This window comes from Pholcus phalangioides, unplaced genomic scaffold (assembly GCF_987345545.1).
Source record: "Pholcus phalangioides strain wild (caught in Gottingen) unplaced genomic scaffold, Ppha-v1.0 ptg000017l_1, whole genome shotgun sequence".
Taxonomy (NCBI): Eukaryota; Metazoa; Arthropoda; class Arachnida; order Araneae; family Pholcidae; genus Pholcus; species Pholcus phalangioides.
This window is the reverse complement of record NW_028301610.1, coordinates 51,239,685-51,383,863: the sequence shown is the minus strand read 5'-3', so window position 1 is coordinate 51,383,863 and position 144,179 is coordinate 51,239,685. Positions and strand designations below refer to the sequence as shown.

Sequence of the window (144,179 nt, the reverse complement as noted above, 5' to 3'; positions counted from 1 at the left end):
AAAAATTTCAAAAACCCAAAAAAAAAAAAAAAAAAAAATCAAAAATTTTGAAAAAGGAAAAAAAAAAAAATTCTCTATCTCTTCTCTTTTTCCTTTCCACCACTGGACTTTTTTATTTCTTCCACAGGTCAACAGCCAATCCTGCGCAGGCGAGCCCTTGGACAATGGCACCCGCTATTGAATGGGGCATATTTTCTTTTTCTCTTCTAGATGCTGGTTGGACTCGGCGGCATTTTACCTGAGGGAAAATTCTTAATGGCTGGAACTTGAACTTAAAAATCCCGAATTTGTCTCTACACCACATCTTACACACATTTTTCTCACACATTCATGCACACGATCCAAAATAGGTCACGTACTTCGTGGCCCGCGTTCTAAGTCTGGTAGAACGGCCATAAAAAATTGTGCCGCGGGACCAGCAAATCACCCTTAATTCAGTTCAGTTCAGTTCATTATTTCAACACATGAACACCCGAACGATACGGTCGACAGCTCAGTTCCCTAGACATCACAAGCTTGGCTCTCCCGTAGGCGCTGTAGTGTGGTGGAAAGCCCGCTCAGCAAGGGGAAATCTCACGGAGACCTAGGCACTATTATTGCTGGACTGGTCTCACCATCCCGAAGTGTCTGGAATCTTCGACAAAGTAGAATCACAAACAAATTTTTCACGACTTACCTGCACTCATTCTCGCTGGTCTCTGGCGCCCCAGCATACGGTCCCACGGCGTGGCCCACGGTCAATTCTGTGATCTGCCCCCGATTGGCCCACCGGAGCTGCCCAGCGACCTGACCGGGTAAGTCACTTTGCATTCAATTAATATATATTGTGTCATGAATTACTTTTGCCCGCGTACGGATAAATATGCATGCTCTATGCTCCAAACGCTACAGGATCTCCTGGCGAAAAAAGATGATGAAAACTACCAGGTCTTCAGAGTAAAGGCCCTCAGTTGGCTTGCCAACATAAACGAAAGAATAGATAAACAAGAAATTATCCCGTCGGATTCTTGTATCTTAGCAGCCGAACTCAACGAAATTCTTGCATCCCACATTTCTTATCGCCATGATGGGTCACAAGAAATCGATAGGAAAGCTTTAATCGATTCCGTTAAAACTCTGATAACAAACCTTAAGGACTTATCCTGCTGCCATCTACCGGCCTTAGATTTTACTAAAAGCTTAGCTTCAAATGACTCGACAACCAAGGCGAAAAAAAAAAAGCGGTAATAAATCTGAAAAATCCTGCTTTCATCAGGAAAGACAACGCATCACCTTCCCCGAGGCAAAACTTTCCCTTAAAAATAAACTTCTTCTTTACAGAACCATTCTTCGCCCTACAAGTTACAAGTTACAAGTTAAGAGATTTCTGGCGGGGCCTATCTGTTTGCAGACATCTGCCGCCTTCAAAACTGGCCCTCGGGGGACCATTGTGAAGAGAAAGGCAAGGGAGCAAATGTTCGTGTAAGTGTAGTGTGCTTGTATGTCGGTCAGAATTTGGGAGAAATGTCTAGTGGGGGACCCACAGTTAATTAACGAATTTCATTAATTAACTAGGAATTTTACAAATTAAACATGTCTAGACGAGCTTGGTTAGTCATATTACTTATTAATATTTTAGGCAGGAAAAGTAATCTGCTTCGTGACGTTGGCATTTCTTCGTCATGGTCGCACCTGATTCGCCGGTTGCGTGCCGCATTTTGGTTGGCTGAAAGTAGTCACATGATAATATACAATTTATAAAAAATAAAAGTTAGATTCAAGGGGAAAGAAAATAGGGGAATAGCGTTAGTACTATTAAAAAAAGCATGGTAAGAAAGGAGGGATAGGAAAATTTTTATTTAGTTTTCAGAGCTATTTCTGATATCATCAGAAATACCTCATTATTTTTATTTTTTTTTTTTTTTGGTTTTTTGAGAAAATGTTCTTGGAAAGATAGGAAGGGGAAATGAAGAAAAAGATAGAGGATATGAGAAAAATTTCCGAAATTAGATTTCGAAGACGCTTTTGAGTCTGTTTATGCTCAAAAAAGTTCGCTATTTAAGTTTGCCAGTTCATCAGTTGTTCTGGGAATCGTTAGCGAGCAAGCAAGAGACCAGCCTCTTTTTGGAATTCTTGGAGCAGTTCGCGCTTTTCTTTCCGGGAGGTGGCCTTCATGATGTTCTTCATGTAAATCTTTGCGATCGTATATATCTCGGATGTTGAGTCATCGCCATACCCGTCAGATCCCGTGTCCTCTACCGTTAATTCGCTCGGTCTTGACTCGGGCTTCTTGGCAGCTTTTGCCGGGGTTCGGGCAGTTGACTTTGCGGGAGTTTCTACGGTCCTCTCCGGGTTCAGCGTGTGCCGTGGTTGGCCCTTGGTCGCTCGGGTCTGTTTGGAAGCTTCGCTGCTTTTATGTCCCAAGTGCCCTTTCGGTTCGGTGGGGTTCTTGAAGTCCGTAGATTTACTTTCCATCGGCGGTTCTTGCTGATCCGTAGGAATGTCCGTAGGTCCAGATTGACCAATCGCGTTTGATTTATTTATTTTTCCGCTCTCAAGAGAAATTCTCTTTTTTCGGTCGTGGAACTGCTTCCAGACACTTCTGGGAATGTATGAAAAGTTAGAATATTTTTTCCGTGATTTCCGATACTCCGTTGGTAGAACTTTTTCGTGTGCTACTTCATGCGTTGGCAGAGTATCACTCGGATTTCTAATTTTAGCAAGTTCTTTTTTGTATACTTCACAGCCGCGATAAATACTGGTATGATTTTTTCCACAATTGCAGCAGGTCGGGGGATCAACACCTTTGATGTTGCCGCATTGTTTGACTTCGTGTGGGCCCGTACAAACCATGCATCTGATGGGCTGGTCACATGTTTCTTCGCCGTGGCCCCATACCTGGCATCGGTTGCAGATGCTTATAACAGGTCGGCCGGGGTTTCTCCGGTATCTTTCGATCGAAATTTCAATCAAGAGTAGATTTTTTAGATCGAAAATGCGTTTCGATTCATCAAGGGCCGGCAGGTCAATTTTCCAAAGGGGTAGGAATTTCCCCCTTATTTTTTTCCTGCGGGAGCGAATTTGGGTAACTGAAATCGGTGAGAACCCTTCATCAACGAGTTCTGTTTTGATGTCGTCAACAGGCGTTGAGATATCTAGCCCTCGTAAAATCACGCTGAGGGTCGGGGCGTCCGGTGTGGACCGTTTAATGATTTCAGTATTGCTGTTCGCAAGAAACTGTAGGACCTTCTCGTAGTCACTTGTGCTGTGAAAGTTAATTTTATATTCACCGTGAGACAGTTTAACCCGAACAGCCTCTCGGCTGATCTCACGGATTTTTCTAGCTGTGATTCTCCAGTTTCGATCGGCCCGCACCACGATCGAACTGTTGCCGCTGCTCTCGCGTCTTAATGCCGGTTGTTCACTGCCGTGCTCGCTCGCTTCTAGCAGGGGCAATATCGGTTCGCTGTGGGTCGTTCGCGATTCGTCAGCTGATGCTGGCTCGGTTTCATGGGCGGGGCTTCCCTGGTTTTCATCTTCTCCGTGGAGACCGTCCGTGCTCACGTATGTGTTCGGCTCGCCGCTATCGGGTAGCCCAGATTCCGTCGGCTTTTCGCAGCTCGGTTCGTCGGCGTCCATCAGACAAAGGGGCGGGGCTTGGTCCATGTCACTTTCGCAGGATTGGTTTACCTCCGTCGGTTCGTCTGGTGGGGCGGGACTCTGTTTCTCCTGGGCGACTTCTTCGGTGAGAACGGGATCGTTGGTCTTTTCACCTTTATCTTTTTCCTGGATAATTCCGGGAGAGCTTGGTTGTTCAAAATTTTCTTGGGAATTTGAAAGTTCACTTATAAATTCCGTTCCTTTCGGGGGGTCCACATTTTCCTGTATTGGTAGCGTGTTGCTAAGGTCTTGTGGGACCGCTGGATCCGGGGCAGGCTTTTTCCGCATAAACACTGGAATTTCATCCCATTTCCTGGCCCTTTTCCAAATGTGTTTGTTGATCTCGTTTACGTAGTCAGACCAGATGGACTCGTTTTCCTCCTCATCGAAGAAGCAGTCGTCGCCTATTACGAAGGCTTGGCTAATGTTCCACCTTAGCTGCTGCTTGAAGAGGGGGATTTCCGGGTCATCCGGCCTGTCTGTAATGGCTTGGTGATTTTCCATTGCCTTCCTCAGGAACTCATCACCCGTGCAATAGAAAACTTCAGTTTCTGGGCGCCTGATTCTTGGGTGTGATATCTCCCAGCAGTCGTAGTGATCCCTGATGGAGTCCAGGAAAGCGATGGTGGCCCGGTTAAGATCGGCATTTCTCGCCTTCTTCCGGCTGTACTTCGCTGACAGCTTGTGCCATTCCTCGTTTTCGTTATCCTCCTCCAGGATCACTTCGTGCAGGAAACATACTGGTTGCTGGGCAAGAAGTTTCCGGTCTGCCATTTTCTATGTGCAATTGAGTTCTAGATTATTGTTGTTGGGAATAATTTGGGCTGGGATCCGACTGAGTACGGATTCGTGCCTAATCTTTGCTGTACTTCACAGCATTTCAAATGTCCCTATCATGTGGGTTTTAGGGAGCTCGAGCGGAGCGTGCTTGCTCTCTCGTGTCTCGCTCGAAAGTCGAAAATCTTTCCTCCTGAAAAATCATTCTTCGCCCTGTTGTCACGTACGCAGCCCCGGTCTGGGCCTCGGCCCACAAGGTCACTAGAAAGGGTCTGCTCACTTTCGAAAACAAAACTCTCAGGAGATTTGCCCAAGTTCCTTACGATCTCCAATTTACTGAAACAATCGATGCCTTCATTCTAAAAATAGCCACAAACTTCTACGAACAAGTGGAAAACTCGGAATATCCACACATAAGAGACCTCATCACATATCCATCGGATGAAATCCTGAACTTCCCCAGACCAAGAAATATTCTGTCCCTAATTTGGGAACAGAACCTCTAGTATACTTCTCCACCTAAAGAGGGCGCTGTAATGACACTTTATATATATGAATGCATTGTTGACTTTTGGTTATGGCTGCTCCTGCAGAAATTGTATATAAACCTATCTTATTCTTTTCCTTATATATAAAAAAAAAAAATAAAAAATCGTATATATGCATATACTCAGTCATATATACAATAAAAACTTAAAAACTTTGAAAAATACAAAAAAAGTCCCTATTCTGTCTTTTAACACGTTATCTTTCACTACCAGACCAGACCAGAATGAAATTTATTTTCCCGGGCCTGGCCCTTTCGGGCCAACTGCGGGCTTACAAATTGTAGCCACGGAGACTACGTATGAAGAGAAAGACAAGAGAGTATGTGGTTTTTTTGTGCATGTGTATGAGAAAATTTGTCAAGATCGGGATGGTCATTTAAGTTTAACGACTGGTCTGGTAACACGTTTTGCAGGTAAATTGCGCCACAACCTTCTGTTAGTATTTTTAACAGGAGAAGAGGACAGTGAAAAGAAGCTGTGAAGAACGTGCCGGTTTTTATTTTTTTTTTCCATTTTTTAAAAAATTTTGAAGTTTTCAGTGTGAGTTCATTTCCGCCGGACAATGCGACAAGTTTTGTGAAATCAGAAAAGGAGGGGGGGGGAGGAGAAAGGAAGAAATGGGGGGGGATAGAGAAAGTTGTTAGTAGTTGTTAGGGGGGGGGGAAGGGGATGACAAAGGAAAGGAGGGGGGAGGAAGCATGAAATACAACACACAAGCAACAACAGAAAAGTGAAAATCTCTTGCTCTGTTTGCCGTAAATTACAGTGAAAAATTACTGAGAATTTTTTTTATTTTCCCTTCAGGGATTTGAGAGGTTCCCACCCTAACGGGTAAATTACATGTATCCTGGGGGAAATTCTATTCCCAGAGTATGAAAAATGCGGAATGCGAGGATTTTGTGCCGAGTCCTGCCCTCAGGGCTATTGCAGCGGCTTACAAAAGGCCTGGCAGCTAAAAGTCAATGGGCCAAGAAATAAATTTCCTGACCCAAGGGCCATGGTCAAAGTTGGGTAGAATCCGCTAATGAAATTTAAATTTTCGTAATTTTTTGCAGATGTGCACAATAGTGCTGGGGGAGAAGTTTTAAAAGACAATGCGACAGGAATATGCGCTGGACTGAATTTGGAAGAGTGGTTCTGGATCTCGGAATTAATAAAATTAATTCCGGAGCTGAGTAATGCCGTCACAACCCCAAAAGGTTAGTCGTTTTACCAATACCAATACCATGAGTGGTGCTACGGGGTTCCAGTCGTTGCTGTAGTAGCAACGCATACCCCCTTCATTTAGTACCGCCATCTGCTAGCGTTGTTTGCGTATAGCCATTGCGTTTTGTGCAGACTTTTTTAAAAAGGGTGCTCCGTTTTCTCAAGGAGCTGGCGCCCTGACGGGCTTTTCATGAGCATGTTTTATGTTTGTTCTCGCCGGGTTCCTGACGCGCTTTCCTCTTACAGGGGCTGGACCGTGTATCTAGCTACGATTATTTTCTTTGACGTTTTTACACATTAGTGTCTTATTTGGATCCGGGGTGATCGGGTCGCTGTCATGTGTTGATTGCAAAACGGAATCTTCTAAGGGCCGGGTCATGTTAAATTTGCAGTTTTCAAGAAATATATATTTACAGGTGTGCATTTACAAATTACAAGTTACTAATCACAATTGCATTTACAATTATGATTCATATTAATTTGCTTATCCTATTCCAAAATTGTTATATACCTCCACCAGAATATATTTACAGGTTCTTGTTTATATTTACAAGTACAATTCTTATTGCTTGTTTATCAATTATAACGTTATGCACCTCCACCATTATTTACATATTCGTGTGGGCGTTACCCTCTATATATCTTTATTTCCTTTTGTTTATTTACATACAAGAATTTCTGCCGTTTGTAGCTCCCCCTGGCGGGAGGGATCCTTGTGTTGCCTTTGGGTTTCTACTCTTTCCCTTCACAGGGTTTCCTGCATCCTACGTCACGCATCACTCGTCACTATGGCGATGTGGTGGGGGGGGGGGAGAGCCAGCAGCTCTCTTCTTATCTGCTCTCGCTATCGCCTTTGTTCTTTTCCCCTTCTCCTCCGTTTCTTAGTGACTTTTCTCCTATAGTTGGGCGTGGGGAGGGGGTCTAGTCTCACAAGTATCAATTACTCTTTTCTCCCTTGCTCCTATTCATTTCAAGGGTTGTTTATCTTGTTGGAGTTCTCCTATTGTGTTTCTCGGAGCGCTCCTATTGTGGGTGTTAGAGGCTCTCCTATTGTTGATTTCTGCGCTCTTTCGTTGTTGGCGCTGTTGCTATGACAACCGCACGGCTGCTACCCCTTTAAAGTTTGTGTGTTTAGCATTTGCTATATGAATGTATGTTGTAATTAAGATTGAATCAAATTAGTATGCATTGTTTTTTGCTGGGCGCCTCTGCGCCTGTTACAGTCCCGGAACATTTGGTCTTTGGAGACTCAGAATGTTTTTGGGCCTTCTTCTAGACAGAATCTGGTTACTTTCATAGTTTGAGACATTTCGAAGTTGTTCTGATTCGGAGTTTTCAATGTTTTCGAAAAATTTTCTTGCTAGTCTCTGGACAAACTCAAATACCGTTTCGACTTTTGTGTCTTTTCTAATATGCTTGTTTCTCAGAAACCATGGGGCCCTGAGGATTTTCCTGAGATATTTGTTTTGTTCCCTTTCTATACGTACTATTATCTGGTCTCTGTGATAGAACCATGCTATCGCACCGTATGTCATAGTTGGTCTGATTACCAGTTTGTAGAGGATGATTTTATTTTTGACAGAGAGAGATATGTTGCTCTGGCAAATACGCCTCATCATTGCTGTGGCAATCATTGCCCTTCTAATGGCCTCCTTGCAGTGTGAGGTCAAGGACAGCGGTCTGTCAAGGATAATTCCGAGATATTTCGCAGTGTCGGATGGAGTAATTCTGGTTCCTTGTATAACAAGGGCCGCGTTTTGCGGCAAATTTTCTGGCCTTTTACCTGTTATCCACATGAATATTGTTTTGTTGGCATTTAGCCGAACTCTGCTTCTTGTGCACCATTCTTCGATTAGTCTCGCATTCTCCTGAAGGGCATCCAATGCTCCCAAGGGAGACCAGTGGCACTCTGCTACAGCACTATCATCTGCGTAAAGGGCCGTTAGGCCTGTGTCGCTCACTGGGAAGTCATTCATATGGTAATTATGAAGTGCCGGGCCTAGAACACTTCCCTGGGCTATGGAAGCCCTGATTGGGCGAGCCGATGATAGTGTCTGGTTAATTTTGACTTTGAAGGTTCTACCTTCAAGATAATTTTTTGTGAAAGTGATCAAGCTCCTGGGCAGATTCATGCGAATGAGCTTGTGCACTAGCCCGTTGTGCCAAACTTTGTCGAAACTTTTCGCGAGATCGTATAAGGCTAGTGCTACTGTCTTTTGGCTAAGTCTGGCCCGTTGGAGGTATTCAATGACCCTCAGGAGTTGCGTAGTGGTTGAGTGACCTTGTCGGAAACCATGCTGTTCCGGGATGATGATATTATGGTACTCGTTGTAATCGTGAAATCTTCTTATAACTACTCTCTCAAATAGCTTTCCTAGGGAGCTGAGAAGAGATATAGGGCGCCAATTTGACGCTATGTTTAGATTTTGGTCAGATTTTGGTATTAAAATGACAATTGCAAATTTCCAGATACTTGGATAATGTTTATTTCGGAGCAGTTCGTTGAAGAGCTCTGTTAGCATTCTTATGATATTGGGTGGTAGCTCTTTGATGGCTCTATTTGTGATGTTATCAGAGCCTGGCGCCTTATTTTTGTGAAGTTTTTTGATGAGGCCCTCTACTTCCTGTATGTCGGTCGGGTGCAATGCCGTGCCGCCCTCAAATGAGGTCGAGGCAAAGTACCTGTCGACACCCCTATCTATTCTATTGATATAACTTGCTGGAGTATTTGAGTTCGGGCTGAACTGAAGTTCCAGTGAATCTGCGAAAATCTCGGCCCTATCCTCGTCCGAGGCCGCTGTCCCGTTAGGACCTTGAATTGGGCCCATCGTTGGGCACCTGGGCTTACAGCGTCTGTACACTTTGTACAATGAGCCGTCCTCACAGCATGCTTCGTTGATGTAGTTCTCATATCTGTCTCGTACAAAGTTTTTGATTTCTGCCGAGACCTGGTTTTTATAGAGTTTGTATTCCCTGTATACCCTTCTCTCTCTGGTTCTTTGCCATCTCCTGCGGAGTTTATTTTTCTCTTTAATTTTAACCTTTAGGTAATTCGGAAGAGATAGGGGGTTGTTAACCCGGGCGGTGGTTCTGGTCGCCATATCTATGTTGTTTTTGATGTTGTCTGTGAGCTCTTCTATGGCGGTTTCGATTTCTTCGATTGGTTTTAAAATATAATCCGGGCTGGGGATGAGCGCCATTCGACGCTTGAAAAGTCCCCAGTTTACTTGTTTCTTGGGTTTGAATCCACTTGGGATTAAAAAGTCCAAGTCAATAAACAGTGGATCGTGATCCGATGTAAAAAGTTGCTTAACTTCAAGATTGAGTGAGAAACTAACATTCTTGGTTAAGGCAATGTCTAGGGTGTCTGATGTACTACGTCTGCGTTCCGGATTATACGTGTGTGTTTTAGTGCCGTGTGGTGTTATGTTGTTACTTCTGCAGTAGTTTTCTAGTTGTCTCCCACAGGCGTTGTATCCACGGCTGTTCCAGAGTTTCGATTTGCAGTTGAAGTCACCTGCTAAGACCGCCGGGTATCTACAATTGAAAAATGTGTTTAATAATGGCAAGTCGAGGCCATTTTGTGGGGGTTTGTAGATTGCCCCCAGCCTAATGACTGTGTGATTTCTGCCGTGGATATCCACCGCTAAGGCTTCTATATCCTGTGAGTCGGGGAGATCAACCAGGGTGAATGTGAGGTGTCGTTTTATGAATATTGCGACCCCTCCGCCCCGATTAAAAAGTCTATCTCTCCGAATTACCACGAAATTTGCTATTTTGAGGCTGTGCTGTGGCTTCAGCCAAGTTTCGCTCACTAGCAGCACATCGATGTTTAGTTGATCTATTGCCTCTTTCAATTCAACAATGTCACGTAGGACGCTTCTGGCGTTCCAGGCCACTATCCTAAGGTTTTTAATTGTGGTGACGTGATTAGTGCCCATTGAATAAAATTCTTTGTATGTCTTTTAGAAATATATTGAAGAAGATTTCTATCTTCTCTGCTTTTGTTTTAGCTAGGGCTACCTTTAATAGACAGTCCGTGACGGTTGTCATAAGTTTTCCGATGGGGAAATCATCCTCTTCCTCGATCCTTGCGGTTTCGCTCTGCGAGCGCCCCGCCCACTTGACTGAGTTTTTATTTACATTGACAACAGTTGTCATGTCTACTTCTTTTCCCTTCTTTCCTTGGGTACTCTGGACTGCACTCCTCTTCGTGACGTCACAGCTAGTTTTCTCCGAGGATCTTTTTTCCCCTACTTCTCTTATCGGGAGGGGGGGAAAGTCGGACGAGGTGGACGGGAGAGAGGGAGGTGTGCTCTCTTGCACGCTGCAGGGAGTCCCGCTGATAACGTGCGTTTCTTCCTCCTCTATTGTTATCTGCTCTCCCGTCCCACTCGGCTCTCTTTCCCTCTCTTTTCCTCTCGCGGAGCGTGTCTCCTTATCTTTTTTGCCTCGGCTGGTGCCGGAGGGGGCGTTTTCTCTCCGTGGCTGGGCTGCTACGCCACTGCCTTCTTGGCGTTGCTCGTTTCGTTTCCCGCTATTTCCACTGCCGCCTTTCCTGGGCTTGGGGAATTTTGGGCATCCGCGGTACGAGGCTGGGTGCTTGCCTAAGCAGTTACAGCACTGCACCTCGTCCACTCCTTTTTGCTTACTGCACTGTGTAGAGTGGTGCAATTCTATGCATTTTACGCAGCGGGGGGTGTTCCAACAATTTTTACTGACATGTCTGTAGCTTTGACAGGCATGACATTGTACTACTCCCTGTCTTCTCCGGTAAAATTCTACCTTAATTTTTAGATAATTAATGTTATCTAGATTGTAGATTTCCTTGCTTTTATTGCACCGGGGAAGCTCTATCAGCCATATAGGCAGAAGGACGATTTCCTTGTTTGGGTGCTTGCCCCTGTAGCTTTTAAGCTGTGCAATATTTAGTGGGTCTTTAAGGGCCCCTTCTATCTCTTCTTTCTGGGCACTGTGTTCCATTCCCTTGAGGACGACTTTTATGGTCCTATCCGATGGTAATGTAAAAGTGTTGAAACGGATTTGCTCCGCTTCAAACGCTTTTGTGACCATTCTGTGGTCGTCCTCCGATTGCAGTTGCAAGATCAAATTTTTTCCCGCTGTTTTTGCTGAGAATGGTTGCTTGCATAGCTCCTTGAGCTTGCCTGATATCTGGGACCAACTCCCGTACTTGGTAATGTGTAGGGGTGGAATTTTAATCTTCCCTTTCCGAACCGGGATCCAGGGGTTCGGGTTACTTGGGTCTGGGTCATCTATTTCCGGCTCGCTCGTGCCGGCTGACTTTTCCCCACTCCCCGAGGCAGCTGTGTTTGGGCCCACGTTTGTGGGAGCGCCATCTATTGGGTCGGGCGTGAGTGACACTTTTTCAGCTACGGCTGTTTTTTCGGGAGCTTCCTCCTCTACCATTATTTTGGCACTTGTTATAGTGTCTTTTTTGGGCTTTTCCTTCCCTTCCTTGCCCTCCCCCTGTTTCTTAGAAAATTTTCTAGGAGCTTTATTTTTGGGGTCCTTCCCCTTGTCACCCTTGCGGAACTTGCCACACATGGTGAAGTCACTTTCTACCATTACTCGGAGCGCGCCTATTAATTCCATTTGATTGAGGCCCAGCTCGCTGTCCGTGGTGCTGCCCTCGACAGCTAGCATAAGCTCAAGAACCTTACGGAAGAGCACATCGAGAGCACACGGCACGTCATCATCCTTAATGAGTTCAACCGCTCTTTTCATACTGGGACAATTCGTCTTGACGATGTCCAAACAGTCCATGGTGGCGGCGTCCAGGTTGTCAATCTGTTCCTCCGCCGACATGGTAAAATGTTCGTCTAGGACGTATTTCACCTCATTCCACCTCTCGAGGGTATCTTCGTGTATGATGTGCGAATGCACATAACAGGGCTTAGATTTCGCGGGGGCCATGGCTATACGCAAAAAATTTATAACTAAAAGTTATCGCAACGCTAGCATTTGACTATAGACTAAATAAAGCGGATATATCAGAGGGACTCACCCATTTCTGCCGCCGCAGCCTTGACCTCACGGGAAGTGGCGCGGTGCGACAAAAACGCGTAAAATGCGGTAAAACCCTTTAGATTGCCCACAGTATTTTGCCGTCGTCTGTAGAAATTAGCTGCTCCTCAGATTACTAGCCAGCTCTAGGCTAGGCTAGGGGCGAGTAGCTCTGTACTGCGCCCGGTGGATGAGCGCATTCACCAGAGCACGCTGTCACGTCGTCGCAAAAAGGCTTAGCTGTCCACGTTGAAGAAAAGGCTTAGCACGTTTTTCGTCGTCCGGGGAGCTAAAAATTTGTGCGTCCGTCCACCACGGTGGTCAGGTGCGTCCGATGTACCGGGGAGCACCACTCCTCGGACTGTGACAAAGAAAAGGGGGCGAGCAACGTACAATGCGTAAACTGTCTCGGCCCCCACCCCGCCTCCTACAGGGGCTGTAAGCAGTTCCCCAAGAACAACAGGGGCAAGGGGAGAAGGGAAGGCAATAACTCCCCACGAGATCCAAACGAGCCCAACGAGCCACGAACAGCGCCAAGAAACCCAGAGGGAACAACCCTTGGCGCGAAACAGTTGGGAGAAAAGAACCGAGCCACCGCGAGGGGGAGAGGTGAGAGAACGAAGGAGAGAGAGAGAAACAGCGATAAGGAGACAATAGAGTGCGAGCAGCACCTAACAATAGCATCTCCCCTCCCCTCGACTTCCTCCTCTTCGCCTCCTCCCCTCCCGGCGCGCTCCGCCAGAACGGTTGCCTGGCAACCAGCAGCCACTGCCCAAGACACCGGAGCAGATAAGAGACCGCTCCCTCCTGCAGTCAGGAAGGAAAAAGAAATCGAAGTTACCATAGTAACCGCTCCTAGCGATAAGGTCAGTGTTGACAAACAAATCGACACCAGCGCCACTACGGGAAAAGCTGACGATTTCCCCATCGGGTCCCTAATGACCACAGTCTCAAATTGTCTTTTAAAGATCGCACTTGCAAAGTCAAAAGAAGAAAAAATTAATATTTTCTTCAACATATTTCTAGTAGAGATTCAAAAAATTCTATTTAATGGCCAATAGAAGCATACAAAATTTTAAAAACCTTACGATAATGGCGTGGAACGCCCGAAGTATAAAAAACGACATGGTCGAGGTTCGAGAGTCGATAGAGCAATTAAACATCGACGTCTTGTTAGTAAACGAGACTTGGCTTCGCCCCCACGACACAATCAGAGTGGCTAACTGTGATATTATCCGTAAGGATAGAGTTTCCGGTCACGGGGGAGGGGTCGCGATAATTATCAAACGGCATTTGGCCTACACAGTCGTCGATCTCCCGGACTCCACTCATATCGAAACCCTTGCCGTGGACATCCACTGCAAAGACCGCAAAGTGATCAGACTCGGAGCAGTATACAAGCCCCCGCATAACAGTTTGGACTTTGTCCCCCTCGATTCCTTCTTCAACTGTAGACACCCAGCCATCTTAGCAGGTGACTATAATTGTAAGTCGAAGTTTTGGAATAGCAGAGGTTATAACAAACACGGCAAGATTCTGGAAAGATACTGCAAAAGCAAAAATATTCGCCCCTTTGGCACAGTCGCCCACACGTACCACCCGGAAAATCATAGAATGTACTCCGACACACTCGACATTGCCCTCACGAAAAATCTTAACGTAGCAATGTCGATCGAGGTTAAGGATATTCTGTCCTCGGATCATATCCCGATCATCATGGAGATCGACTTTCTTTTGCCCGACGGCCACAAACCGAAGAAACGCACAAACTGGGAGGTATATAAGCGCCAACTTGCGCTCCTCCCCGGGCCAGACTGCTGGTTCCGTACCCCCCAAGAACTTGACACAGCTGTAGACAACATTACAGTAGCCATAAAAAATGCCGTTGATAACGCATCGCAGATCCCCTCCCGAGTCGGAGACCCTCTGGCACTGCCTCACTGGCTGAAACATATGATCAAAGAAAAGAACAGAAAGCGTAGAACTTGGCAAAATGCCCGAACACGTCAAAACTACAGGGACTACACGAAACTGAAAAAAGAAGTGTCTAAGGAAATACGCAACTTTGTACAAGAACGGTACCGTAACTTCATTGAAGAAGCCAACTGTGAAGACGGCTCTTTCTTCAAAGTGTATAAAATTTGTAAGCCAAAGGCCGAATCAATGAGAGCAATACACGGCCCCAACGGTCTGGTGGTCTCTGACGAGGACAGGGCCGAGGTATTTGCGGACTCCCTTGAGGATCAATTCAGCCCGAACGACAATACCCCTATTCAAAGGGTACTTAAGATCAATAGAAGCGTCGAAAGATACTTTGCCTCAGCCAATTTCGAGTATGGCACAGCGCTGTACCCAACAGATGAAGAAGAGGTAAAGAAAATAATCAAAGGTCTGAAAACCAAGAAGGCGCCAGGCTACGATACGATCACTAACCGTGCAATAAAGGAGCTTCCGCCAAATTTCGTATACATCCTTACGAGACTTTTTAACGAAATGTTACGACACCAATACTACCCAACGTCCTGGAAATTTGCCGTAATCAGGCTGATCCCCAAAGCTGGGCAGGACCTGGTCTTCGCCTCCAACTGGCGCCCGATATCTTTGCTCAGTTGCCTGAGCAAGGTGTTCGAACGTATAATAATAAAAAGATACCACAAATTCAACGAGGATCGAAACATCATCATCCCAGAACAGCATGGCTTTAGGAGTGGGCACTCAACCACGACTCAGCTCCTGAGGGTCATCGAATACCTTCAATGGGTCCGAATGCATCGTAAAACCGCTGCAATAGCCATGTTCGATTTATCAAAAAGTTTCGACAAGGTCTGGCATAACGGGCTATTGCACAAGCTGATTGGTATGGATTTACCCCGCAGCTTAATTAATTTCACAAAAAATTATCTTGAAGGAAGAACCTTCAAAGTCCAAATTAATGAAACTTACTCGTCCGAGCGACCATTAAGGGCATCAATTGCCCAAGGAAGCGTTCTCGGACCGGCACTTCACAATTATCATATGAACGACTTCCCCGTGAGTCCCACAGGACTCACGGCTCTTTACGCTGATGACAGCGCGGTCGCCCAGTGCCACTGGAACCCATTGAAGGCATTGGAAGCCCTTCAGGAGACGACGAGAGAGATAGAAAGATGGTGCATTAACAGCAGGGCCAAGCTGAATGCATCAAAAACGATTTTCCTCTGGATCACAGGAGTACGCCCCGAAAACTTGCCACAGGGCGCAGTTTTAACCGTCAGCGGCACTCAAATTGAACCGTCCTCAAGGGCCAAATACCTTGGAATTGTCCTCGACAAAAACCTCAGATTCACGCACCACTGCAACGAAGCGGTCAGAAGGGCCACTCGTACGATTAGTGACATGAACAAGATCATCCGTCACAAAATTGCTCTATCGACTAAGAACAAGATCATACTTTACAAAATGGTCATCCGACCAGTAATGACCTACGGATCCATATGTTGGTTCTATAACCGGGATTCTATCATCATAAAAATCGAACGGGAACAAAACAAATTTATCCGTAAAGCATTAAAAGCCCCCTGGTATGTCAGGAATCGGAACATCAGGGACGATATTAAACTTGAAACCATTTTCGATTACAACCAAAGACTGGCTACAAAATTCTTCGACTCGCTAGAAAACTCCGAGCACTGGCATTTAGCACAGATCTCTAACTATGACAGTGCAGAATTTCTGGTCAGGAGACGGCCCAAGAATATCCTGAACATGACAAGGCCCGAACTTCCGGGTCTGTAAACAAGAGATCCAGAAACCGAACTCTGCTTCGCACCCGAAAACGAAACTACCTCTCCCCCCCCCCCTCACCAACTCTACGATTGCACAGGAGGAGAGGAAAGAAAACTCACAACTCTGAGAAGAGAGGGGTAAAGAAGAGCATTAGATAAGGAGCGAGGCTCAATTACGCTTCAATAGGAGCAAATCGCACCCCAACAATAGGAGCAGCGCGGCACCAAACAATAGGAGCAATAGAAGAAACACAAAAGGAGAAGTGTTAAGGAACAACTGATAACAGGGTCCCCCTTCCCCGTCTCCCACCCACTGGGCGAGATTAGGAATGGCCTCTGTACTATTGAATGGGAAGGAAAGAGAGCAGAGGAGAACTCTTCTCTCCCCCCCCCTGCTAGATCCCCCCGACGTAAGTCGGTGTACATAGATTATAAATAATGTAAATATATATATAAAACTATTGGTGACGGGAATTATATAGTAAATAATTTGTAGATACTCGCAATAAATTTCTATCGAAACATTGAATTTGAATTTTTCTCGTATCCATTAATGTAACATATATATACCCTGGTGGTGGGAATAATGTTGTAAATAAAACGTAGATATAAACGAACTCAAATAAATGACCGCAAATGAACAAGATCAAACAGGTGTATAACACCTGGGCCCTTAGAAGCACCCGTTTTTATTTTCCTAAGGAAGGTCACGACTCGGGAAAGTTACCCCACCCCTAGCTAAGGGCGATGGAATCAGGCAAAACCAACGATCATGGCAAACAACCACTGCTATATTAGTCCACACTGTCCACACTGTAAGATGAAACTAACATTCTGAACGTTGTAATCCTCCGCTAGGGGGCGCCAGTTCTCATAAGGAGAACAACTATATATATAATTAATCTGTAACAACGCTATGGCTACTCGCTTTAACCGCTACACAGATGGCGGCGAAATGATGAAGGGGGTATGGACCACTACCACAGTGGCTTCCGGGACCCCAACCGACACGTTATATCAATGTCAATGTCAATGGTGGTCAGTCTCTCTTAGTCGTTTTAGTGAAGAAGTATAGCTGGTGAAGAAAGCCGGAGAGACTGGTCTTCTGTGATTGGACCGCTGGATGGAGCCCTTGGATTGGCTGGACCTCTCTGCAATCTAGGATCTGAAAATAAATATGGGAAAAAACAAAGTTCCTAGACGGTGGGAAAGATATGTTAGAAAAACAATGTAAATGTTAGTTAAAAAAGAAAAGGAAAAGTTTTTTTTTTTTTTTTTTTTTTTTTTTTAAGTTATGAATTTTTTTTGAAGTAGATTTTTAAGAATTTTTGAAAGGGGATACCAGGAAAAATAAATAGCAGGAAGGACCTGAAACAAAATAGGCTAAGTTTCGGCGATCTTCCCACAGAGTTTCTCGGCCAGGTTCGAGAAGTCTCTATATAGAGAGAGAGAGACACCATCGGCTATGTTTTCTTCGGCCATGATCGAGATTAGCGTTCTGATCTCGTTGATGGATTTTTTAGCCAAGTTTTCAAAATTTCTCGGGCGGCTAGGAGACGTCACGGGAGAGGCGACGGTGGCTGGTTCCTTCAGGACCGGAGGCTTGGCCGAGGGCTGTTCCGCTGCCGTTTGCGCAGGTGTGACCGTCGGTACTGCCGCAAGAGTCGTGTTTTGCTTTCGGAGAAAAGCGTTGAATTTTAGAAGCACTGGCCGTGGTAAGAAAGCACTTGCGGTTTTGGTCTTGCTTCGGGAGAAAGTCTGGGACGCGATGGTAATGTCCTTTGCAAGTTGAGTCGAGGGTTTACGGGATCTTCGAATTTTTAGAAATTCGGGACACTTGCGAAAATTTGCTGGGTGTGGACCGAGACATAGAACACAGGTCGGCGTGTCACGTCCTCGCACCTTGCCGCATTGCCCGGGCTCATGAGTGTCCGTACATTTGACACACCTGTAGGCATTGACGCAGGTGTCAGCAAAGTGCGAGAACCGAAGACATCGTCTGCATTGGAATTCCTGGAAGTTCCTGATATATCTTTCCATGGTGATTTCGAGATGTGAAATGGACTTTAGCTGGAGAATCTTGAAGTTTGCCTCGCTTTTTCTGAGTGTGATTCTCCAAGCTTTGGACTTTGTTTTCCTGAAGACCTCAACTTTTTTAGTTGAAAAGCCAAGTTGGCTGAGGGCGGTCTGTATGTCCTTTGGCGGGGTGCCCGGCTCGAGACCCCGCAACAGGACAGCGAAAAAGTCTGATTTTTTTTCTTTCGGCCTAATGAGAATACGCTCATTCTCAAGCCACTTTTGAGCAGCGGTGAGATCATCTGCTGAGGTGAAAGAGATGTTGATCTGATTGCCGTCTAGCTTAGCCGAGTAAGGGCTGTTGCAAATACGGGCGAGCTGAGCGTCGGTTTGTAGCCATTTCCCGTTGCAGACAATCGAGATAGTGAGGTTCTGTAAGACCTCTTTCGATTGGCGGAGAGCGTCTGTTGGGCCAATAGCAGAAGAGCAAGCTGTTTTCTCCACTGGGGATGCCATATCACCCGCGGAAAAAGCATACGGGACCGAGTTTAGCACTCCTGGTTTAGTGGTTAGGTCCATCTGTTGAGCTGGTTCTGCGATTACCTCTGTCTCTGGGACAGGATTTTCTGTTTCAGCGAGTTCATCAGAGGTTGGCACTTGTTCAGCAGATCTAGAGAGAGAGAGAGAAAGGGCAGCTTCTGGCGTCAGTGTGCACCTGGGATCCCGGTCTGGACTCGTTTCTGACCTGAAAAGAGAAGAATCGCTGACCTCGTTCGTCTCCGGTTTGTCCGGATCCGTGAGGATTTCGTTCGAGGGCTCTTCGTAGAGAGCACAGCTGGTGCCCTCGAAATCTTTTAGCCTGACCACCAGGTCCCTTTCGTAGCAGGTGCTATTGTGACTAATGACAATTTCCATGAGTTGTCTTTCCAATTCGCACCGGATCTCGTTGGTGACCCAGGATTTAGCATCCTTTGCGATGTCTACGAGGAGACCCACGGCCTGGCATTGGAGATGAGGGTCGTCAGCCGTTTCCTCTCTGGAGCGTAGCTTGAAGGTACGCCGAGTGGAGTCCACCTCCGCGAAGAATTTCGACCATGCAATTGAGTGCTTCGAAAAGCATTCGTGATGCAGCAGGCATTTGTGGTTCCTCACGGTGGCAGGCGCCGGCTTAGGTGCGGCTGGCTTCGGCTTCCTTTTAGTTCTGGCCATGTCCGAACCTGAAATAAAAAAGAAATGGCTCCCTAGTTGGAGCGAGCAAAAACACGACCGTCCCCTTCAGAATCTGGGGCGCGTGTGTGATGATGTGTTCTTTTTGATTTTGAGAGTATGAAAAAGTTCCTTATCTTTCACTAATCTCTAACATCCAAGTTCAAGTTCAAGTTAAAAAGATTTCTGGCGGGGCCTATCTGTTTACAGACATCTGCCGCCTTCAGAACCGGCCCGCGGGGGACCACTGTGAAGAGAAAGGCAAGGGTGCAAATGTTTGTGTAATGTGAAGTGCGTGTGGTATTCCAGAATTGGGAGCATGTCTACGTTAATTAAAAGATTAATTAACCAGGAAAAATCAAACATGTCTTTCCGAACTTATTAGTCATATTACTTATTAATATTTTCGGCTGGAAAAGTAAAGTGGACTGCTTCTGCGACGCCATCTTGGTTCGTCGTGTCTCATCCTCATTGGTCGGAAGAGTTGCTTGTCAGGGATTGGCTGAAAAGGAATGAAAATACACAAAAATACAATTTATTAAAATTTGTTAATTAGAAGGTGAAGAAAAAAGAGGAATAGAATTAGTCATATTAAAAAAGTTCGTAGCGATAGATGGAGAAGAGAAAAATATTTTTGAAAAAATTTTTTAAAAGTTTTTAATTTTTTATGGGATTTTTTAGGAAATATTTTTGAAAAAGATGGGTAAGGGAAGCGAAGAAAAAGATAGAGTTGCAGCGCTTATGCTGCTAATTATGAGAGTTGCTTCCAACTCCTTGTTTTTCTCATCGGCTAACGTTCAAAAATTCGATCAGCCTCTTTTAGGAATTTTTGCAAAGTAGCTCGTCTCTCTTTCTTCGAGCATTGCTGGACTGTGTTCTGAATGCAAGTTTTGGCAAAGTCGAACAGGTCCCGTGCCAAGTCCAGGCTGGCTGTCGATTCGGAGTCCGAAGACGTGGATGACGCCGAGGACGAGTAGACAGAGGCCGGGGAGGCGGGCTTACGAACTTTGGAAGCTTCATCTCGGTCGGTGGGGGTGGCACTTGCGCCGCCGTCACTAGGTCCGGATGGGCCCGGGGAGCACTCATGCCCAGTGCCATCGGTTCTGGGTCGGGGCGGAGTCTTTTTCTTCACGCCTTGGAGCCTCGAGTTGTCTTCCTTCTCGATGGGGTGGCTAAAGTCCGTAGGCTGGGACTTAGGCTGGGACCGTAGATGCAGGTGGCTTGTCATCACTGCTGTCAGCGGGGAGGTTCGAATTGCCTGTGGCAGCTTTTTTCTGAAAGTTCGAGTTCTTGTGGGTTAGGAAGCTTTCCCAAACTTCCCTCGGGATATATTTTGGATTTTTGAAATTTTTCCCTGATCTTCGGAAAATCGCGGGATGTATGGTCTCGGCGTCTGACGTGGGATTTTCCTGGTGTTCAAGGTTCCCCTTCATTTTTGCAAGTTCACTTTTGAACACTTTGCACTTTCTCGAGGTGCTTGGATGGTTTTCACCACAATTGCAGCATTCAGGGGGATCAATTCCACGCTTTTTGGGGCATTGCTTCCGGTCATGGGATCCGGGACCAAACATACATCTTTGAGGGAGCTCGCACGAGACACCAGAGTGACCCCAATTTAAGCAGCGAAAGCAAATTGTCAGAGACTTTCGGTTCGGATTACGTCGGTGCTTCTCGACAGAAATAGCAACTAGGAGAAGTTGCTTGAGTCCAAATATTTCTTTGGATTCGTCGCTGTTGGGCAGGTCGACTTTCCATACCATGACCATGACCATGACCATAATTGGTGGGCCGGGGTCCCAATTGCCGCTGCATTAGCGGCCCATACCCCCTTCGTCTCTTTCCGCCACCTGCATAGCGGGTACGCGTGAAGCCATTAGCGTGTTAGTGCAGATTATTCAGATTAAATTCACTCTTCTTGTAAGAGTTGGCATCCGTTACGGATTTATAACTACTTAAATGGTTTGGATTTTGAGAGTGCCGTCTCACTCTTCCGCTTCATTCTCTCTTTCATCATATTGCCATGGATAACAGTCTGCTGCCTACTGCCCGAGAATCTATATGCGGGGGATTATAATCTTCCCTCGACTTTTTTGTTTGCTTGCCTTGATCGGATACCCGGGCCGTTGCTTGGGTGGGGGGGGGGGAACGAGCCCTGGGCGTGAAGGGATTGCGGGTCAAAATAAACGGAGTCGTCTAAGGGCCGATCAGTATATTTTGTATACTGAAGTCATGTGCAATTATTTATACTTTTACATTTCCCAATATTTTCCAAGAGAATAAATGTTTATCTATGTACATACTATTTACATCATAAATTGCGGTTATCAATATGTTTACCTCCACCAAGAAAGGAATAAAGAAAAGGGGGGAAGGGGAGGGGTGATTTATTTACAATATTTATATCCTCCCTTATCAGCTGTGATTTTCACACTTCACCGAGGGGGGGGGGAGAGCTTTTGGGCAACTGCTCTTCGTCTACTGTTGCCATCGATTGTGTTTACCCTAGTTGCCTTGACTACTTAGGGTCTTCTCTTTCTTTCTTTTCCCTTATCTCACTTCCATTGTTCGAGGAGGAGAGAGGTTATCTTCTACTTTCTCCTATTGTTTGGAGAGGAGGGGGGGAGGGAGAGAGGCTCTCCTGCTCCTATTGTGTTTGTCTCGACGTCAAATCTTCTTTTCCTCACTTCGGAGCACCTACGTGCTGTTGACGTCATACATGCGCTTTGTGCCTGGTTTCGTTTTGTTGCTCGTATTGTGCGTGTTTTGTAATGTTGTGCTAGATATGAGTGTCAGTGTGGTTTTTGTATGAGTCTAGAGGCCCGGTATATTGGGTCTCTGTAGCTGAAGAAGGTTTTTTGGCCTTCTACGACATATGAAATTGTCGCTGTCATAATTTGAGATTGTTCTCAGATGGTCGTGTTCTGACTCTTCGAGTCGCTCGTAGAATTTTTGCGCTATTTTCTTGACAAACTCAAATAGAGTTTCGGTGCTGGTATCTCGCCTGAGTTGGCGGTTTCGTATGAACCACGGTGCTCTAAGCACTTTCCTGATGTACTTATTTTGTTCTCTCTCGAGCTTAATGATAATGGAGTCTCTACTGTAAAACCAGGTCACTGCCCCGTAGGTCAGTGTTGGTCTGAGTACCATTTTATATAGTATTATTTTATTTTTGACCGATAGAGAAGTTCTATATTGACATAATCTTTTGATGTTGTTGGCCGCGATACACATTCTTCTCATGGCCTCTTTGCTGTGGGCTGTGAATGTGAGGCGCTTATCGAGGACAACGCCGAGGTATTTGGCTCTGTCTTTGGGTTCTATTCTAACTCCTCCTACCTCAAGGTGGGCCTGGGGGGGGAGGTTATCAGGTCTCACCCCCGTAATCCAGATAAATATTGTCTTGCTGGCGTTTAGCCTTGTTCTGCTGTTGGTACACCAGCTCTCGATCTCTCTCGCGTTCTCCTGAAGGTATTCCAATGCTCGCAATGGGTTATGATGGCACTGGGCGACCGCGCTGTCATCAGCGTACAGAGCCGTGAGTCCTCTCGGGCTCACGGGGAAGTCGTTCATATGATAGTTGTGTAGTGCCGGTCCGAGAACGCTTCCTTGGGCTATTGAGGCCCTTAATGGTCGCTCGGAGGACAGTGTGTCATTTATTGATACTCGAAAGGATCTACCCTCGAGATAATTTTTGATAAAATTTATCAAGCTATGTGGCAGGTTCATGCTAATTAGCTTGTGCAATAGCCCGTTATGCCAGACCTTGTCGAAACTTTTGGATAAATCGTAGAGGGCCATTGCTACTGTCACGCGTTTTGCTCTAGCCCACTGTAAGTATTCGATTACCCTCAGGAGTTGAGTTGTAGTTGAGTGGCCGTTTCTGAATCCATGCTGTTCTGGAATGAGTACCATGTGGTAGTCATTATAGTCATGGATTCGTTTTACGACCACTCTTTCGAATAGTTTACCAAGAGAGCTCAGCAAAGAGATGGGGCGCCAATTGGAGGCGAATATCAAGTCCTGGCCAGCCTTTGGGATGAGCCTTATCACCGCGAATTTCCATATTTTTGGAAAGTATTGGTGGCGCATCAGCTCATTAAAAATTCTGACCAGGACTTGGATAAAGTTGGCCGGCATTTCCTTGATGGCCCTGTTGGTAATTCCGTCGTATCCTGGGGCTTTGTTTTTCTGTAGCTTTTTGATTATAGCTGTGACCTCAGCTTCGTCGGTTGGCACCAGGGCTGTATAATTTTCAAATTTCGGAGTGGAGAAATATCTATCCACTTTTCTATTCACAAGGTTGACCCTTTGAGCCGGAGTGTTATTGTTAGGGCTAAATTGTTCCTCTAGAGAGTCCGCAAATACCTCGGCCCTATCCTCGTCGGTCACCACGATACCATTTGGCCCGTGAATGGCCCGCATGCTTTCTGCCTTGGGCTTACAGGTTTTGTACACTTTGTACAGCGTGCCATCCTCACAGCTTGCCTCGTGTATGAAATTTTCGTACCTCTCTTGTACGTAATTTTTTATCTCGGCTGATACTCTATTTTTCATGTTTTTGAAGTCCCGGTATTTATTCCGGTCCCTTGTTCTCTGCCATTGTCTGCGCAGCCTGTTTTTCTCCCTGATTTTAGCTTTAAGCCAGTTCGGCAAAGAGAGTGGATTGTTATTGTTGGCCGAGACCCGGGAGGAGATGTCGACAGTTGCCTTGATCTTTTCCGTGAGTGTTTCTATGGCCGTGTCAATTTCTTCTGTGTCGTTATAGAAGCAGTCTGGGATAGGCAGTTCCGATATTAGCCGTTTATATAACTCCCAGTTAATTATTTTTTTCGGTTTTTGGCCGTCTGGGATTGTGAAATCGATGTTCATGAGGACTGGGTCGTGATCGGACGAAAGAATGTGTTTGACCTCTAATGAAGATGAGACATACAGATTTTTTGTGAGGGCTATGTCCAGGGTGCTGGGATGTCTCCGCAGATCCTCTGGGTTATATGTTGGTGTGGCTGTGCCGTGTGGCAGAATATTTTTGCTCTGGCAGTAGGCTTCTAGGAGCCTGCCGCATCTATTGTATCGTTGACAATGCCAGAGTGGTGACTTACAGTTGTAGTCTCCGGCTAGAACTGCTGGGTGTCTGCAGTTAAAAAAGTTATCAAGTATATGATAGTCAAGGTTATTGTGTGGGGGTTTGTATACAGCCCCAAATCTTATGATTTTCCTGTCACGACAATATAGATCAATTGCAACTGCCTCCATCTCTCCCGAGTTCGGGAGATCAACAATTTTGTAGGCTAGGTGCCTTTTGATTATTATCAAGACCCCTCCCCCTGTGCTATGAAGTCGGTCTTTCCTGATAACATCACAGTTCGATATTCTTAGTGAATCGGATGGTTTTAGCCAGGTCTCGTTTACTAAAAGAATGTCAATATAGAAGTCCTCTATCGCTTCACGGAGTTCGTATACGTCTTTGATGATGCTTCGTGCGTTCCAGAACATAATCTTAAGATTTTTAATGTTCATGATGAAGTTACTCGACATTAATTAGGATATTTTGGATTTTTTTCATAAATATATTGAAGAATATATTTATTTTTTCGTCCCTGGATTTGGCCAGGATAATCTTGTGCATGCAGTCGGAGACTACTGTCATTAGCTCTCCCAGGGGGAAATATTCCTCGGAGGTCTTCTTGGGTCTGAGGTGGGCGTTGCCTCCTTCGATATCGGTGTCAACGGAGGGGATTTCTCCCTCGTTGGAGTTCAAGCAGGTCTCTTCTGAGCTGTCCTGTGATTGGATGACTGGGGGAGCAGCGCGTCTAGGCTGTCTCCATGCCAACGGCGCATTAGAGGCGGCTGCTGGGAGAGCGGGGAAAGAAGAAGAAGAAGGAGAAGAGGAAGAAGAGGAGATAAGAGGAATGGCTTCCTTATCAGCTCCAATTGTTGCTGCTCCTATTGTTACCTTCCTCCTTGCTTCTGCTCCTTTTGTTATCGCTCCTATTGTTTGTGGGAGGGAGCTTGCCTTGTCCTGCTTTCCTTTGCCTCCTGCAAGTGCGTCTCTCTCTTTTCTCTTTTCCCCCTCCTGGGAAAGAGAAGCTGTCCCGGGGTTGCTGTCACCAGCTTCCTTGGCGATTTTTTCGCTTGGCGCTTTTCCCGTCTGGCCTTTTTTGGCTAATTGAGCCCCATTGTTTTTGCCTGTTCTTTTGTTCTTGGGGTAGAACCGGCAGCCCCTAAAGGAGGCGGGGTGCTTCTCGAGGCAATTTGTACATTGTACATCGGCGTCCTTCTCCTTGTCACACTGTGAGGTGTGGTGGGATCCTATGCATTTGACGCATCTCGCCAAGTTAAAGCAATTTTTGGCGACATGGTGCCATTTCTGGCACGCATGACATTGCACCACCCCTTGGCGCCGCCTGTAGTACTCTACTTTAATCTTTAGAAAATCTATGTGTTCCAGGTTGTAGATTTCCTTGCTCTTGGCGTTCCTGGGGAGCTCGATAAGCCAAATGGGAAGTAGGACCGCTTCCTTATTGGGGTGCCGCCCTCTATAGCTTTTTAATTGAGAGACATTGTTGGGGGCGAACCCGAGTTCCTTAAGGGCGGATTCTATCTCCTCTTTGACTGCCCCGTGATCAAGGCCTTTGATTACAACCTTTATACATTTGTCAGAGGGGAGCGTATAGGTGCTAAATCTGATTTGCGCCGCCTCAAAAGCCTTCGTTACGGCTCTATGATCATTCTCCGACTGCAGATACAAGATTAGATCCTTGCCGGACGTTTTTGCTGTGAAGGGATCTTTACAAATCTCCTTCAATTTACCTGATACCTGTCCCCATGAGCCGTATTTTGTAATATGCAGGGGGGGAATCCGTGTCTTTTTCTTGACCTCGATCCATTCATTAGGATTTTCGGGGTCCGGGTCCTCGATTTCGTCAGCTTGGCTCTCGCCAGAATGCTCGCCAACTTTGTTTTTGTTGACGTTAGAGTTTACAGCTTTTGCCGCTGTGGCGCTGGGGGCAACATCTGTCGAGGTCGAGGGAGATTGTTCATCGTTATTTTCTCCTCTTTCGTCTGCATCGATGTTTTGGTCACCCCTGTCGATTTCTCTATCGATTATTATCTCCGAGCTCGTTATCGGCTCTCTTTTCCCCTCTTTGGCTGGGCCTTTTTTGGTTAAGCCTTTTTTAGGCTTCGCCCTGGATCCTTTTTGGGGTTCTTTACCCTTCTCCTCCTTTCGGAACTTGCCGCAGACAGTGAAATCGTCGGCCACCATCAATCTTAGGGCTCCGATGAGCTCAATTTGGTTGGCCCCGAGTTCACTGTCTGAGACGCATCCCTCCACTGCTAGCATTAATTGCAGAACTTTCCTAAAGAGGACATCTATCCCGCACGGGACGCTATCCTCTCTGATCAGGTCCATTGCCCGGGGGATGCTAGGGCAGTATGTCTTTACTATTTCGAGGCAGTCGAAAGTGGCCCCCTCTAATTCCTCGATTTGTTCTTCGGGGGATTTAGATGCATATTCGTCTAACACGTATTTAACCGCGTTCCAGCGTTCTACACTTTCGCTATGTATTATATGCGTGTGCACATAACATGATCTACTCTTAGCGGGAGCCATGGCTTCACACGAACACAAAATCAACAGGTCGCGAAAAAAGAGAGAAGCGGATATTTTAACAGGACTTACCCCTGGTCCAGGCGTCACATCGGTCTCTTAGCATCGATAGACAAACGACACGACGTATACCTAGGCCAAGCGACAAACCCGCGAGTAAAGAGGGGTAAAACCTTTTAGAAAAATACAATGCTCCTTTCCTGGTTTCGTGCCGTCGTTAGTGTATTTTTTATTGCTGTCTCCACGTTACTAGCTTGCGCTAGGCAAAGCTAGGGGCGAGTAGCTCCGTACTGCGCCCGTTGGATCTGCGCATTCACCAGAGCTCACGATGTCGGGAAAAGGCTTAGCTCGCAGTCACGTTATCGAAAAGGCTTAGCTATCCGAGGAGCGAATTTCCACACGTCCGTACTGTCCGGTGGTCAGCGATCTTCCATAAGGGTAGGATTTTGGACCGAATCCTTCGTCTTCGTGATCTTATTGGGGTCACTCTGATCGGCTTGAAGCCCTCATCAGTAAGTTCCTGTAGTATTTCTTCAGCTGGTATTGCTAAATCGAGTCCACGTAAGATTACGCTGAAAATGTCCGCAGCTTGAGCGGACTGCCTGAGAATTGGTATTTCCTCTTTGGACAGGAACTCGATTATTCTGTCACGGTCGTTAGAGTCCGAAAAATTGATTTTGTAATCACCACGCGAGAATTTCACTTCACACGCGGCGTTGCATGTATCCTTAATTTTTTTCGCCACCGTTCGCCATCGTCGACCGCACCGGATCAGTAGCGAGGGCCTGCTTCGCTCGGGAAACGGCTGCTGGCCGTCTTGGTCGCCGACCGTTGTGGGCGGGGCTTCTTCTTCTGGAGAAGCGTGCGATTGGTCAGTTTGAACCGGTGCCGCCGTCGGATGGGAGTCCGGGGAGGCTTTAACGGTGGTCTCTTCGCCTTTCTCTCCGGTCTTGGTTTCCGGTTTTTCCGCAGATCGTTCCGGGACTTTGCCTGGTTGTACGAGTTCTGCGGGGACGTTCAGTCCTTGAGGCGTGTTGATGTCTTTTGCAGCTTGATTTTCACCACTGCTTTTTGGGTGGATCACCTTCGCTGGGGCTGATACAAGGAACTCCGGGATTTTGTCCCGCTTCCGGACAATTTGGTAGATTGCTTCGTTTATCCTCGTGTAGTAGTTTTCTGCAACTACCTTGAGCGACGGCTGGTTGAAAAAGCAGCTGCTGTCGGCTCGGAGGAGTTGAACGAAGTTCTGCCGGATTGCAAGCTCTAGCTGGAGCGTGCTGCCATCTTTCGGCTGTCTCCGGAGTTCCAGGTAGACCAGGAAGGCTTTCTCTAGAATGTCATCAGCAGGGCACGAGTGAGTCTTGAAGTGACCCGACATGTTCCGTGGATGGACTCGTCTCCAAAGGGTGAAATGCTCAGCAATTCTAGCGAGGTATTTGACGGCAGCTTGGCTCTGTACCGCTGGTCGAACCTTCTGGTTGCTAAAGGTTTCCGCCATGGTGGACCATGCTTTGTTGCCCGGGGATAACGAGTGTCCATGAAAGAAACATATCGGTTGCTTCTTCAGTTCAAGTGCCATTATGGGAATTTATTCAAGTCGTTTGGGGGTAGAATTACAAGATTAGATTAAATATAATTTTAAACCCTACAATTTTTCAGTTAGAGTGAGTCCGACTGGGTACGGAACGATGACTAGCTTCATGCCGCTAGTTCGGTTAGATCGGGCTCTACTGTACGATCATCAGAGCACTGTTCGATACGTGCTTCTCCTCTCGTGTCTCAACGGAGAGTCAAAAGTTCAAAGTTCAAAGTTAAAAAGATTTCTGGCGGGGCCTATCTGTTTTCAGACATCTGCCGCCTTCAAAACAGGCCCGCGGGGGGCCATTGTGAAGGGAAAGGCAAGAGAGCAAATGTATGTGGATTGTGAAGTGCGTGTGGTATGTCAGAATTAGGGAGCGAGTCTAAGTCAATTAATTAAAATTAATTGACCAGGAAAAACATGTCTGGACGAGCGTGTTAGTGATATTACTTATTAATATTTTCGGCAGGAAAAGTAAACTGCTTCTGCGGCGCCATCTTGGTTTCGCCGTGCCTCATCCTCATTGGTCGGATTGAGTTGCAAGTCAGGGATTGGCTGAAATGAAAGAATACACAAAAATACATTTTATTAATTCAAAATTAGTTAGAAGGTGAAGAAAACAGAGGAATAGAGTTAGTATTATTAAAAAGTAGCGAAATGGATAGATGAAGAAGATATTTTTTACATTTTTGCGAAATCCAATATTTCTATTGAAAATCAATTTTTAAGTTTTTCTGGGATTTTTTAGGAAATATTCTCGAAAAGATGGGGAAAGGAAATGGAGAGAAAGATAGAGTTGCAAACTCTTAAGTTTGCTAAAATAAGTTGGAGCTGATCACTGCTCCTGGGCTTTTACGGCCTATTTTGCAATCATGTTGCCAGCTTCCTTCAAAAAGCGCTGAAGCATCTCTCTTCTTTCTTTTTTAGAGTTACGCTGGATAATGTCTTGCATGCATGTTGTTGCAAAATTTAGTAAGTCCTGAGCTGAGGAAGCACTAGCCGAGGATTCAGAGTCAGAGTCAGAAGTGGTCGATCGAGATTTCGACGACGTCGACGTGTCTTCTTCCGTCGTGTGACCGGAACTCTGGTGCTCGCTGTTCTCCTCGTCGGCAGCGGTGGTGGCATTTGCGACGCCGGTCTTGCCGACGGTAGGCTTCGGGGAGCTGCTTTGCCTTGGCCTATCGCTTCCGGGACGGGGCTGAGTCGGTTGCTTCAACCGTTGGCTTGCCAGATTGACTAGCCGCTTGGCTAGTTTGCCCGTAGGTTGGGACTTATCTTTTTTCGGCTGCCACTGCTCTGTTGCCAGGTCCGTCGGCGGCTGTGCCACGACTTCTTCTGCTGCGTTTGTAGGCGGGTTTGTTACAATTTCTTGGTTTTTTAGTCTCTGGTAGTCCCGGAACTGATTCCAGACTTTTTTCGGTATGTGCTTGGCGTATTCAAAATTTTTCCCGGATTTTTTGAAAGTTGCGGGTAATATGGTCACCTCGTCAACGCGAGTATTTTCTTTCAGATCGCGAGTTTTTCGGAGTTCCGCGAGGTGTGACTTGTACACCGAGCAGCCACGATGGACACTAGGGTGCCCTTCCCCACAGTTGCTGCATACAGGGGTGTCGATTCCGCGTTTTTTGGTGCACATTTTCACGTCGTGTAATTCCGCACAGAACCTACACTTTTGTGGTAGATCGCACGTTTTGCCGATGTGACCCCACTTGAGGCAGCGGAAGCAGATGCTCGGGGTTTTCCGGTTTGGGTTACGGCGATGTCTTTCCACCGTTATTGCAACGAAGAGCAGTTGCTTAAGCCCAAAGATGGCTCTGGACTTCTCACCGCTTGGGAGATCTACCTTCCATAGTGGGAGAATTTTCGAGCGGAGCCGCCGCCGCCGTGACCGAATGTGTGTTACCCGGATCGGTTCAAATCCTTGATCGACCAGTTCCTGGTGAATGTCCCCAGCTGGCATCGCTGGGTCGAGACCGCGTACTATTACGCTGAATATCTCGGCGTCCGGTGCAGACTGCCTCAGGATTTGAATTTTCTCTTCATTGAGAAAGTCGATTATTTTGTCCCGATCCAGGGTGTCGGTGAATGTGATTCTGTAGTCACCGCGTGTAAATTTCACTTCACACGCGTCTGGAAGTTCTTTCAATTTCTGGGCTACCGAACGCCATCTTCGGTCGCATCGGATTACCAGCGAGTATTTCCCTCGCTTGGGACCTTCTCCAGTCGGCTGACCGTGGACATCTGGCTCAACGCTTCTGGTGGGCGGAGCTAACTCGCTGCAGGCGGAGCGCGATTGGTCCATCGGTGGTGGGGAATCCGACGAATCGGACGATGACGTAGGAGGTTCGCCTTCGTCTCCGGTCTTTTTTTCCGGCTTTTCCGCAGGCCGTTCCGGGATTTTACCTGGTTTGGCGGTAAATGCGGGGACGTTCTGTCCTTGAGGCGTGTTTATGTCTTTTGCAGTTTGTTCACCACTACTGCTTTTTGGGGGGATCACCAACGCCGGTAGCAGAAACTCCGGGATTTTGTCCCGCTTCCGGACAATCTGGTAGATGGCTTCGTTGATCCTCGTGGAGTAGTTTTCTGCAACTACCTTGAGCGACGGCTGGTTGAAAAAGCAGCTGCTGTCGGCTCGGAGGAGTTGGACGAAGTTCTGCCTGATTGCAAGCTCTAGCTGGAGCGTGCTGCCATCTTTCGGCTGTTTCCGGAGTTCCAGGTATACCAGGAAGGCTTTCTCAAGTATATCATCTGCCGGGCACGAGTGCGTCTTGAAATGACCCGACGTGTTCCGAGGATGGACTCGTCTCCAAAGGGTGTAATGCTCAGCAATTCTGGCGAGGTATTTGACAGCAGCTTGGCTCTGTACCGCTGCTTGAACCTTCTGGTTGCTGAAGGTTTCTGCCATGGTGGACCATGCCTTGTTGCCCGGGGATAACGAGTGTCCATGAACGAAACATGTCGGTTGCTTTTTCAGATCGAGTGCCATTATGGGAATTTTCAGAGTCGTTTGAGGGTAGAATTACAAATAAATTTTGAAGTTATTTAAACCCTAAAGGATATTTCAGTGTGGTTAGAAGTGTCCGACTGAGTACGGAACGATGTTTGGCTCTAGCTTCATGCCGCTAGCTCGGTTAGATCGGGCTCTACTGTTCGATCATCAGAGCACTGAAAGAGACGTGCTTCTCCTCTCGTGTCTCGACGGAGAGTGAAAATGAAAATTTGGTTTTTTGAAAAGAAAAATGAGAGTCAAAAAATTTGACTCTCTAACATCCAGGAAGGTCACCGATCCTAACCTGCAGAACCAGAATTGACCAACCACAAGCCTTGCCACAGCGGGCCAATAAAAACACACCTACTCTCTTCTTTCTTCAACGTTCCCATAGACACACTCACTTTCTTTTCTAGGTAGCTGATGAACGGACGTGGACCTGCCTCGCTCTTCACTCCAGATAACCTGTCGCATTGTATCCGGACTTAGAAAGATCATCACGGCTCTTCACAGCTCATTCTTCTAACCTACTAAAAAGACTAACATCGAAGGTTGTGTTGGCACTCTACCTGCAGAAATTACGAAAATTCTAAATTTAAGCGGATTCGACCCTATCTTGACCGTGGCCCTTGGGTCAGGAAATTTATTTCTTGGCCCATTGACATTTAGCTGCCAGGCCTTTCGTAAGCCGCTGTAATAGCCCTGAGGGCAGGACTCGGCGTGAAAATCCTTGCATTCCGCAGGTCATGGTGGCATTTTACCTGTGATTAAGTTAGGGCCGGAACTTGAACTTTAAACTCCCAATTTTGTCCTTACACCACAGCTTACACACACTTTGCATACACTCACACACACGCTCCAAAATAGGTCACTCCCTTAGTGACCCGCTTCTAAGACCAGTAGAGCGGCCATCAAAAATTGTGCCGCGGAACTGGCAAATTAATTTTAATTCAGTTCAGTTCACATCACTCGCGCCCCAGATTCTGAAGAACACATGTAAATCAACACATGAAAAAACGCTGGTGACACCGTCGAGAACGGTCGCATAAAAAGACAGCTCCTCAGACGTCATCTAGTACGATTATAGTGTTAATGAGAAAAAGCAAGTTTCTACCGGGGAGATAACGCCACACTACCGAGGACCTAATCCTACCCTGAGATGATAGTTTGGCTCGGCTGGTGAGAGGTTTTACCGACGGCATTGTATTTATTTCAGACGCTTAGCCGAGCTTTCCTTCCTTCCTTGGTTGGCGAAGCGAGCTTCCTGTCTCTTGTCGATACCTCACGAGCTGATTCAGACAACATCTCGGGTGAGTCCATTCACATTATGCGCTCTTAATTATGGCCAGGTTTTGCCCTGCGATCCGTCCCGATGACGGCTCTGATATTGTCGCGAGTTTCGATCATTTACGCGATAACTTTTCTAATATTTTTAATGGTGACCCTAGCGATCTGATAGAACTTGTTGAAGCGTGGCTAGGTTACTACATCGATAAGCAGAATCAATTAGCCCCTCTGGAAGAGGTAGTTTGCGGCACAGCCGAGAAATTCAGTGCCCTGTTGGAAATTTTCCATGATTATAACAACAGCGACGGGGACCACAAAAACGAGCTCGAAGCTAAACTTATGACCGCGCTCTGCGAGTTGTTCGAACATGTAAATGAAAACCCGTGCTGTCATGTCTTGGCTCTCAGTTTTCGTAAAGACTACGCAATAGACAAATCCCCTGAATATATCAAGAAAAAGTTTGGCGCTGCCAGAAAAAGGAAAAGGCCCCATGAAATGAGCCCGTCTCCGGATAAGAAGGCCATCGCTTGAGAATGCCATCGATTCAGATGACAATTCTCAAGATTCAGTTATCAGTTATGTAATTCAAGATGGCTACCAGACTCCCGCAGGGGACAATGCAACCCACGCTAGCGATCACGAAATTCCCACAATCCCTCAGGAGGTGAGTTTGCCCATAATCCCCTCTGATAGGAGCTCTTCCGAAGAGAGAACACCTCCCAGAATTCCATGCAAGGCTAGGAGAGAGAACCTCTCCCCCATAATGCAACGCGAACCAGCCTCCTTATCAGTAGCAGCGAACCCGGGAGCACAGCCAGAGGAGAGGGAAACTCCCATAATGCCAGGCGGCAGCAGCCCCCCCCCCAGAATGCATCACGAGAGGAGGAGAGGAAACCTCCCACCCATAATCCCTTGCGTGAAACGAACCGGAGCAAGCCCATCATCATCATCTTCAGTTCCCAATATCCAATCAGAGGAGAGGGTGGAGCCTATTTCCCCCGGAGCTCGAGATGTAAACACAGACATCAATGTAAACATGGCGGACAGGCCCACCCAGATAGATGACGACGAGGGGTTTATCCCCGTTACCTACAAGAAAAGAAAAACGAATATTCCGCCCATTGTTCTCTCTGAATGGGGCCCGAGGTGGCTTAGGGACTATGCGGATATCCGCAGTCTCTGCGAGTTCCCGCCAGACGCAAAGTCCACCCCTACTTCAGTCTCCATCAAAGTTTTCTCTGAAAACGACTACAGAAAAGTAACAAAATTCTGTACTGAAAAGGGCTTCTGCTTCCACTCTTTCCAGTTGGAGAGCGACCGAAATCTTAAGGTAGTGATTAGAGGCCTTCCCATTAACGTGTCACCTGATGAAATAGCGGAAGATATCCTGTCCCAGGGGCACGAAGTAATAAAAGTCTCTAAAATGAGAAACTATCGCACTGGATTCGACTATCCGTTATATCTCGTCGAATTTGCGATCAAGGATAAGGGAATCTTCAACATAGTTGAAATAGCAACCATCCCTGTGCAGATAGAGAGGTATAAGGGAAACAGAAATACACTCCAATGTAGGAACTGTTTAATCCTCGGCCACACCTCCGTGTCGTGCAAAGAAAGAGCCCGTTGTGCGTTCTGTGCAAAACCACACGCCGGCCGTAATTGCCCGCATAAGGGCAACATCAACTTTAAGAAGTGTTACCTCTGCAATGGGCAACACTGCTCAACTTATGGGGGCTGCCCCGTTAAACTAAAGAGGCAAGCTCAAGAATCAGGCAGGCTGGTGATTCCATCCCTCCCGGCTATAATACGACATGACCCCTCCCTAGCAAAAGCAACACCTTTGAGATCTTTCGCCGACATAACCAGAGGCGCACCTGCCCCCTCCGCGGAAGAAGTTGAAGCTTCAAACGCCCCCATGGAGATAGAAGACCCACGCCCACTTGCGAGGAGAAACTCGTTCACCCCTTTAACCAATAGGCCAAACTCGCTGGCATTTACTAAAGTAGCGCATTATTACTCCAAGAAGGGGAAACACCCACTGTTTAAAGGGTTCTCCCTACAACAACATCAATTCGCTGAAGAGCTCGAGAGGGCGGTTGAGAGCCAGGCCACAGCTGACGTCAGCGAAACCCTAGAGGACCTACTAGCTTGCGTCGAAGATAACGTAAACAAACAATGCCACACCCCCCTGACAGCTGCGGAGGACACCACGCCCCCTCCAGGAGCTCTTCCGAGCGGGGAATCAATCCCGTCTCTGGAGTTCACCCCCCAAGAGACAGACATAAACTACGAAATTAAATCAATTATTCTGTCTACCAAGAAAATAACCACTATGATTAAACCCCCCAGAGAGGTGGAGAGTAAGCTCTCTCAAATTTTATCTGGTCTCACCGAGGTCCTGAACCTCTTATCTACCAAATACAACAATTAATACAAACGTTAACGGCAGCAACTTTAGCCTTCCAAGGCCTCTCACTGTGATGTCCTGGAATGCAACAAGCCTGAAACCCAGCCTCAGAGAGCTCACTGAATCACTAGTAGAACATGACGTGGACATCTTCCTATGTCAAGAAACCTGGCTGGTCCCCAGCGTCCAAATTAGGATCCCCAGATATCAGAGCCTAAGACGAGATCGATTACATAATCGGGGAGGAGGAGTCGCAATTTTCATCCGTAACAATATCCCTTTCTCCCCCCTTGATCTTCCCGACTCCTCTATGGAGGTTATTGCAGCCACTATAAATATTAACAATACTAACATAAATATTGCCTCCATTTATAAACCTCCCAATAAAAATCTTGATCTAAATCTTCTTGCCTTTCTCTTCAACACTAACACGCCCACTCTGGTGGCTGGCGATTGGAACCTGCACCACACAGCGTGGAACTGCAGGTACGACCAATCAAAAGGCACCGCCCTCTTTCATTTCTGTCAAAATAACGTAGTTAATATTCTTGCCACTAGGGAACCTACTCACCACCCCTCCTGCTCTCTCCAACTCCCCTCGGTGATCGATTTCGCCTTAGCAAAAAACTTCGACCACGCCCTCTCGATCACCTCACACAAAATAATTGACTCCGCCCATAACCCAATAGTTGTTAAAATGGATTTCCTTATCTCGAGGAAAATCCCATTTCTCACGAAAACCGACTGGGAGAAATACACCGCGGAATTATCCGAAATCACACTTCTCACACACACAGAGGCAGTGATAGATGACGCAATTTCACGCGTCACTAATGACATCTCGAGCGCCATAGCCCGGAGCACAATCAAGATCAAAATCAATGAACATCAATATGGTCTCTCGAAAGAACTCTTAAAGAAAATCCGAGAGAAAAATAAAATTAGAAAGAAATGGCAGAAATTTCGCCGACGAAACGACAGAATCCTGCTCTCACAGCTCGAGAGGGAGATAAGAGCGGAAATCAGGGCATACACACATGAGCGTTTTAACCATTTCATGAGCGAGGTCAATTTATCGGATGGCTCCATCTGGAAAGCTCTAAAAATATGTAAGCCTAAGCTCCAACTCATAAACAGAATTCATGGACAGGCGGGCGTGGTCTTCACCCCACCGGAAATAGCGGAAGTCTTTGCGGAGACGTTCGAAAAACAATTCATGCCAAACGGCTTACAAGATAATCACACGAAAAACATAATTCAAGATACCATTATAAGGTTTTTTAGGACAGTTCCCACACCCATGTCCGAGGACGGGGTGGTACCCCTTACGGACATCCATGAACTCAATGAGCTTATCAAACAGCTCAAGCCCAGGAAAGCCCCCGGGATGGATAATATCTCCAATCAAGCGATTAAGTCCCTCCCCCCCTCGACAATAGCCAGCCTAGTCAACATCTTTAATGCCATGATAAAAATCAATTATTTCCCCGCCCACTGGAAAACAGCTGTTAGTAAGTCAATACACAAACCGAATACCGATCCCCTCTTCCCACAGAACTTTCGCCCAATCAGCCTTCTTTCTAATTTGGGTAAACTATTTGAAAGAGTATACATAAAGAGACTCAACGCCCACTGCGAGAGCAATGATGTAATCAGGGCCGAACAGCACGGATTCCGAAGGAATCACTCGTGCGTAACACAGCTACTTAGAACCACGGAGTTCTTGATGGATGCAATAAATTATAAAGAGTATGTATGCTCCCTCTGCCTGGACTTCTCCCGCGCCTTTGACAGGACGGACCACCCGACACTGCTGTACAAACTAATAAATATGAACTTTCCCCCAAAAATAATATACTTTGTTAAAAACTACTTGCAGGGGCGTAGCTTCATGGTCAGAGTAAGTGATTCGCTCTCGACGATCCGGCCCGTAAGGGCGTCGGTTCCTCAGGGGAGTGTATTAGGCCCTTTACTTTTTTCCCTCTACGTCAACGACTTCCCCGCCCCCCAAAGAGGGCTAATTAGTCAATATGCAGACGATGTCCTTATTTCTACCAATTGCAGAGACCCCCAAAAAGCATTTGAGAACCTGCAAGAAACAGTTGACGATATCGAGGATTACTGTATTGAATCTGACATTGCCCTGAATCATGGCAAATGCAATTTCATTTGGTTTCATAAAAGAAGAAACCCGCCCATGGGCCAAAATCACTTCATTCAACTTGGGCAGGCCAGGCTCCCACCGAAACGTCAAATAAAATATCGTGGAGTCTTCTTCGATAGAAAAATCAACTTCAAAGCACACACCGAATATGTAAGGATGAAAGCCACTAAGCAACTGGGAATGTTGAACAAAATCTTTTTCCCCAACAGTGGACTTTCGATAAAAAACAAATTAACGCTGTACAACACTGTGATAAGGCCGATAATTACTTATGCGGCACCAGTCTGGGCCTTTGCCACAAAAAAGAATGTCAGCACGCTACAAGTGTTCGAAAACAAAAACTTCAGAAAATTTGCCAGAGCGGGATGGTACTGCCGAAACATTGACATCAGAAGAGACCTAAAGGTCAACACCTTTCTGGAGCACATTCGAAAACTCGCAGAGGCGCAATACGAGACGTTGCGTAACTCTGAATACACACATCTAGCAGAGCTAGTCAATTATAACCCAGAGGTTATAATAAGATACGGGCGCCCCCAAAACATTCTCTCTCAACCCTGGTGAATGTATAGTGTAAATATTGTAAATTCTGTAATTTTTGTAAATATTTAGTAATTGTTCCTTCTTTTTCTTATTTTCGGCATTTATATTGTAACTGTATCCCATGTAAAACCAGGAGAACAAGAGAGAGGCCCGCATTAGCCCAAAACGAAACGGTAGTAACGAGATCGCCCTACAGATGGCGCTACTGAATTCAAAGCATACCTCGGATTACGAACTAAACACCGAACTTGACCCCAGAGGTTTTTTGTCGTCCAACAAGATCGGGCGAATTTTTCCTCTCCCCTTTTTCCACCTAGAGACGTTCCTTCAGACCCCTTGAAAAACCTGACCATAATAAGTGCATAGTGAATGTACTCAACTGTGTTTCTTTTCAGCTAGTGGCATGGCATTCTACCTGCAAAAATTATTGAGAAATGAGCTTAAAATTACCCGATTGCGACTTTTCTTTTACTCAACATTTACACACACATTGCACTACACGCACTTACACGTCACAATATAGGCCACCCCCTTAGTGGTCCGCGGATAAGACCAGTAGAATGTCCATCAAAAATAGTGACATGGAACTGGCAAACAAATCTTAATTCAGCTCAGCTCAGATTCTGAAGGGGACGGACGTGTTTTTGCTCGCTCCAACTAGGGAGCCATTCCTTTTTCATTCCAGGTTCGGACATGGCCAGAACTAAAAAGAAGCCGAAGCCAGCCACACCTAAGCCGGCGCCCGCCACCGTGAGGAACCACAAATGCCTACTGCATCACGAATCCTTTTCGAAGCACTCAATTGCATGGTCGAAATTCTTCGCGGAGGTGGACTCCACTCGGCGTGCCTTCAAGCTACGCTCCAGAGAGGAAACGGCTGACGACCCGCATCTCCAATGCCAGGCCGTGGGTCTCCTCGTAGACATCGCAAAGGATGCCAAATCCTGGATCAACAACGAGATCCGGTGCGAATTGGAACGACAACTCCTGGAAATTGTCATTAGTCACAATAGCACCTGCTACGAACGAGACCTGGTGGTCAGGTTAAAGGATTTCGAGGGCACCAGCTGTATCCTCTACGAGGAGCCCTCGAACGAAACCCTCACGGATCCGAATACTCCGGAGACGAACGAGGTCAGCGATTCTTCTCTTTATAGGTCAGAAATGAGTCCAGAACGGGAGCCCAGGTGCACGCTGACGCCAGAAACTACCCATTCTCTTTCTCTCTCTAGATCTGCTGATCAAGCTCCAACCTTAGATGAACTCGCTGAACCTGAAAATCCTGTCCCAGAGACAGAGGTAATCGCAGAACCAGCAAAACAGATGGACATAACCACTGATCCAGGAGTGCCAAACTCTGTCCCGTATGCTTTTTCCGCGGGTGATATGGCATCCCCAGTGGAGAAAGCAGCGTGCTCTTCTGCTATTGGCCAAATAGACTCTCTCCGCCAATCGAACGAGGCCTTACAGAACCTCACCATCTCGATTGCTTGCAACGGAAAATGGCTACAAACCGACGCTCAGCTCGCCCGTATATGCAACAGCCCTTACTCGGCGAAGCTAGACGGCAATCAGATCAACATTTCGTTCATCTCAGCAGATGATCTCACCGCTGCTCAAAAGTGGCTTGAGAATGAGCGTATTCTTATTAGACCGAAGGAAAAAAAAACAGACTTTTTCGCTGTCCTGCTACGGGGTCTTGAGCCAGGCACCCCCCCAAAGGACATACAGACCGCCCTCAGCCAACTTGGCTTTTCAACGAAAAAAGTTGAGGTCTTTAGAAAAACCAAGTCCAAAGCATGGAGAATCACACTCAGAAAAAGCGAGGCTAACTTCAAAATTCTCCAGCTCAAAACCATCTCACATCTGGAAATCACCGTGGAAAGATTTATCAGGAACTTCCAGGAATTCCAATGCAGACGATGTCTTCTGTTCTCGCACTTCGCCGACACCTGCGTCAACGCTTACAGGTGCGTCAAATGCACGGACACTCATGAGCCCGGGCAATGCGGCAAGGTGCGAGGACGGGATACGCCGACCTGTGTTCTGTGTCTTGGTCCACACCCTGCAAATTATCGCAAGTGTCCCGAATTTCTAAAAATTCGAAAATCCCGAAAACCCTCGACTCAGCTTGCAAAGGACATTACCATCTCGTCCCAGACCTTTACCCGGAGCAAGACCAAAACTGCAAATGCCTTCTTACCTCGGCCAGTGATCCTAAAGTTCAACGCTTTTCTCCGAAAGCAAAACTCGTCTCAAGCGGCAGAACCGTTGGGCACACCTGCGCAAACAGCAGCAGAACAGCCCTCGGCAAAGCTTCCGGTCCAGAAGGAACCAGCTACCGTCGCCTCACCAAAGCCACCCGAGAAATTTCGAAAAATTGGCAATGAAATCTGTCAATGAAATTAGAACTCTAATCTCGATCATGGCTGAAGAAAGCATATCCGATGGTATCTCTCTCTCACTTTTTAGAGACTTCTCGAACCTGGCCGAGAAACTCTGTGGGAAGATCGCTGAAACTTAAGCCTATTTTTGTTTCAGGTCCTTCCTGCTATTTCCTTTTCATGGTATCCTCTTTCAAAAATTCTTAAAAAATCTTCTTCAAAAAAAGCTCATAACCTATAAAAAAAAAAAAAAAAACTTTTCATTTTTCATTTTACTAACATTTACATTATTTTTCTAACATATCTTTCCCACCGTCTAGACCAGACCAGACCAGAATTAAACTTTTCCTCCCGGGCCTGGTTCAAGGGAACCATCTGCGGGCTTACAAACTGTAGCCACGGGGACTACGTGTGAAGGGAAAGACAAGAGAGTATGTGTGAATTAAAAGTGCATGTGTAAAAGGAAAGTTGTCAAGTTCGGGTAAAAATGAAATGGTCCTGGTCATGTTTAAATTAAGTTAAATTTAAACGAATTTTGCAGAAAAGATGCCGGCACAACCCCAATTTTTTAGTACGATTATTATTTTACTGAACTGAACTGAATTAAAATTTTTTTCGCCGGTGCCACGACACAATTTTTTATGGCCGTTCTGCCGGTCTTAGTCGCGGGCCACGAAGTACGTGACCTATATTGTATCGTGTAAGTGTGTGATTGTGAAAAATGTGTGTGAATGTGGTGTGAAAAATTAGTCAAGTCCGGGTTTTTCAAGTTCAAGTTCATTTCATAATTTTTGCAGGTAGAATGCCGTCACCGTGAGCTGGAAAAGGAGTCAAATTATGATTATGCACATCAGATAATGTCCAGGTTTAGCGAGAATTTTGAGAGCAGGTCGTTGTTAAAAAGGGTGGAAAGAGAGGAAAAATTTCCGCGATGTTGATGCGAAACAAAAAACCTCTGGGTGTAATCTTTAGAATTATTAATACTTGCAAATTGAAAATATATTTCAGGTTCGTTCTTGTTAACAAAAGTTTTGTTTCATGTTCGCTTTGCGAGACATTGCTTAGGCATCAGTGCCGCCATCTATCGGGTTGTGTTTTGTTAGAGACTGTATAGACTTAAATGGACCTGGGAACGCCCCCTCCCTCCAATGGTTTTGAATACATTATGCAACATTTAGAGATACAAGGAAAAAAAAGAAAAGGATGATACAAATTAAAAAATGAAAGGATATTTACACTATATACACTATCTTATACTATACATATTACCATGGTCTGAAGAGGACGTTCTGCGGCCGTCCATACCGCCATATGACTCTGGGGTCATATACAACAAGTTCTGAGAGATGTCTCTGTTCCGAATTTCTTAGGATTTCATATTGTGACTCTGCCAACACCTTGATATGTTCAAAGAAGGCGTTTATTTGTAAATCTCTGCGAATATCAATGTTTCTCATGTACCAGCTTGCTCTGGTGAATTTTCGAAAATTTTTGTTTTCAAATATTTGAAGGGTGTTCAGATTCTTTTTTGTAGCGAAGGCCCAAACGGGGGCGGCGTAGGATATAACGGGTCTTATTACTGTTTTATACAAGTGCATTTTGTTTTTAAGTGAGAGACCACTGTTTGGGAAGAAGATTTTATTAAGCATCCCGAGTTGTTTTGTGGCCTTCATCCTGACGTGCTCTGTGTGGGCTTTGAAGTTTAGCTTTCTGTCAAAGAATACGCCCAGGTATTTGATCTGTTGTTTAGGGGGCAGCCTCGCACGACCAAGTTCTATGTGATGATTGGGTCCCATAGGGGGGTTTCTCCTTTTGTGGAACCATATAAAGTTGCATTTGCTATGGTTGAGTGCTATGTCTGATTCGATGCAGTAATCTTCGATGTCGTCTACTGTTTCTTGTAGATTTTCAAATGCTTTGGAGGGGTCTCTACAGTTTGTTGATATAAGTACGTCATCAGCGTATTGACTTATGAGCCCTCTCTGGGGGGCGGGGAAGTCGTTTACATAGAGAGAGAACAGTAGTGGGCCCAATACACTTCCTTGAGGGACCGAGGCTCTAACAGGTCTACTTGAAGAGAGGGCGTTGCCTATTCTTACTGAGAATTGTCTATTTTGAAGGTAATTTTTAACAAAAAGGATGAATTTACTAGGGAAGTTTAAGTTAATTAGTTTGAAAACAAGTGTGTCGTGGCTAGTCCTATCAAACGCTCGAGCGAAGTCAAGGGATAGGGAGCAGACATAATCCTTGTTGTTTACGGCGTCCATGAAATACTCCGTAGTTCGGAGCAGCTGGGTGACGCACGAGTGCTCTTTTCTGAAGCCATGCTGTTCTATTCGAATGATAGCGTTCCTGTCACAGTAGTTTTGTAGTCGTTTAATGTAAATTCGTTCGAATAGTTTCCCAATATTTGATAATAAGCTAATTGGGCGATAATTCTGGGGGAAAAGGGGGTCGGCATTGGGCTTGGGTATGGGCTTGACTACTGCCTCTTTCCAAACTGGGGGAAAGAAATTTAGTGCAAGCATAGCATTAAATATATTGACCAATGATGTCCTAATATTCGGGGGGAACGCCTTTATTGCCTGGTTGGAGATGTTGTCGCGACCAGGGGCTTTTCTCGTTGCTAGGTGTTTAATAATTTCATCTAGTTCTTGTTTCGTAGTGGGCGGGACCTCGTTGTTTGTTGACTGGGGGGCGGGGCTGTGTTGGAGATAACTTGTAATTGTGTCACGTATATGCTGTCTAGTGCCAGAGCTCTGGAGACCATTTGGAGCAAACTGCTGCTCAAATTGATCAGCAAAGCTTTCTGCTATTTCTTCTGGGGTAAATACTATTTCACCGTCACTCCCATGTATGCTGTGGATGGTGTTCATTTTTGGTTTGCAGATTTTAAGAGCCTTCCAGATGGAACCGTCGGCAATGTTTACCTCATTCATGAAAAAATTGAATCTTTCATGTTTGAAGGCTTTTATTTCGGCTCTTATTTCTCTTTCCATCTGCGAAAGCCTAATTTTGTCTGGGCCAAGCCTATTTCTCTGCCATTTCTTTCTTAATTTATTTTTGTCCCTTATTTTTTTTAGAAGCACTTTAGATAGCCCATACTGGTGCTCGTTTGCTTTTATCTTGGTCGTGGACCGACAGATGGCGCCATGAATTGCATCTGTGATCAGTGTTATTTTCTCTTCGATTGCAGTTTCAGTTGGAGAATCGATCGAGATCTCGGGGACGGTAGCAAGTTCAGCAGTAAATGATTCCCAATTAGTTTTTGAGTAGAAAGGGATTTTGCGGGGAAAGAGGAAGTCAAGTTTAATGAGAATAGGGTTATGGTTAGAGTCCACAAGTTCAGGGGAAGAGATGGAGAAGGTGTGGTCAAAGTTTTTGGTGAGAGCAAAGTCAATGACAGAGGGGATTTGAATGGAGCATGCTGGGAAGTGGGTGGGCTCTCTGGTTGCCAGGATGTCAATGTTGTTGTTTTGAACAAATCGGAAGAGGGCGGTGCCCTTCGACTGATTATACCTGCAGTTCCAGGCTTCATGATGGAGGTTCCAATCACCAGCAACCAGAGTGGGCGTATTAGTATTGAAGATATGCGCAAGTAAGTTGAGATCCAGTTTTTTGTTAGGGGGTTTATAGATAGAAACGACGTTGATATTAGTGTTGTTAATGTTAATAGTAGCGGCTATAGCTTCCATAGAAGAGTTTGGGAGATCGAGCCTTTTAAACGGAATGTTGTTGCGTATAAATAAGGCTACGCCCCCTCCTCGATTATGCAATCGATCTTGTCGGATAGAATTAAAGCGTGGGATTTTAATTTTTGTGCTGGGCACCAGCCAGGTCTCTTGGCAGAGAAAAATGTCCACATTATGCTCGACTAGGGCTTCAGTGAGTTCTTCTAGGCTGGGCTTGAGGCTGGTCGCGTTCCAGGAGAAAAACGTTAGTGGCCTGGGTGGGGTGAAAGTGTCTATGTGAGCTGTTGTACTAATTGTAAGTGCTTTGGGCGAGGAAGTTGAGAACTTCGGTTAGGCTGAGTAGAATCTCAGAGAGTTTATTTTCCACCTCTCTCGGAGGTTTAATAATATTGGTGATTTTCTGTGTAGATAGCATTATTGATTTAATTTCATAATTTATGTCAGTTTCATGGGGGGTGAAGACAAGTGAGGGGATTTGTTCGCAGCTGTCTTCTGTGTTGTTGGGGGGCGGGGTCAACTCGTTGTTTACATCTGAATTCTTCTCGTAGTTACTTTCTAGCTGGGGTGTGTTTAATTTTTCCTCAACTTTTGAAAGGGTATCGTCGAGAAGAGAGCGGATATCATTTTCTGATTGTTCTTCTATTGCTTTTTCAAGTTCTCTAACATAGTCATGTTGTTTCATTGAGTAGCCTTTGAATAGGGGGTGGGGCCCTTTCCTCGTGTAGTAATTGGATACTTTGGTGAATGCTGCGGAATTAGGTTTGCTTGTAAGGGGAGTGAACGAGTTTCTCCTGGAAAGCGGAACAGGTGGGGATACGTCCATGGGCGTGTCGTCCACCTCTTCTTGGATGAGAGTTGGAGTGGGCGTGCCTCTGATTATATCAGCAAAAGATCTGGTGCTGGCATTTCTGTTTATGAGAGGGTCATTGCGGATTACTGCTGGGAGGGAGGGGATAATAAGCCTCCCGGATTCATGCGCCTGTCGTTTGAGTTTGACAGGGCAGCCGCCAAAGGTTGAGCAGTGTTTCCCACCGCAGAGAAAACATTTTTTTAAGTTGATATTGCCTTTATGTGGGCAATTTCTGCCACTGTGTGCTTGTGAGCAAAAGGCACATCTGGCTCTCTCTTGGCATGAGACGGAGGTGTGGCCGAGCTTCAAACAGTTTCTACATTGCAGGGTGTTTCTGTTGCCCTTGTAGCGTTCAATTTGAACTGGAATGCTCGCAATTTCAGTTATGTTGAAGAGGCCCTTATCCTTCAGGGCAAACTCTACTAGATAAAGTGGATACTCAAAACCCGTTCTATAATTTTTCATTTTTGAGATTTTGATCACCTCAAAGCCTTGGGAGAGGATGTCATCTGCAATTTCATCGGGGTCAACGCCCACGGGGAGACCTCTAATGACAATCTTAAGGTTTTTGTCATTTTCGAGCTGAAAGGTATAAAATTTGAATCCCTTATCAGTACAGTACCTGGTTGTCTTCCGGTAGTCATTTTCGGAGTAGACTTTTATCGACACCGAGGTGGGAGTGGATTTGGTTTCGGGAGGGAACTCACAAAGCTTACGTATTTCTGCATAGTCTTTCAGCCATCTGGGGCCCCATTCTGAAAGCACTATTGGTGGGATATTTGTTTTCTTCTTTTTATATGAGACAGTAATAAAGCCCTCTTCGTCTGGGTCTTCAGTGGGCGTATCCCCGTTGTTGTTGTTTACGTTTGTACCAAACTCCCGCGGGGAGGAGGGTAGCGATGTGTTTTCCCTTTGCCCTGATTGGTTGGTGGGAGGGGATGATGATGATGATGGAGCGCTCTCCGAAGGAGTATTCCCCTGGTGCATTATGGGAGTATTATTCTGGTAGGAAGAGAGAGGTTCGCTAGGGATTATGGGAGGAGCAAAATTAAGGGGGATTATGGGAAGATTTTCGGCGCTATGCGAGGAGGGCTCGCAAGGGATTATGGGAGTGGAGGGCTTATCGGGAATTCTGGGATGGTTTTCGCCTCCAGGGTCTCTTGTGCTAGGGATTCTGGGAGTGTTGCTCCTCTTGGGAGCGTGCTTGCCATTATTCGGGGGAGAGCTATGGTCGCCATCTTGGTCGACAAAGGACGCTACTGAGTCTTGGGAGCTGTCGTCTGTTGCAATAGCGAATGATAATGTTTTTTTCTCGGGGGAGAGGCTCATTTCATGGACTCTTCTTCTTTTTCTAGACCCAGCGAGCTTTTTTCTAATGTTTTCTGGGGAGATGTCAATTGATGGGGCTTTTCTGTAATCTAACGCCAAAATATGGCAGCATGGGTTTTTACGGACGACGTCCATAAACTCGCAGATCCCGTTGAAATAAGGAACAGAGATCTCTCCTTTGTCAGCATCCTCGCTATTGATATATTCACTATACAGTCCGAGTAGCTCGGCGAACTTCTCGGATGTATCGCAGGACTGTTCCTCAAGGGGTCCCAGGGTTTCCTGTTTATCATGATAATACCCAAGCCATGGGTCTACAAGATCGATGATGGCATCAACATCGCGGTCAAATAATTCAACAAAATTATCGCGAATATTATCAAACATTTTGAGGACAATATGGGAATTGCCGCCATCTTCGGGGCGGATTGCGGGGCAAAACCTGGCCATTACAAGAATCGCATAAGCATAAAGGACTCACCAGAGATGATCGTCAGCTGGAGAGGTAAGAAAGCGGCCGAGCTTCTCAAGGCACTTCAGTTGCGAAGGGAAGGAAGAGCTCGGCTAATTTCTGAAAGAAAGACCAATGCAGTTGGTAAATGCATGTATGTCAGTCAGAAATTGGGAGCATTGTCTAGTGGGGAACCCACAGTTAATTAAAGTATTTCATTTAATTAACTAGGAAATTTTAAATTGAACATGTCTGGACGAGCGTATTAGTCATATTACTTGTTAATATTTTAGGCAGGAAAAGTAATCTGCTTCGTGACGTTGACATCTCGTCGTCATGGTCGCACCTGATTCGCCGGTTGCGTGCCGCGTTCTGGTTGGCTGAAAATAGTCACATGATAAAATACATTTTATTAAAAATAAAGGTTAGATTCAAGGTGAAGAAAATAGGGGAATAGCGTTAGTACTATTAAAAAAGCAAGGAAAGGGATAGATGGAGAAGAAAATTTATTTTATTTTCAGAGTTATTTCTGATATCATCAGGAATTCCTCGTTTTTTAAATTTTTATTGGATTTTTGAGAAAATATTCTTGAAAAGGTGGGTAAGGGAAATGAAGAAAAAGATAGAGGATAAGAAAAAAAAAATTTCCGAAATCAATTTTTCGGCTGTTTATGCTCAAAAAGTTCGCTAGATTTGTTTGCCAGTTCAGCAAGTTGTTCTGGGAATCTTTAGTGAGCAAGAATTAGGCCAGCCTCCTTTTGGAATTCTTGTAGCAGCTCGCGCTTTTCTTTCCGGGAGGTGGCTTTCATGATATTCTTCATGTAGATCTTTGCGATTGTATATATTTCGGATGTTGAGTCGTCGCCATACCCGTCAGATCCCGTGTCCTCTACCGTTATATCGCTCGGTCGTGACTCGGGCTTCTTGGCAGCTTTTGCCGAAGATCGGGCAGTTGGCTCTGCGGAGGCTCCTACGGTTCTCTCTGGGTTCAGCGTGTGCCGTGGTTGGCCCTTGGTCGCTCGGGTCTGTTTGATAGCTTCGCTGCTTTTTTGCCCCCAGTGTCCAGTATTGTTGGTGAGGTGCTAAGATCTTGTGGGACCGCTGGATCCGGGACAGGCTTTTTTCGCATGAACACTGGAATTTCATCCCATTTCCTGGCCCTTTTCCAGATGTGTTTGTTGATCTCATTCACGTAATCAGACCAGATGGCCTCGTTTTCCTCCTCATCGAAGAAGCAGTCATCGCCTATTACGAAGGCTTGGCTAATATTCCACCTTAGCTGCTGCTTGAAGAGGGGGGATCTCCGGGTCATCCGGCCTGGCTGTAATGGCTTGGTGGTTTTCCATTGCCTTCCTCAGGAACTCATCACCCGTGCAGTAGAAAACTTCAGTTTCTGGGCGCCTGGTTCTTGGGTGTGATGCTTCCCAGCAGTCGTAGTGATCCCTGATGGAGTCAAGGAAAGCGATGGAGGCCCGGTTCAGGTCGGCATTTCTCGCCGCCTTCCGGCTGTATTTCGCTGACAGCTTGTGCCATTCCTCGTTTTCGTTATCCTCATCCAGGATCACTTCGTGCAGAAAGCATACTGGTTGTTGGGCAAGAAGTTTTCGGTCTGCCATTTCCTATGTACAGTTTGCAATCTAGATTATTGTTGTTGGGAATATTTTGTATAGGGATCCGACTGAGTACGTATTCGTGCCTAAGCTTTGCTGTACTTCACCGCATTTCAATTTTCCCTAACATGTGAATTTTTGGGAGCTCGAGCGGAGCGTGCTTGCTTTCTCGTGTCTCGCTCGAGAGTGTAAATTTCAAAAAAAAAAGCCAGAATGCGGAATGCAAGGAATTTCTCGCCGAGTCCTGCCCTCAGGGCTATTACAGCGGCTTACGAAAGGCCTGGCAGCTAAAAGTCAATGGGCCAAGAAATAAATTTCCTGACCCAACGGCCATGGTCAAAGTTGGGTCGAATCCGCTTATGAAGTTTAAATTTCGTAATTTTTTGCAGTGGTGCACAATAGTGCTGGGGTAGTAGCTTTAGAAGACAATGCGACAGGAATATGCGCTGAGGTAAATTTTGAAGAGTGGATCTGTATCTCGGAATTAATAAAATTAATTCCGGAGTTGAGTAATGCCGTCACAACCCCAAAAGGTTAGTCGTTTTGACCATGACCATATTTGGTGGGCCGGGGTCCCAATCGCCGCTGTGATAGCGGCCCATACCCCCTTCATCTCTCCTCGCCACCTGCTTAGCGTGTGTGCGTGAAGCCATAGCGTTTTGTGCAGATTTTTTAAAAATTTTTACTCTTCTTGTAAGAGTTGGCACCCTATGTGGGCTTTTAAGTACTTAAATGGTTAGAAAATTTTGGATTCGTCGCCTCACTCTTTCCGCTTCGTTCTTTCATATCTCAATATCTAGCTAGTGTAGACGACAGCCTACTGCCCGAAGAATCTTTGCCTTGGGTTTGACCTCTTATTCTTTTAGTATCATATCTGATGCCCGTGGGGCTGCTGCTAGGGGTAAGGGGGTGAAGTTGGACGGGTTGTTAAAAACGGGTCGTCAGCATTTTGAAAATACTGATATCGCATGTGATGTTCTACATTGATTCTTGTTCTTTCAATAATTTGCAAAGTAATTATTTCCTTATACATTAATATTTACACTTATTACAACATTTATATGCGGGTTATCTATTTATTTATTTATATACCTCCACCAGAAAGAAGAAAAGGAAAAAAAGGGGGGAGGGAAAAGGTGAAATTTATTTACATTATCTACATTCCCTTATCAGCTGTGGCTTTTACCATTGCGCTGGGGGGGGGGGAGAGCTTCAGGTCAACTAGTCTTTTTCCCCCGTTGCCATCTCTTTTGTGTATCCCTGTTGCCTTGGTAACTAAGGGTCGTCTCTTTTTCTCCTTCTCTTTTGCTCCTCCATTGTTTGTGGAGGAGAAGAGAGGCTATCGCTCTTTTCTCCTATTGTTATGTAGAAGGGGGGGAGAGGTTCTCCTGCTCCTATTGTTATCTCTTCGACGTCGTGTCTTTCTTTCCTTTCGAGCACTTTCGTGCTTTGACGTCCTGGGTGTTCATTTTGTGCTTGGTTTCGTTTTGCTGTGCGAGTGGTGTTTACTTGGCTGGATGGTGTGATGTGTGTAAATTGGTGTGTGTTTTCTGTTAGTGAATTTGTGTGGGTGTCTAGAGGCCCGGTACGTTGGGTCTCTGCAGTTGTAGAAGGTTCTTAGGCCTTCGACAAATGAAGTCGTCGCTGTCGTAGTTGGATACATTCCTGAGGTGCTCATGTTCCGCTTCCTCAAGTCGCTCGAAGAATTTCCGGGCTATTTTTTGCACTAAGTCGAATAGTGTTTGTTTTCGTATCCTGCCTGAGGTGGCGGTTTCGGATAAACCAAGGTGCTCTGAGCACTTTTCTAATATATTTATTTTGCTCTCTTTCGAGCTTTATGATTGTTGAATCTCTGCTGTAGAACCAAGTGATGGCTCCGTAGGTTAGTGTAGGCCTAAGTACCAATTTGTACAGAATTATCTTGTTTTTTGCCGATAGAGAAGTTCTATATTGACATAACTTTTTCATGTTGTTGGCTGCGATACACATTCTCCTCATCGCTTCTTTGCTATGAGCAGTGAAAGTGAGGCGCTTATCGAGGATAACGCCGAGATATTTGGCTCTATCTTTTGGCTCGATTCTTGCTCCCCCTACCTCAAGGTAGGTTTGGGGAGGGAGGTTTGCTGGTCTCACCCCCGTTATCCATAGGAAGATGGTCTTATTGGCGTTCAGCCTAGTCCTACTGTTTGTACAACATCTCTCAATTTCCCTTGCATTTTCCTGAAGGTATTCCAATGCTCGCAGTGGGCCATGATGGCACTGGGCGACCGCGCTGTCATCAGCGTATACATCGTTTTAGTGAAGAAGTATAGCTGTTGAAGAAAGCCGGAGAGACTGGACCGCTGCGTTCGAGCCCTGGGATTGGCTGGACCTCTCTGCTATCCAGGATCTGAAAAGATAAAATATGGGAAGGCAAAGTTCCTAGACGATAGGGAAAAGTGTTAAGAAATAAAATAAATGTTAATAATTCAAAAAAAAAAAATCTTTTATTTTTTAACTAAGTTTTTTTGAAGAAATTTTTTGAATTTTTTGGAAAGAGGATACCAGGAAAATAAAGGGAAGTTTGATAACTTGGAATAGGCCTAAGTTATCTCCAGCAGCCATCGAACGGGACGGTCATGCGAAAAATTCGCTCCGATGTCAAAGCCTATCGGACTTAGAAATTTTTAACAGTCAACTCTAAATTAATTCTTCAGTTAAAGTTTGAAACACAATCCGTACTCAGTCGGATACCTAAATACATAAGAAATGACTTGTAATAGAACTCAGTTTAATTGTTACTTCCACGATATTTTTCTGGGCCCCCAAAACTGGAGATGGTCTGACTTGGAAAAGCTATGCTGGGACAAGGAAGCCAAAGCTGACGACATAGCCGCAGCAGCCGAACAGCTGATACATGTAGCTGAACACGACTTCCAAGCCTTCTATAGATTACTGCAGGCCAGCAAGAACAAATTCAAGCCATGCTCCAGCGACAATATCCTGGACAAGCTCATATGGTTAACCAAAGAGATCCCCGACCAAGATAAGAGGGACCATCATAACCAAAAGATTTGGAGCACTGTCAAGGATCTCTCGGTCCATGAAAAATGTAAACTAGCTGAGACGCCATCACTGTTCAACCGACTTGACATCTTGCTATGCCAAAGATTCGCGAACTCTCTTGAGAAAAACCCGGACAAGATTCCCGGAAAAAAACGGAAAAAGGGACCCAAGCTAAGCCCAAGAGACAGCCATGAAAAGTCTCCCCAAGGCTCCGCCCTTACTGAAGCCAAGGCTCCAACCGACCAATCGCGCGCAGCGAGCACCAAAGAGGACCCGCCTCCCTCGACGGAGAAAGAGGTACCCACGTCTGCCGCTCCCGAGCGACCTGATGACGGGAGGGAGACTCCAGATGAGCGGTGTCGAAACGGGCCAGCCCGCGGAAGCCCCGCCCCGACGGAGACTGACGTCCTGATCACCCAATCGCAATGGATCTGCGAGGACGAGGTACCATCTTCACCCGATCCGGAGAGAAAAACAGAAAAAGCATACGGGACATCGCAAAAAGCATACGGGACATTTTTTCTTGAGATCCGATGCCACGGCCAGTGGTCAAAAGTGGGGAAAAAAATCAGTGATTTTTGTGAAAGTGACTTCCGCGTCAAGTTCAGTGGCGGCCAACACAAAATTTGGTTCCAAAATGATGGTGACCGTCAACTTGCACTAAAATTTTTTCGGGATAACAACATTGAGGTGAGCAGACAATCTGCAATTGGTGCCGATTCCTTTTTCATTCTGCTTCGCGGAATGGACCCGGAAACACCAACAGAGGACTTACGCAACGACTTAGCGGAAGCAGGTTTCTGCGCAAAATCCATTGAACAACTCCGTTCTAGAAGGAGACGTGCCCGGATGCGTAACCTCCCGCTTTGGAAAATCGAACTGCCAGATAACGAAGAGTCAAAGGCCATCTTCGATCTCAAACAGCTAGCCTTCGTAGCTGTCACCATCTCTAGGTTCAAAAGGAACCCAAATAGACTTACGCCGAGACAGTGCTACCGGTGCCAGTCCTGGGAATGTGAGGGCAACCCATGTGACAGACCTCAGCGCTGCCTCAAATGTAAGGACTTTCACGCAGCTCGGATGTGTAAGAAGGTTCGCGGGATTGATCAGCCTGAATGCTGTAATTGCGGGACGGTTGGTCACCCCAGTACCTACCGCGGATGTGCCGCCTACAAGAAAGCACTTGGAAAAATTCGCGCGGAACTCAACGGGAAACCCCTGGAAGCCAACGACAAAAATATTTTCCAACCAAGGCAAAAGAAACGGAGCGTTGAAGTACGGACCGCCACCTACGAAAAATCTGGTAGAGTCTACACCAACACGACATTTCTTCCTCGTAGTGTGTGGGAAAATTTCCGAAATCACAGGAAATTGCACAACGATAAAGATATCAGCGAGACGCCATCTAAGCCCGCAAAATCCGATACAAATCCTACGCCTAAAAAGCAGGACAAACCCGGAAAAAAGGGCCGTCAAAGTTCGCCCAAAGAAAAAACAGAGTCCCGCTCTACGGACTTGGTGGAAAATCAATCTACGGACTCCGGGAAAAACTTAGAAAAAATTTCCTCCGATGCAGAGCTGACCTCCGCCAAACCGGCAGCCCAGATGCCGGCCAAGGAAGCTGACCAAGACGGCTCCACAATGATATCCTTCTCGGATGACTCGGCGGCCAGTTCAAATTCGACTTACGATATGTTCGAATTCGCTAAATCTTGCATGGAGGACATTATGAAGTGCGCTTCAAAAAAGGATAAAAGATCAATCCTGAATAAGTTCCTGACTGAAGCAGGGAACATTCTCATAAAATAAGCGACTTCATCTCAATTTAAAAATTATTTATCGGAAAATCTTCTAATTCTTCATTTCCTTTCACCATCTTTTTCTGTCAAAAAATGAAAAATTCTCTTCAAAAAAAAAAAAAAAAAAAAAAAACCCTTATTTTACTCAATTCTGAGTTGGAAAAAAAAAAATAATAATAATATTTTTATTCTTCTCTCACTATCGTTTCCCAACTTTGAAATAATCGATTAATTCTATCTCTAAATTTTCCCTTCTTCTACTAATAGTATCGATTTCAGGTCCAGCCAATGAGAGATGACCAAGACTCCGCAGCCAATCAGATGCGAAGCAGTGGCGTAGCTGAAGAAAAATCGCCCTTCTAGCTTTCTTCACAGCAGAAAGCACTAAAATAATAATCGTACTAAAAATTGGGGTTGTGCCGGCATCTTTTCTGCAAAATTCGTTTAAATTTAACTTAATTTAAACATGACCAGGACCATTTCATTTTTACCCGAACTTGACAACTTTCTTTTACACATGCACTTTTAATTCACACATACTCTCTTGTCTTTCCCTTCACACGTAGTCCCCGTGGCTACAGTTTGTAAGCCCGCAGATGGTTCCCTTGAACCAGGCCCGGGAGGAAAAAATTTAATTCTGGTCTGGTTCTATCTCCAGCGTCCATCTTTTTCTTAGTCGCTCCGCTTGATGGAAAAAGGAGCGAAGTTCGTCGAGCGCAAGTCCATCCATGATGTTGTCGGCAGCCATGTCGCTAACGATGGAGGTAAAGTCATCTATTACTTTTCCAAGCGATCTCGACTCACTTCTCGGGCGGACTGGCGAGACGGTTCGGCTGGAGTTTGCTGTCGGGGTTCTGGATGCGGGTGGCCCCGTTGACCTAAGGCCAGGGGGTCCCCTGGTAGTGGCCGCTGGCGGAGATATCGATTTGTCCTTCAAGTAAAGTTCAAATTTGGCCAGAACCGGTTGAGTGCCGGTTGCTCCTGGAAAAAGAGAGGGAGGGAATGATGGATTTTCCTCCTTGAGTGTTGGTTTTCTCCTTTTTTTTTTTTGCGACGCAATGTCGAGAAAGACTGGACATTTTTTGAAATTAGCGGGGTGCGGTCCAGAGCGCACTCCGGTGGATCGGATCCCGGCACCTTGCAGCATTTTCCCGGCTCGTGGGAGGTCGTGCACTTGACACATCTATATGGCAGTGTGCAGGTTGCCGCAAAATGCGAGAATCCGAGGCACCGGTGGCACTGGAATGTGTGGAAGTTCCGGATGAACCGCTCCACAGTAATGTCTAGATGATGAATGTTCTTTAGAAGCAGAATTTTTCTGTTCTCTTCAGTTTTGGGGAGCGTAACTCTCCAAACACCCGGCTTGGTTGGATTTGCCTTGCGGAAGAGTTCAGCTTTCCTTATCTTGAAACCTAGGGTTTCGAGGGCCGTCTTTATGTCGGTAGCTTTGGCAGATTTCTCGAGACCTCTGAGAAGCACTGAAAAAAAGCCGGAGCGTTTTTCTTTTGGCTTGGGCGTGAGCCCTTCGTTGTGTAGCCAGTCTTTTGCCTCCAGAAAGTCTTTTTTTCCTGAAAAGAAACTTTGATCTGACCATCTATTATGGTCGCAGAGAAATGTTCAGAGCAAATTTCGGATAGATGAGCGTCTATGCCGAACCAATTTCCCTTGCTGTCAATCGTGATCGACCAGGCCTCGGAGCCTTGCTCTGGTTGGCTGTTGGAGGCCGCTGGACCAATGGGCGACGTGACAGGGATCTTGGGCTGAACGGGCGTGTCCTGAGTCGGGATCGTTGGATCTCTGGTTGAGTGGATGCCATACGTCCTTCAGGAGAAGCATACGGGACAGGCTTGTCTCGTGGCTCCAAGGGTTGGGAAGAAGATTCAGCGTCCGGGAGAGGCGTTGCTTCTTTGTCAGCGATTACCTCGGGTGTCTGTATAGCAGCACCCGGACTTTGAGATCTGAAAGTAGAGGTGACCTCGGGCGGATTTGGCAAGGCCTGGTCCGGGAGGATTTCGCTTGGAGGTTCGTCCTCGTAGAGGAGACAAGAAGTCCCCTTGAGATCCCTTAGCCTGACCACGACGTCGTTCTCATAAGAAGAGTTTCGATGAGACTGAACAATTTCCACGAATTGTCGTTCAAGTTCGCATCGGATCTCGGTGGTGATCCTAGGGTTGATGCTCGTCGCGACGTCTATGAGAAGACCCACGGCCTGGCTCTGGAGATGAGGGTCATTCGCTGTCTCCTCTCTGGAGCGAAGTTTGTAGTCCCGCCGAGTACAGTCCACTTCCGTGAAGAATTTTCGCCATGCAATTGAATCCTTATCAAAAGATACGTGATGCAGTAGGCAGTGGTGCTTCTTCTCGTAGCAGGCGCTGGCTTGGCTGCGGCTTGCCTCGGCTTCTTTTTAGTCCTAGCCATGTCGGGACCTGTAATGAAAAAAGAAATGGCTCCCTAGTTGGAGCGAGCAAGAACACGTCCGTCCCCTTCAGAATCTGGGGGCGATCTGATGATGTGGTGAGTGTTGATGTGTTGTTTTTTGAAAAAAGCTAGAATAAAATCCTGCGGAGATTAATGAGAGCGCCATGGTTTCTGCGGAACATAAGCATAAGACGGGATCTCGGGATACCAAAAATTTTTCACAGACATTAAATACTTAAATCAAAGACAATTCGACAGAATTGGTGAATCGAGATTTGATCACATAAGAGAAATTGTGGACTATCAGATAAACGAAGAAAACACGTACAGAAGACCAAAGCAAATAATGCTTTTGGACTGGGAGAACAAATACTAGCTGTTCTTCCCGATAGATGGCACCAACAGGAAAAACAAAAACTGCCTTGATTGTGAACCTTTTGAACTGTATCCCCACTCCGAATTTGTTCATTCAGTAATCCCCCATAGATGGCGCTTGTCACCCCGACTGGTTTCTGTGATGAAAACAGCAGTATCTAAATAGCAGCAAAGGATGCGAATGGCAGCAAACAAAAAACGAACACCAGAAACAAGGGAAGAACAACGACTCCAAAAAATATCGATGGGAAGAGACCAAGGAATGCAATGCATTGCCTGACGGAGGTCACGGCATTGCACTGCAGAAAGTTCCATGGCACCACGAAACCTTAGTACCGCATCTGAATAGGGCCCTGCATCGAGCAACGGAGGTTGCCTCGTTACCGGGTCACTCAATGTGAGGAAAAGGTAAGGAAATAAAAATAATTCCTCCGGTAAGTCATGCATCGAACGATGGAGATCGTCTCGTTGCCAGACAAAAGACGGAGTGCAATGATGAAATGTACAACCAATAAAATCAGCAGAGGAGGCGGCAAAGATACCTCCCTGCACATAAAAGAAAGATGAAAAGAGAGAAATACACAGTCCTGAGAGGCGGCATAGAAACCTCTGGAGGGAACAGATGTTGTATGGTCCGCCACTTGGCGTTTTTTGGCGACTTTCTTTTTCGGCGCCAAACATGTCCGACAGCCCGACTAAAAGTCGCCAAGACCGTCCGGACACTACGGACGCCGAAAAAAAAAAATCAACAATAACAGTACAAATAAAAATAATAAATAACAACTGTAAAAATAAATACTCTCATTTCTGGGTTAAATAAATACTCTCAAAACTAACCAAACATCGCAGGAAAGCCTATAGTCATCTAAATGGATATCGGAACCCCAGATATTTTATATTCTTCCCATTTTATGTCCCTAATTATTTCCAGAAAGCCATTGAAAACATCAATGTTTTTGTCTTCGCATGACAGCCGGAACAAAAAAAAAGCCAAATAAAATCTAAAATCTCGCTGCCTGTTATATTCCGGCAGCGACGCCTTGACGTGTCGCCAGGCACTCTCAATTGTGTTTGTGTGACAACCAGTGATGGAGTCAACAAACTCTACGCTATGGTTAACTTTTAGGTGGTTGTAACCTATTTCCCCTAGATGATGATAGGCTTTCCAACAATCTGAATAAATAGTTGTTCCCTTTTCTATCCATGTCTCGATGACACCTACGAGAGTAGCCGCGGACCTATCGTGAACGGCTACGAGAAACATCTTCCCTGAGCCCCTCTCTATGCCACCAAAAACCCACTGCCCCTCCACCCTGTGACCTCTATTATACTTCCTCTTCCCAAACTTAGATTCATCTATTTCTACAATCTTCCCTGTGCCGCCTATTTTTTCCGACTTGAGCTCAATATGATCTAGAATCATTTCGTGAACGAATTGACGCCAGTCGGCCAAGGTGTGAGATGAGAAAAAGAACTCCTCTGCTATCCTACTGGAGCTTTCACCTCGCACAATGGAATAGGTGAGCAGCCAAATCTCATGGAGATTCAACTTGCTGCAGCAGAACCACGACCCGTACCTAACAGACTTCTGGGATCTACAACTCCTAACTGTGCATTCCCAAATGAAACCGTCAAAGTTTTTTTTTTTCGGGACAACCCTCATAGCACAGTTGCATTTACTGCACAGCATTTCCGACCTAATGAGCCGTGATTCTAGGAAAAGGGACTTATTTCGGCACAGGTACGATAAATAAAACACGATGTCGCCCTACCATTAGAAAATGTTAGATCGAGGTCTTTAGAAATTATTCCCTGATATTTCTTAACTACGCTAAATACAGAAGGCATGCCAAATGAATGAAAAAAATATATAAAGGGAACGGTACAACCTGACCAGAAGAATAATCCAACGGAAACGACGAGAGAAACAAAAAACGAACGCACAAAACAAGAGACGCGCAGAAAATGGTACAACGACTGTATCGAAGTTTTGAAAGACGCGGTTAACAAAAGAAAAAACCCGTTTTGCGAAGCGCGCGCCATCTGGAAAAGAAAATTCTAGAACACACGGCAACCCAGAGACCCATTATGACGGTCTTGGCGACTTATCGCGAGGAAAAAAGTCGCCAAAGTCGTGGCGGACCATACAGCATCTGTTCCCTGTGCTGTGCAAGGACACAGAAACGAGTCGGCAAACAAGCAAATAATTAATTAACTAAAATGCATAACTGCTGACTGAGGTCGTGTAAACAAGAACTGAAATACCTCTGATAAAATAAATGCCCAATAGATGGCGCTCCTACGACACAACATAATCAGGGCAGTATCTTGATATCGTGACATCATCTCACCGTTTTTAATACTTTTTTGCTCAAATTCAAATTTTTAAAAAAAAAAAAAGAAAACCTCTCTTTCACCCTGTAATGATGGTCCAACTTCATGTGTGATCAAAGATTGATGCAAATTCTGTGAAACTGCGAATTCAAAAATGCAATGAATAACACACACAATGAAACATGAAATTCGTACTGGCATAAAATTTGCAGGCATAACTGCTACTTGAAACATTTGTAATTATGGAAAAATTGCTGTAATATGTAAAAATACACCTTTCATTCCCCCCCCCTCTCTGTCCTCTCTCTCCCCCCCCCCCCTAACAAATACTAAACATTCTCTTTCCTTCCCCCCCCTCTACCTCCATGAAGCGTCCAATCAAATTACAGGTATGATTCGACCAATGGCGCTCCAGAGAAGTGACTTCGGTCACATCTCTAGGGGCCCCCTTTTTCACTTTCCTCCGATCTCTCTTCTACTAAAACAACTAACAATGCTCGTCCAGACATGTTTAAATAAGGCAAGATTCATGATGCCAGGATAACCTCAAGAAAATTCCGATACGCATACATACACATCACAAAAAAACATACATTTACGCCCTTGTCTTCTCCTTCACACCGGCCCCCCGCGGGCCTGCTATGAGGGCAGTTAGTGTTCAGGAGAACAGGCACTGCCATAAATCTCTACGTTATACGGGACAAATCGCTATGATTTCAACCTGTTCACAATGCTAGTAGTAGATGAATATGGGGCTGGTTGTCCCATAGCTTTTTTTTTTCTCTAACAGATCAGATGCTCAATGCCTCACGTTGTTTTATGATGCCATCAGACAGGCATGTGGTGTTATCACTGCGAAAACATTCATGTCTGATGATGCCCCAGAGCTGTTTAACGCTTGGTTAGCAGTCATGGGGGCCTGCTGAAAACCGTCTTCTATGCTCATGGCATGTCGACCAATCTTGGCGAAGGAATTTATGCAAAATCAAAGGAGATGAAAAGAAAAGTTATGTATACAAACATCTGAAGTTGATGCAACTGGAAAATAATGTGGAACTCTTCAATGCTTTAAAGGATAAGTTCTGTCGAGAACTGTGTGAGGATGAAAGCACAAAAGAGTTCCTCCACTATTTTGAGGAATTTTACATAAGTCGTCCAGAGGTATGGGCTGCTTATCATCGAATGCATTTAGGCATCACCACTAATATGTACCTGGAGTCAATGCATAAGCAGCTCAAGTACATTTACTTGAAAGGTACAAAGGTGAAACGCCTAGATACAGCATTGCATGTACTGATGAAATTCTGTCGTGATGCTATGTATAAAAGGATTATTAAACTGACAAAGAAAGTTCCTGGTTACAGAACTGAAAAAATTACCAAATCACACAAAGCAAGTAGTGAAATCTTACTAGAAGCAGTCCATCAAAACTCAGATGATTCATGGTCTGTTACATCTAGCAGTAGTAACCAGGTCTCATACAAAGTTAAGAAAATAGCACATCCTGTGTGCACAGATTGTGCTATTGTATGAAATGACTTGCAAAATTTGCGTCCACATGTTCGAGTGTGAATGTCTGGACAATTACATCAATGACAATATGTGCAAACACCCTTTCCATGCCACGTGGTGATATACCAAAGAACAGTCATGATCAGTTGGTAGAGGTAACATCCTTTATCATAGATCACAATCAGAAAATCCAAAGCAATGCGGTTCATAGGTTTTCAGCATTGGTGAATGAGGTCGCTTCAGTGAATCCTGCAAATTGTACCAAAGACAATTTAGATAGAGCGAGCGATTTACTGATGCAAGCTGTGCTCTTTGTGTATGAGAGAGAAAAATCCTTGCTTGTTACCGCAGACAGCAATGAGCCTGCAAACAAGAAAATTGTTGCACAAAAAGGAAAAGAAAGCTGCCGACGCGGTATAGCTTAGCAATACCATTTCTTGAAGAGAAACAACAAATCCTTGACAATTTAGAAGGTACCTTATATATATACATCGAGGTAGTGACCATAAATATAGTAAAAATCATTAATAAATACATTGTCGTTCTAATTTTTTGTTTTGTTCGTTTTAAATTCCTGTGTTCAATGTCCATACCAATTCAATTCTGCCTTTTTTTTCCGTGTGTTAGCATGTATCCTTCTGTATTACATATCTGAAGATAAGCAGTTAATTTGGCTGTATTCACAATATTTCTAGCAATTGTGTAATTTAACACTTTTGCCACATAATAACATGATTTAAATTGCTTGTGAATTTCAATGATATTCAGAAGTATTTTGAACCAGTGTGAAAGAAAAATTATTAGTTCTGAAACAAAAATTAATGAGCTATGTGGAACACACATAAGTGAGTGTCATACCAACTCTATTTCTATTTGTGAGATTTTTTTAACCCTCAAAGAATTTTCTTTTTTGAGAATAGCTTATATATATACGAAAAACAAAAAACCATTCTAAAAAAAGCAAATAAGGATATTTATTGCTCTTTGTGTTCAGGGAGCAAGCAATAGGCAAGAATGGTTTTTAGAGGAGGCACAAAAGGTTTGGGAGTGTAAGGGATCTTTCATAGAGTAATTTCCTTTTGATGGTTACACTTTTTTCCAAATTTTTTGCAATTTGGTGAAGTGTATATTACAGATCAGGTGATAGGGGAATGATGAAAATATCTTTAAAAAACATATGAACACTAAACAAAAAAAGCAGGGCTCCTACTTTCTTGGTTTTGTCTTACCTTTTTTTTTTATCAAGTCCTATCAACAAAATTCGTGTAATTGAGTAGGGAAACAATTTATTGCCAAATATTACAAATGTTGGAGATTGCAATTAATGCTTCTGCCAAAGCAGAAATTCTTTGGTTTTTAAGCTTATTTAGGGGGAGGGGTTGTATGCGGACCATTGGTTTATTAACTTTTCATTTGCTTAGTTGGAGGGTCACAAGTAGAGTAGGCACTAAAACTTCTGTCTGAATGGAAAAAATTTTCATTTATTACTTATGATCTTTTGGACAGTAACATTCATCATTCAAAGTTATGGCCCACATTTTGTGTATAGGTGAAACAACAGTTTGCATTAAAAAGCAGTTGGTTACATAGTCCTATCTAAGTTTGGTGATTCTGATGCTACCCAATAGCATTCAATTGTCTTCTATATTTTCCGGGCATGAAGAGGCATAAGCAATAGTTACAACGCTCAGTGAAGAGCGAGAAACGAAAGTGTTTCAGAAACGATTACACTGGTACTGAACAGTAAAATGTAAACAAATCCTTTTAAAAAAAGGATGGACAACACAGTAAAGCCATCAGGTTCACGTTGATTTACTTACATTGGACCTTGTTATTTACAAACTGTGCTTTTGGAAGTAGTCTAAAAGGAACGCCATTCTTTAATACTTACATATCTTCATAATTTGCAGTGTGTTATGTCAAGAGTTGACAGACTGGATTGTAGAGGACTTAGGGCCATCATTTCAACTTTTTCCAAGGGGGGGGGGGGGAAACACGGGGTAATGGAAATCCAAAATTTACAAAAAAGTAAACTGAAAATTAGTAAAAGCTTTAAATGAGTTGGGGGGGGGGGATTCTGTGGCACGCCCCTGTTTAAACTAGTGTTTCCCAAAGTGGCGGTGGTAGGTATCAGGATTTGATTCAACAGTTTCAGGATATCACCAAGGTTAATCCTTGCCCGTCCGACGTCAAGCATGAAACAGTTCATCATATAGTTACCGTGGGTCCACCTGTAACATCTAAAGTGCGCAGATTGCACCCTGCTCAATTGAAAGCTGCCAAGGCAGAGTTTGCGTACATGTTACAACATTTGCAGACAGTCTAAAAGTTCATGGGCTAGTCCTCTGAACACGGTGCCTATAACCAAACCCGACAAATACCCACTCCCTAATATGATAATTTTCCCATAACTTGCATTAAAAAATTTTTTTTCAGTAAAATTGATTTAGTTAGGGCTTTCAATCAAATTCCGGTTGCTCAATCGGATATCGAAAAAACAGCGGCGATTACACCATTTGGTTTGTGTAACGCCCCTCAATCCTTCCAACGGTTTATAAATGAAGTGCTTTTTGATTTGGATTTTGTATTTCCTTATCTGGATGACGTTTTGATCGCCAGTTGATTATAGTGCTCGTCACATTTAAAATTAGTTTTCGAAAGATTACGGGAGTTTGGTTTAACCATTAAATACAACAAAATGTATTTTTGACGTGCATGAAATCTCATTTTTGGGACACCTCGTCATTTCTTCTGGTTATAAACCTCTTTCGGATAAGATCCAAGCTATTGAAAATTATTCTTTGCCAAAAAAAATTTAAATTTTTATAAAAGGTTTTTTGTACCGAAAGCTGTTCCATTGAATGCTTTGTTAATAGGTTCTAAAAAGGACAATATCATTATTAACTGGACTTCTGAATTGATCGATTGTTTTTAAAAATGTTAGAACAGTATTGTCAATATCACTCCACTGTCTCATTCCGAGCCCGATTGTGAATTGGCGTTATTTACGGATACCAGTGATATCGCTGTTGCGGGTGCATTGCATAAAAAACTGAATAAAGGTATTTGCCTTTAGGTTTTTTTCTCAAAGAAATTAAATAACGCACAGCATATGATAAAGAGTTGTTGGCAGGTTGCATATTTTATATATTTACTGATCATCGAGCCTTGACATATACTTTTTCCCAAAAATTTGAAGTTTTCCACGACGTTTACGTCATTTGGAATCTCAGTTCACAACAGACATCAGATATATTTCTGGTTCAAAAAATTTTGTAGCTGATGCCTTGTCAAGGGTCGATGAAATTATAAATCCTGTGATAATTGATTACAATTTGTTAGCAGCAGAGCAGCCGGGTGATCCCGAGTTGAAGGACCCTGGGGGTGAACTACCGGTCAGAGCACTGAAGCTAAGGACCACTTTAACTACTAGCCCTTAAGGTCACGTGAGATAAAAGTATAGTTAGGGAAGAAAATTCTTGATTTCGAGAGTTGAGGATCTCTAACCAATCGGAGTGCCGTACGAGACTTACAACTACTACTATGTATTTAAAAATCTGTTTTTGGCACACTGGTTGTGGCAACAATGTAAGCTTGTTTCCAATTCTTCGAGTGTTCCTTTGGTTTTCCTAATTTGTTTTTTATTTTTTATCTTCTGCTCATTTATTTCGCGATGGAAAAGTCTAAATTAATGTAACAAGTTAGCGAGTAGCTTGTTACAATACAGTCTAGTTTTCTTGAGCAAGTTTTTATTTTAAGTATTAGCAACAAATCATCTATCTCTTTCTTGGCGACAAGAGCCCATGCGATAAGCTATTTATTGTGGTAACCTTGACTGGAACTAACGCAAAGGATTCTGGGACTGTTTTTTCCTGAGAACAATAGGCTCACTTTACTCTGCAACGGGTCCTCTCCAATCTGCGCACCGTCAGGGAGATTTAATCGTTAAGAAACGCTCCCAGAGGTGAGGTTTTAGAAATATTAAAATCTCGGAAGAGGCTGAGGCGGCGAAGACGCAACAAGGGTGCCGCCCTCAGGAATTGGTGCGTAGAAACACATTTTTGCTGGTACCAGCGGGTACAAATGTCCTCTGGTGCTCATCGACCTGCAGAAGCCGACTCATGCGTTCAGCTAAAATCTTGTGGAAGAGCCGTCCTCACACGGACGAAATGGTAATGGGCCAAAAATCGCCTGGGCTCTTCGAGTCGACTCTCTTCGGGATGAAAATAGTACTCGATCTAATCATAGATACCAGAAGGCGACCACACAGCAAGAAGGCGTTTAGCAACACAACCAAAACATCCATTGGGAATGCACGAGGGAAGTTCCACTTGATGACATAGGAAATTTGCTAAAAAGCAAACAAATGTATTCTTCCTTGTAGTTATATTTAAGCTAGCAGCCCTGGCTACGGACTTGGTGGATCCTAGCAGGAAATTTTTTTAGCCACCGTTTACTTGTCAAAGATTTGAAATAAAAATTGCAATTTCTTGTTGACAATGGTTCAGATGTTACGATACTACTATGTATTTAAAAATATGTTTTTGGCACACTGGTTGTGGCAACAATGTAAGCTTGTTTCCAATTCTTCGAGTGTTTCTTTGGTTTTCCTAATTTGTTTTTTATTTTTTATCTTCTGCTCATTTATTTCGCGATGGAAAGTCTTCCTTCTACATCCAAAGGCCAGCCAAGAGCGCGAGCGGCAAGAAGTGAGCATTGGGAAAACAAGAACTCCATAGAAGGAAATTTTTTTTCCAAATTAACGAGGCAAGACAAGGAAAAGTTGTGGTGAACGCTGTCAACACGGTTGAATAACAATACAACTGGACGACAGTTAAGTAATACAATTTTTTTTTTTACATTGCCATTTTTGATTATTTAAACTACCTGTTGTGCAAGATCTTGTCTCTTTTCTTTTTTGATATCCACTGTGGTCAACATTGAATTTATTTTGCTTATGATTTTCAACAGATGTAACATTGGCGAACTATGTCAAAGTGATTTGAAGTGTGTTGTAACTCAAAGTTGGCTAGAAATATCTGTTTTGTTTTTCAGACTTGGATTCACTACAAGAGTGACATAAAGAAGAAAGATGCGGGCCAGACAGTGGTAGTCCTGCCGCCAATATATCACTCACGCCAGTGGAGGAGGAAGTGGTTGCCTTCATGGGTTACACTGTTTTTGGTGATCCCGCGATAGCAGTGAGTGGACGGGGCGGACAAGTTGGTGCATATTAACATCTGTGACATATTTATAAATAGCATGTTTGCTCAAGTTGAAAAGATTGGTGCACGCTTGTTTTTATGTCGCAAAATTAATTCATTTTTTTCTCCATCAGATTGCAGCCAGAGAAGATGTGGCAGCTGGTACGCCATGCAGTAATGAGATGTTGGCGACACCGCTGGATTTCGAGGACTCGACTGATGTCTTCATGGAAAATATTGTTCTCATAGGAGACTGCAACGCTGGTAAGTTTTTTCCATTACAATATGTATCATTATCAATCTTCGAATTCATCTTTTCAGTGTCTCACATTCATGAGTTGATAAGTGTTTGTTATTGGTAAAATTCTTTCATGGTTCTTTATTACATGTAGAACTTGCGCAGCAAGATGATCCCTTGCCCCCTCTCACTTCAGTCTTCACCAGCTCCACTGTCCAAAAAGAAGAGGGAGGAACAATGTCCACAGTTTGCGATTGCTGATGCAATAAAAAGCATGGCGCAACAAATGGACAGATTTAACACACTATTTGAGCGAGAAATGAAAAGATTCAATGACAATCAGGAGGAGTCAAAGCGAGCGAATGAGATGCGACACCAGAATGAGCTTTTTCAAAAACTGCTCAATTATTTCACTAAAGCCTAAATTTTTGTTTCCTCCTCTCCTTTTTTCTAAGACGTTTCCCCATGCCAATATTTTTACACCCTTCTGAAAAATAATGTTGGTCTTTGAATTAGAGTTGTCCTCCACAACTTCTGCGGAAGACAACTTAAATTCAAGGCCCAGCATTAGTTTTTTTTTCATTTCCAGCCTCCCACACGTTAACATGCGTGTAGAAACATTTGCATGGGTAAGGTATTTGTATATATAATCAAAAGTTTTTTTCTTACGTTTGTGTTGTCAACCAAGAGTATTTTTTACACTTTTTTTGATATATAATCAAGGTCTCTTTGGATATTTTTTTTCAAATCACATCCTAATAAAAAAATTTGCTTCCGTTGCAACTGGTGCTATTTTGTCTTTAATTCCCCCATGCTTCCTAAGTGTTGGAGCACAAACTAGTCAAGAGCACTAATTTTGAAATCAAAATCAGTTTTAAAGGGTTCGGACACGTGCTACAGATAATGACGTTGGTGCTTAGCATCCACCCCCAGTACACTGGGCTCAAAAACGAGTAGCATTCGTAAGACCACCGAAGAAAACTTGTTGCAAAGGATTTTTTCCCTTTTTTCAGTGAGACACTCAAGTTTTCCAGCTGATGCAAATTGTGGCAAGGAAGCAATAAAAAGTTGAGCCGCATTAAATGGTACCCCTACAATTTTTCTTCAAGTCTGTAGTTGACAAGGGGGGTTAAATTGCAAACTGAATATTTCTATTACTCGGGTGGAAAGAAAGACTTTTCGTCTAAGTTCCATAGAATGGCAGCAAAGGCCACACAATCTTAATTAAATGCTGCTTTTCTCTCTTTGTGATGTAAATGGGGTCCACTTTCCTGACAATTGTGTTCTTGTGGAAAGATATTTACACATATAGAGTGAGAGCTGCTCACTTGGAAAATTTCAAGGAATCTAGAAAAAAAATTAGATTAATCAATCTGTTAAAGCCCTCCGATTCAAATACGAACTGAAATGCTAATTATGTATCTCATGATTTTATTCAGACATCGTTAAAAACATTTAAATTGCATTTACACGCTATATGAACAATGAAAACATCACGATTACCAGCCTACCCTTCATCTTCCTGTCAATCAATAGGCATACTTTAGGCATTCACCAAATGGTGCACAGTGAAATCCTTATGTATTCAGCTGAATGGAAAAAATAACACTTTGATATTGAGGCTGGACGCACACTAGTTAGATACAAGACATCTTTTGCCAAAGTCATTGTCCACGTTGAATTTCATGGTACAATGCATACAAATCCAGATTAACAGCAGATACTGAACCCATGTGGCCCCGCTAGCACTAAATCCCCAAAATATCTGCACAATATTTGTGAAGAGTTGTAAAATGCTGATGACATCATGGGAGGAACAAAAACCAGGAAGTGTACAAAAACATAGAAGCTTCATCGTGGTAACGTAGTTTTTCACAAAGAGGAGAACAAGTGAAAAAATTTACATTAAGTATCGCTGCAAGGTACTAGAAATAGGATGAGCTATATACACACGAGTTGAGGGGTGGGTGAATTTATTCTTATTGTCGTCCAGTAGCAAAATAGTTCAAACAAATTCTCTGCTTCTTCAGGTGGAGGGTGTTAGTTTATCATCTTCATCCGACAAGACAATGAGTGGCTGCAACCGGCCCTTGATGCACATGTTGCGCAGTACAGCACAGGCGTTGATAATTTTTGATGCAGTGGGAGGCCTGTATTTCACGATTTTCTGCTTATTCAGACACCTGAACCTAGATTTGGGAACACCATTGCATCGCTCAATTGTTGACCGTGCTGACTTGAAAAGTCTATCGTATTTCTTTTCCGCAGCAGTTCTAGCTCCAGCAAATAACCGCTGTCACCTAAGGAAAATTGAATAATCAATTGATATATTTATGGATGGTGGCAAATGAATTTATTGTAAAATTTTGTGAAACTGAAAAACCTACGCCTACCTATCAACCAGCCAGGTGGATATGCTAGCCCCAAATTGTCTTCCAGAAATATTTTAGCCTGGCTGTTCCGCCAAAGGAAAGCCTCATGAGTGCTCCCGGGATAACGACTGTTGATTATGATCCGTAGATCTGCATCACAAATCTGTACAATTACATAAGTAATCAAGTTAAGAACCCTAGATTTAAATAAATATACGAGAAAACTTCGCATTTTGTCATATCGGGGGGGGGGGGGTGTTTCATGGTTTCAGCAAGAGTTATAAGAATACATAATGCAATGGTACATTTTCCTATTGACATAGACAGGCTCCGGATAAACTGGATAATTTTTGCAGGTGCTTCAATGTGTGTGCAGTCTACTGCGCCTATTATCCCGGGAAGCTTATATGACACCAGGAACTTCGCTTGGAGATCATTGTAGTCAGACACTTCGGGAAAGTTTATGTACCTGGTCAATAATTTTTCATTAATCGCTTTGGTGACCGAAATGATTGAGTTGCTTACAAATTGTTGTCACAGCATGGATCTCGGCCCAAAGTTTTTTGATATCCACCTGTCGCAATGCGCACAGAACCTTTTGCGAGGACGAAAAACAAAATTTTCACTGTAGTTTTTAAAGGGAGACAAATAAGTGAATGGGGGGGGGGATGAAAATAGGTAAAGCACATTGTCACCCCCATATAATGGTTCACAAAAAACCACAAAATTACTTGACATAATAATGAAAGAAAGTATGGAAAAATTAGCAAAAGTGTGTGGCTTAGCTATGGATGTGCATACAAATTAATGATTCAATGAATGTTTCTAGCCACAGGCACCCAGTTATTAGACACATCGGGAAAGCTCAAAAATATTGGGAGGGGGACCTCAAACCTTATATTTACATATACACATGGAGATCATAAACATTGGTGGGGTGATGCAAGTTGGCGCTTATGTTCTTAGCTATATTCGCCAGCGTACAAAAAATAACTAGAGTCTCATAATGACAGGGTGGGGCTCAAACCTAATGTTATCATGACAATTTCGGCAAATGGTGCGGGGTTGGTGCTCGGGCCAACAAGAAGGATGCAAGTTTACACCAATGCTGTGAATGTTTAAACGGTGCGTTTTTTGTTCCACACTTAATTTTATGCTTTGACCAATCGTCAAAATTCTCAAAGAAGTATTCGTTCCATGGGCCAGAGCCACAAGTTTACGTGGTTTGCAATGTTTTCGTTTCACATGTAATTGTATAATTTCATCAATCTCTGTCAAAATTCTCAAACAAATGGATTGGGCTCAGCACATGGGCTGGATACAATTTCCCACATGTAGGAAAGCGAAAACTGTTGTTTGGACGAGGTGACAAATATTGGCGGGGGACGTGGCATGGGCCTAATTTATGCCACTTAAACATTTGCACACAAAAATTGTTACGTACATTTTATATAAACTTTTTAAACGTTGCATCGGCAAGGGTTGGACCCCTAGTTCTTTAGCATAAAATATGAAAGCTCCATGTTAATTCATGTAATTGAATAACGCATTAAAATGGGTAAGGCATACCCTCCGAGTAGTTCGGGGGTCGCATGATAAGATTTGCATTTGTTATTGCACACAGAAATAACAATATTGTGAGCTTACCTTTCTCTCCAGTCAACGCTGTCGTCAACACCGAGCTCGGTTGCGAAATCGGCCGAAATTCCTCGCTGTGCTTTTTTTTAACCGGAATTGTTTCTGCGATAACTGAAAAGCGTCCACCGCCTCACTTCTCTCGTTAAACGGACGGCAATTGTGACTCAGCGATCGTAAAAAATAATTTATCAGGTGGGGTGTAGTTAGTTTCACGTAGTTAGTTTAGGGTGTGTCGTTAGTTTCACGACATGTTTACAGAGAAAACAAGATGGCCGCCGTGAACTATTGCTGATAGGACCGCAGCTAGGGACTGCCTAAGTAACTACTAAAAAAAAAGTCCTTAGCGTAGAGATAGCTGGCTTTTCGATACTTAGGACAAATCGGCGCTCAACTACTTTTTTTCGGCTAAGGACCGCAGAGATAATTCACCCCCTGATTTTAATAATTTGGAACTTAAACAGGTAAAATTTCCACATTTTAATTCCGCAGTATATTGTAATGTTTCATTGCGAAAAATTAGGTTATATGTCCTTCTAAATTTTCGCAAAAATATTTTTGATTGTGTACATGGTTTCGCTCATTCTGGAACTCGTTCCACATAGAAACAAATTTTTGCTGGTTATGGGTGGCCTTTAATGCGTAAAAATATAACCGCGTGGTGTCGCTCGTGTCTTTCTTGTCAGAAAGCGAAAATCCAGCGATACACATTTGCTCCTTTAGGTCAAATAGCCATGCCTAACTCTAGGTTTCATACCATACATTTGGATTTTATTGGCCTTTTGCCAATGTAAAATCTGTTAAGATTTGCAATGACCATAATTGACCGCTCTACAAGGTGGTTGAAAGTTGTTCCGTTAACAGACATCACGGCTGATACCATCTCGCGAGCATTTTTATTTAATTGGGTTGCTAGATTTGGTGCCCTGTCAAAATTATCTGCGATCAAGGTCGACAACCAGAATCCAACACTTCCAAGGAATTGACGAAGTCACTTGGAGCGGAGATATGCTGGACTAGTGCCTGCAATTGTAAAGCAAAATGGTCGAAAGAACTCATCGTGTATTGACAGCTTCGCTTAAATGTAACCCATCATATTCTTGGGTTGACTGTTTGCCATTGGTGCTAATAGGGTTGCGGACTGGAAACATACGTGGTCCGAAATGATGTACGGTCAAAATATACGCCTTCCGGGTGAATTTTTCTGCCCCGCTGAACAAAATCTGTCTACTAGAATTTCTTCAATAATTTAGATCGGCGTTGAAGCACCAATCGTTTGACACCGACTCGTAAGTTCGCAGAAATTTTTTTAATTTTTCCATGTTTCATTTGATTTTGAGACTTATAGATGATTCTGAAATTTAAGAAAACCAATGCTAACGAACGGACCAACGATCCACCCTTGGGTGATTTCTTGGGCCAATTCACAGATGAGCTCGACAGTGATCACATCACGGCCTTTGTGTCAGGTAATATTCGTTTATTCTCGTACACGAAAAAATTTCTCATTAATTTTATTAAAACAGGTGGAGCCAAGAATTATGCTTATAGGAGGTCAGATGGCAGGTCATTCTGTAAGACTCGAGGGTTCACACTCAACTACGACTATGGATTTCAAATCCAAGGTCTTTATCGTCGACACCCACAAGATAGTGAGGGAGGCTAAGACTGACCATACGGTCTCGTTTATGAGAAACGAATCCTGCTGTCAGATTTCTCCATATTGCCGTACGGGATTAAGTTTTTTTTCAACATCAACTCCCCCTACATGTAAATACGACCGTTTCATGAATAAATACAAATTCAACGCCCAACGAGGTGGCTGAGAAAAAGATGCCAATAACAAATACGGATGTCATATATTTCAAAAATACAGCAACGCAATTACAAACAATATGTATACACGATAAAATATTATACAATGCCCATAAATAATACTTATGGATAGCTTCTCGATTTACCCCAACATGTTTATCGTATTTCTTTTTAAACGTGTCAATTGTGTTAGAATTTACTACCTCTGGGGGTAAGCTATTCCATTTATTAACAACCTGATTAGAGAAATTCCCTGTGACACCATAACCTAGAATTGTCCCCTTGTAAAAGCAGTTGATTGACGGCGGATTAATAAATCATGATCCATCCCGTTAAAAGTTTCGAACTCTTCCATCATATCTCCCCGACACCTGCGTTCATTCAATGTAAACACATTCAAAAGATGGTCTCTTCATAATTCAAGCCCCGTGTGCCAATAAGGACACGCGTAGCTCTTCTGTGCACCCCTTTAACCATGTCTATGTATCCCTCTGTAGGTATGGTCTCCAAAACCTTACAGCATACTCCACTCCAGGACGAACCAAGCCTCGGGAAAGCGGAAGAATGAATTTTGGAGAACGCGAAGATGATTTTTTGAAAATGAAACCGAGCATTCTATCCGCTTTTTCGGCCACCGCAGAAAACCTAAGCCGCTCGTCAGTGAGAATTCCCAAATCGATGACCCTAGTGACACCAAAGTGACATGCACTTGTCAACGCAAAACGTCATGCTCCATTCATTTGCCCTAAAGCAACTCCCTATCGCTTTGATTCCCACCTACCCTTTTTAGCTTCACATCATCTGCGAATTTGCTAGTAATCCCATCGATACCCTGATCGAGTTTATCGACAAAAAGTGAAAAATGTATAGGGCCCAGGACACTTCTTGAGGAACTCCACTTGTGATGCCTGTCCAATCAGAGAATTTCCGTTCACCATAACTCGTTGCGACCTATCTCTTAGGGCGCGGTTGCCCGGTCGATAAGATGCTCGCCTGAAGTACCAAAGGATGTTTAGAGGTGTCGCGAGTTCGATACCCGGTTCGTCCTTGTCAGAAAACTTTCCTGACACAGGGGTACAACAAAAAACGGCGACTTGACCGCAGGGAGTCCCCCATCGAGGGGTTAGTGCACCAACCTCTCGATGAGTATAAAAAACAAGCCTGCCGTTCGGAATCGGCAATAAATTGTAGGTCCCTGTCTAATTACCCCTCGTGTGCAGAAAAATGACCGTAGTGCGACAAAAATGATCGAATTGATCGAACCTATCTCTTAACCACGATTCAATCCAATTCAGCAAAATGCCCCCAATCTCATGTAAACGCTTCAAGAGTTTACCATGTTGGACCCTATCAAGCGCCATTAAACGCACAACCCGATCCGATCATCTGGTCCTGGTGCTTTGCTTGCACATACATTTTTCGGAAAATTTAGGGCCTCCACGTCTTCCACTTGAATATCGTTGAGTATTTTATTACCCCATGCAACACCCGTATGCTGAATATCATTATCGCCATTAAAAGCAGTGTGTGTGTACTGTCCCTTTATATCCATTATTGGCGTATCTAAAAAATGATTTTGGGTCGGAGCCAATGTCGTCTGCCAACCTAGACTCAACTTTTTTTACTATCCCTTATCGCTTTCTTCTATCATTAAACAATGACAGATCACCTCATCCACTTTCATACTCACTGAATTTTACTTTTCAAGAAAAAGGTTACGCACGCTGTCTGTGAAAAATAGGGGTCGCGATGTATTAACGCGCTTTTTTGGGAACAAAGGGAATAACGTCGTTATTCCGTAACATTAATGTTTTTAAACTCGTTCGTGTTATTTTCTGGTATGGAAAAACCAGAAGCCTGAATATAATTGAGATGGTATTACAAATGTATTTTCATTTCTCTATAAAAAAATCTCATCAGGGAGGATTTTTCGAAGTGCGTTCTAAGAGCTCTCCTAACAATCACCAGAAAGGAAGATATCAATAGTACCACCATCGTTGACAAATAAGATACACCACGGGGGAGGCGATCTTGATACCCATTATCCAAATATCGGTACTAAAATCGCATATTGTTTGTGGTCTCATCTTCAGATTTTATTTACCGCATTGTCCATCAAATAAGTATTCATGTATTGACCATTTCCGGCTGAACATCCACTAGTATATATCGACTGAAGAAACCGGTTAAACCGTGGAACGCCCGTATCCTGAACGTTCCATGATGTCGAAACCCCTTTAATGTATTTTCTGTTAATTCGTACCGGCTGCCTATACTGTTAGAACGCGAACGTTACCTCTCTTTTTTCGCTATGGGAAAACATGTTTATTGTTGTCTAGTATTCCATGTTAAAAAAAAAATTATTATTCGAGAATACGGGGCTATTAGTATGCCCCGACCCGTAGACTACCACGGGTTGGTGAATTATCAACGCCTTTAAATAATCACATGTGAAGAGAAATATCCATGGCCTTAGTTTCTTTCCTAGGCCGTGTGAGCACACACACTGTTCGCTTGCTCCAATTTCAGCAGGTGTCCTCCGATATTCTCCGAATCTATGGCACCGAAAGGACAATAGTGGAATACAAAGAGGGCACCTGTAAGAAGGACCTCTTACACGGCTTAGGGATACCAGTCATGGATATTGAAAGATTCGGTTGCCCAAAGGCCACACCGGTGAACCATGGCGTCTGGCAACGTCGATGATCTGTGGGCATCACATCGACGGGGAGCGACATCACTGCCGTTTGGATGAGGTTTATCTTTACAAGGGGTGGACTGGAGCAACTCTGCTCGTTAAGTATAGAACACTATATGAAATCAGCCTATGAAAGCAGAATAAGTCGTTTTATTAAGTATTTTTTAATTGATAGTTTATTTCAAAAGGTATCGTACAGAAAAATAACGGTTTTAAATTTTAGTCTTATCAGGACACTTTCAATAAGCTTTGAAAAAATCCAACATCTAAAATTAAAACAGTAGAAGCTGACTCAATTTCTATGTGACGATAGTTTATTTCAACCCTTTGAATGGCATTGGCAAGCCCAAATATTTTGTAAAGTTAATCCCTCTCTCAGTGGAACACTTTTCCTATACCAATGGTTCGACCACGGCTCCCTTGCTTAATTCATGATTCGTCAGCGGCTCTTCAGGATAGATTAATAGTTATTTCCCCGTATAAAAACTTCTTCAAAGCATAAATAGGTGCACAAATCAATATCTCAAGCTCGCCGTGACACCCCACAAAGGTTGGCGATGCCCCTAGAAACAGCGATGCATACTTTGAAAAAGCTGCTCTATATATCCATTGCTTTTTCATTACTTTATACTCATTTACTGCTGAAAATCATAAGGAAGCTTATTGCTATTATGCCGTGTAAAGAGTTAAAAGGCATCAATCAATAGTCTCATCGATGTAGTTAAAAAATACAAAAAAAAGTCGCTGAGAAAATAAAACTTGTAAAATAAATGCAATAATGACATAGCTTTATTATCTGAAGTTTATACCGCAAAAAAAATTCAGACTGCAGAATCGTTTATTCCAGCGCTATCACCAAAATTAAAATTCAAAGCTCAACATAAGTATAAATAAACAAAATATACACAGAAACGTGTATTTAAAATGAAATGCTGTATATTGAGATTCAAAGACGAGGGAGAAATGGTTCGACGTTTGTTTTTCCATTTTCCACGATTTCTGGCAGTGTGAGGGAGAATTTGTGAAGAAAAAATTCATAAATGACTTGAAATAAAAAGAAAAGATACACAACGTTTTAATTATCACCATGAAAGATCGTCGAAAACCCCTCCGCTACTACTTCCAGAACGCATGTGAATAATCATTTCAGCATTCTGTATTTATGGAAGACAAATCTCAACGATGATTCGATAAGCGAGATCAAACACCGATTGCATGCACCATGAAAATTGAAACAAAAATGTCTCGTGCATCTCTTTTCTGGATATACACGCATACACAAATTTTACATCATGTTGTACAATGGAAAAGTGAAGGAAATTTTTTTAAGTATGACTTAAAAAAGTTTTTAAATCGCGTGGTATTTTCATTACTTTTTCGCACTGCAGCGTCTCCTATAAGTTACGTCCCGTGATTCGTACATCCATAGGCAAACTCAAAGAAAAAAATAGGCAATTTCCAAATTAAATCGTTTATAATTTCACAACTCTACATTATGTTACGTTCGTTAAATAAATCAATTTTTACAGTTAAACACAATTGCCAATTTCTCGATATATAAACATGTAAGACACCACCAATCCACTCGGGCTAAGAGAATCCTGATGACCTCTCTGAGGAATCGGACAATAATGTCGGCAAGATCGCGATTCACCAATCTGCACATCGATGACTCGGCACACAAGATTAGACGTTAGTTGAGAGGAAGAAACAACTAGTGAGATCTCATCACGTGAAGTTGACCATTGCTATAAGGCCTTAATTCCTTATTGAGCCTTAATCACATCACTGCCGGATGTATCACGATAACATCAACCACCTTGTCAACTTAACGTAGATATCTATTAACTATACGTGAGAATTCATCAACTACCCGGACCAGCTCGAAAATATTAGTTGAACATGGTTAGAGTATGCTCACACATCATCATCATATGATGTTAGTAGGTTAGAGGCCTTTCACACGGAGCGGATGTGGGTCCGGAAGAAGTTTTAACAATTGGAATATACTGAGCCTTTCAGACGAGCCGAAATATCTCCGCACCTAGGAAATGTTCATGCGGGTCCGGACGTCGCCCGCATGTGTCAAAACCTAAGTGCGGGCTCCGCATCCGCGCATACAAGTTTTGACAATAGGTTTATTCGGGGCTATTCACATGATGCTGATGCGGAGCGAATTCGTCCTTATCTTTGGCTACTTTTTAAAGATGATTTTGCACGGAATTTTTTAAATTATTTTGCCATAAATACACTTAAAAACACCATATGAGGGTCCCTGTTCATCAAATATGATGTACCCACATTCGTCTATCCCTTTGTTTCCTTTTGAGATATAGCAACTTTAACTGCCTTTTGTCCATACTTTACAATTTTATGCAATAAAACCTGCCAACAGCGGCCACTGACGGGACCAAAATTATATAAGCCGTTCTGTTCATTACGAATATTTAATTGACTGCATACTTAAATATTGTAAATAATTTTTAAGTTATTAATTATTTTTTTCAATTTTTAATCTTTAAAAACTTTTATTAAACAACGTTATCACTCAGGGCCGGATTAAGACGTTTGAAGACCCTAGCACTTGAATATTTATGGTGGTTCCACGATACCTAGAAGTATATTTTAATCGATATTCAGTCTATAAACTGAAAAAAATGAAATTTTATGTTTCAGAAGTGACTAATCTAAGGATGGGATTTCATTCTAAAAGTTATTTTATAAAACCTGAAAAAAAGCAACCGATAAATTTATCGATTGCATTCGAGCAAATGCAACCGATTAGCTTATTGGTTGCATTTTTAAAAGAATTATTGTAGTGTAATCTGGGCTTAAGGCCGGGATCACACTATAAAGTTTTATAAAAGTTCAGAAACTCAACCAATAGGCGCATCGGTTGCATTCAAGCAAATGCAACCTGTGATCTTATTGCTTGAATTTTTCACCTTTTATCAAAGAGCTTTTACAGTGTAATCCCGGCCTAAGGCTGGTATTACCCTATAAAACTTCGATTAAAAATTCTTTCATAAAACTTGAAAAATGTTACCAATAAACACGTATTACATTCGAGCGAACTTAACTGATCCGCCTATTGGTTGCATTTTTCAAGTTTTATAAACGAACTTTTATCAAACTTTTATAGTGTAATCCCGGCCTAATACAGAATTGTGATGTGAATATTTCTAAGCACAGACATTTTGAAAGTCTCCACCCCTCCCCTTTTTTCCTACTTGCAAATTCTTTGATATCTCTTGAATATTTTTTTTTTTTGGAACATCGAATGTTTTGGATTGGATTTTTCGAACATTGGATGTGTTTTTGGAATTTTTCTTTCATATTTTTCCGAAAAGACAGATTTTTTTTCAAGATATTTTCTCCCATCGACTACTTGTGAGGATCGGAATGAAGGCATCTTTATATCCCTATTCTATGGGGCTCTAGACTAAACCACCAAAGAATGCCTCTAGGCTGCTTATGGGCACTGAGTCAGGGGTGAAGTAGAAAAATAATTACAAAAATTGCGAAAAATAGTTTTTATGCACGAATTTTAAACTGAAGATGCGGGAGAAACACCCGCATCTTTAGTGCTCGTGTGAAAGGGTATGCGGACCCGCATCCGCTCAGTGTCAAAGGGGCCTTAGGGTGAGAGCTTCCTGCTCTACACTCAGAACTGCTTGTTGGCGAAACCGGATGAACGGAAGCATGGGCGTAAGCAGAATTTTCTCTAGGAGGGGGTTTTCAGACGTTTTTTCCTGCAAAATCTATATACAACCTCTGACAAAGTTCGGTGAATAGTCCTGTAACATTAACGTAGATGCAATGTTAACGAAAGTTACCTTACTGTTTTTCGAAATAGTCACCTCCCATTACTATGCACCGCTGAGATCTCCTATACATGTCCTGGAAACTTTGCAAGAAGTTTTCTTTTGGGATGGAGTTCAACGAAACGTGACGAGGCTTTTGGATGTCAGGAATATCGTCAAATCTCTTTCCTTTCAAAGAGGGTTTGAGTCGTGGAAATAGAAAGAAGTCTGGAGATCTGGCGAGTATGGTGGATGTTCAATTTGCGCCACCCACTTTTTTGCCAGGAACTGTTTGACGATATTGGCTGTGTGAGGGCGAGCATTGTCGTGAACAAGAAACTATGAAACTTGTTGTGCGTACTGAGGTCGTACCCTGCGTAGACGTTTCATGGAACGGGTCAAAATTTCAATGTACCTTGCAGCATTCATCGTCGTTCCCTCAGGTAGAAATTCCTTGTGGATAATGCTTTGACTATCAGAAAAGGGGATTAGAATCGTTTTGATGCGTGATTTTTCTGCTCTGACCTTTTTCCGACGAGGTGATGCAGGAGAACGCCATTCCATGCTTTGCCGTTTCGTTTCAGGGTCGTATCTGAGACAAAACAAAACTTTAAATTGATCTTTTGTTCGTTCATTTTCCTGTTCTCAGTTAAGAACCAACGCACTAAACAAGCACTTTGTAAAACAAGTCTTTCACGGAACACAAACGACGCTCAACTGAACAACGGTGGCGGCAGATGGTCAACACCTGCCACTACGCATGTGCAACGTTTTGCTTCGCCAGTGTTGCCAGATCGGCCGTTCGGACTTCATTCACCGAACTTTGTCAGAGGTTGTATATAAAATTGATTTTCTGTGTGTGTGTGTGTGTATGTTCTTTATACAAATCTACAATTTTGGACCGATCGTCGCAAAATTTTGCATATATACTAAATGGGACCCGACTTGAACGATAGGCTACTTTAAAATTTCGTCAAAGCACGGCAAGTGCCCCAAATGGGCAAAAAAACTGTCGGGCAACAATGGTTTTTGGGCCTCAACAATCACTTTCCGAACGTTTACTTTGGTTACCGTGGTTCCCTAGAAATGCGTTTTAGACGTGTATATGCCTTTACAATGGTTTTTCACTTTTCTGATCCTGTTACTTTATGTGTAATTGTTTATGCCTTTGTAATGGTTTGCCACTTTTTCAATACTATCAGTATGGAGGCTTTTTGAATAGACGTCGTAATCATCATCAGCATCGCTTTGAGATTCAGAAAAAGGGTGATCCTCATAGGAATCAGTGTTAAAATTTCCGATTTTACTGTAGAAATGCGGAAATTTGATGGGATTTTCCGCCACATCAACAATTTTAAAAATTGTATTGAATTCTTGATTTTTGAAATATGTATTGTGTTCGCTTAGAGATATACGAAGCCTAGAAAATTAAATATGAAGTAATTAGCCGGACCTACTTTTGAGTTGGATATTCATGCAATAACATTGATTTCAAGTTTTATATTTACATCTTCTCAATCATGAAAATTAATGTCTCCGTATTGTCTTTTGATATTCAACTGCATAAATCCATGTAGGTTAGGATGTTATAAAATTAATTATGGGCCCGTAAAAAGTACATCGAAAAAATTCCGCAGCTTTAACTAAGCATTTTTGGAAGCTGGAACAGGCAGATGGATAACTTGAAGTTCGGGGGGGGGGGGAATTCGAAATACCTAGCGCCCCCTTAAAAAAGGGAAAAAAAACTATTCATTTCTATATATGTTTCTTTAATCTAGATATGTTTCATGAGTCGCCATATTGGTGAACATGGTTTGCATGTCACTCAAAGAAAGAGGGAGATATCACGTGATCCAAAAAGCCTCATTAAAGAAAACCCGGGCATTATAGCTAGGCATTTGGCCAAAATCCTTATTATTTAGATTACAGGGTATAATCTATATCTATCATCCAGATTTATCTCCCACATTTTTGTAATTATACAAATCCGCATTCCTCTACCATTTTGGCAATTGTGCAAGTTCGAAACATGTTCCCTTATTCATTTTTGTAGTTATGCAAGTTGCAAAATATTTTTCTTTCATTTTTGTCGTTATACAAGTTCGTAGCATGTTTTCTTTCCCGTTTTTGTACCCGGGCAACGCTGGGTATTACAGCTAGTAACACTATAATCTTAACTCAACGGGGGTTAGAACCCCAAACCAGGAGTATATATAGCAGCGGAGAACAGGTTTTTTGTGGACCAATCGGCATACTACTGACCTTCGGCTCACGGAGTAATCTATGACGTCATTCGATGAATTTGCATATTGAGACCTCGAATTATCGGAACACTATTTTTCTATGGGTGGCAACAGCCTCAACAAGATTGAGGAAGTTGATCAGGTTTCTCCCATTGTTTACAAGGCTATGGTAGTTTGAGATCGTGGAATTGTGATGACGGGTGTACCTCCGCCCGTGAGACAAGGTATATAGAAATATTAAACACATTTCATACAAAGAGCGGGTAGTTTGATTAAATTCTCCCGACGTGACGTTAAGAGAATTTTGAAACGACCTCGTCGGCAATGTCCATATGAGATCCGTGAATATCTCCCACAAAATTTTTTTAATGTCACATGCGTTAAATTTTCTTACGATTCTATTCTCGGAATCAATAACTGAATAAACTATCAGTGAAATTTTCCTATTGATCTGAAACTGACCATCCCATCTGGGTTTGGCCATGACATTTCCCTGAGCGTTGGATCGGAAATGAGTCCTTACTAAAACAAGGTCCCCGACATCAAAACTATATTGTTTTCTTCTTTTATCATAGTTATAACGTTATCGGCGTTGCTGTTTCCGAACTCTATCGTGGACCTGCTTTAGCAATTCGTCTGGCAAGCTAACCCTCTCCCAGACGGGAAGATCCATTTCCCTCCCTAGAAACAGCTTCGGAGGTGACTGTCCGGTAGTTTCTGAAGGGACGGATCTTACGGCCAAACCAAAAAATGACAAATTTTTGTCTCAGTCCTTATGTGCTTTTCCTACATGGCAGGAGATCATTTGTTTAATTGTTTTGTTAATACGTTCGGCCAAATGTGACTGGATGGTAGGGTGTGGTGAAACGTTGTTTTATTTGAAGGATTTTGCATGTCTCTTTCATAAGATTGGAGATAAAAGGACCATTGTCCGAAACTGAACTTTTTGGGAACCCATATCTGGTACAATATTCATGTATGAATTTCTTGGTTATTATGTTTGTTGTGATACGCCGTAGCAGAAATAATTCGACCCATTTTGTGTAATAGATGGATATTACCTCTAGAAGATATCGGAAAAGGAAACGCCCACTATTTGCAGTGGTACAGACCATATTGCCCCATTGTCTTTTGTTATCTATTTGCATGTCTGATAGATTTTGCATGATAATACGAATTTCTTGATGTCTTTTCTCATGCCAGGTTAATCGGCGCGTTGGACACAGCGCTGATATGTCTTTCCAACTCCCATGTGCCCGGAAAATGGATGGCAATGCATTTCTGAAAGGAATTTATTTCGGCATGAAGGAGGAATCACTAATAAGATTTTTTATCAATGCCGAATAAACAATTTCCCATTTTCGAATAAATACGTCTTCAATTTTTTGATCGTAATTTTGATTTCCGGAATTATTGTCTGAAGAGTATTGGATAATATTTGTTATGGGCATTTTATTTGTATATTCTCATCGTTTTTTATTAATTAACTAGGAGGAAAAGATTGATTTTGAGGAAAATTTAAACGAATTATATCTCGTTATTCACAATGATGAGGGTTCTTGACAATGCGTCCGGAGCTTGCATAGCGGAACCCTGTCTGTACTCAAATGAACCTTTTCTCACTTGAACCTCTGTCTCTTCTTAGTAAGTTGGTAAAGTGGGTGAGCGATGTCTCCAAAATGTGGCACGGACTGTCGAATACCAACTACAGAGTCCTAGAAAACGTTGTGGTGTTTTGACGGTTGTGGGTCACGAAAACTGTTGAATAGCTTCTTTTTTGACTGGGCTTGACATTCCAACCCTCGAGGGTTCGTTTATGCAAGTTACATTTCTCTGGCTTAAGGGTCAAACCTGCATTTTTCAGTCAAGAGAAAACTATAAATTTTTTTAGTGTGTCTGGAAATCTTTACTGTAAACGAATATGTCATCGAGGTAAAAATCTGCACATTTGCCGGCTAGGTGACCCAAGATCATTGTCATCATCCGTCGGAATGTGGCAGGGGCATTGTTCAAGCCGAAAGGTATAACTTTGAAACGGTACATGCCGGACTCGGTTACAAATGCCGTCATGTCTCGGTCTAATATCCGGATGCCAGATTAAACGTAGACACGTAGGTTGAGTCACCTATTCGTTGTAATACTTGATCGATGCACGGTAATGGATAACGATCAGGTGCAGTGATTTTATTAAGTTTTTTGAAGTCAATTACGAACCTCCATTCGCCTAATTTTTTACTAATTACACTCATGTCCATAAATTGAGGATAATTCAGAATCACACTGAAATCGAAATCTAAAGTAAAAATTTCACAGGTAGAATTATCACACACATCTGCAAGAATGATATGCAAATTTCAGGAAGCCACCAGACGATGCCGATAGTACGTCACAATGACGAGAGTGTTAGAGGGGGGTATATAAGGAATGGTGGCAAAGAAGTAAAATTGTTCACAAGAGTTCTGTAAGGCGCTCAGTGCCATAAGCGAATAGTTATGACACGGAGGACGCATGTGGATGATATTTTACGTGGTAGAATTATCGGCTGCCTGGAATGTGGGCGTACTCAGATGGAAGTATCCGAGGAACTTGGAATTGCCCAAAATGTCATTTCTAGGCTTTAGCAACGATTCCAAGATAACGGAAATGTCAGCAGACGTTACAGTACAGGTCGCCCCCGAGTTACAACGCCGAATGAAAACCGGTATTTGGCAGTAACTGCCAAAAGAAGCAAACGGAGTACAGCATCCGACCTGTCTCGTCAGCTATCTACAGCCACGTGTACACACGTTTGGGAGATATTGGTCTATTTGCTTGCAGGCCTGTCAGATGTGTTCCGCTCACGGCAACTCACTGTCGGCAGCGATTAGCCTGGAGTAGAGAACATGCAATGTGGACATCGTCACAGTGGGCTTGTGTGATGTTTTCCGACGAGTCCAGGTTTAGCTTGCAGTCTGATTCACGTCGGACTTTCATATGGAGAACGCCAGGTACCCGTTACCACCAAGACAACATCATTGAACGACACCTTTAGGGTGGTGCAGCATTGCTCGTTTGGGGTGGAATTATACTGGGTTCCAGAACAGATCTGCATGTTCAAACCGGAACCATGAAAGCCCAAATTTATCGGGACATCATTCTGGAACAACATGTACGTTTGTTTAGGGGTGCCATGGGCGCAGAATTTGTGTTTATGGATGACAACGCCCGTCCTCACCGAGCAAACATCGCAAATGAATGCCTTGAATCTGAGGATATAACCCGTATGGAATGGCCAGCATTCTCACCTGACTTGAATCCGATAGAGCATGTGCGGGACATGCTTGGCCGACGAGTTGCAGCCCGTCATCCACCTCCTACATGTGTACCGGAACTTCGGAGAGCATTGCTTGCTGAGTGGAGTGATCTTCCCCATGATCAGATCGATAATTTGATACTCAGCATGCCTAGGCGTTGTACGGACTGTATTACATCGCATGGGAGACATACATGGTTGGTATGATGGTTAATACATTGTAATAGTAAGTTTTTGTAAAGGAGATATTTTTTACAATTGCTCCAGGGAGCAAAAATCGTAGTTTTTATGAATGGTATCATACATACACCATCGTTTTTGTTCTTTATCTTTTGTTTAATAAATGGGCTTTATGAATAAGTAACGTTTGTTTTGTTTCTGAACCTTTATTTGCCGGAGCTGGCATTATCCTTAATTTATGGACATGAGTGTAGAAAACAAGGGGAGCCCGGTTCGATTATGTCGTCTTTTAACATCTCTTGGACTTGTTCCTCTACTAGTCTTCTTTCCATTTCGGAAGAGAAAAAGGAGGCCTAGAAACTGTTTGAACACAAAATTATAACCGGTGGCAATCACAATCAACAATTTTGACAATTCATGTTTTTGATCTAAATTAAACTCGGAATTTGTAATTAGTTAACAATTCCTCAGGAACTTGAAAGCGGTCTCTTAAGATACAGCCTTTAAGTTCCTGAGTTTTTAAATCCACGTAATTTCTGAATTTTTATTGGTGCAGGAATTATTTCTTTCAATTATTTTTGATTCATCAAGTCCAAAATTTTTATCAGTTTCAGGATTTTTTTTCTCTTATTAGTTTAAAATTACCTTCAGCGCTGAATTTTCGCCAGTTTTTGTGTTAATTTATTGAATTGTGTATTATGGATATTTCGGAGCATTCTTGTATATTTTTAAATAATGGATGCCGATTCCTTCCCCCCACCAAATATACGAAATCGGGCAAATATTTTTTGTCTGAAATTGAGGCGCACCCGGTTCCTTAGGTAAGAGTGGGAGTGCCGTCAAAAAGAATGGCCCCAGCCAGGCATGGCTCGGGGGTCCAAGAGAAGAGGAGCCTCACAAAAGTTAGATCTGATTGAAACTTTCGATAATTTGCCTAATAGGGCTTCAGAAAAATCGGGGGGCGGGGAGGACGAGGGCCCGTCAAAGATCCTAGTGCAGGCAGCGTTCGAGGATGTGTGGGGGCCTATACACATAATATATTATGTCAGGGGCTCTCAAACCTTTCCCACCCGCGGCACCTCTTTCTCTAATCAACGTTTATCCGCGGCTCCCTAGAGCAGTTTGACAGTCTTTTCGAATAACCTTTGCAAGGTGCCGCGGCACACAGTTCGAGAATCTCTGCATTATGTATTTGTATCACTTTCTGTTTTCAATGTAAGCTTTCCCTATATTCTGAAACACTATACTCAAATGTCCCGCAACTTAACTGTGTGGTGATGGTTGTCAATTTAAATTACGGAGAACTTGTAACGTGAATCCAACTAAAAATCATCAACAATCCAATCCAATCATTGATTAAAAAACCGTACAATACATACGATAGAATTATTCGATTTCCGAATACGCATTAGCGAGCATGGTTTTAAAGAATTGATGATCATTAAACCCATTTTCCACCACTTTATCGGTTTATAACAGAATTTCACAGTTTTATGTGAATATTATGAGGGGGCACAAGCAGTGCCGTCTAAGGCATGGGCCCACCCGGGCGCGGCCTCAGGAGAAAAGGATCCTCACAAAAATGAGATGTGGTTGTAAATTTGTCTGGTAGGGCCTCAGAAAAATCACTTGGCCCGGGGCCCAAGCGCTTAAGACGGCTCTGGGCACAGGGCATCTGTCCCAGAGACATTTTGAATTGATTACCTTCAAGAAACATTTTAAATTAACAGAAATTTAAAAATACAGCACACATAAAGTTTTCTTTCAATATTTTAATTTATTCAAAAAAGTAATTTAAATTTTTGATTGCCTTGGGCAGGGACGTCTTTAGAGCATCATGGGCCCCCGGGCCAAGTGATTTTGCTGACATTCCCACCTGGCAAATTTTAACTGTTTCTCTAGAGGCCCCGACCCATGCGTTCAGACGGCATTGGTCTAAGGGCAGACACGGGACCCTTATACCTCCTTCTGCATAGGTTTGTTACATTTTACTGTGGTAAAAACCTTACCACTACTGCAAAAGTAGGTTGAAGAACGGGTCATCGCTGAAATCAAATAGATTCGAAACCAAAAAAAAACGGGACACTACTTCAAAAAAGGACGCATGGTCAGTGAAAAATATATGTAAATGTTATGGCCTGTACAGAGAAATGACTCACATACGCTAATAATTCTGCAATGAAAACCGAGGCGTTATCAGATAGCCTTTTCTTCCCTTGGTATATTAATCTCGTGATTTGTAAAGATAATAAATGCCAGGCCAGTTCCAAAGTCAGTTTTCGAGCCATCTGTGTAATTATTTTTGTCTCTTCCATCCTTATCCCAGAGTAATATTGTTCCAATGGAACGACTGATGAAAATTGTGACCGTGACCGTATCGGAGGGTGACCATTAAACAGGGGTTCGAAATACGTAATTTAAATAGGCTATTTTAGCCGGGATATTATTATTTGGCGCTGTAAAACAGGGGTGACCGTTGATTGGTTTTACTTTATATAGATTTTACAACCATGAGAAAATTCATAAAAAAAGCAGCTTTTAGAATTCCGAAATTCTCGAGCAAGTGGCAAAAGAATGGGTGATTATGGTGAAAGAATTCAACGCGATTTCGGCATTTTTCCTTTCAATTATAACAATAGGCAATTCAAGAGACGTGCGTCGTCATCTTAAGAAAGATCAGATTTCCCCGGAATCACGCGATTGCAATTAATATTGACGGCAATAACGGCACCTGTTTTGTTTGAGAAAGCTCTGTTACACATTCTTCAAGCCAATGCAAGGCATGTTGCAATTCATATACAGGGTGTCCTAATTCAATCTTCGTCCGTTCGTCGTAGACATACGGTTCTAGTTTTAAAAAAAAAAATCGCTCTTTTACCAGTTTCGAGAGTGCACATACGGTGTGTTATAAAAAAAAAATCTAAGCTTTTTAAACGTTCCTCGTCCTCTAATTTCCGATTAGAAACTTGTTCCTGTGTCTCTTCTGAACCCATCAAAAAAAGAAAAAAAAAATCCAATGTTTTTAACTGAAATGTTCGCTGTGATATTTCAATTTAAAAATTGTAAAAAAAGTCGGGGAAGAAAAGCATGAACGAGGGAATCGACAAAAATTTTAACCAATTTTTTTTGCTGAAACAAAAAAAAAAAATCCTGCTCCGTAAAAAATCTTTTTCCGCAAACCGCATTCCACCAATTTTTGAATTTTTAAATTATTTACAAATTTATGGAAAACCCTGTATATGAACATTTGAAAATATATTATTTACAAATACCACATCAGGTAAAATGGCGTGCATAAAAAATATGGATGTCAAATACAGTCGATGTTCATTATAACGACCCCCGTTATAGCGACCATTCCACTAAAACGACCGGTAGGATAAGTCCTAAATGTTTTCATAGAATGGGCTATCATAAGTTTTACTTTCGATATAACGACTCTCCCAATATAACGTCCGTTTTCGATGGGACAAAGGAAGTCGTTACATCGAGCGTCGACTGTAAAAAATACAGCAATAGAAAACAAATATCTACAGGGTGATCAGAGAATTAGCCCTTATTTCAAAATTAAATATCTCTACAACAAAGATCAATAGAATTATGCGGTAAACGGTACGTTTATTAGCAAAACTGTAAGAATGTTGTACAGAAATGTCGAAAATTTAGTTTGTTTTCTTTTAATTTTTTAAAATTAAAAAAAAAAAAAAAACTGTGGATTTTGGGGTTCCGAAAATCCTCATTTGTGTGAAGAGAAACCATTGCATTCGCCTAAAGTTACTGCATGGGCTGCGGTATGCGCCATGTGTGCTGACAAATTGTTCCAAAATTGTAACGTAACGTTCAGTAGTAATCGTTTCTCGCACGAAGAAAGGGCCGATAATGCCTCTGGCGCATACCGCAGCCCATGCAGTAACTTTAGGCGAATGCAGTGGTTTCTCTTCACACAAATGAGGATTTTCGGAACCCCAAAATCTCCAGATTTTTTTTTTTTAAATTTTAAAAAATTAAAAAAACAACTAAATTTTCGAAATTTCTGTACCACATTCTTACAGTTTTGCTAATAAACGTACCGTTTACCGCATAATTCTACTGATCTTTGTTGTAGAGATATTTAATTTTGAAATAAGGGCTTATTCGCTGATCACCCTGTATATACAGGGGGTATGACATTTTACTGCCGAACCGTTGATCCTAAAGGCATATACTTCCAATTATAAAAAGTTTTCAAATAACGTGTAGTACTCAGATATGTCATTCGTGTTTCAAGTGGTTGTGTATGGTTTTACTGTCATTAAAAGAAAACTTTTTATACGATTCCCGTGTGCCCCAAAACCCAATAATAAAGTTATTGGACTATTACTGACAATGACTCGGAAAAAAAACTAAATATGATATTTATGCATGTATCTTTCAATGTTGAATTTTATACCAAATGGCTTGTATCTGAATACTCTTATAAACTATTGCTTTCGTGAAGAATAAAGATGAATATTTAATCAAGTGCAATGAACTCTCTGTCTTCACTCACTAATTACCATGTAATTAACATTATTTTTCTTTTCAGCAGAAGAGGACATAGAAGCTGCTTCCCGGCATTACTCTGACGTGCTATACAGAGAAAGCCTGCCTTTTGGTGAGTCGTAGACAACTTCACTGCAATACTGGGGTGTGCCCCTTAAAGTTGGCTAAAGTGTAAAGCTTCGCCCCTGAAAGTTGGCTTTCCAGCAATACATCTAAGGGGGTCCAACCCACCGCCCCAAATAAACTCTAGGACCACCTGGGGGCCTACGAGAAGCTTCGCCCCCGTCGTATTGGATCCGACCCGTCTTTCCTGATGCGAACTAAAAAGATTCTACGTTTCCAAGTGCAATATTCATTAAAACGCCATTAAAATGCTATGCACCCCTGCATCTAAAATAACATGTGCTAACTAATTGATTAATTAGTTAGCTAATCGCCGAGCCGAAATTGCTGGAGCTATAATTAAATTTGGTCAGAAGTTTTATTTCATGTCTTAAGAAGGGGTTTTCGAATGCGACTCCTAAGGGGGAAATTCAACCCCTAAATTGTGGGTGTTCAAAGATTATATGAAGCAATCGTACTGAGCCAAATTGCTGAAGCCATAAATATGAAATTTAGTCGGCATTATATTTTATGATGTAGATACTCACTAAGGCCGATATTACACTATAAAAGTTTGATAAAATTTCTTTTATAAAGGAAATGGGCCACATTACACTATAAAAGATTTATATAAAATTGTTTCTTCAAAGTTTTCGTCAGTCTTGTGCTGTTGCTGGTAGTGGTTATGGATGAAGAAATTTTTTTTTTTTTATCATTTGCAACCTCTGTATGGCTTCGGTTTTAAAAAAACATGAAGCTTATGTGGATGCAGGGGCGTCGGAAGTGTTTCTGAACTGTGGGTGCGCTCGTCTTTAGTTCTATACAGGAAATTTTAATTTCTGAATCAATTCTGGGAGTGCTCGGATCCATGCCACAAATTACTGTGGATTCTTGAGCACCCACAGCACCCCCGGCTCCGACGCCACTGTGTGGATGATTGTATTGGATGAAATAATTTGCGGAAGAAGCTAAAATTATTTTGATGCTTTATATCTAGCTGAGAACGCAACTTAATGAATATGCCGCTGTGATGGTCGAGTGGTCATATTGACGGACTCGCATCGCGGGGACCCGGGTTCGAGCCCCACCGTCGCCACAGTGGTGGTCGGCTGGAGTTGTTTTTCTGTGGTTCCCAACTTCGAGACCCTAATAGGCAAGTTTTCGAAAATCTCAACCAGATTCCATTTTTGTGAGGCACCGCTTTCTCTTGAGGTCCCCGGGCCGTGTCCAGGTGGGCCCATGCCTTAACATGACACTTCTTAACTATTCTTGGAAGCAGCAGTAAAACCATGAACTGGGCAAGTGAGCTGCGGGTGACATAAAACCCATTTTCCTATAAGGCCTTATTGTGCCTTTACGGGGCCCGGGGCAGACTTCTATGTGGGGTAAGCAGGGTCCTGTTTTTGTGAAAATTTTCTTTATTTTTGTGAAATGTGTCATTAATTTTCTGAGAAATGAGTAATTTTGTAGGAAGTGAAATTATCTAGTTGATCTATCGCAAAAGAAATGAAATTTCAAATTCATGGATTCATTATTTTTTTTATTTCGTGAAGGGTTCGTTTTTCTGATCCGGAATTTTGTGAAGGGTCCGGAAAACGGACCCAAATTTTGGATGAACAGACCCCTGGCTAGTGTAAATTTTTGTGGGCCCCATTTGGCTCGAAGCCCTGGGACAGTCCCCAGTCTATAGTTACGTGCTCGATTTTCTATCACATTTAATGTTGAAAACACAAGTTTTTTTTTAATCCAAGATATACACACCGTGCGGAAAAGAGAACCTTTTTTTTTCTCCCCAGAGAGAGAAGGGAGTGGCAAGTGAGAAGAGAAAGAACAGGTTTTTCAAGAGTTAATACGTCACAGTGCAGGATGGAAGTGCATCAGCACAACTCTTTTATCAAACATTGGCAATGTTGGATAAAAGATTTCACACCTCACGTAATGTATTGGCTCACTTTCAACCATCTCAGATGATATTGAAATAAATGTATCATCAATATCAACCAACAAATGCATATGCAGTCGAGCCCGGATATAACCAAGTCATACGGCAACGTGAGAACATTCGACATTTCCGATATTCGTGAAAACCGATACACCATAAATATTCGAGTTTCATGCGGAAAACTACTCAACCCCTATTCGCGATGGGTCTGTACGAGGACCACCTGTTCCTCGTACAAACTTGAAAATTTAAGAATAAAATTGTTTATGTATGTCACAAACCTTAAAGATATATATTCACGTAGGGGGTTTTAATTAATACCCGTGTACTGCAAATCAGTGTTTCTCAAAGTGTGAGTCGCAGCTTCTTGGGTAGTCACAACCCTTTACCAGAGGCGAGCTACGAACTACTTTACCAGAGGGAGCCGTGGGTAAACGTTGAGACAAGGGTGAAATGGAAGGCAAAATTTTAAAAATCACGGATGTAAGTGGTCCGTCAAATTGTTACCGATATTTCAATAGTTCTGAAGTTTACAAAGACTTTCTTTCAAACCGAGCACAACTCCCGTCTATCGCCATGGGGAATTTGCTACCGAATGAGTTGTGCCGGGAATGTGAGCGTGTGCCTAACAGTCTCAGTGCGTATAAGGTGTTGTGTCTGATATTGCAGTGCTAACATCAGTATTGGGAATGAAGCTTAATGAGACTGAATATTTGAACCGTTGCAGGCCTATAGCTCTCAGTGGCGAGACTTTTAATGTGAGCTCTGCTCACATTCACGGCTCGAAGTTGAAAACCAACTTCAGCCGATGATCACTGTGGTGCATGGTTTACAAAGACTGAGGACCTCTGACACAAATCTGTAGTTATGTCGATCCTTCTTCGAGTGGTTCAGGGAATGAACAGAACCAGCGTTATATCTATAGCTAGAGATAGCCATCTAACTGTAACGTTGACAGAATTTTCGCAATAGTACGGTAATACTTCAGAGATTCGGGCTTTTTTTCTTGAAATACAACTTTTGATTTTATGGAACTTAATCCATTGAAACAAAAATCGATCCACCAGTGTGACTCACCAAAGAAAAAACTTGGAAACAACCCTCGCCTCCTAAAATTTGCGGACTCCTAGATTGTCACCATGACCCTGCCCCGATCTTGCTATAAACCATGTCTGTAAAACTTAAGAGCATCATGAGGCCCCAGGTCGAGTGATGTTCTGGGGCCCCACTACCTGATTGCAAAAGTATAAGCAGGGCCGTCGTAAGAGCTTCATGGGCCAAATGATTTTTCTGAGGCCCTACGTGGTGAATTCTCGGAAATTTTAACCACATTTCATTTTTGTTAGGCCCCTTTTCTCTTGAGACCCCCGGGCCGTGCCTGGGTGGGCCCACGTGGTAAGACGGCACTGAGTATAAGGCCTTCTAATTTACATATATGATTTCCGAAAGTACAGTATTTATCATTTCAACGTTCCAACCAAGTATATAAACCAACATTTTTCATATATATATACCAGCCCAACATATAACCGAATTTCATATTTTCCTACAATCTATTGCTCACACGATCATCATTTGAACACCCCCCTCCACCTCGTCATTAAAAGTCAGCAAATGCGAACCCCCCCCCCCCCCACGATTGGTGACGTATAACTTGTGAAGATGATATCCCATAGATATAAATATGCAGGTTCACTAGGACGGAATTAAATTCCGTTATAACCGATAAGCATTCAAACGTTTGTTTTTCATTCAGCTAAAGAAATTCACATCTCTGATATTCACATTGGGAATTAAGGTCTTTGTAGCTCCCACTGACATTAGTATGTGATGGAAGTGAAAAAAAAATATTTTTTTCTTTAGTTTATTTAAAACCATTTTTTAATACCGTTCAAATCGTTTGAACTAATTCAGTTCATCGAGACGAAAACTTGGATATCCAATTGATACCTACCACTCATTTTTTAATTACTTTATCAACTCGCAAAGTACATAGTACATAAACTTGAGCAATTGAAACTGCAGCATAGAGAAAGCAACAACATTAATCTTTTTTCAAATATTGGATGAGGAGGCTGACTTTTATAAAAGAAACTTTGATAAAGAGCGTTTTTTATCAAAGTTGCCCACTATCAAATTTTTTTGTCAAACTTATTTTATAAATTATCTTTGACAAAGAACTTTTATAGTGTAATACCGGCATTACACCATAAAAGTTTGATAAAATCCCTTTTATAAAACTCAAAAAATTCAACCAATAAAGCCCATAGGTTAGATTCGAGTAAATGCAACTGATAATCTTATTGGTGGAATTTTTCAAGTTTTATAAAATTACTTTTATCAAACTTTTATAGTGTAATACCGGCCTAAGACGGGTTTCTGAAAATTCGTCTCGAATTTCATTCGCATTCGTTGATTTTTGCGAACGCTAGGGGCTCGTGCCGTCAAAGTTATTTTATTACCACCCTGTATATCTTGAATTTCTTTTGCGTTCGTCGATGTTTATTCCGCTAAGGCGCGGATCCAGGACGACGTGTCGGGAAGTGCAAGTTTGTTGGGTCGTCCTGTATTTTGCGGGGCAAGCAAGTTTTCACATATTATTCGGCTCTCGCAGTAGCGATCGTTCCTACCGACCTTCGCCCTCCCCCGGATCCGTGCCTGAATGAAAGCAGACATCTGCGAATGCAGCCGAGGTAGATATCCTCAGCTGCGGAAGTAGGCATATTCAAATGGAGCGGAGGAAGACATCTTCAGGGTTATGTGTTTGTCGGATCATCCCGTATTTCCATCACAAATTTCTCCCATATTATTCGGCTCTAGAAAGGGGCGATAGCCCCTCTCTCTATTCACGCTTGCTTCCGATAGGGCCCGTATACCAGAAAAGTTATTTATGACCACCCTGTACATTGAAGGAATTTCACAAAGAAGAAAAATTGCTTCAATCAAAACGGCAGGTGCGAACACAAACAATAAGAATGGTTTTGAAATTCCAATTAGCCACGTCATTCTTACGATAAAACGTGTGTCGCAATATCTCGTCGAATATATATAAATGCAAGATATGAACCATATTGATATTGCTCCTCTTCTCTCTAACGAACGAGAAATATTAACTCCGATTTTTTCCAGGTGAGTGTTCATTTTTACTCGGTATAATTATGATTTGGATATAATTTTAATTTTTCAGAGCCGCTGATATAATGAAAGTATTGAGGTTGGTGAAGTTGTTAGCCATCCCGTATATACGGAACTCGAGCTGTACGCAGGAGGATGGATGCTTTGCCTTGTATAAATGTTACGGTAAAGAATCGGTTATTATGTATACTTAACAATCGTCTTGGTAAGTTTATCACTTTTAACGGCGAACGTGCATACCAAAGCGTCGCTAGTAAATTTAATAATTACACTGAAAGCATTATATCACTTTTACCGGCGATATTGCATCTAGTAACCAGATACCGTTGGTAAATTTTATAATAAATATTTGAAATTTATCGGCTTTTTATCTGTGATCATGCATAATACCCTAGTGTAATTGGTGAATTTGATAAATGTGAAAAAAATTTCAAATCAGGGTAGTATGCGTGATGAATATAGTCAGACCTCGATATAATAATACATGTATGAATTATCATATAGTGCGATTTATCATGCATTCTGGTCTCGTCGTTGGTTGTTATAACCAACGACGAGACACGGGTATTATACATAATCGCCGATAAAGGTGATTAATTTAGGGAAGTTTATCAACGACGCTGGGGTACTATGCATTATCCCCGGGAAAAAAAAGATACATTTAGGGAGATTCATAAAACTTACCAGAATGCTTGGTTATTATGTATAATAAAGGGATTTTTCACGTAACATGTTCTATATTTTGTGACCGGAAAATTTTTGCATAGAAATGGTATCGAGAGTATGAAGTACATTTATAACATTGACGAGATTATTAAAAAATTAATAATTTTCAATTAATTAATATTTAATCTTTTTTGTCTTTTCAGTAAGGGAGTTTTGATAACAGCAGATCATGAACGCAGTCAACGTATTCTTTGTATGTTTGGTATCCTTTTCTTGGATTGAACAAGGTAAGTTAAATATGCCGAGTCTCATCCGATCGAGAACCCATAATTCTAATAACAGCAAAAATCAGTAAAGAGCTGAACTTCGCTTGTAGTGGATAAAGGGTGCTTAACCTTTTGAACAGTGCGGGCTTAAGTTTTGTTGGTTCGGACACGTGTCGCGGGCCACTCAAACGATCTTAAAATATGCCGTGGACATTTAAGTGATCTCTAAATTCGCTGCAAGCCACTCAAGTGAACTGAAACAGCATCCCTGGTCATTTGAGTGATCTGTGCCGCGGGCCACTTCATTCGTTACGAAACGTGTCGTGCGCCCCTCTAAATCCAGGAAAGAAAATTCAACTGGCCTTACGGGAAATCAAACCCACGTCCTCTCACTAACCGGTTGAGTACCGTAGACATCTTTCCTTAGAGCTCGTGTGCGTGCTGAACGGGGCCGTTCCTGTACAGCCAGACTTAACTCAAACCAAAGATCATAATTTCTGACACTGCTACCAGATACGACTTATCCGAAGATGTCACTCTCCGCTATTGTTACAAAGGTTTCGACAGCTGGCTGATGCGAAGATAAATCCAGGAAAGAAAATTCAACTGGTTTTCGGTTCTCCACAAGGCGGAAAGTGACATCTTTGTATTAATATCACTTATTCATACGGTCACTCACTTTATGTGGTCATTTACACAAAACAGTCACTATCCTGCTTATTTGGTCACTCTCTTAACACTTTGGTCACTCACTCATACGGTCAGGGCAGGCGAAATCACCGGATCCCGAATCCCCATTTATATGACTTGATAAAGGGTTGCCGAAACCAGCAAACACTGTGTCGACAATCAAGGTTGCCAACTTTAACGCGAGAAAAAGTCACCACGTTGGCACTGACAACGCTTATGGAAAATTAACCGGCGAAACTACCAGATCCCAATTCCCCCTGTACACGAATTTCGAATTAACAAAATTTCCATGCGGGTATTTTTTTTGCCGAATGTGCACGCTGTGATGTTTTTTCAACTTTCTTCTCCCTTTCAGTGCAGAATCTGCCATTTACTTTCCTCCCACCTATCACCAAGGATGAGTCTACCTATTGCGAGTATCCACCTCGCAAGGCTGCCATGGCCTGCACATGGGAATGTGAACAGCAAGGATACACTGGCGGAAAATGCGGAAATGGCACTGGCGAGTACAGCCAAAGATACTGTTACTGCTCCAATATAATGAAAACGACGCCACCAATGAAATTTTGATTCCGATTCTTCTAAAGCCGGGGTTTTCCCGAACTGTGCACCCCCGCCAAAGATCTGGGAGATGTTGTGAAAAAATAAATGAATGAATTGTAAAGTACTGTGTGTGTGTATTTCAAAAACTTACATTTATTCCATTAAAGCTGGGAACTATCTTTTTAAATCAATGAAAGCAAAGATCATGTGTATAGATATAAAATAACATGTCCTGAATGATTCATCATCGCCGAGCCGAAGCTATACTTATGTAATTTTGTCAGTAGTTTTATTCCATGACGTAAAAACTAAGTAAGAAGCAGGCCCGTCATTTAGAGGGGGGGGGGCAACCCCCCTGGCTTTTGAAAATACACTAAAAATGGTACATATATATACATACATTGAGTACATGTGCTTTGCCCCCCCTCCCCGGAAAAAGTTGACATGACGGCCCTGGTAAGGGGTTTTTCAAACTTCGACACCTAAGGGGCTCAAAGGTTACACACCGGTTTCGGTTCGGCGTAATTTCTCTAAAGCTATAATTTCATATTATATTTATATTACTAGCTTCAGCAGTTTTGGCTCGGCGATGATGAAATAAGTCATTATATAAACAATAACATGTCCTGACTGATTCATCATTGCCGAGCTGAAGCTATAAAGATGAAATCTGGGCAGTAGCTTCATTTCATGACGTAAAGACTCGGTGACAAGGGGTTCATAAGAGGGATCAAAGGTTGCATAGAGAAGAAATAAATGAATGATTTTACCAAGTACTGTATTTCAAAAACTTAGTTCCCAGCTTTACCCTGGAATAAATGTATCTTCTTTTTTGAATCAACGAAAGCAAAGGCCATTTTTAATATGATGAAATATAACGGGGCAAACATCGATGGTTTTTTTGCACCGAACTGCATTTATCCAACCAGCGGTTGAAAAATTACCTTTCAGACCGCTCTTACAATTCATGACCAAATCGCATATTTTTATACAGTAAAACCTCTCCTAACGGACACCTCCCTGATCCCGTGGAATACGTGTAAATGTATAAGACAAACTCTTTTTTTTCCCAAACTCTAATGAATCAAATTATGGTCCAAAACCGAGAATCTATTATATTCAACTAAGCTTATGTTTGACCCTAAGCTCGCGTTGGTAAATATGATAAATCGTCAATTAATTACTTAACTGAACATAACTATGGTCTCGGATGGTGATGTTAGTTTTGTTTGTTGATAACGTGTGATGAAACTCAGCATTTCTCAAGATTGATTGATGAATATCTTTTTCTTCACACTTAATTTAGCTTTCACTGCAAAATATGTATGGTACACATATCGTGTACGGAGAAAAATTATTAATTGATTTAATGAGGGGAAGATAGATTACAATTTTCTCCGTATTCATCAGGCTTACCAACTTTATTTGGAAATAATACATAATCGCGCCGGTGAACGTGATAAATGTAGTGAAATTTAACCAAACTTTTTATATCGACACGACAGGTGATTATGCATAACCACCGGTGTATTACTTTTTACATACAGTACCATGTACATTTTAATATTAAAATGTACAGGAACTAATTCGACTGAAAAAAAAACGTCCTACAAATGTGAAAGTCGTATAAACGAGGTTCCACTAGATATCGTACCTTCCCATTAGCGGACACTTCACGTTAGCGACAAAATTTTGGTCCAATGGGTATCCGTTATCGAGAGGTTCTGCTGTATATGATGCCTGGCTACTTAACTACTGGCCTGACGGGTTTTTAATTTTTTTTTTTCTACACAAAAAAAAATGTTAGGTTTTTTTTAATAATTGCTCAAAAGAGTGACCACCAACGGTGATGCAAGAAGAACAGCGGCGAAGGAGGAATTGGTGAACGCTCTCTGGAATATTCCAGGCATATCGCGAACGTCCCCAGCAGCAGCCGAAACTCTTGCGATTAGGTCCTCTTCCACAGTCAAGAGGAGTCTCATACATGTCCCCACAATTAAAAAAATCAAGACACGACAGATCAAGCTATTTGGAAAAGTGACATCCAGCTAGTGCCGTACCTCTCGCCGAAAATGGACTGGAGCTCCATCGTGCTGGATCCACAAACGCCGCCGTAGGGCAGTTGAAACATTCTCCAGCAAGTCTGGCAGCATACTTTCCAAAAACGTCCGGTATTTGCCCTCGTTAAGGCGTTCCGGCAGAGAGAGAGAGGATACGGTCCTATTAGGTGATCGCCGATGATTCCTGCGCAAACATTGATGGAGAAGCGTCGCTGATGCGCATGTGGATTTACAGACGCCCAGACATGTTTATTGTGGGTATTTAATGCGCCATCTCGTGCCAAAGTGCATTCATCGGAGAAAATAGTTGCCGCAAAATCTGGGCGTACTGCACTCTGCTGTAGGAGCCAGCAGGCTAGGTCTACGCGACGAGCATAATCATCTTCATTCAATGCTTGGACTCGTTGAAAATGGTATGGGTGCAACATCTCACCCTTCAGCACCCGCCATGTGGCGGATTGTAGCACACCAAATCTACGGCCTACAGCTCGTGTGCTTGTAGTTGGCTGATCCAGTGCCGTCTTAACGCATGGGCTCACCTGGTCACGGCCCGGGAGCCTCAAGAAAAAAGGGGCCTCACAAAAATGACATCTGGTAAAATTTTTCTAGAATCTACGAGGTACGGTCTCAGAAAAACCACTTGGCTCAACCTCGTAGATTCTAAAACATTTTACTAGATCTCATATGATGCTGATCTGCTATCTCCAAAATATCGTCTTCCACACCTACTGTCCTTGTACGACCCGCACCAGACCGGGAAGCATGAAAGGATCCCGTTTTGCACAGCTGCCGATGCAAGCGTGCAAATGTTTTCGAATTGGGCAACCACTCCGCAAGTCTGTTTTTTTTCAGTATTACTAAGTGCGCCATTATCCCGTACGTTACAACTGTTGAAACGGTTGCACGCTGGAATAACTTCACAGGGCTGGCGTCCGCGAATTTTATTCACTATGAGGTAGATTTGCATGCGGTTTCTTCTTCTTCAGGTTACATTTGTATGCACGGTGTTCTTTTTCTCCCGGTAAATTTCAACAGGAATGTCGTTTTAATGTTTGGGATGGGATGGGATTTTAGGTTTATTGGCGCAAGGACCAGTTTGGTCAAACTGCGCCAAAACACATGATTATAAAAAAGATTGTCCTTTTGTCATGTCGAAAAATTAAAAAGGCGCATGATTTTGCACAAAAGCAGCATGAAACGTAAAACAATGACATGAATTGTAAAACTATAATTTGTTATAAAAACCAATGGCCTTGATGAATTTAAAAATGCGAGATGCATCGCTGTTGTCATTTAAAATGTCATGAAGTGAAAGATGACTATGACCAAAAGCGGTCGTAAAATGATGACGGTGATGTGAACAAGTAAAAGCATGAACAATGGTCAATGGACTTTGACAATGAGGGCACTCTGGTTGACTCTCTCGTAATAAAAGATATGATTGTGTGAGGCGACTGTGTCCTATGCGCAACCGGGCAAGCAGAACTTCCTCCTTTCGGTTAGTTCTGCAGCTCGAACGCCAATGGCCAAGTGTGGGCTTGATGGCATGCAATTTATTGTTAACTTGATTGTTCCAGTGCTCCTGCCAGCGGCGATGCATCAATTCCCGGAGGATTGAGAAGTGGTCACTGGCAGGTACCAAAAGGCTATTGTCAATGTTAGTTGTTGTTCGAGCTGCGTTGTCTGCTTTTTCATTGCCCGGTATTCCAACATGACCTGGTACCCAGTAAAATTTTACTGTGGTACCATGATGAGTGAGGTAATTTAGCTCATGGAAAATGGCATGAATGAATGGATGAGTGTGAAAAGTAAAAGAACACAGTGCTTGTAATGCACTGAGAGAGTCACTATAAATGATGCATCGTCGGTGGCGTTTGCGTCGTATGTGACGTAGAGCCTGAAGGATTGCGTACAGTTCTGCCGAATAAATAGAGAATGTGTCTGATAGTTTGAAAGATGTCTCCTCACAGCAGATGTAGGCACAACCGACATGCCCAGGGCTCTTTGAGCCGTCGGTATATATGGGGAAGTACGTATTGTACCTACCCCTGTGCCTGAAAAATATCTGTTGATATATGACATCTGCTGTGGTGGCTCTAGAGTATGATGATAATGAAAGAGAGACATCTGGCAGAGACTGCTCCCATGGTGCCAGTTGCCAAGCAACTGGGGCCACACGACTGATGTCTAATTGTAGTTCTTCCACAAGTGCTCTCATACGAAGACCGTAAGATGGGACACATGAAGGGCGACCAGCAAAAAGTCTATGAAATGAGGGATTAAAAATAACACGGTGAAGTGGATGATCTGGAAGAGACTTCATCTTCATATAATATTCCAAGGAAAGTTGCTGGCGTCTTGATGTCAGTGATGGCTCGTTGCATTCGACATACAGGCTCTCCATTGGAGATGTCCGGAAAGCTCCAGAGCAAATCCGCAGGGCGAGATGGTGGACTGGGTCGAGCACACTCAGATAACTCCGAGGTGCTGACCCGTATACAATGGAGCCGTAGTCGAGCTTCGATCTTATTAAAGCTTTATATAAGTGGAGGAGCGACTTACGGTCTGCTCCCCACAATGTAGAAGAGATGACCTTCAAGAGGTTCATCGTCTTCATGCAACGAGCTCTTAATTGTGAAATATGAGGTTTAAAAGTGAGTTTCTTGTCAAATGATATGCCGAGGAATTTTGTATTCTCTACAATAGGTATTTGACTATTATTTAAAAATAATTGTGGGTCATCATGAAGCTCACGACGCCGGCAAAAATGCACAGCGACGGTTTTGTCAGCGGAGAAAGAGAAACCGTTATCATGAGCCCACTTGCTGATCTTGTTGAGTGCGGTTTGTAATTGTCTCTCGGCTGACCTTATATTCACTGATTGATATGATATTAACAGATCATCCACGTAGAGTGCGCCAGTGACAGACAACGGGAGTTGGTTCAACACCCCGTTGAGTCTTAAAATAAAAAGTGTTACGCTTAAAATGCTACCTTGAGGTACACCTTGTTCTTGAATTTGGGGAGCTGATAATGTGCTTCCGATCCGTACCTGGAAGATGCGGCGAGCAAGAAAGTTCTTAATGAAAATGGGCAAGTTGCCCCGCAAGCCGCAATTATAGAGGTCGGAGAGAATTCCGTGCCTCCAAGTACGGTCGTAGGCCTTTTCTATGTCGAAAAATATGGCTATCATATGCTCCCTCTTTACGAATGCTTGTCTGATTGAAGTCTCAAGGCGTAACAGATTGCATGTTGTTGACCTGAACCGTCTAAAGCCGCTTTGATGTTTAGATAAAATATTGTTAACCTCAAGGTAGTGCATAAGGCGATAGTTGACCATGCGTTCCATGAGCTTACACAGACAACTGGTCAAAGCAATAGGTCTTTAACTATTAGGTTGTTGAGGATTTTTGCCAGGCTTCGGGAATGCAAGAACTATGGCTGCTCGCCAGGTGTCAGGAAATGAATGACTGACCCAGATCCGATTAAATAATATGAGTAAATGTGAGAGTGATTCAGATGAGAGATGCCGAATCATGGAATAATGAATGGCATCGGGCCCTACAGCTGAGTCAGGACTTCGCTGCAAGGCCGTCGTCAGTTCATGAAGGGTGAACAATGAGTTGTATCCCTCCGGTGTAAAAGGCCGGAAGGTGTACGATGTACGTTCGGCTGATGATTTAATGGGATGAAACGATGGGGGATAGTTCGCATCGCTGGAAACAGCGGCGAAATGGGCGGCGATGGTGTCCGCAATATCCCTCACATCGCTGATGATAGTGCCATTGGTATTTAAAATGGTGATGGGATGAGACTGATAATGACCATTGATTTTTCGGATCCGGTCCCAAATGACTTTAGATGAAGTAGATGAATTTATTCCCGTGGTAAACTTGTACCAGGACTCGCGTTGAGCCTGGCGCCTGGTTCTTCTCGCTATCGCCTTTGCTTTTAAAAATGCCAACTTGTTGTCATGGGTAGGATACCGACGGAACCTACTCCATGCTTTCTTTTGTGCTTTAATCGTAAGATTACATTCGTGGTTCCACCAAGGTTTAGGAAATTTAGGAAGTTTCGAGGAGACTTTAGGTATTGTTTCATTTGCTGCAGAGATGATACAACTGGTCACAAGGTCGACACAGTGGTCGACGTCGGGTTGCGAAACCATATCCTCTGTGATTTCTGCCTTGACCGTGAAGTCTGTCCATCGGGCGGCCACAAGCTTCCATCGAGGAGGACCCTCAGGTATACTATGGCTTCGATCAAGGCACTTAACCACTAGAGGAAAATGATTGCTCCCGTGGAGGTCTGGATCAACCGACCAGGACCAGTTCGGCAAGAGTGAAGGTGAGCATAATGATAAATCTATTGCAGTGAAACTATTGTTTGGGGCATGGAAATGAGTGAAACTGCCATCATTCATGATGGTAAGGTCCATGTCATCTAACAGTCGTTCAACCATTTCCCCACGAGGGGTGTTGCTGTTAGAACCCCATATCATGTTATGAGCATTGAAGTCTCCAAGAAGAAAAAATGGTGGAGGTAATTGATCAATCAGATCTTCTAGATCTCTCTGTAAGATGGTGTCATTTGGTGGCAAATAAATAGAACAGATGGTAATTCTTAGGCCTGTAGAGATTTCCACAGCGATGGCTTGGAGGTTCGTGCGCAGCGTTAGAACGCGCGACGACACGTGATGTGGAACCAGCAGAGCAACACCGCGGCAGGCTCTACTCCCGTCATCGTAATCAATACGGAACAGGGAATGTCGCCTGATGTTCCATGTCTCCGAGGGCTTCGTAAAAGTTTCCTGGAGTGCCACGCAAACAGGATGATAACGATTGATCAAATCCTTGAGATCTTCATAATTGGATCTAAGACCACGAATGTTCCATTGAATTATGTTGGCCATAAATTTAAATTTCAAATAGAAGTAGACGGTTCAAGGTCCTTAAATTTATTCCGGTCAATCTTGCGGCGAGTAGTACCGGATTCTGTGGGATTGTCAAGATCCATGTCACCAATCGATGTGTCATCGATAAGTGACACATTTTTAACGGTGGGATGTGTCAAAGCTCTCTGTATGGCTTTTTTCGAATACCCCGTCTTGAAAGGTTTCTTTTTTGATTTATTTCCAGAACTTATTTTGGGTTTTGTAGCAGTAGATATTTTGAATGTGTTCGCTGTTGCTTTTCCCGCTTCTTCTTCGGAGGTAGTGGACTCCCTCCGGAATCCAGCGGAGCAACAGCAGCCACAACTATTGCATGGTTGATTGGATGAAGTTTGAGTGGATGTGTTAGCAATTGGTTCGGTCTGAGTTGTAATAGAAACTTTTGTTACACAGTTAATCTTGTTAGTAGTCGGTGATTGTGAAGTCGTATTGGCGTATGATTTACCAACTATTGGAGCTTGGTTAGATGTTATGCGACGACGTGCTTCGATATACGAGATGTTATTAAGGACCTTGATCTTCTGGATCTCTTTTTCTTCATTCCATTTCGGACATTTCCTGTCAAATGCGGGGTGATTGCCACCGCAATTGACGCACTTGAATGATGTTGAAGTGCAGTCGTCCGAAATGTGGTCCTTCTCACCGCATTTTGCGCAGGTGGGTTGACTTCGGCACGCCGTTCGTGAATGACCGAATTTCTGACAGTTGAAGCATCTTACAGGGTTAGGTATATATGGCCGGATTTTGAGGCTGTAATAACCGATCTTAATATCTTTCGGTAATGTTGGCGATGAGAATGTAAGGATTATGTTGCGTGATGGAGCTGGGTTGCCATCTTTGCGGCTCATGATATGCTTGGCGGATGTTACGCCTTGAGGCGCCAGCTCCTCTGTTAGTAGTTCTTCATCCATATTAATCAAGTTAGTATCTGAAATCACACCACTTGAATAATTCAACGTGGGGTGGATTTTGACTATTATTGGAATGTCTCCGAGAGATGTGAGCTTTTGAACGAGTTCGGATTGTTTAGGTGTGTTAGTTTCAATGAGAAGGTCTCCTGAACGAAGAGCCTTCACTGATTTTAATGTGCCTATTGCGCCATAGAGAGCTTTGTCTATTATGAATGGTGACACTTTGGCCAGTGGTTTATCAGTGTCAGTACAATGCAGGAAGAAAAATGAAACAGTAGGAGCAGGATCAGTGACAATAGTTTCGCTCATAGCAGTTCTTTGACGTTTTGGTGCATTTTGATTTTTCCCCATTTTGGAGATAATGTGTTCGGCCCCTACCGACCATGCCCACCATGGAGCCCTACAAGGGGACGCGCACACGTAACCGATGAAGGTTAGTAGCAACGTCAGGTTAGGTGAGAGCTATACACCACCGAAGCAGGCGAGCAGACGCGTTCAAGATCCAAGATCGCCGTGAAGCAGCACCAACAAACCTCAACGACGTCCGGCAGGCCCGGCCCCTCTACCTGCCCAGTAGTGTAACCCCTTTAGCCACCGAGGCGACCAGCCGATTGACCCAGACGGGGCTAATCCAGGCCTCCCGTTTCGGCTGAATCCGAGGCCAAAGCTAGCGCATCAGGCTAACCAGGATCCCCATCTCCAGCCTTACGGGTCTCCACGCACGGCAAACACGCAGGTAGACAGCGTCCCGGATGGAGCATACGCTAGAAGCAATGCCCCATCCGGGAGGACCCCTCCCCGCCTGAGCGGGGCCCACAATGAGGGGTTGGACACAAAAGACAAAAACATGTACAGGACAAAACGAGACGCAAGACATGTACTGCAAGATGTGTAGAAATAAACATGTAATTTGGGCTATTGAAGGTGAAGTATATGAGCACAAAAAGCGATGACAATGACGTGTGATAGATTTGGCGTTACCCAGAGTGCACCACGAGGAGGCCTATCACATTACACCCCTTTAATGTTTGGGGAGCAGCCGTTTCGAAACGGTCTAGCGTGTTTGCGTTTCATGTTAGACCATGCATTCTTTGATGACAATTGTTTGTATTGGTGTGTGTGCTATCACCTCTTAAAAAGTTTCTCCATCTTTTCTGAATTACACTGTATTGCTGTTGCAAGAAGCCATATCGTTTGTGCAGATTTAGTTAAATGTTTACTTTTCGTTAGCGCCCTCTAGGGGCAAATATTGCGAAATCAGATGTGTAAAGATATATATCAGAACCATAATTGGTCTATTGGGATTCCAAATACCGTATAATAGCAGTCCATACCCTCTTCATCTAGTGCAGTGTTTCCCCAAAGTGGGCAATATCGCTCTCTGGTGGCGTGGAATGGTCCAAGAGCGGTAGAAGCTGTGGTTTTAGTACAGAATCCTATGGGAAGATTGGACTTGTAGGTGATGAGAAAAAAAAAATTGGAAGAAGGGGACGACGGGACAAAAAGGTTTGAGAAACTATGATCTAGTGCCACCATCTGTAGGTGGATGTCGCTTGAAGTCATTGCGTTTGTGCAGATTTAATTTTTTGCCTTTCGTTAAAAGTTAGCGCCCTCTAGGGGCAAGGATTACGATACCCGTGCTAAATACGGGCAAATCAGTTTCGGAAAGAAGCGGATGACTCTCTGTGTCTGACACAAACAAATTAGGCAAGTGGTTAAATAACATTTTCGAAGTTTAAAAAAATTGGACATCAATGTAGCATGCTGTTCTTTGTGTTTTCAACCTCCCCTGAAAGTTTGCACGTTGAGTTTTGAATCTCCCAGTATATGAATACGTTCATTGATTTGATGTTAAATAATTTTTGCCGTGTCTGGCACAACACGGTGAGTGTCTGTAGGTGTAAACATAGTGCGTCCGTATTTACGATTCTTAAAACCCGCGTCGTCTCCAATTAATTAAAAACCCGAATTTCAACTTTTTATTAGCTTGAAATTCGGGTTTTCAACCAATCCGAGACAACGCTGGTTTTCAGAATCACTATGTTCTCATCATAAGAGTTCGATTAGAGTTTCCGAATCAGGAAGTGGGCGTGGTTTACTCGTGCCGGGAGGGTGCTAATAGTGTGCATGCCGGTTTTCTGCTGCTGTACTGTATATATACACTGCTCAAAACAATTAGGGGAAGCAAGCAAAAAAGTGAAGAAAACCGTGCGAGACAGCCACGTATTGGCATACAATGGATAGTACAAGCGTATCAATGCGCAATACGGAAAAAAGACGTAAAAAAATTTGGAATTAAGCTTTAATTCTTTGAAAATATGGAAAAAACATGAAAAGATGATTTAGGGCAACAATTTGGTTACATGTAAACGATAAAAAAAAGAGCTGTTCGAGGAGACCACACGCCCTATTAAAACTCATGCATCATGTCTAAACAGTAAAGACTGCTGCACACCTGTTTGCCATGGATGCAATGAGGTTATCGATCAGACTTTGGGGAATACTGTTCCACTCCTCAAGAAGTGCAATCTGCAAGTCTCGGACAGTAACAGGCGGCCTTGGTCGCGCAGCAATGCGTCGATTCAGGTCAGCAGAGCACGCTGGCCATTCCATACGTTGTATTGTTTCAGCTTCGAGCATGTTCTCCACCAGACGAGCTCTATGCGGTCGGGCATTATCATCCTGGAAAACAAAGGAATCTCCAATGGCTCCAGCGTAAGGGATGACATGAGGTCGCAGTATCTCGTCTGCATACCTTCGGGCCGTCAAAGTGCCATTCCGAATGATATGCAGGTCCGTACGTCCGCCTATGCTGATTCCACCCCATACCATCCAACCAGCTTGTCTGTATTGTGACCTTTCACGAACGAATGCGGGGTAATTTCGAGTGCCCCTGTCCCTCCATACCAGAACACGTCGAGTGTCACACTCCAGAATGAATCGGGACTCGTCTGTAAACAGCACTTGGCTCCAATCATGTTGCTCCCAATCTCGATGTTCAGCAGCCCATCTTCTTCGGGCCGCACGGTGGCGTGGGGTCAACGGAATGCAGACCATTGGCCTACGTGCATAGAGCCCTCCCTCATGAAGCCGATTACGTACTGTTTGGCTGGACATCCTTCGTCCTGTTGCCAAGAGCAACCGTCTTTGCAGCTGCGTAGCATTCTCTGTTCTGTTTCGACGGGCTGTTAACCGTATATACCGGTCATCAGTTGCTGTAGTGGCGCGTGGCCGACCTTGCCCTGGTCGACGTCTAACATTTCCTGTTTCTTGGAATCGATTCCACAGCCTTGCAACAACACTTCTGGCGACTCCAACAGCGTCCGCGACACTACGTTGTGTTTGCCCGGATTCCAGTCTGCGTATAACACGCCATGCCATGGATTCCGGTAAATCACGTTGTTGAGACATCCTCAAGTCACCTTGTCTCAAAAAAAAAATACTGCGGAATCGAATTTCACAGTTACGGCAGTAAAACAGACGTTTCTGCAACATCCCGATTTCTGCCCTTATCTCCTTTTTCTGGTTTTTGACGTCATGAACTTTGATTTGCATATGAAGTTTTCTTCTTCCGTTTCCTGCTAGGCTTTAAATTATGGATGATTCATTTTATGTTACTTATCGGTATACATCTTTGCGTAATTTTGTTAAAACCATGTGCTCCCCTAATTGTTTTGAGCAGTGTATTTCTTTTTTTAATCGTCAAACCGCAGCGGGAGGGCAAAAAGCGAAAAAAAACAGTTTTGATTTGGCTTTTACACTGTGGACGTTGTATTCCGTTTTACCTAAGGAGACTTGATAACCCTTTAAGACCAGGGAATTTTTGAGAACATGAATGTTTAAGTTCTTCACCTGCACGATCGATTGAGCTCGGTCGTAATGGGATAATGATAATATTTAATTAATAGCTATTTCAAGTGTGTGGCTATAGTATCTTCAAAACAATATTCGTTCCCAGCCACACATGTAATGCATCGAAAATCAGTTTCTTCTGCAAATTTCCATCAAACCTATTGATAGTTTGAATTTCTCACAAATGAAACATTTGTTCCAATTTTTTTTTTCTGATATAGGCAATTTGCCAACCGAGGTTGCAGAAAAAGTAGGAAAACAAATTACCCGTGTGCCAAGTTTCAGGAGCAATTTGTGTTTTCGAAAAGGGTATGGTGATAAGCAGGACCCGGATGTTGATGACATTTGCATTTTCACGATAATTTTTCACTATTACATTTTTTTACAATGGAAAAGATTGAGGAAAATTATATGAATACTAATTGCATTGAGCACTAACGGTAAAATGTTTGAATTTCTTGGAAAATAAAAGACGTTTTTTGGTTTCCTAACCATAGGCATGCATACACAGGATTTTCTCGGGGTGGGGGGGGGGGGGTGTTTCATTTTTTACTGGGAAAAAAAGTCATGTCATATCTAGCAACAGGGCCCTCCGATCAGCTGCTTCACTGGACTCAATACTCAATTTCTTGTACAAAAATGATAAGATTCATGTGGGGCTCCCAAGTCGGAACCCTGTCAACCCCATTGTGGGGGGGGGGCATAACATGTGAATTAAAACTCGTTTATTAGAAAAATTGTTATTTTTGATGAAATCTGAACGAGAGGGGGGAAAAACGTTACGTATGATTTTGATGGTGTCATGGCTTTTGAAGAGCACTTTGTTTTATTACTTTGATGACATTTTTTTAGTTTTTCAGGGCAACATCATCCGGGCCTTGGTGATAACAGTAAATTATTTTCGTCACCAACAATAATGAATGTAAGTAGCTTTCTGCTGTTGAACGAATAGCTCGAATAATGATCACAAATTTGATTTAACACCTTATAATTTGATAATTTTACATTGTCAGGGGCCCGTGGGTGAGCTGTTGGCCACTCCTGCCATAAAGTATAAAAGGGAGGGGGGAGATCTAGAATTTATAATTTTCCCCATCCACTCTGGTCTCAGTAAACCCGCTTTGGTTCAGTTATAGATAATTGAGTTTAATTTATAAATAAAAATGTTTGTATTAACTTATTTATTATTTATATAACTGAACCGAGGCGAGTTTATGTAGGGCTCCGATTTCTATGTTTCTGCATATCCCGCCATTTTTACGAGTTAAATGTTTTCAAAATTTTAAGGCGTATTTTGCATATTTCATAATTTTCGATAAAAAGTAAAATTTCCTCCCGCTTCAGACTAGTTTTTTTGAGTCACGCTCTTAGGGCTAGGATTTTTATGCACTAAAAATGTTATGGTCGTCGTTGCTGATTGGTAAAAAATCCTGAAATTCAGATTCTTCAACCTATCAGCAATGACATAAAAATACTATACCTCTAAGAACACTGGTGGGTGGCTGTATATAGATTAATCATTTTCTGATGATGGTAACTCGTGGGAAAAAATGGCTAAATGGGGGAATTTTCGAGAATCTTATCTAAAAAGAATTATTTAAAAAAATTTTTTAATATTGTGCAATGCTTTTCTAAAGCTAAATAATACAGTACTCAACTTCATTTTTACCTATAGATGGCAACACATTAATTCTGAATTTGTGGGGAAATTTTTCGGTTCGATGAGATTAGTTAATAAAACCAATTTTTGTTCATGCAAAAATAAGTATTGGTTGAAAATAGTTCAGACTGCATCAACACTTATTATCATATACTAATGTTATTTGAGATAGGAATGGAAAAAATTTTATGGCATATTTACCGTTTTTCAAGAGCATAAACGCATGTTTTATAGTGCATAAAAATCCTAGCCCTATTAATAATCTTTTGGATGGATGGATATCTGCAGGATTGAAAATCCCTTCAGATCACGAAATGAATGCATTTCAACTGTAGGGTTGGTACGGGATTTTACCGCCTTTGGAAAAACTAAATGTAGGGGCCTGGTATAATTATTTTATAACTTAAAATTATTTTGATAAAATCTCCTTAACCAAACATGTCTGGTGAATATAGTCATCTTTTTCCAAACTACTAACTGATGTCGAACGATTCGCTCAATACTTTCAAATTTACGAGAGTACCAAGTTTGAGTTTTCAAATGAAAATTGACACGTTTTATTTTAATCAATAAATCAGTATTTGAACTAGATTGTGAGCGATAGAAGTTACTGACAAACGCTATGCAAATGAACGGAGCTTTCCCTTATTCCGATTGGCCCGATCGCTAACAATTGTCAAAATCGGAAACATCAAGAAATTTTACCCGTTAGTCGCCCGCTTTTAAAAGCTGAAGAAAGTTGAAATTCCGGTTTTTGACCAATCGGAGACGACGCGGGTTCACACCTACATCTATTACCATGCTCTTTCTTAGTATTTAGTATATATTTCACGGCGTTACACCGTTGAAATATAACTATGGACCCTAAGTACCGCAATTAAGTAGAACCCCGCATCAAGCAACGGAGGTTGTCTTGTTACTGGGCTCCTTTCTTGTGAGGAAAAGGAAGAAAACCGGAAAACTAAGTCCTCTAGTCCCGGCCCTGCATTGAGCGGTGGAGATCGTGTCGTTGCTGGACCATGGGATAGAGTGAAATGAGTTCATGAAAAACTGGACCGAAAAAACGGCTAATCCAGAAAATCTCGACGAAGCAGCATAATCAACAAAAATCCACAGAGGAGGCGGTTTAGATACCTCCCTGTGTGCACAGATGGCGGCATAGGGAACAAAATGAAAAATACTCATACTGTTTCTGTAAAGAGTGCAAAGAAATTTATATTAGCCAAGAAATCTGCGCATATATTATATTAAAAAAAGAAAAAAATATATATCAAAAAAAAAAAAAACTCAGATCAATACTTATTATAATCATATTTACTCGTAAAACCACAGATATCGATCTATTGTATCATAATCAGGATAGTGAAAAGAAGATATACTCGTCAATAAACATTGGAAAATTGACGAAAGTTACCCAAGGGATTTCAGAACATAAAAATGACCCCAGAAAATATCCCATGTATATTTACCCCATATATAACCGCATATATACTGTACATAATATATAATCAGGGGCAGTACTAGCTCCTCATGCTTATTCTCATCCCATCCGAATCATAAGCATCGGTTCATAAGAATGACGGTAAGAATAATCCGAAAAACGCTACCAAGAAATTTTTCATCATCGTCATCCTTAAGGTCACGTGACGTAAAAGAGGGAAAATTGAAAGAAATGACTTTCTGCGTAGGGAAAGACAGTTTTCCCTTTGGATGATCGACCGCCGACCAATCAACGTTAGGCTTGGGATATACAACTACTACTAACATTTACAGGTTTTTTTTGTTCAGCGACGTTGGCAACAAATTCACTTGCATTGCACGTGCAAAATATTTGTTTTCATTCACGTATAGGCACAAGCTGATAGGGTACGATGTCCGCAAAAAGTAGCACAAGGCGGCCCAAAACCACCTCAGCGCAATTTGAGGTAATGGTAAATTTCATAATTTCCCATCAATCTATGATTGATGGGAAGTTTGATTCTCAGTTCACTAGAGAGGATAAAGATGCGTTGTGGATGCGGTTGGCCAACAGATTAAATGCCATGCCGATGGGGCCGCAGAAAACGTGGCTAGATTGGAAAACCGTAAGTAAATGTTATATACTTTATTTAATACATTTTTTAACCGCTCTATCTTTGATCAAATTAAATAATCCTTGCATACAGTGTGTTGCTATTTACTTCAATATATAGTCTGATTATTTGAGAAGCTTCTTAAAAAGAATAAGTAATGGTTACTATATGGACAAATCCCCCTAAAAATCTTATTAGAAAAACTTTAAAGCGCCAAAATTTTTTTCACCCGAATATATAATATCTCGTCATTGTCACTTGAAGGGTTAGTTACCACACAACTATAAAATTTGCAACACCATTCCATCTTGTTTGATGTTCAAAACATTGTTTCATGTTATTTTTTCTGAAATTGGCAACCGTAACTTGTTTTCAGACTTGGATCAAGTACAAGAGCGAGATTAAAAAAAAGGCTGCTGCGCGGAAAAAGAACATGGGAAAAACTGGAGGTGGCGTGGCGAGGTTCTGCCCATTGACGCAAGTGGAAGAGAAGGTGGTCTCCCTTCTTGGAGATTTTGTTATCTATGGAAATGCAGAGGTTGCTGAGACTGTCACGTATCAGAGTCAGGTTGGTATAATTTCGCTGTAGAGTTCCTCAGCTACTTCCTTCTTTTCAGGAGATCAACTTTTCTCATTTTTAGCAATGCATGCACCCATTAACTGTTATAGTCCCTTTTTGAATCGCAATGATATAATGTAAGATAATGATATCAGTGAGTGATTAATTTCTTTGTTATACAAATCATCAATAAATATTTCATGAGGACATTGCTTTTTCTTCCAGCCTTCAACCTCTGGTATGGTTGAGCAGCAGGTTCTCTTCTATCCTGCAGAAGAAGAAGAGCCACTGCATGTCATGGAGAGTTCTAGGATCTCCATGAATAGTTTCACAATTACAGCCACAGAGCTTGGTAAGGCAACAATTTTTGTTATGCTATTTTTTTTACACTACTCATTTTTTACATTGTGTATATATTCTACACAGAATTGGGTAGCTGTGTTTAAAAACCCATAATCAAGGCATAACTCTGTGAACATTTTTAACACTGAACTTTCGTTGCTTAGCTTCATTTCGCTCTGTTGTAGCATTAATCTTTCGGATCAGTCAAAATCAATCCACACAAAAAAATCAGTCGGTTACCAGTTCAATATTTACGTAAATAATTGCATAGCACAGTTAAAATCCAATATCAATCATTTAAAAAAAACTAATAATTTTATTTTTAATCAGAAAAAAATATTTTATTGGTAATTGCAATGAATTGCAAGGAAATTGATATTTTGGGAAAACAAGCTAAATAATCAATATTCTGTCAAATCACTTCGTTAAAACGTACTTTTAAAGGTATTACTATATCTGTTTTTGCTAGTTAATTTGTACTAGATACTTAAGCAAGCAAAAAAAAATTGTCTTCCTACAAGGGTAGGTATGAAAAAATCTAATAACACATTATATTCATACCAACATAAATTGGTAAATAAAAGAAGGACTCTCACTTTTCAAAAGATTGGAAACCATTGCACTAGACCAGCAGTTCTCAATATTCTGAAGCAGCTGCGAAGGGCTCCGTGAAGCACCGGTGAAAAACCACTACACTAGACTAATGTCTGAAGTTTGCTTACATTGTTATTATGATGAATTACTAGAGTTATTGATCAAATCAAACTTGTAATTTACAGATCCCTATTGCTCTGATGAGGAAATTTTGCCAGCACCTTTCCCAGGGCCATCACCAGCTCCCACCGCAGCACCTCCGCCAGCTCCCACCGCAGCACCTCCGCCAGCTCCCGCCACAGCACCGCCGCCAGCTCCAGCACCACGGCCAGCTCCCACCACAGCGCCACTGCCAGCTCAACCCCTCGATGCTGCCCAAAATCCATTGCCAACTCCTGTGGGTAGCTCTGACCCAAATGGTGTTCAGCGAATGAGGGGGAAACGAAAAAAAGACGCAATGCTGGAGCTCATCGAAGCGCAGAAAGCAGCAGCGCAGGCTCATGAAGCCACTGCCAAAGCCCACGGAACTAACGCAGCAGCATTAAAAAATGTGGCTGATGGCTTAGAAAAATTATTTGCACTTGAGGAAAAAAAATTGCAATTAGAGGAGAGACGAATAAAAATGGAAGAGGAGAGAAACAAATTATTGTTTCAATTAATTCAAAAGAAATAAAATAAATTTTATGCGCTGTTTTTATGTTGTTTTTTTTCTTAAATTATGCTCATCAGTTTCATTCAAGTTCTGAAACGTTGATTAAAGTTTTTTTTTTTTTTTGCATCACACTTCCGAAAGATGGAGAATAATTCTATTGTCATGCTGCAGTGCTATGAAGCTTGCTCATTGTGAGCATATCTAGATCCATGGTGAATTTTTCATTGAAAATTTCATGTCAGGTGTAAAACATGGAATTATAATTGTTTCAGGGAAAGGAAATATCACACCCATTTCCAAACCTGGACATGAACGCTTGTAAAAATGAAAATGTAATTAGCGCTTAATGAATCATAGACAACACAACATATTGAATCAGCATCCTCTCACGCCATCTCCACACTTGGCAACAATCCTAGGTGAGCCACCACAAATATTTTTGCTCCCTTAGTACTGGAGGTTCAAAGTTCGTTTTATCAAATAATGTCTCAAATTGGCGTTTTGACTCCATGCAGTTATTAGTATGGTTTTTCTCTTAATGAAATGTATGAATGCATTTCTACTGAATTTTCATTTGTAGTTTTTATACTTGATTAACACTAAGAAAAAAAGCAATGGAGTATTCACACATGGTATACAGAAATTGATAAATTTTTATTGAAATTGCCAGTCGAGTTTGCTTACAATATATCCCTATTCCATAAAATTATCTCATATAGCACAATTACATATACATAAAATACATTACACTGATCTTCACAGACAAAATAAGATTACACAGAAATGGTACGTGTGCAATGAAAACACAAACACATGGTAAAAACTAGTGATCTGTAATTGTACAGCAGACCCCCTTCAAGTGGTATGTATATCTTATCCTTCAAACAGCATTAAATTAACAGAAATTTCTTGCACAATCGAATCCCGTTATAACGAACTCCAGGAGACCGAAGAAATCACTTCATTATAACTAAATTTAGTTGTAAAAGGAATTTCTAATTTTTAACACCCGCAAAAAAAAAAAATCGTTGTAGCAGAATTTGATTCTAGGGGGGAAAAAAATTACTGACTTTCTATATAATGAAAAAAAATGAATTTGAGTTTTAAAAACAAAACACAACTCCAATTAAGCATTGCATAGAGTATTCTTTTGTATTTATGATGGCAGTGCATTGCTTATCGAAATCAGAATAGAAAACTGGCAATGAATAGCTATTTCGCAGACATTAGCAGTGCCTGAGGAAAATTTAGCTTTATAATTAAAGAAGACGTAACGAGTAGTTAGCTCCATTGGAGAAGTTGGGGGGGGGGGTTGGACGCCGTAGGCGTCAGGGGGGCAAATATATATAAACATAAATTTCATCAGTATCTCTTCACTGAAGTAATAATCTATGAGGGAATGGTATTTCTAACAAGCAAGCACGCATATTTAATTAATGAGCTGCACACTCATACTGAAACAGATATTCAAGCTATTGGAGTTAGACTTGTTGCAAATTCACTGTAATGAAAAAAAAAAGACTTCACAGAGGAGCAAATGTAAACTAGTGGTCTTAGAGGTCCCGACTGAAATCAACAAACAGTTCATACAACAAGTCTTTCTCTGCTATTCCGAGGACAGTGTTGCAAAGTACACGAGGGTTGGTATAAAGATGAATTATAGCCTAGGTTATAATAAAGAATAAAATAAAAAATTTATTGTCCTCATGATTGGACTAGAAAATAAGTATTAGGAAAGCTCAAGTGGTCACACAAAAAGGCACTTAACAGGGCTGTGACAGATGTTATGTCACAATTTGTGTAGTAACACAAATCTATTTATACTGAGCTGTGTCAATGTGATGATCTAATAAATGTACTCTTACAAATCGGTATTAAAAAAAGCGGAGTATAAAATGTGATTGAAAAAAAATAATTACAGTAGGAAAAATTATGTGTAAAAATTTACATATTTACAAACCCAGTAGAACCGGTCTATGCCTAATAAGATTTTAAGCCTTTCAAAATATTGACCTCTGTGATGGAATATTGCCAAGATGTTGAAAATCTGATTCTTCAAGTGATTATGTAGAGGAGCTGAAGACTTTACAGAGATTCCATGCTTTTGAATGGCAGATTCTGCTTTACCCAATCAACAGCAGCCATCTGCTTCTATAGGAAGGTGGCTGAAAAAAAAACAAAAACAAATTGCCAGTAAAATAAGTGAGGGTGGCAAATGAATCTAAAATGCTGCAACTCAAGATAAGAGCGATTATCAAAGGGAAAAACCTGATAATTACGACAAATGTAATGCGCTTTCCCAAAAAAAATTTGTATGACCAAACTTCCATTATTTAAAAAAAAAAATCAAGGTATCGCCCACGTACAATGCATGTCATTCAAATGACTATATTTTGGCAATGGTTTCCCAATAGGTTTTTTTTATGAATATATAATATCCTAATTACTTTCTAATTAAGAAATCTATTCTTCATTTTATACCCACAGTTAATGGGATATCAGAGGTAAAAATGTATGTGGAAGTGAATGGGAGAAAAATTTTTTTCATAAAAACAAAGGCCCTATCCATAGTGTATGATGTTACATACCCAATATATTATATTCTTGAAAAATGATTTGCAATAACCCTCTCTCTGGTCCTCAACCCGTTTCTCCTTTCTTGAGGACTTTGGGTCATTTCGTCATCGAAAGGAGTGTCATCATCCTCATCGCTATCACACATAAGCTCGATGCGTTCATTTGTGCACATGTTGTGCAACACAGCACAGGCATTGACGATTCTTGATGCCATCGTTGGGCTGTACTTCAAAGTACGGTGCTTACTTAAACACCTGAACCTTGACTTGAGGACACCATTGCACCTCTCAATCACAGATCTTGCTCTCTTCAGACAATCATTGTAGCGCTTCTCTGCAGCAGTCTGTGGGTGAGCAAGAGGTGTCAAAAGCCATGGTTCAGATGGGTAACCACTGTCACCTAAGGAAAAACACGAGACATGTTAATAGAAATTTGAATATAATGTGGTAGTCTTTTTAGAACTCAAGTTTATGAGAACTTATTGGGATGTAAAAAGAGGTAAAACATATATTGACCTAGAAGCCAGCCTGACGGTTCCGAACCAAGCTGTTGGTTTTCTATATGTGCCCTCAAACCACAGTTGCTCCATATGAAAGCATCATGTGTGCATCCCGGGTATCGACTGTTGATATTTATAATTTTTAAGTCAGCATCACAAACCTATGAGAGCAGAAATTACAACAGTAACGCTAAGTTTCATTGAAGGAGAAAAAAAAAATTATTCACGAAGAAAAAAAAAATGGCAATACAGATATTACTACTCACCAACTGTACATTAATGGAGTGATACATTTTTCTATTAACAAAATCAGCCTCTCTGAACCTCGGATCATAAAGAGAAGGAGCCTCTATGGCAATATGGGTGCCGTCAACGACACCAATGACTCCAGGAAACCCATATGCATCTTTGAATTTTTGCTGAACATCTACATATGTAGATGGATCAGGAAAAGACACATACTTCGCCAACATCAGTTCATTAATTGCATCAGTAACCTGACCAATAATGTTGCTAACTGACTGTTGGCTCATAGCCAAGCATACGTCTTGGCTTAAGGTTTTCTGGAATGCACCGGTGGCGTAGAACCGCAATGCACAGAGCACCTGTGAAATTGAAAAAAAGATTATTACAATTCGTGCCTTGAATCCACGCTGCAATAACCAACAAAAGAATGACAAAGATAAATCTAACTGAACAGAAATGTGTATTTCAGCATCGCCTGCCTGTGATAAGCCGTTCATTAGTAATAAGCCTGAAAAATGCTTATTACCTATGAAACAAGTACAATCAAACACATTTTTGAAACTGAACTGTTCAAAGTTTCATCCCGTGCACAGTTCAGTCGCAAGTAGTATTATGTTTACCTAAAGTCCCCCCCAGACATCTCGTTGTATGTAAGAAGCAATATGCACAGGTGAAAGACCCAGATGTTGGAAGAGGATTCAAAGTATTGGGATTTGTTAGATGAGAATATTGATAATTTTTGTCACGCCACAGTCATTTTCTACACATGAGGACTAATTAGACTGGGACCTACAATTTATTGCCGATTCTGAAAGGGCAGGCTTGTTTTTTATACTCATGGAGAGGTTGGTGCACTAACCCCTCGATGTGGAACTCCCTGTGGAAGCAATTTTTTCTGCGGCCATGTCACAATTTTTGTGTACACCTGTGTCAGGAAAGTTTTCTGACAATGACGAACCGGGTATCGAACACGAGACAGCTCTAAACCACCAGCCTCTGGTACTTTGAGCGAGTATCTTATAAACCTGAGCTATGGCGCCTTAGACGAAAATAAAAGTAATTAAAGGTAGGTACTGCCCCCGTTTGTGATGTTTTGATTTCTGCACTGATACATTATTTTAATGATTTACATGAGAAATGCAAGGGAAGGGGGGGGGGGTTTGGGCCTTAAATATTTTGCAAGTTGATGATGAAACAAAAACAAATAGTGATCTGTAGGGCCCCTGTTTAAATTAGAAGTACACATACCCACCACTTTAAAAACTCTTGAAAACCACAGCACTTATTCTAATCATGGGGCCCCTAATCCACGTGAGGGCGCCCCCCCCCCAAGCCGTCTTAAGAGCATCATGGTTCTTCTGAGGCACTACCTGGAAAATTTCTGAAGTACTCAACTGCTTCTCGTTTTTCTGAGCCCATGTGTTTAAGCAGGAGTTCGTGAAAAGTATTTCCTGACATTTCGCGATCTGTACACATTTTTCAACGAGGCTTAGTGAGTTCCATAGTTTTCAGCTGACTCAACACAATTGTTCACAAAAATTATTCATTAATTATATATTATTAAAATTTATAATTAATATAATGACATTATATCTTGACATTATATTATAAATAATTTATAATTCTTACCTTTCTTTCCACTGTTATTGCTGTCTTCAGCTGAGATCGTGGTTCGAGTATCGGTCGCAATTCTTTACACAGAATATGAAAGTTTCTTTTGGATAAACGGAAAAGCCGAATAAACTCGTCATTTCGCAGAGAGAGCGCATCGATGGCTTGCCGTTTTTCAGCCGAACCTTCGTCACTGTCCTCACTATCAGAGTCATACTTATAAAAGTAATCAATGAGAGCAACCATTGACGCCGCCATCGCTACAAGAGAATATCCGATCAGATGCTGCTTAAGCAGTGGGTCTTCCCTATGCTTATCGTCATCCGAATATTCGGAGAAATACCATGCTTGTTTTCGGAGGAAGAATGCCGCTAGTACGGAAATTTCCCTTTCATGCTTATATTGTCATAATCGGCGGGGATACGGATCGGATTCCCGATAAGCATGAAGAGATAGTACAGCCCCAGGATTCTTTACCGTTACAAACAAGGACTTTGCTTATTCCTGAGTTCAATTAAGGACAATGATTTATTTTTTCGATCAACAAAACACCTGTCTAAAAACTATGTTCATTTATATCCTAAAATGAACATAAAGCCATGCTTGTTTGCCAAATGCAACCCAAGACGGAGAAGATGTGGGGATAAGCCCCGGCGCTTCACATAAAAGTTCATGGTAATGGTATAGCTGTTCCTTGATAGACGACTGTTTTCTCAGCCCAAGATATATACTTCTCTCTACCGTCCCACCTCTGGGCCCTAATAGATCAACACACATCCTTTACGGGCCATCAAGGAATGAGTTTATTATCATTATAGGCCGAAGCCCTTAAATTACAATCAAGCAGCAAATAGGTGGCGTACAAAATCATCAACTTAGATCACTAGGAGTTGCTCAGAAATGTCACAATGCGAGAAAAAAAAACAGCTCAAATACAAATCGCATTTTTCTTGCAATAACATTTTAAGAAATACAAAAAATTATTCACTAAAACAGTATCTTTTTTTCTCGTTGTCGAGGGGGCCAGATATCTGTTAGAAATGTAATCGCACTAGTTAATGTTACATATGTATGTGTATAGATGACGCTGCATGTCCATCAACCGGTCGTTTCTAGTTATCTGCGTAGGTATATTGTGTCCTCTCTTGTATAATAAACAGTCTTCTTCCTGACATCGCCTGGTTCGCACCTCTCTCTTTAACAGCAGAGCGTGGTTTCGTAAGCGATCGTCTCGTTGGTTTCATCCTGGCGGAAGGGAAACTTCAATATGTAGTGGAACCTTTCAACGGAGGGAATTATCCGTTGTGGAATAGACGGGTGGAGGCTCTTTTTGCTGCGAAAGAGCTTGATGCTTGCTTACTACATGAAGCGGATGAGGCGAAACCAAGGGAGGTCAAGGAAGCATACGCATTGCTGATGACTCTTATCAACGACAAGGTGTTGATGTCCATGAGTGAACAACGATCTGCCCTGTAGATATGGAACAAGCTGAAATCCACGTATACAAAGGATGGGACGTTGAGTCAGATTTTACGTCGCAAAAGACTCGCTACCATGAAAAAGAAACGCGAATGTTCGATGCGTCAACACATCGATGAAATTCGCGGGGGCGAAAGTGGATGTTTATCTTCTCATGTCATTACCCACGGAATATGATGTAATCAAGTTAGCGATAGATTGTCACTAGGCTGATTCTCTAAGTCTGGAATTTGTGACGAAAAGACTCGTTTGAGAAAAGGACAATCGATCGAGAAAAATGCTACGTCGAATTGTGATGCTGCTTTTGGTGTTTCCAAGAAGAAAGGAAACTCATCGAAATTCCAGAAATATAAACCAACCATAAAGTGCTATGGGTGCGGTCGTGTCGGCACTTCAAGCGGGATTGTTTATTTCGGAAAGATTCCATTGCAAAGCAATTTGAATCGGCTGCTGTGATTTACGATGTCGGTGGTGTCGACAAGGGGTTCTTCATCGTGGATTCCGGTGCTACGTCACACATGTGTAGCAAGCGGGAATGGAATGAAACTGTTGACTGTGCTTCAAAAACTGAACGGTTAAATATTCAGGGAATTGGAACCATCGTTGGTGAACTTGACGGGAGAAAGCTGACCCTGACCAAAGTGCTGTATGTTTCGGAGCTCAACGGTGAGCTGATGTCTGTGAAACAAATTCAAGCAGCTGGATTCGCGGTTATCTTCGTGTCCGGAAGGGAAATCAAAATTTCATCATAGCTCAACTCAACAGCAAAGAACAGTATGTAAGTGGTTTCGCTCCTCGCATAGCTTCATCGTATGTTGCTGAGTGTAATGCGAAACTGTGGCATCGAAGGTTGGGTCATTCATCGAACTCGGGTTTCCAGTTGAAGATTCATTTTGCGAAGTCTGTACATTTTCCAAACAGAGCGCTGAACCGATTGGGAAAGGACCGAGGAAAAGAGAAACCGAGCCTATGGTGCACACTGATGTTTGTAGCCCGATCACTCCAGCGACCCATGAGGGTGAGAAGTATTTCATCACTTTTATTGATGATCACTCACGATTCATGGAGGTTCGATTGCTGAAAAAGAAAAGTGAGGTTCCTACAGAACTGATAAAATTTCTGAAGCTAAATACTACTGTGATAATGCTAGCGAATATGTTAAAGGCGAACTTGTTCGTTACGCAACAGAAAATGGTATCACGATTGATCCTGCTCCTCCTTATACTCCAATGTTGAACGGAGTTGCTGAACGAGCGAATCGAACTTTGCTGGACAAAGGGCGGGCCCTCATATTTGAAGCCAACTTGCCAAAACAAATGTGGGGCGAAGCAATTCGAGCTGCTGCGTACTTGAATAATCGAATTCCAAGAAATACCGTAAAGAACTGTACACCGTACAAACTGAAGTTTGGATCTGATCCTGATCTAAGCAATATTCGAGTTTTTGGATGCAGTGCGTACGTGTTAACTCCTGCAGCTCTGAGAAAGAAACTGGATAAGAGATCGAAGAAAATTATCTTCGTCGGATACCGACTCATGGATCCAGAGACGAAACGTATTATAGTCTCAAGAAATGTAAAATTCAATGAATAAAAGAAGGCCGTCATCGATGATGCAACCGTGGAAGATAATTTCTCTTCTCAGGACAGTGATGGCGATCCAACTAAGAAGGAAAGTGATGAAAACGGCCATGCCACACCAGAACCAAGAAGATCCGAAAGAGAAACTAAACAGCCGATCCGGTATCCTGATACCTATATGGCAATGGTTGCCTGTCAAGAAACTCTTGAATACAACGATATTCAATCGCTTTCGAAAGAGGAACAGCGACCCTGGAAGCAGGCCATGGACGAAGAGATGAAATGCATGATCAAGAACGACGTGTGGACTCTGGAGGAAATTAGGCTATCTCATGCAAGTGGGTCTGCAGAAAGAAACGCAATGGCAAGCACAAAGCACGGCTTTTAGCAGAAAGAAGGACTGGATTACAACGAAACATATTCACCAGTCATTGATATCTCGGCTTTGCGACTTGTAGATTCTCTTGAAGTATCACCACGAGTACAAGTGTTTGTATTAGATGTGAAAACCGCGTTCTCGAACGGCGACTTAAATGAAGTGATCTACATGGATCAACCTCAGGGATATGACGACGAGAGTGGCCGGAAGTGCAAGCTGAAGAAAAGTCTCTACGGATTGAGACAGAGCCCACGCCAACGGTATCAGAAATTTGTCAACTTCGTGGTAAAAGTAGGTTTTTATTCAATGTATTTCTGAACCGTGTATTTTTATCCGAAATTTTAATGATGCTAAGAAAATTATCATTGCTTTGTATGTAGATGATTTGTTAATTGCCGGCTCAGATGATAAGGAGCTTAAAATAATTATTGCTATGTTATCTAAAGAGTTCGAAATGTCAAAATATGAATTAGCAACAGAATCCTTAGGTATTCATATGGAGTTCTCTTCTGATTGTTTATATCTTGATCAGAAATCCTATATTTTAAGATTGTTACAGAAATTTAATATGAATGATTGCAAACCTAGTGCTGTTCCAATGGAACCGAAATCAACATCTGCTAATTTCATGAGTGGGAATTTGTTCGAAGGACCGTACAGGGAGCTCATAGGTTCTCTGTTGTACCTGGCTCACGTTACTCGACCCGATATTCTGTTTGCTGTCAATTGTTTGAGTCAGCTCCAAGAGCATCCAACTGATGTTGCTTTTAGTGCCTTGAAAAGGGTCCTCAGATATTTAAAGGGAACGGTTGACAGCCGCTGTGGTGGTCGAGTGGTTATAGTGCCGGACTCGTGATGCGAGGATCCGGGTTCGAACCCCACAGTGGTGGTCGGCTGAAGTTGGTTTTCTGTGGTTCACAACTTCAAGGCGCAAATGCGAGCCGATCTCCCCGTTAAAAAGTCTCGCCACAGAGAGCAACAGTCCTACAACGGTAAATCATTCAATCATAACACTTCACTCATAGTTTGTAAAACTGGGGGCAGATGACAGCACTACACATAACAAGCATTACACAGAAACAAACTTTACGTCAGGTTGCACTACACGTACATTCCCGCATGTACCGATTCGTTGGGGGGGGGTGCATGTGTGGTGTAGCAGTAGTAGGTAGGGGCTCGGGGATCCATGATGTTCTTAAGTCAGCCACCTCGTTGGGCAATTTGCCTGTTGTGGCGTTGTATTTGTATATTTGTAAAATGAAATATAAAAGAAATGATTCCCCTGTTTCAAAATTGTCAGTGTATGTCGATGCAGATTGGGGAGCAAATTCCAATGATAGAAAATCAGTCTCAGGTAATATGATAAATGACTGTCCTATATGGTCGTGCAAGAAACAAAATTGTATTGCTTTGTCTTCTACCGAAGCAGAAGTTATTGCTATGGTAAAAGCAATTCAAGATCTTTTGTGGTTTAAGAACGTATCTTCTGAAATAATTAACTTTGAAAATTTTGTTGTATATGAAGATAATCAATCTTGCATTAAATGTGTAACAAATGAGAATAGTTATGGTAGGCTAAAGCACTTGGACATCAAGTTTTTACGTGATCTTATCAAAGAAAATAATATTCAAATTGAATATGTTTGTACTAAATTGCAAACTGCTGATATGCTCACGAAAGCATTACCCAAATTTGTATTGTCTGAAAATGTGCGATTAAGGGCGGGTTTTAGAAATGTAATCGCACTAATTTGTTATACATGTATGTGTATAGATGACGCTGCATGTCCATCAACCGGTCATTTCTAGTTATCTGCGTAGGTGTGTATGTGCTTGTATATTGTGTCCTCTCTTGTATAATAAACAGTCTTCTTCCTGACATCGCCCGGTTCGCACCTCTCTCTTTAACAATATCTGAAGTAGATAGGTGCTTCCAAAAATAGGATCCTTACAGACGATGTCAGACAGGATTAAGACACTCACGGAAAGACGGGTGACACAGCGGTAACAAATAACAGTTAAACATAAGATACACAGCACTAAGGACTGCGAGCAGACAGAATATAAATTTACATTTGAGAATTAACAGTTATAACCAGCGAGTGAACGTAGTGAAGCAGTATCTACATAATATAGCTCAATCCTTTTATACGCTGCACACATTTCAGAGAATATGCAAATGACATCATCCGTGCAACAACCATGGATCGGTTGTGACGAAGGTTGGCAGCGACTCCTTGTACGTCACCACAAGCAGAACATCCCCCGAAGCGATGACGTAGGTTAGCAGTGACAGAAATTAGCGTATCGCCACAGCCACCCTCCTCCTCCGCGAAGCGGTTCTGGAAAGCGGAAACGCCTTCCCCTCTTCGAGAAGACAGATGATCCTGGAAGTTCGCTGGACGTCTGCAGATTGGCCTGTTGAGGTGGATCATCCGGATGGTGCTTTTTCCCCTGGATCACCGTAGACAACTCTAAATCTTTCACTGGAACGAATGCCGGATTCATTCTATCCAACGATACCCATCTCTGAGCGTTCTGGAACTGCAAAAGAAAAAACTTCGGCTTTCGCCTTATTACAAGGAATGGTCCATCATATGGCGGTTGTAATGGTTTGCGAACTGCATCGTATTTAACAAAGACATGATCGCAAGTGAACAAATCTTTATGAATATAAACAACCTGAGTACCTTGTACCGGCTTTACATTACGGAAAGTCGCTTTCAGCTGTTGAATAAGCTCAGGCTGGGCCAATTTCTTCACAGATTCACTAAAGAACTCCAGGTAGTCTACGGACAAGCATTACAACAAGCTCAGACGACGTATGTTGCCAGTCCTCGCGAACAGCATTGCGCAGTCCCAGCAGAATAAGTGGCAAGGCTTCAACCTACGAATTATTTTCCACACATTTCAAGGAAGCTTTCAGAACTTTGAGTTCGCTCAATCATGCCGTTACATTTGGGATTACATTATATTATACATTACATTAATACAAATATATATCGTACTAAGTTCAATTTAAATTTGGCACTTCGATTAATTTCAACTCTAAACTGCACGTCTGGATTCGATAAAATGTTTTTCAATTCAAGGTCATCCACCTGCTGCAAAATACAGGATAATCAATTTCTTCGACCCTTGACAGAGCATCCGCGACAAAGTTCTCAAGGCTAGAAACGTGGTAAATTGAGATATAAACTCCAAATGACTTAAACGTCTCGGGGAGCATGCATATGTCAGGGGATGATGATCACAAAACACAGTAAACTGACGACTTCCTAGCATATAAGAAAAGTGTAATTGACAAATAAATAGCCAACAATTCCCTATCATATACAGAAAAAAATTACCGTGGTAAAAGACCATCAGCAGTGATTTTATGCAAGGCAGCAGCAACGCCGATATCACTGGCATCGGTACAAGTACTAATTTTACGTCCGGATGAGCAAGCTGCGTTATTTTGACTGTGAAGCTTTTAAACTATGTAAAGATAGCAATCAGATCAGTAGACCAGTCAACACGATGAAAAGGGGTGCCTGCAATTCTGCTGCTTTAGGTAAAAATCTTCGATAAAAATTTAATAAAACCCAAAAATCGTCTTAAATCTTTAACTGTTTTTGGCAAAGTATAATTAACGATTGCATCAATTTTATCTGACAAGGGTTTACAGTGTGACCAAGAAATGAAAAATTTCAGAAACTCCAAAAACACATTTAGTAATATCAATTGTTAACCCATAATTTTGTAAACGTTCAAACACAGTTCGTAAATGTATTAAATGATCATTTCCACTATTACTTGCAATTAACAAATCATCTAAATAAGGAAAAACAAAATCTAAACCAATAAACACTTCATTTACAAATCTCTGAAAAGTCTGAGGGGCATTACATAATGCAAATGGAGTGATTACAGCAGGAATTTGATTAAATGCTCTCACTAAATCAATTTTACTAAATACAGTTTTACCGTGTAAAATCTTGCAAATTTGGCAAGGGATATCTGTCAGGTTTAGTTTGACTATTGAGCTTCCCGTAGTCCCCCAGTCGCAATCGCCTTTAGGGACCATGTGCAAGGGACTTGACCAGCGACAAATCCCCATGTTGCAGCATATAATAAAATTCAGCTTTCGCAGCATTCAATTCAATAGGGTCCAACCTGCGAGTTCTGGAGTAAACGGGGGGACCCACAGTCTCAATACGGTGTAGCGTATCATGTTTGATCTCAGTAGAAGGACATGTTCTCACTTTAGCGATATCCACATACTCCTGCAATAACGTATGGCATTTAGAGTTATCAGCAAAGAGGTCGGCAAAATTTTACCACTGCTACATGAGGATGTAGCGGGATCACATAATTTACAATTTTTCATGTCCACGATTAAACCAAAAAATCTGAGCTTAATATAGGTTTCGACACATCAGCAATTATAAACAAAAAGTCAAAAAAGTTTTAAGCCCCAAGTGACAATAACTGTTCCAAACGTTTTTATTGTGGTACGATTGGTAGCACTAAGCGTGTAAGATGTTTGTGGTCTACAACCCCTGATAATATGCTAACATCGGAACCACTATCCACTAAAAATTGTAAGCCTGATTTCCGATCACTAACAAATAAACGGTGACTAAAAGTCATACCCTTTTGGTCTGGGGTAACCACATCCGAGACCAGGTTTACTAGTTTAAATAACCACCCTGTTTAACACACTCGCCTTATCGCCATATTTATAATGCTACCAACAAAAGCATGTTCGTCGATCACCAGTGCATTCATTTCGGGGCCCTCGAGAGGGGTCAAAGCCTTAAAAAAAATCAGTTTTCAAAAGGGTCGAATTATCCGAAAATTTTGAAAACCGATTTTTTTTAAGACTTTCACCTCACGAGTTTTGATTGCAAAAAGTCCACATTTCCAACTTCTGAACACTTGGGAGAATTGAAATTTGTTACATCAAATACTCTATCTGCGAGATTGGATTTATTGGCGCAAGGACCAATTTGGTCAAACCGCGCCAAAACATATGACTAAATAAAATTGAGAGAAATTTGTCCTTTTGTCAGGCAAGAAAGTAAAACCATGCATGAAACGTAAATTATAATTTGTTGTAAAAACCAATGGCTTTAATGAATTTTAAAATACGAGATGAAACGTCACGAAGCGAAAGATGACTCCGACCAAAAGCGGTCGTAAAATGATGGCGATGATGTGAGCAATGGACTTTGACAATGTGGGCACTCCGGTTGACTCTTTTAGTAAAAGATTATGTGAGGCGACTGTCCTATGCGCAACCGGGCAAGCAGAACTTCCTCCTTTCGATTAGTCCTGCAGCTCGAACGTCAATGGCCAAGTGTGGGCTTGATAGCATGTAATTTGTTATTAATTTGATTGTTCCAATGATCCTGCCAGCGACGATTCTGCGAGATCAGCAAGATCGGACAACTTCTCGTTCGAAGTAGATAATACCGGCATTCGGCATTTGCGAGAGCCATATCTCAATACACTATCGGAAAAATTCGAACCAGCTAGGTCCCTCATTTTTCGAAGCAGTGCCGAAGGTCGCGAATCACCTACGGATAGTTCTTGAAGCAAGATTCGGACACTTCAAATGTTTTAATTAGCCGATCCTTAACCACTGAGTAGGGACATTCTGTATTTCTGATAAAATCAGAGACAGTAAGCAAAGTTTTCGGATCCAAAATTGCAATCAAGCTACAATATTTGGTACTTTCTGCAGTGATGCCTCAATTTGGCAAAATACAATGGTGGATTTTCGATCCAAAAGTTTTGTAAACGCAAGGCAATTTTACCAACATCACAATGATGCTTCTGTTTGGGTTGCTATACAACCAGAATTAAACATATTCCAAATAACCCCAAGTACGAACTAAAAATATAAACAAAATGCAATTAAAAATTAAGTGTATTAACATATGCAAATGAAAGTTTAAAAAGAAAATTGTGTAAGCATATGCATACAAAAGTAATTTCCAGCCGGATGACACCGAAAAGAAAAACATAGTTACAGCCCTTTTGGTATTCCGCATCACAATTCCGGTCTTGAATAATCCGCTGGAAGAACTACGGGTCACCAGATCTCAAGTAGATAGGATCCTATTTTTGAAAGCGCCTTACAGACACTCACGGAAAGACGGGTGAGACAGCGGTAACAAATAACAATGTTCAAAGACACTTGAACAAGTGATGTTTAAAAAAAAAATTTTTTTTTTGCGAAAAACGTCAGTTTATTGCATGCAAAACATCTCTCTTTTATTTAGTTTAATTAGTTTTTTATCTATAGTCTAGGGGAGGCCTATTGCCCCCCCCCCCGCGGCTTTTGAAAATACACTAAAAACGGTGTGTGTGTATATATATACACAGGGTGATTACAAAAAAACTAACCCGACATATGGGCCCCTAACTATCATACCATTCACAGAAACTGAATGAAATTTTTTCATAAGGTATTTTGAGGTATGCGCTCAAGAATGATATGGAAAACAACATTGTCACTCCGTAACAACAGTTACGGTTACAGTGAGAAAATATCAAATGGCAACACCAAGTTTTTTGTATTGGAATGTGATCTCCTTTGTGAAAAACCCTAAGCAGCGTTCGAACGGCAACTGTAGCATGAAAATCACCGGCGGTAGATAGGCTAAAAGTGAGGACAACCAATAAGGACAGAGAAGCAGCATAAAATAAAGCATTTTATTGTGTCTCACAAATTTTCCACATGACCTTGTGGAGGACTAATCAGGCTGGGATCTCAGCCGAAGAAACGGTGTGACGAATGAAACGAACATTAACGCTCTGGTGCACGGCAAAGTCCTTTTTCCTTGCCTAGCTCCGGGGATTTTCGTGCTACAGGTGCCATTCCAACGGTATTTAGTGTTTTTCAGTATGGAGATCGCATTAAAATACAAAAAACTTGGTGTTGCTATTTGATATTTTCGAAATTTTATCACTGTAACACTGTCGTTTTCCATATCATTCTTGAGCGCATATCTCAAAATACCTTATGCCAAAATTTCAATCAGTTTCTGTGAACGGTATGATAGTTAGGGGCCCATATGTCGGGATAGTTTTTTTATAATCACCCTGTATATATATATTAATACATTGAGTACATGTTCTTTGCCCCCCTGGAAATATTTGAATTGACGTCCCTGCGTCCAGTTATAACGAACTCCAAGAGACCGGAGAAATCACTTCGTTATAAAGGAATTCAATGTTTTTGCATTGTTCCTATGTAAATTTATTTGGGGATTAGAAGTGTTCGCAAATACGGTATTCGACTGTATAATGCCTTTTAGTTGTTTATATTAAAATATCGTAGAAATACGTCTAGGAAGAACAAATACTTTCACAATTTTAAATTCAATTTGAATTTATTTTGTAAAATTTTCATACATCTACCTCTTTGAAAGCAAAATAATAAGTATAAAATGAAGAGAAAAATCTCAGCCTAAGTGATTATTTTCCCAACTGCTATAGCCCAGAGGGCTACAATCGGGTGTTTTAAGAAATGCATATTGAACGAATTCCTCGCATGAATACATTTTTAATGCCTTTGAAAAATATATAGTACTAAAAATTTGTATTGGAGAAATGTATTTTTTAAATGTTAAAAATAAATTAACTTTAACACAAAATACATGCATATATTGCATTTTCTTAACGCCAGGAATGTTTTCTTGAAATTGTAGAGGATTTCATGTACCGCCTATGTAAACTATATTTGAGTGAATAAATTTACACAAGAGATTCTGAAAATATAAAATGTTTATTTCTTTATTGCAATGATTTCATTTTTGTACACTGCATCTCATCATCTTTTCTCTTCTCCATCATTTCATTATTGTATCACATGATTGAGCTCCGAAACGTAAAACAAAATATTAAAAAACTCTGATCAGTTTTAAGATAAATTGTTTGATTGAGAAAGATACCTGAATATATTTTTTCATTCTATTAATGGGAGTGTCTTCAATGTGACTTGGGAAGGGTCACAGTATTCACACGATGCAACAAAGAAAAAATACATGGTGCGGCACTGTAGGAAGTGTGGAACAGGATCTCAATATTCACATGGTGCAAGAAAGAAAATGTTATGTACAAACTATAATAATATGTACAAGCCCCAAAGAACAGTTCCAAATGATCCTGGCTCAATTTATAAATTGGAAGATAGCACAAAAATTGTTTTTGCACCACCAAATTTTCATATGCATGCAAAACACTCTTCATGCAAATTCTTAAACCCAGAAAACCCACTTTTCTGTTGGACATTACAATCTTATTTCCAAATTAGTCCGTTAAATTTGCAATGTATGTGTCTGCTTCATTCATGAACGCATGCACCTCTTGGAAATTTGTAGATGATATAGGCTGTTTCCAACCTCTTTGGGACATGCTTCGGTTGTTCAAAACATCAAATAGCCTGTTCATAATTCGTATGAACCTCACAGTAGGCTCAACTCCAATGAATTCAGTCAAGCCCGACTGGGCACACTCTTCCAGTGCATTGGCCACTGATTCACTTAATGTTTGGACAGCCAGTTTTACCTTCATTTTTAGAAAATTTGAAGTCCTGGTGGGATTTCCGCAATTTATTTGCTAAATGCAACCCCTCACACTCCTGAAGCTGTTGCAAACTTTTAAGGAATTGCCACAAAATGGCCCCACCAATTTATTTCTCCTCCCCCAATGTATTGCGCACAAGTTTGATCATGTGACATGGATATAACATGATGGTGATATCCTCTCCCGTTGATGGATGTTTGAAGGTGGAATTTAGCTCACTTTGAAATTGGTATTCGAGCCATGGCTAAATTTGCAGCTGTCCCATCAAAAGTAAAATATATGGCATAACTCTAATGCCTGCTGGATAAGATTTGCTTGCTCCATTCCAGAAACCCCATCATTCAAAAAATAAGCGATTGGGATTTTCCAGTTAGCATTAACAGCCACTAGCATGAAAACCAATGCATTCCTAGCTATTGGCAGTTCATCATTACTGATGCCAGTGCCCATATCCATGATAGTCGCTGCCATCAAATTCAATGTACTTCCTGATGGACATGTCGATAACCATATTCCAGAGCAAATGTGTGTTTTTTGAACTGGCAGCTTGTAACTTTTTTCAGTGCCTCAAAAGATTCTTTGGTAAACCCTGGTACCACCGCTTTACTGTGCGCTCATGTGGCAAGCAATTATGAAAATGCTTTCGAGCAGAAGTAATGAAGAGTTAGGGCATTTGCTCTAAGACGAGATGAATATTTGACAGGGATTGGTTGGCCCTGATTCTTTAGCAATAGTCGCTGGAACAACTCTTTATGTTCCTCTGAAATTAGCTCCAGAACATTTAGATGTTGCTCATTTACTAGTTTATTACTTTTTAAAGAAGCAACAATTGCTTTCAGTGATGCTTTCTTCTTAGTGTCCCTTCGTTTCTGCTGTTGCAATACTTTCACCTTTTTCCTCGAAGTTTCAAGATTAGGCAAAGTTGATTCTAATCTGCTTTCTAATTCCTGGATTTTTTTTTCAACATTTCACTAACATCAACAGGTAGTGGGCAACTTTTTTTTGATTTCTGGTTCATCTGGATGTTTTCTGAGCTCACCAAAACAAGCCATGTTTGATGAACAACTTGCCACAGGCTCACACTGACGTTTTGGAGCTTTTCTTTCATGTTTCTAAAACAGAAAAAAAAAAATATATAAAATATATACCGTCAGTTTTCTCAATAAGTTTCAAACTAATGGTGAAACATTGGATATACGAGATGAGGATACTAACGTTAGTTAATTGTAGGCTATACAAGATCTGTGTATCTGACTTGAAATGAGAATAATTTTGGTGCTTGTGAAACTATTTTAACATGCAAATTTTATTTTCTGAGTATATTTTAATCATAATAATTGCATTCAAAAATTTAATATATAATTTTAAAAAAAAATTCAAAAGTCATGTATCCATCCCTTTTTCAGAAAATGAAGTCATGTAAAAAACCCATCTCTTTTTTTTATTGATTTTTAAAATGCATTAATACTTGCTGGGGTCAAAATAGCACCACGACACCAGTTACGTACAAAATTTTAAGTACGCCCCATGTGCATGCAGCAATTTGCGAGGCCTCCTACCATCTGATGATCATTCACCACTTCATTACTCACGTTTTAGATGGACAGATTTTAAGAGTACTTGACGACATAAAATTTATACTACTAAATTATTTAAACCCATGTAAACAGGCCTTAACAGAAAAACAGAAGTTGTACTTTCTGGTAATATGATGGGTGTGATGGAAAAATTGATGGAAGTGTGATTGACTTTTCACTTCTACGGAAACAGCTGTCCTCAAAATGAAATGAGCAAACTACGGAATATTCTGATGGTCGCCAATCTTTGCGTCTAATTGCTTTGATCCATTTCTCACTGCTATCGGGATCTTTTGGAATCCTGAAATAAGTGTATTAGAACTACTAGTTAATAAAACGAAAGAACCGTCAATTGTTTCCATTAAATTTCAAAATAATATCATTCATTCTGGGTGGGAAAAACGGTGTGGGAGAATGGGTCTGACCGATCTAATTTTATGCACGGCCGGTATTTTAATTTTTTTACGAAAATACTTAAAAGAATGGAATTTTCGGTTGCTATGGTGAGGGCATGAGCATCGCCTGTGTAGGCTTCTGCTCGGGAGGAATGAATAATGAAATATAATGAATGCCTTCTCATTAAATTTCGTTTTTATGGCTGCAAATTGTTTCCCATGAGTGAGACAACAGCATGGCTCAATCACTAACAATGAAAACAAACGAACTGCAGAAAATAACTATTATTAATATGAAAATTGGCACTTTGTGGGTTCATATAATTTGAATTTAAAGTATTTTATAAATATTGGAAGGTCATGTCACATTTTTAAGGTCATTTGAACGCACTGAACTAAGCACCTCTTATGAGTTGTGAGTAAATCATCTCTATTTTTAAAAAAATGTATTAAAAGTAAAATACGCACTTATGAAGAGATATACTTTTATCGGATCCCATACAACAAACAGTCATGGTGAGCGAATTATTAATTTTTTCACGTTTTAACAATCACTAGCCCTACAAAACGCATGTTAAGAAAAAAATGGAGTTTGTTTGGGGTTGCCACAACGGCTTCAATTTTGGTACCTGATGTCACCTCCTGTTATTCTTCCCTCCATGGGGAACACTACGCTGGTTGGCGCACAAGAAGGTGTTTGGCGACATAGAATGAGACCTTCAGGAAGAAGTAGCAACACAGAGACAGTGACAGAAAACAGCAACGAGTGCGGACCCCTATGCCTGGCGGCGGTAAGTTAATCACTGTCTCCTCCCTCTCTCACTACTTGCCACCTCGCATTGATTAAATGATTATGTAAATTTTAAGCAGTGTGGTGACTGCTAGATTAAACGATGGTGAATGAAACTGGAGTTATATGTAATTATTTTGATCGTAATGTCTAATCTTGTTTGATACAACCGGCCTTCGTATCACTGGTACCGTGACCAATCCTCGTCCATCCACTTCATATTGTGCAATGTCTCTCAATCCATGATTTTATTTTAACGAAATAATTGCAATATTCACGATTCCCTCGGTATTTTTTTGTTGTTCGGTAAAATATAATTTTAATGTGACCACGTTTTTTTTTCTCTTGTGAAAATTCGTAATGAAGTACACACCATGCAAGTACACACAGAGAAACAGCCGAACACACACATCACTTTTTTTGTGGCCGTGTCGGACATGTACAAGCAGATTGTTGGAGAAAACGAGACAGTACACAGCGCAATCGATCACACTCACGAGGACGAAGAGTACATTTTGCACACAACACTCAGGGAAACAGGCAAAATTTAAACGGGCAAGAGAGGCGCCAAAATTAAAGTGTTGGGCCAACTGTGCAATCTCCCCAAAATTCAAATTTTGATCCTAAATTTTTTTTTTGGTAAGTGGCTGCCAGGAGAGGTGTGTTGTTTTGCAACATAATATAACCAAGAATATTTTTTCCTTTTTGAAACATCCATACTGGAGCAACGATGAGCTGCATCATGACTATTAGGGTGGATCGAAAAAAAAGAAATTTTTATTTTCAAATCGCTATAGTGCGGAAAACTTGCCTCCTTTAATAAGAAGAAAAACGACGTAAAAAATTTCAAAATGGGTTGATATCTTCCGGTGGCGCATTGAACTTGAAGTTTATGGAAATTGACGAAATCGAACATTTTTCTTAAATTTTTTAATATTAGATAAAATTCTATGATCGACACGCAAAAGTTTGTTAAGCTTATTTTATGGTTCAATAAATTAAAACATTAATATTTCAATGTTCATTGGTCGCGCAGCGTGTTTGAAAAACAGGAATTTACCAAATTTCTGCAGGTTTCGTTGTGCAGATCTTCGCCCGTTTTGTTAGAACAAAACGACCCAGAATTCATCACGAGGTGGTGACTAAACGTCGAGTTCCACCCACACGCAACCCAATCAACCATCCAAAATAGGCGTGTGTGTATAATTTACATTATATATCAAAACTTGTCACCAAAATTAACACGTTCAAAACATGACTTTTCGGGGAAATCAGCCATAACTGATCTTGATAATAGCGTAGATCTGATGTACACTTAAGCTTCTCATGTCTATACACTTTAGTTCAGGCCTCGGTAACAAGTTTGATACATCTATGGACAGTTCCGAGTTCGTCGGATAAACCTTTCGATGCCTCTGATGTGGTTAGTGTCGGAATTGATGAATAATATAATATCACATACTTCCCGTAGCATTGGGGGAAGGATACAAGAGGCAAGTATTCCGTTTAATATTTCCAGTGTATTCGGTAGCTGTAAAGTTTTTCTTACGTAGCACGAAGTGTCTAATGGTTTCTCCTTCAGAGGCGGATTGTCTTACTTTAACCCTTCATATCCGACATTAAGAAAAGTTATAATAAAATAAAAGCATAAATGTGATGGCAATAACAAATAGTTAGTCATTTTAGTTCTAATTAAAGAGAAACTAAAAACAAAAACAATGTTTTTGAAACAATTAGTTAGTTCGAAATAAATTTATTTACCCTGGTACTTCAAAGTACCGTCTGGGTATAAAAAGGGTTGAAGTTCTTCTATATTCAAGTTCTCTCGAATGTCATCAACAATCATAGCCAACAGTAAATTTTCAGGATGTCCAAAGAACGCATTGGGTTCAACTATTGGATTAACAACTTTAAGTAAATCTCTTTCATTAAATAAATACCACAATTTTTGAATTGCTGGAAAAACATGTTTAGCGCGTCATTGAAATACTTGTTCTTTTTGAGGTGGAACCACACAGGCACGTACGATTTCAAGATGAAAATAACTTCTGGTTCGCAAAAGGATTTGACTAACTTAAGTAGTCCTACAACCTTAGCACTCTTTTGGCCGCATTTAGCCATCTAGAATGTGACACACGAACAGGATCTCGAATTGACAAATCCCCAGGAAAATTTCCTGGCTTTGTTTTGGACATGCCTAATAAATACAGTACTACTGGTCTTTTCTCAGCATCTTTGTCTACTTCTAGAAACCAACAATGTGCAGATTCATACTCCAACCCAGAGAGCTTTCACATCCAGTAAGCTGTTATCAAATGGGCCCAGAAAAAGATTTTGGCCCTGTAGATGCACCATCTATATTTGTAGTTCCCGACTTCGAGCCGATTCCCGTTAAAAAATCTTGCCAACAGGCCTACAACGGTACAAATATTCAATCATTTCACTTCACTCACAATTTAAAATTTAGATGATAGCACTAAACATTCCCCCACAACACTAAATACAGCTCAGATTGTCAGGTGCACATACTTTGTTCCAGACTCCGTAACGAAGCTGGGCTGGAAGAGATCTGGGCAACGGGATAAGTCCGATGGTAGAGTCCTGACTTTCATTGATTCATTGCACCATCTATCTGAGGAAAAATATGACGGAGAGGAATTTCGTTGAAATGAAGTAGATGCACGATTCACTGTAGTGCTCTTTCTATGTGCAGTACTCACGTGATCCAGTCAGACTCAGACAGTTGAGGGATATGCCTAAATTGTTACCGAGGCCCCAACTGAAGGATGTGACATGGAGATAGTTACATCAATCTACGCTATTATCAAAATCAGTCATGTTTGATTTCTTCCAAAAGTCAGACTTCAAACCTGTACACTTGGAAAAAAAAAAACAGAAGAAACTATACACCACCGAATTCTAGTTGATTGTAGTAACTATTTTTTAAATATAGTGTGAATTACGTCTAGTTTGGATGGTTGATCGGGTTGCATGTGGGTGGAGTTCGACGTGCAGCCAATTCTGGAGTCGTTTTTTTCTGACGAAACGGACGAAAAGCTGCACAATGAAACCTGCAAAAATTTGGTAAATTCCTGTTTTTCAAACACGCTGCGCGACCGATGAACATTGAAATATTAATGTTTTTTTAATTTATTGAACCATAAAATAAGCGTAACAAACTTTTGCGTGTCGATCATAGAATTTTATCTAATATTAAAAAATTTAAGAAAAATGTTCGATTTCGTCAAGTTCAATGCGCGACCGGAAGATATCAACCAATTTTGAAATTTTTTACGTCATTTTTCTTCTTATTGAAGGAGGCAAGTTTTCCGCACTATAGCGATTTGAAAATAAAAATTTGGACAGGTTTGTCAGGGTCAAGTCACCATCGCAGCACCCTTGCAGGCTTCATCGAGGCATCGTAGACCAGGCCAAGTGTCACCAGCATGCAAAGCGGTGGACAGAATGGGACATTATGAAACAATGAACTGGTAAATTTAGTTGCAAATTTTACAAAGGGGGGAGGTATGATAGGTAGAAATAATTAGTGATATTTTCCCTGCTCAATTCAACTGTAACCGCAACTGATAATGTGGAAACACTACGCTGTTTGGCGACATAGAAGGAGACCTTCAGGAAGAATTAGCAACACAGAGACAGTGACAGAAAACAGCAACGAGTGCGGACCCCCCCTCTGCCTGGCGGCGATAAGTTAATCACTGTCTCCTCCCTCTCTCACTACTTGCCACCTCGCATTGATTAAATGATTATGTAAATTTTAAGCAGTGTGGTGAATGCTAGATTAAACGATGGTGAATGAAACTGGAGTTATATGTAATTATTTTGATCGTAATGTCTAATCTTGTTTGATACAACCGGCCTTCGTATCAGTAAGATAGTTAGTTTTTTCGATATGTTGAACGAAAAGATCGTTATAGGAGAATCTTATGCCTAGATAAACATCCATTAACGATGTCAATCTGTTACAAAAAAAGCCATTTATATTTTTTTGAGAGTTTAAAACCATTACAGAAAACAATTTTTGACTTAGATTAACAGACATTTTGTTAATCCCTACAAAGTTTGCCAATCATTGAGTCAGAAATCAGGACTACATTGTCTGCGTAAGCCAGAATTTTAATCCCGGAAATTTCCGAGAGTTAGCTATATTCATGCATCCTTGTTTTACGCCCAGACAGACCTCTATCAGTGATAACTTTACCATAGACACCATCATATAGAGCGAATATTGCACTAACAAATTTGTAGCTTACTCCAATTGAAAACAATTTTTCCCATAGAAGATCTCTATTCACGGTATCAAAGACCGATCTGAAATCGACAAAAAACGTGAATAGTTTTCGGCGTTTTCTACTTAAAACTTTTTGGATTACGGTGTCCAGGGTGAAGATATTATCCAAAGTCGAGTAACCCGTCTAAAGCCAGTCTGAAATTGCGAGACAATATTCCGTTCCTGAAGCCACTCTGTTAAACGTTTATATAAAATGAAAGCATAGCTCTTAGAGCAAGATGAGAGCAAAGAAAGGGGACGATAATTGGATGGTTCTGATTTAGAGACCTTTTTATATAGGGGGAAGACGAGGTTCATTTTCCAGTCAAGATCAACTGGACAACCATTGAAGTATGTGTTAAATAAAGACAACAAATTTGACAACAAACAAGGTGTTTTAAAAAATTCACCCGGGACACCATCGATTCCAGGAGATTTTCCCTTACGCAATGAATCAAGGGTATCTATAATCTCGAACTCCGAAATCTCCCTATCCAAGATATAATCACTCCAAACCTGACACGAGTTAAATATTCTATATCCAAGATCCTCGCCAGGTCTGCAAAAGAGTGCAGAAAAGTAACTTACCCAGTTTAAGTTAAAAGGTACAGCATTATTCTCTCTGAATCTATCAATAAATTTCCAAAAAAAAGTCTAGTATCAGACAATACAGCCGGGTCATTCGAGATCCTATCCAAAAAAATCCTTTTTTTGCAGGCAGATCTTTTTTGCCAGGTTTCTTCGGGAATTAAATTCGATGACGGCCTCACTCGAGTTAGAAGTGCGCATAATTTTTAACGCACGATTGTGATCTTAGAGGGCCCCCAAGCACTCCTCATCCAAACCGTGCAAATCGTGAATTTTTTCGAGAAACCAATTCTGAACTCTCTGCGGAATGTGATCGCGTTTGAGCCTATCCCATCCAGCAACTCCACTGTCAACACTGGGGAGAAACTGTTTTAAGTGACCAATGTACTGGCCAGCCGCCTCTTCATTCCAGAAACAACGAGGCCTTCGGGAAAATTTACATTTCTCTGGAACAACTGCAATAGTAATGAAAAATGATCAGATTCCGATAAATCGAGAACTCTAAAAGATTTTACCATGTGTTTGTCTTCCACATGAGCAATACTAAAGTCAATAACAGAGGCCCCGTTGTTGCCGACATATGTAAAGTCGCCTCTCACGGCCATTCAGAATAACAAGGTTATTCGTGCAACAAAAGTTATTAAATTTCAGGCCCCGACCATTCATCACATTATCCCGAGAGTTCCTGTTTACCCAGATTTCTCAATTCTGACTCTTCCCCACTAATAAACCTCGATATACTCTAAAGAACTAGATCAAAATGGTCCGGGATAAAATAAGCAATATAGAATATACTGTTGTCATGTGCATATTTTTCAAATGTTTCTAATTTTCAATGTTACGAAAATTTTTTATCTTTGTACAATATTATATACACTGCTGGCCACCGTAAATGCAACACCCTGAAGGAAGCATGCAAATAATATGAAATTTACAACATGCATTAGCGGAGGTGAGATATGCAAATGATTAGAATTTCAGCGCAGACGCACATCACGCGCGCCTGTGGCGCCATCTAAGGCTTGGAGATTTCGACGATTTGAAGTACGGCAATTGTGTTTTTCTTGTGGTTTTTTCAAAAAAACGATCAATTATGCCTCGTAGAAAACAGCGATCATCTTTTGATCAAGTATCCGAGTTCGACAGAGGACTGCCGAGATTGTGGATTATCTTTCAGGGAAATCGGTAGTCGTGTTGGACGAAACCGTGTTGGTAGTCGTGTTGGATGCAGGAGGGTACGACGGACCGACGTGTTCGATCGCATCCACCTCAGTGCACCACTTCACGTGATGACAGGCGTATTGTGCGTATGGCAGTGACGGATCGCTCAGCCACATCACGAACCATAGCACAGCACATTCAGTCTGTACCGCATCATCCAGTGTCTGCGCGTACCATTCGACGCCGTTTACAGCGGAGTGGTCGGTCCGCAATACGTCCATTGCTTCGTCTACCCTTGACGCAGAACCACAGACGTCTCCGCCGCCAATGGTGCGATGAAAGAAGGATGTGGACGGCACAATGGAATGAAATTGTCTTTACTGACGAGTCACGCTTCTGTCTGCAACACCACGATGGTCGGATTCGAGTCTAGAGACACCGTGGAGAGAGGATGCTGAACAGCTGCGTTATGCACCGCCACACTGGTCCTGCACCGGGTATTATGGTATGGGGCGGTATTGGATATCACTCTCGCACTCCTCTGGTACGCATTGCCGGTACTTTAAAAAGCCAGCGCTACATCTCCGAGGTGTTGGAGCCAGTTGTCCTTCCTTACCTTCAGGGCTTGCCACAGCCATATTTCAACAGGATAATGCGCGACCACACGTGGCACGCATTGTCCAAAGGTTATTCGTCAATCGCCAGATTGAATTGCTTCCCTGGCCAGCTCGCTCTCCGGATCTTTCGCCGATAGAAAACATGTGGTCCATGGTTGCTCAACGATTGACCCAGATTACATCCCCAGCTGCCACACCAGATCAAATTTGGCAACGCGTGGAAGCTGCTTGGTCTGCTGTACCCCAAGAACACATCCAAAGTCTCTTTGAATCAATGCCGAGGCGTGTGGCAGCGGTGATCTCCAACAATGGCGGCTACTCTGGCTACTGATTTTGGCAGGAACCACATTTCACAGACATCTATAAATTTAATCATTTGATGCTTGGTCAACATGTTATCTACAAAATAAATATTGTTGCGATATCTCTTGTCTTTCTTGGTGTTGCAATTTGGGTGGCCAGCAGTGTATATACCTCCACCGAAAAGGAAAAAAGAAGAAATAAAAGAGAGAAATTGGGGGAGGGGGGTTATTTACATCTCTTTCACAGCTGCGCTGAGGGTTGCTAGGCAACGGGTCTTGTGCTCTCTGTTGCCATCTCTTGTTTGTATTGCTCTGTTACCTTGGTAACTATAGTTCGTTTCAGGTTAACTTTGCAGTGAAGAGAAAGGTAGAGACTGTATTCCTTCGCCGAAAAATATAGTTCCCATACATCGGAGGTTTACGGTGATCCTTTATGCAGAATATTTCAATTTTTTCTATGGTTTTGAAAAAAATACTGAAAAAATATCGTTTTGAACCGATGTTTAATCGTTTAAAATTTTTAAATTAGAAAAAAATATTGGTTACCATTATCGAAAACCCTGAATAGCTCCGAATAAACCTATTGTCAAAAGTTCTATGTGCGGATGCGGAGCCCGCACTTAGGTTTTGACACATGCGGACGACGTCCGGACCCGCATGAACATTTCCTAAGTGCGGAGATGTTTCGGCTCGTCTGAAAGGCGCAGTATATTCCAATTGTTAAAACTTCTTCCGGATCCGCATCCGCTCCGTGTGAAAGGGCCCTTATCTGATGTGGCCTGTCCTCCTCAAAACTAATTTTGTGAAAATGAACTAAGCGGCGCATTTACAGATCGCTTAAGTGTCCCGTGGTACAGCTCCAGAGCATTTAAGTAGCCCGTGGCACATTTTCAGATCACTTTCACATTTGAATCGCTAAATGTAAAAAGGGGTCATGTCACATTTTCTCAAGTTTTGAGGAGAGGCAAGAAACGTATATCTTCTCCAATAATTTTTTTTTAGTAAAAAAATTAATTGCAGTGTCTGTGGAATGCATTTGATGAAGCCCTGAGAGAGGAATTGTTATTACTTAAATATAGCCACGAGAGAGTAAAATCTGATACGGACATGACTCCTTTTCACAGGGTTGAGATTGAAAACAAAAGACATCAGCTTATTGTTGGGGTTTGTTTCAAACTACATCGCCAAATTGCATGATGAAATTTCCTACATGTGTAGGCGTAAGAGGGTTCTCATACTAGGGGATTTCAATTACACTGGTATTGATTGGGAGAACCTTTCATCTGGAAATCAGTATGAAAGAGACTTTCTTAAGTTGGTGGTCGAAAATTTTTTGTATCAGCAGCCACTAGGGGTACTGCTATTTTGGATTTAGTTCTTACTAGTTCTGAGGATCTTGTTGAACATGTTCCAGTGGAGGAAGAGTTCTCTTCCAGTGATCATCGTATAGTCAGATTTCACTAACTTTTCCTCGGGTAAGGTTGATAACAAAAGACTGGTTCCTTGTTTTCGGAGAACTAACTTTGATGTTTTGAGAAGAAGGTTAGCGGAAGTTTTCAAAGACCGGTTGGAATCAGTAGGGGTGGTAAGTCAATGGGAAGAATTTAGTTCGAATATGTCCTCTGTTTTGCACGACGTCACACCCTTTGTTCGAAAAAACCGTGTTTGTACATCGCACCCTCTATGGTTCACGGATAGCGTGCGTAACATTTTCTTTTCAAGATAAAGATCATTCAGAGAGTATAAAAGTGGACGAAGTGACCTATCATTGTTTACTGATAGAAGAAGAGTGTTGAAGAAAGCGATAAGGAATACTAAAAAGGAAGTTGATTTTTAATGGAGATAATGATATTCGAGATATAGGTGTTGCATGGAGTAATAAAACCCTCAACGATATTCAAGTAGAAGACGTGGAGGTCCTAAATCTTCTAAGAAATGTATGCAAGCAAACCACCAGGATTGGATTTTAAATTTATTGGCACAAGGACTAATTTGGTCAAACTGCGCCAAAACAAGTGATTATAAAAAAAAAATTGTCCTTTTGTCATGATAAAAAGCAACATGAATTGTAAAAAACTATAATTTGTTATAAAAACCAATGGCATTAATAGCGATGCATCTCGCATTTTTAAATTCATTGTCATTTAAAATGTCATGAAGTGAAAGATGACTATGACCAAAAGCGGTCGTAAAATGATGGCGTTGATGTGAACAAGTAAAAGCATGAGCAATGGACATTGACAATGAGGGCACTCTGGTTGACTCTCTCGTAATAACAAATATGATTGTGTAAGGCGACTGTAAAGCAGAACTTCTTGCTTTCGGTTGGTCCTGCAGCTCGAATGCCAATGGCCAAGTGTGGGCTTAATGGATTGTAGTTTATTATTTACCTGGTTATTCCAATCATCCTGCCAGCGGCGATGCATCACTTCCCGGAGGATTGAAAAGTGGTCACTGGCAGGTATCAAAAGGTTATTGTCAATGTTGGTTGTTGTTCGAGCTGCTGTGTCTACTTTTTCGTTGCCCGGTATTCCTACATGACTTGGTACCCAGTAAAATTTTTCTGTGGTACCATGATGAATGCGTTAATGCAGTTCATGAAAAATGGCATGAATGAATGGATGAGTGTGAAACGTACAGGAACTCAGTGCTTGTAATGCGCTGAGAGAGTCGCTATAAATGATGCACCGTCGGTGGCGTTTGCGTCGTATATGACGTAGAGCCTGAAGGATTGCGTACAGTTCTGCCGAATAAATGGAGAATGTGTCTGGAAGTTTGTCTCCTCGCAGCAGATGTAGGCACAACCGACATGCCCAGGGCTCTTGGAGCCGTCGGTATTTATGGGGAAGTACCTGTTGTACCTACCCCGGTGCCTAAAGAATATCTGTTGATATATGACATCTGCTGTGGTGGCTCTAGGGTATAATGATAATGAAAGAGAGACATCATTCAGAGACTGCTCCCATGGTGCCAGTTGCCAAGCCACTGGGGCCACACGACTGATATCTAATTCTAGTTCTTCCACAAGTGCCCTCATACGAAGACCGTAAGATGGAACACATGAAGGCCGAGCAGCAAAAAGTCTATGAAATGACGGATTGAAAATGACATTATGAAGTGGATGACCTGGTAAAGACTTCATTTTGAAATAATATTTCAAAGAAAGTTGTTGGCGTCTTGATGTCAGTGATGGCTCGTTGCATTCGTTATACAGGATCTCCATTGGAGACGTCCGGAGAGCGAGATGGTGGACTGGGTCGAGCACACTCAGATAGCTCCGAGGTGCCGACCCGTATACAATGGAGCCATAGTCGAGCTTTATATAAGTGGAGGAGCAACTTACGGTCAGCTCCCCACGATGTAGAAGAGATGACCTTCAAGAGGTTCATCGTCTTCATGCAACGAGCTCTTAAATGCGCAATTTGAGGTTTGAAAGTGAGTTTATTGTCCTATGTGATGCCGAGGAATTTAGTATTTTCTACAATATGTATTAGATTGTTATTGAGAAACAACTGTGGGTCATCGTGTAGGTCTCGACGCCGGCAAAAGTGCATAGCAACAGTCTTGTCAGCGGAAAATGAAAAGCCGTTATTATGAGAGCAGTTTGTAATTGTCTCTCGGCTGACCTCATATTCACTGATTGGTAAGATATCAGCAGATCATCCACGTAAAGTGCGCCAGTGACAGACAACGGGAGTTGGTTCAACACCCCGTTGAGTCTCAAAATAAAAAGTGTCACACTTAAAATGCTACCTTGAGGTACATCTTGTTCTTGAATTTGGGGAGCTGATAACGTGCTTCCGATCCGTACCTGAAAGATGCGGCGAGCAAGAAAGTTCTTAATGAAAATGGGCAAGTTGCCCCGCAAGCCGCTATTATAGAGGTCAGAAAGAATTTCGTGCCTCCAAGTACGGTCGTAGGCCTTTTCTATGTCGAAAAATATGGCTAGCATATGCTCCCTCTTCACAAATGCTTGTCTTATTGATGTCTCAAGGCGTAACATATTGCATGTTGTGGACCTGAACCGTCTAAAGCCGCTTTGATGTTTCGATAAAATATTGTTAACCTCAAGGTAGTGCATAAGGCGATAGTTGACCATGCGTTCCATGAACTTACATAGACAACTGGTCAAAGCAATAGGTCTGTAGCTGTTAGGTTGCTGAGGATTTTTGCCAGGCTTCGGGAATGCAAGAACAATGGCTGCTCGCCAGGTGTCAGGAAATGAATGGCTGACCCAGATCCGATTGAATAAAATAAGTAAATGTGAGAGTGATTCAGATGAGAGATGCCGAATCATGGAATAATGAATGGCTTCGGGCCCTACAGCTGAGTCAGGACTTCGCTGCAAGGCCGTCGTCAGTTCATGAAGGGTGAACAAGGAATTGTACCCCTCCGGTGTAAAAGGCCGATGATTTAATGGGATGAAACGATGGGAGATAATTCGCATCACTGGAGACAGTGGCGAAATGGGCGGAATTTCGCCACGTGGGGTGTTGCTGTTAGAACCCCATATCATGTTATGTGCATTGAAGTCTCCAAGAAGAAAAAATGGTGGAGGTAATTGATCAATCAGATCTTCTAGATCTCTCTGTAAGATGGTGTCATTTGGTGGCAAATAAATGGAACAGATGGTAATTCTTAGGCCTGTAGAGATTTCCACCGCGATGGCTTGCAGGTTCGTGCGCAGCGTTAGAACGCGCGACGACACGTAATGTGGAACCAGCAGAGCAACACCGCGGCAGGCTCTACTCCCGTCATCGTAATCAATACGGAACAGGGAATGTCACCTGATGTTCCATGTCTCCGAGGGCTTCGTAAAAGTTTCCTGGAGTGCCACGCAAACAGGATGATAACGATTGATCAAATCCTTGAGATCTTCATAATTGGATCTAAGACCACGAATGTTCCATTGGATTATGTTGGCCATAAATTAGGTAGAAGTAGACGGTTCGA

General features: G+C 42.2%; 2 protein-coding genes and 1 long non-coding RNA gene across 3 annotated transcripts; 2 read left to right on the top strand and 1 right to left on the bottom strand.

Moving 5' to 3' along the window:
• Window positions 1–44,123: 44,123 nt before the first annotated feature.
• LOC149074079 (uncharacterized) lies at window positions 44,124–103,133 on the bottom strand. The gene is made up of 6 exons (XM_089247311.1): window positions 102,960–103,133; window positions 102,852–102,855; window positions 102,363–102,748; window positions 82,780–82,802; window positions 44,571–44,733; window positions 44,124–44,234 (listed from the first exon to the last, which is right to left on the bottom strand). Exons 1-6 carry the CDS (start codon window positions 103,131–103,133, stop codon window positions 44,124–44,126), a joined length of 861 nt encoding a protein of 286 aa, XP_089103437.1.
• On the top strand, window positions 92,704–94,971 carry LOC149074080 (uncharacterized). The gene is made up of 3 exons (XR_016194422.1): window positions 92,704–92,731; window positions 93,607–93,690; window positions 94,715–94,971. It is a non-coding gene; the product is annotated as an uncharacterized LOC149074080 (long non-coding RNA).
• A 6,776-nt stretch (window positions 103,134–109,909) lies between the features above and the next one.
• Window positions 109,910–112,596, top strand: LOC149074078 (uncharacterized). The gene is made up of 4 exons (XM_089246392.1): window positions 109,910–110,420; window positions 110,785–110,976; window positions 111,193–111,319; window positions 112,089–112,596. The coding sequence occupies exons 1-4, from the start codon at window positions 110,208–110,210 to the stop codon at window positions 112,574–112,576; spliced, it is 1,020 nt and encodes a 339-aa protein (XP_089102518.1). The 5' UTR covers window positions 109,910–110,207; the 3' UTR covers window positions 112,577–112,596.
• The last annotated feature ends 31,583 nt before the right edge of the window (window positions 112,597–144,179 follow it).

Bases quoted from the DNA above. Each gene is read 5' to 3' on its own strand.
- LOC149074078 (XM_089246392.1), top strand. From the start codon at position 110,208: ATGTCCGCAAAAAGTAGCACAAGGCGGCCCAAAACCACCTCAGCGCAA. The intron at 110,421-110,784 runs GTAAGTAAATGT...ACTTGTTTTCAG, and splicing joins CGTGGCTAGATTGGAAAACC to ACTTGGATCAAGTACAAGAG. The intron at 110,977-111,192 runs GTTGGTATAATT...TTTTTCTTCCAG, and splicing joins CTGTCACGTATCAGAGTCAG to CCTTCAACCTCTGGTATGGT.
- LOC149074079 (XM_089247311.1), bottom strand. From the start codon at position 103,133: ATGAGCGAAACTATTGTCACTGATCCTGCTCCTACTGTTTCATTTTTC. The intron at 44,734-82,779 runs GTGAGGACGGGC...CAGAAATGCCAG, and splicing joins TCATTTGCGATGTTTGCTCG to CACCAGATCTTTTGCTGATA. The intron at 44,235-44,570 runs GTATCCAATTAC...CTATCTACACAG, and splicing joins ATTCCGCAGCATTCACCAAA to AAAATCACCAATATTATTAA.